This window comes from Antechinus flavipes, chromosome 3 (assembly GCF_016432865.1).
Source record: "Antechinus flavipes isolate AdamAnt ecotype Samford, QLD, Australia chromosome 3, AdamAnt_v2, whole genome shotgun sequence".
Taxonomy (NCBI): domain Eukaryota; kingdom Metazoa; phylum Chordata; class Mammalia; order Dasyuromorphia; family Dasyuridae; genus Antechinus; species Antechinus flavipes.
The window spans coordinates 517,816,865-517,961,043 of record NC_067400.1 but is presented as its reverse complement, the minus strand read 5'-3'; the positions used below and the strand labels follow the sequence as shown (position 1 = coordinate 517,961,043).

The window sequence follows — 144,179 nt, the reverse complement described above, 5'->3', positions numbered from 1 at the left end:
CCAAGCCCCCCAGGCGAGCACTGTGTCCCTCCCTCCCTGAGCGGGGCCTTGCCCTGCTCCCAGAGTTCTCTCACGGAGCCACTCAGGGTGGGTTCCACCCATAGAATGCTGAGCAGTCTGAGGGTTATGTGGCTCCCAGGAACATTCCACGGATGGTACCATCTGACCCCTGCTGTGTCCAGCCCCAGGACCGCTTTTGCTTTGATGTCTCTTGCTGGGGAGGATGGGGAGCCGATCTGATCCGGGGCTGGGCTTGGAGTCTCCTGGTGGGCGCCTGCTCTTGGCCGCCAGGGTGTCAGTCTGTCTGAGGATGGGAGGGAGAGGAGGGGCGACCACAGAGGCAGATTAAACTATGTGGAGCATAAACACAAGCTCTTGCCTCTTGCTGCTATGGAAATGCTGCCCCTGTGGAAACCTCTGACTTCTTCCTTGGCTTAGACCTCCCACTTCCATCCAAGACCAACCCTTCCTGGTGCGGGAGAGGCAGGCAGGCTGCTCATTCTGCTTTTCCCCTCCCCTCCCCCATCTCAAAGCCCTTCCTGGGGTGGGGGTGGAATGGGAAGAGCCTAGTTGAATTAAGAGGAATCCAGGGGAGGAGATGTTAGGTCCCACCTCTAAGAAGCCCTCAGTTTGAGGGAGAGCCACAGTCTCCCCTCTATCAGGAGACCCCTTGTCTGAGGCAGACATAACTCCTCACAGTGTCACAGGGGAGAGACTATACAGGACAGGGTGGAGGCAGGCGCGTGACTGTGGGGTCTAACTAGGCTCTTCTGGGACTGAAGAGATTGTTATAGGCTCCTGGAGGAAGTGCTCCTGTGGGCCTCCAGGTCCAGAAAAATTCTGAGAGCCTGGCATTCTGGCTAAACAATTCAAGGTGAGAAACAAGCTTGATAGGAGAAGGAAAGCATGAGTTTGGGATGGTTTTTCAACCAATCAATTGACAAGCATTTATTAAGTACCTACTACTCTATGCCAGGTATTAGCACTAAGCACTGGGTATACAAAGACCAAAAAAATGTACATAGTGCTTGTCCTCAAGGAGTTTACATTTTAGAAATGTCGTTTCATGGAGATGGGTTCAAAGAGCAAGGACATCAACCAGGAGCCCTGATGGGAAAGTCCCTTTTTTGTGAGACAGATCAATTAGAGGCATCTCCAGGGTCAGCCCAGATGCCCATCAGTCAGCTCCCAGGGAAAGGAGATAGTGGAACATTCTGTGGCCCTCTGGCTCCGAGGCTCTGGAGTCTATGATTGCAAAGGGGGAACGAGGGAGCTGGTCTGGGTAGCAGAGGATGCTTGAGTTTAGACATGGGGCATTCGAGGTGCTAGTGGGACATCCGAGTTGAGATGTCCAGCAGGCAATTGGAAAAACACAATCAGGCAGTGGGCCTAATGAAAATTAGGCCATGAGCCTAAAGGAAAGATAATACCACCAGCCTCATTGCTCTCATTCCCTGACTTTGGTTTTCCTAGAAATTGTTTGGGGAGGGGGTTGAGGCGGGCACGGAGCTGATTTTGCTTCTGCAGTTGTTTGAATTTCTCTCAGCCTGGAGTAGGGTAGAAGTTGGCGACAGAGTGGGAGGGACCACGGCTGGAACTGTGCAGGGGAACAATGCACAGCTGGAAGGGTCTAACCGCATTCTTGTAGCCCTAATTAAAAGTCCCCAACCATTGGGGGAGATGCTGCTCTCTCCAAAGACCCATGATTGACAAAGGTTGGATGGGAGAATGCCAGCTACTGATGCTGATCACAGAATCAAGGAAGCTAGAGGAGCTTAGTTCTGACTTAGTCTCTATGATTCTAGGAGGTGGACTTTGATCCAAACTCTACCAGTGATTGAGCAAGTCTCATTATTTCTCTAGGACTCAATTTCCCCCTCTGTCAATGATATCTGTGGATAAAATACTCCAACATATGTAAAAAGGCTTTGAAGTAATACAATGGAAAATGGTACGCGATCCTAGAACATTGAGTCACACAAAACACAGTCATCAAAACTGTAAAAGGGCCTTCAAACACAGTGTTAGAACTGGAAGAGACCTTAGAACACAAACTGTTAGGATACAGAATATACAAGTTTAGAGCCAGACAGGGCTTCTGGAATCATTGTACGTCATTGTACAGACGTGGCGACAAGACCCACGAAACTGAAGGAGGAAGGAGGGAGAGGAGGTGTAAGCTGAGGGACAAAGATTGCCCAGAGAAGGTGCTGGGTCCTGATCTATGGGGCTGGGGGGTGCAGGGACTCAGCCTTACAATGCTTTTTCCTTCCATCTTGATGTTCTACTGACTACAAAATAGGGAAAGTGTGATTGGTAGTGAGATGGGGAAGATTCAGGTAATCCTACAGGGAAAGATTCCACGCCAGCCTATATGTTTCTGGCCACACAGAATAGTCTATTTGGCCCTTCTTGGATCCCTTCCATTTTCCCCCTCCCTTCTCTTTCACCACAGGCTATTTGTTTTCCTTGTCCTTTTTCTCCTACTGGCTCCTCTCTCCATGTCTGTCTCTGTTTTTGTGTTTTTGACTCCCAATGTTTCTATCTCTGTCTCTCCCTTGTTGTCTGTGTCTGTGTCTGTGACTGACTGCATCTGTCTCTCCATTTCTCTGTCTCCCCCACAATCAGATCACTGGAGTTTTATGCTGATTCTCAATTTGGAAGCCAGCCATAGATCTGCTCTCTTTCTCCCCCTGGCTTGCCCTCTCTTTAAAAACAATAATCCTTAATTTGAGGCCCAAGTTGAAAACTGCTAAACATTCTTGCCCCACAGATGACAGATTAGATAGACTGCAAGGAATTAGATCCTAGAACGCTGGAATGGGAAACATTAGAACATAGAAGATCAGAGGTGGAAGGAGGGCAGTATGGTCAAGTGGAAAGCTTGCTGGGTTTTGAACCATGAACTTGAGTTTGAATCCTACCTCTTCCCAACATGGACAAGGCATTTTTGGGGGCATTAGCTCCTCATCTTTAAAATGAGGGAGATGATTTCCCCTTAGATGGCCTCAAAGGTTTCCCATAACTCTAGGACTGTATATAGTTGGAAAGGACCTTAGATTGTCAAAATTTAGGTTTCTTGGAACATGGAACACCAAAGAAAGAATGGACCTGAGAACCAATGTCAGTGTTAGAGAAAAAAAAGTTATCGGAACAAACAGCAAACAACATGCAAAGTTAATGTTGGAAGGTCCTTCAAGATCATCTAGCCCAAATACTTCATTTTATAGAGAAGGACCTGTCCCGAGGACTTGTGAGATAAAGCAGCCTGGCCATGATCAGCCAGCAGAGATGGGGGAAAGAAGCTGGGCTCCTAACCCTCTGGGAAGCAAGTGGAGAAATTGGCTTCACTTATCACTCTCTGTGGAAGACAAATCCCATATTGGGGTACAACCCAATTTAACAGGCAATATCAATCAGTAATTTTTAGGTTCTTTGTCCAATGCGGAAGTTATGAAGAAAATTAATAATACACAATTCATGCTCTCAAGGAGTTTACGGTCTATAGGAGGTAGATAGGACATGTACAGACATCTTTGAACCCCAGCAGAAAATGATAAATGCCTGAAAGGCACATAGAGTGGAACTCAGAGGACAAAGAGAATATGAATTATGCTAAAATTGAATAATTAAAGGTGTCATTATATACAATAATCATAATTTTTAACATTAAAAATAGCCCTATGTAAGAGGTAACACCTGAACTGTGCCTTGGGAGATAAGGAAGATTTCAACAGGGAAAAATGAAGGAAGACATTTTAAAGAGAGGGAACAATATGAGTAATGATATAGGCATATTAAACTGAAGTTCTTTGAAGGATTGGCTCAGTTTGGTGGGAGTTTATCAGACATGCAAACAAGCAGAGGGAGATTAAGTTGCAAAGGAAGATGGAACCAGATTTTGGAGTCCCTTGAATGACAGATTGAGGCAATTAGAATTATTCCTCTAACACAACTATAAATAGCATTTATATAGCTCTTTAAAATTTGCAAAGTGCTTTACAAATACAGTTAGGAACTGCTAGGTGCCACAGTGGATAGAGTTCTGGGCATCTTTGTGAATTCAAATCTTGCCTCAGACATTGAGAAGCTGTGTGACTCTGGACTAGTCACTTAAAGATTATTGATATATTACTCCTCACCTCTCAAGTTGATCCTTCTCCAGGTTGCCAAAAATCTTTTAATTTATCGATACTGGGCTTCTAGCCACAAACCCAGAACTCATCCCTCCCATGTATTAACAGAAGGTCTCTTTGAGTTTCTGTAATTTTAAATTTTTATCCCTTGGTGGCCAACTTTTACATCTGAGAGGCTCGTCTTGAGGTAGTGGGCACACAGGTTGTCACTGGTTCTGTTTTTTGGAGACTATGAAGCTTATTAAGATCTGTCAAAAGTGGCACTCTATTAGCATGACTTCCAGGACCTGGACTGCCCACTGAATATCCCATGCTGCATCTTTGGAGGGCCTGCTGCTGAAAGATCTGAGAGCAGGATCCGATTGATGATCAGAGTGAATGGTTTGGTTTATGCTTGTGAAACTTAAGGGAAAATTTGGAGAAGTACTGAGTGCTGGACAGTGTGGGCTAAACTTCAAGGACTATCAGAACTTAAGGGAGAAAAAGAGGTCCCTGGGGACTAGAGTGGGTCAAGAAGGTTTCTAGAAAAAGGTTGCACATTAGCTAGATCCCAATGGATGGGAAGGTTGTGGAAAGGATGAGAAGATAAAAGGAAGTGTGGTTATTGATGTAAACAGAGTAAAGATTCAGAGAAAGGAGCCCTGATGGCTTTTATAGTAGGGGTGGTTGAGAGGAAGATGATGAATCTGCAGAAGTAGTGCAGTCATGTTCTAAACACACGTTTGTTAAGTCCTTAACTTGTTCATAGCACTGAAGGAGATCCAAAATCTGGATTAAAAGACTATAGATTTAGGGTTGGGGCCAGGGGATCTGAGACACTAACAAATCTAGCCCTCTCATTTAGATAAGGAAACTGAGGCTGAGAGAAGTCCCAGGAAGTAAGGAATAAAATATGGGTGACTTTCTCAGGGTTGCATGAATAATAACAATAGCTAGCATTTTTATTGTGTTCAAAAATTTACAAAATGTTATTCATATGTGATCCAATGTGATCTTCATCTTTATTCTATAAATTAAGAAACTTGAGTCTAAGAGAAGTGCTGCTTAGTAAGCAATAAGATATGACTCCTCTTCTCTGGGAGCTCATAATCTAGCAAGATGATTGCCCAGATACATGAAATACATAAAAAAACCAGTAACTCATGGTAAATGCCTTAGGTGTAAATGAAAAGCTCTATGGGGGAGAGGGGATTCTCAATCAAGGATTCAGGGAAGACTCTGGAGGAAGTGACATTTGACTTAAGATTTAAAAGGTAGTTTGAAATTCAATAAGTGAAGAGAACATTTTGGGCATAGGGGAAAAGTCCATAAAGGCAAGGAGGCAGGAGATGTCCTGGGTTTCATGGAGGGGATATGGGTCTAGAGAATTATCCAGTTTGGTTGAAGAGTAGGAAAAGGGGTGGGGGTAAAGTCATGCGAACTGTAAAGATGGGGTGATGCTTGCGAGATGATGGAGGATGACAAGTTGGTCGGGAAAAGAAGCTGGAGTTTTCTCCTATAGGCAACAGGAAGCCCCTGAAGAACTGTTTGCAGAGGCCATGAGAGAAGAACAACCCTGGCAGTCAAATGAAGGTTGTGGAAAGGGGAGAACATGGTGGAGGGAAGAACCCCGGTGGGTGGTAATGAGAGACTGTACTGGGAGGGGTGGTGGCCATGGGAACAGAGAAAGGACACAGCTTTGAGAATGGATGTGGAGGTGGACTCAGTAGGTCCTGGTGTCTGATTGGCGCATCCAGGCATGGGTGAAATCACAGCTCTGGCGAGGTTACAGGCCCCAAGAGGCGCCAGAGCCAGAGGAGGTAACACTCAAGCTGCTGACCCTGGCCTGCAGAGCCATAAGGAGGAAATGTAAAACACTCCGAGGAATTTTGATTGGATTCTGGAACAGGCAGAGATGTGAGGGCCCGAGGTGTGCTGGTTGGGGGGTGGGAATCGGGGGTGGGAGAAGCACATGGAAATCTATCCTGGTAGAGGCAGCTGGGGTGGAATGGGATAGAGAGAATCATAAACATAAGGCCTTTCTGGAGAGTGGAAGAGGGTGGGGAAACTTCTGAAAAGAAGTGGTGGTGATGTGAGGGATGAGATCAAGCCGGCAAAGAGCAACGATGATGATGATGATGATAGCAATAATAAGAACCTATTTATATGGTCTATAAAATGATGCACTGGTGTGATTTCACTGGGTCCTCACGAAAGGGGGGGGAGGTGAGCAATGAAGGCATTATTATTCTTGTTTTTACAGGAAGGCACTGAGGGAAAGTGATCTAAAGAGTCTACATCCAGCTGCGCTCAGAGCTGGGGTTCAGAGCCTTAGTCTCTATCTCCAAGGCCCCCCCAGGCTTCCTTCCTCTAAACCAGTTTATACCTCCTTTTCATTGAGATGCTAATAAAAGAATCCAGATTTGGGGGGTTTGACATAGATCTTTTCCATCCAATATCTTGCATGTCCTTCAGAAAGACTCTGCAAGAGAGAGAGGACATGTATTATTATTACTCATTTTTTACTGAGAGGAAAATGGAGATCTAGAGCGTGAAAGGGACTTGAGAAAGACTCACACAGTGGGAATGTCCAGGTTGAGCTGGACATAGAGCCAGGATCTTCTAGACCAGACTATTTTTCTACTAAAGATGAGACTCTTGGGATGTTAATTTAGACTCCAGATAAGAGAGAGATAGATTTGGGGGTTAGAATGTCTGGGAATGATGGATCCTGATTCTCAACCCACACAGCTTTGACACTTTAGGTAGCTATAGAGCACTTTCAAGGCAGTTGTGAAGAAAAACACATTATAAAACTATAAAGAAGTGGGAGTCACTATAAGTATGGCAGGGAGAAATGGGCTTGAAATGACCAGAGAAATGATGGGAAAGATTTCTTCACCTGGATTAGGCATTGTTGGATTTATATCCTAAAGACATCCAAAATGAATCAGTTAACATTACTGGGAGAAGCAAAATGTATGGGAGCCCAGAATGCTGAAGTTGAAAAGGATTTGAGAGCCTAGTCATTTGAATTTACTCATCTTATAGAAGGGTAAAACAAAGCCCTAAAAGAAGAGATAACTTTTCAAAAGCACATACAGTAATTTTGATCTGGGACTTGACCCTGTCTTTTGACACTCAGTCCTATGGAAATATGTCCAGTAAAACACAATGCCTCTCATGTTCATTAAACTCTGAACCCTATAACTACCTCTAGCAAAATATTATAGAAATAAGCGTAGGGTAAGTCTAAATCCCTGTGGAACTTCCTTGCTGAGGTTCTGTTTCTTCATGGCATAGCCCTGTCTTTCAAGCACAGAAATAGCTCCAAGTTCCTTATCAAATAAAAATCATTTCTGGCCATTTATTCTCTCCTTTAATTGGCTGGCTGATTTTAAGATGTCCAATGAGAGAAATACAAATTAAAACAAATCTGAGATATCACCTCATACCTATCAGGTTGGTTAATATGACCAAAAAGGAAAATGTTGGATTCTGGAGGGAATATGGGGAAAATCGGACACTAATACATTGTTGGTAGAATTGTAAATTGATCCAACTATTCTGGGAAGCAATTTGGAACTATGCCCAAAGGGATGAGTGAATATCATTTTATCCAGCAATACCACTGCTAGCTAGATCTATATCCCAAGGATATCCAAAAAAGAGGGAGAGAGGAGAAATGTTTATTGGTAAAAAAACACTTATAGTACCTCTTTTTGTGATTTAATTGGACTTGGAATTTAAGAATTAGAAATTGAAGGGCTGTCCATCAATTGGGGAATGATTAAGCAAATTGGTATATGATTATAATGGACTATTATTGTGCTATAAGAAATGACAGGATGATTACAGAAAAAACCTGCAAAGACTGATATGAACTGATACATAGTGAAATGAGGAGAACTAGGAGAATGTTATAAACAATGACAGCAAAATTGTGCTGTGAATGACTTAACTATTCTTAGCAATATAATGATCCAAGATAATTCCAGAAGACTAATGATAAAACATTCTATCTGCCTCCTGAGAAAGAACTGATATTGACTGAAGACTGTTATTTTTCACTTTTAAAATATATTTTTTAAATTTTTTCATCAAGTCTTCTTGTACAAAAGGACTAATATGAAAATGTTTAACATAATTACATATATATAACCTATGTCTGATTGCTTACTCTCTCAGAAGGGAAAAAGGGAAAGGGGGTTAGAATTTGGAACTCAAAACTTTAAATAAAAATGTTAACAATAACAAAGATGTTCTGTGAGCTGATGAACTCCCTGTCTCTTGAAGTGTTCGAAGAAAAGCTGGATATCTATTTATTGAAAGGATTGGTGCATTGGGTAGATGACTTCTGAGTCATCTCTCTACATTGAGGTTCTATGATTATACACTACAGGGAATTCTTTGGCCTGAGGAGTCAGATGATGGGTTCTAGTCTCGGCTCATTAACTCACTGTAGACTTTGAACAAGTCTCTTCCACTCTCTGGGCTTTTCCTGTCTGTCAAATGAGAATGTTGGGCTACATTCATTCATCTAATAAACATTGACTCGGTGCCAAACTTTAGGTGGGGAAGGGAAGGGACACGGAATTTAGATAAAAAAAGCCAAGAAATTTATCTTCCTGGAGCTCTGCCAGGACACACTAACAGGCTGCCTAATATAAGTGAAAAGTGAATTAGAAAGGTACAAGCAAAGTGCCCTGAGGGAGAAGTTTACTGCCAGTCAGGAAAATCATAGAAGGCTTCCTGGAAGAGATGGCATTTGAAGTAGGTTATAAAGAATAGAAGAGCAGAGGGAGAAGAAAAGGAACAAGCATATATTAAGCTCCTCCTGTATGCTATGAGACACTGGGCTAAAGTGCTTTACAAGTATGCCCGTGAATTCCCACAACAACCCTGGTAGGAGGTGGGTGCTATTATTAACCCCATTTTATAACTAAGGAAACTAGGGAGGCAGTGATTAGTGACTAGTGCAAGGTCAAATAACTAGAGTATTTGAAATTGGATTTGAAGTTGGGTCTTCCTGGTTCCAAACTCAGTGCTTAATCTATGGCCTCGCTGAGTCTGGATGACATGGGAATAGCCTGAGTCAATGCGTGAGATGGGATGACCTCCGAGATCCTTGCCAGATGACTTAGGAGAGCCTGTGACCTTATTTACTGGGTTATATCCAAGATCTATGTAACGAATGAACAAAATTGATCCTTAGAGCTTTAGATGTTCTCTTCTTTCCCTCTCTTTTGTCTCCAAGGACTCTGACTCTTTGCTGGGTAGGGAGCTCCCCAGCTGGACTCCCTGCCAACAGCATGGCCAGTTAGGGAGAGAGTTCTTGTCCTTATAGAGCTTGTCATAGAGAGTGTATAGAATTTGTTCATTGCCTCATAAATGGTAAGGGACAGAGTTAGCACTCTGAATGACTAAGCCTCTCCTTTCTCTCTCCTTTCTCTATTTTCTTCTTCTCTATCTCTCCCTCTTCATCCTCACTTCCTTTATTTCTCTGTCTGTCTCTTTCTCTCTTTCTCTCCCTTCTCTCTCTATCTCTCCTTCCTTCTCCCTCCCTTTTCTCTCTGTCTCTCTCTTTCCCTTTTCTCACTGTTTCTCCCTCTCCCTCTGTCTGTCTCTATCTCTGTCTCTCTTTCTGTCTCTGTCTTTCTACTTGTCTCTTTCTGTCTCTGTATCTCTCCTCTCTCCCTCTGTTTGTCTCTATCTCTGCCTCTCTTTGTCTCTGTCTCTCTTTCTGTCTCTGTCTCTCTCACTTCTCTGCCTCTGTCTCTCTGCCTGTCAGATTCTCTGTCTCTGGCTCTTGCACTGCCCTCTTTTTCCACTCCAACCTCTGATATTGGCCTCCAGGGTCCCCTATTTCTTCTGATCTGAAAGTAGACAACCTTTCTTTCTCCTTGTGTTGTCTAAAAAGGTGGTTTTTTCAAAAGGGTTTGACTTGCATTTAAGATGGGGGGGGTGCAACTAAGCAGCCCAGTGGATGGAGTGCAGTCCTGGAGTTGGAAAAACTCATCTTCCTGAGTTCAAATTTGGCTTCCTTGCTATATGACCCTACTATGTCCCTTAACCCTGTTAGTTTCAGTTTCCTCATCTGTAAAATGAGCTGGAGAAGGAAATGGCAAATCACTCCAGTATCTCTGCCAAGGAAACCCCAAGGTGGGTCATGAAGAGTCAGACATGACCGAATAACAACAACAGCAGCAACAAGGAATAGAATCAGATCTATGTTTTCAATGATAAAACAACTTTTTGATGAGGAAATTTATTTCACCAAAGCAGGTTGGTACTTTGTACAATTTGTGATCTTTAAATGTGCTCCAAATCACTATTGATCAGAGAAATACAAATAAAGACAACTCTGAGATACCACTACACACATGTCAGATTGGCTAGAGTGACAGGGAAAGATAATGCGCAATGTTGGAGGGGATGTGGGAAAACTGGGATACTGATACATTGTTGGTGGAATTGTGAACGGATCCAACCATTCTGGAGAGCGATTTGGAACTATGCTCAAAAAGTTATCAAACTGTGCAAACCCTTTGATCCAGCAGTGTTTCTACTGGGCTTATACCCCAAAGAGATACTAAAGAAGGGAAAGGGACCCGTATGTGCAAGAATATTTGTGGCAGCCCTGTTTGTAGTGGCTAGAAGCTGGAAACTGAGTGGATGCTCATCAATTGGAGAATGGCTGAATAAATTGTGGTATATAAATGTTATGGAATATTATTGTTCTGTAAGAAATGACCAGCAGGATGATTTCAGAAAGGCCTGGAGAGACTTACCTGAACTGATGCTGAGTGAACTGAGCAGAACCGGGAGATCATTGTCATGGCAACAACAACATTATACAACGATCAGTTCTGATGGACATGGCTCTTCTCAACAATGAGAAGATTCAAACCAGTTCCACTTGTTCAGTGAAGAAAACCATCTATGCCCAGAGAGAGAACCCAGAGTGTGGAACACAACATAGCATTCTCACTCTCTGTTATTTGCTTGCATTTTGTTTTCTTTTTTCAGTTTTTTTCTTCCTTCTTGATCAGATTTTTCTTGTGCAGCAAGATAACTGTATAAATATGTATAGTATACATATATTGGATTTAACATATTTAACATGTATTGGAATATCTGCCACATAGGGGAGGGGGTGAGGGGAAGAAGGGGATCATTTGGAACAGAAGGCTTTGCAAGGGTCAATGCTGAAAAATTAGCCATGAATATGTTTTGTAAATAAAAGACTTTAATAAAAATTAATTAATTAATTAAAGATAATTTTTAGTCTTTGAGGTCTTCCCAGGTACTGAGAGATTCTATAATTTGTCCAAGATCATGGAGCCAACATGAATGAGAGTTAGGGCTTAAATCTAAGCTGGGCTAGCTGTGAGGCCAGCTCTTTACCCATTTCCCAGTGATGCCTCTCAAGAAGATGGAAACAGGGGCAGCTAGGGGGGCAGTGGATAGAGCATCAGCCCTGAAGTCAGGAGGACCTGAGTTCAAATCTGGCCTCAGACACTTAACACTTCCTGGCTGTGTGACCCTGGGCAAGTCACTTAACCCCAATTGCCTCAGGGAAAAAAGAAGAAGGAGGAAATAGATTTTAAAATATTTTAAATATTTTAAAAATTATTTTAAAAATAAGTCCAGGTTGAAAGAGACTGCAAAATTGGGGAATTCTTGAACTGGGTGAATTCTCATTCATATTTTAAAACCCAATTAAATGTTACCTCCTTCAGGAAACCTTCTTTAATTCTTTGTCTATAACAATCCAGTCCTGCCCCCTCTAATCCCCTCCACTGCACTGAGGTTGGGTGTTATAGACAACATAGTTGTCTGTTTTTTTTTTTTTTTTTCTCTCCCTCTTAGTTTGGGAGCTCCATCAGGGTAAGGACTACATTTTAGCTAAACTTTATATCTTCGCCGGTGTCTAGCGCAATGTTCTGCTCACATATAGTGCATTTCCAATGTGGGTAAATGAACTGAATGACTGTCATTTCATCCGGCATTGCCATTCTTTTGAAGAGGACCAATGACGTCACAGGGGATGCCTTGATTTGTGCGTGAATTGGATGTAAATGAGGCAGAGTTGTACAGAGTTGTCAGCCTCACTCTCTCCTCCAGAGTCCTTAAAGTCCAGTGGCAAGACGAAAGTCAGGGTGACAGGTGATGGCCTGGGTCGCAGTGGATGACTGTGACCTCTCTGTTGTCTGACCAAGTTCTAGGCACTCCACAATGGCTAATTCTGTTGCCTTCATAGCTGTTGGAAGAAATTGTTCTCATGCACCCATTCTTCCAGGGGAAGTCTTCATGCGCTTGGGGTAGACATCTCGCCCTCTAACTCACCAATGGATTTGAGGCCCATTGTTTATCTTCAACCTAATTTAGCCCATTTGCCAAGATCATTTTCCTAGGGGGTGACCACTGTGCAAGCTACAACTTTTGGGAGCTACAGGTAAGAGTTCAGGGGTAGGTAGATCTTCAAGGTGGATGAGCAGGGTTGAAAAGGATTTGGCAGCTTTCCACAGAGGTGGTGGTTCTTCTCAACACCCTATCCATTCCATCCTCCAATGACAGTGCAATGGAAAGGGGCTGAATTTGGAATCAGAGCCCCTGGCCTCAAATCCCAACTTTCCCATTTATTGATATAATCTTAGGCAAATTTCTAGGCCTTTCTGTCCTATTCCATTAAAAAAATATGAAAGTTGGAACAGGTATCATCTCAATTCTCTTCTAGCTCAAAATCTGGTTCTGTACTCCTAAAACCCTTTTAATCTGTCAGGAAAGACTGGTCTACCTTTCTTGACCTAATCAACCCAATTCTCACTTATTAAAACTCTGGAAAGACTTTTTCCTCCCCTACCTTGTCTCAGGTAAAGACACTGTTTGGGGACCCCTTCCAATCATTCCTAAATCCTAATCTGGCTCTCTTTGTATCCAGAGCTGTGGCTCTCTATGCCCCTCCTACCAAATTCCAGCTGCCATCATTCTTCTATATTAACAAGGTTCTCCCCAGATGGGTCATGTCACAGCTCACTCCGTCTCCTCCTCCTCCCCACCAGGGAACTAGTTCCTTATATGTTATATATGTACTCAGACCCAAATTCAGTTCCCACTGGTCCTAAGACACCGATTGTGCCTTCCTATATATACTCCTACCCTCTGTGCGTCTGGTCATGTACACAGTTCCAGTGTCCAGGCAGGAAGGATGATGGGTAGGAGTTAAAAGATCTGAGTTTGAATCCTGGCAGCTGTGTCACTGGTTTCATAGATGAGCTTGAGCAAACCCCCTCTCCCATCTCATCCTCAGTTTTATCTTCTGTCAAACAGGAAGATTAGTTCTTTCCTTGCTATCCTCAACAAGGCCGTGGAGAGGGCCACTGAATCATGGACTTTCAGGCTGAGAGGAATCTGAGGGGTCATCTGGTCTAAGTTATGCCTAAACAACAATCCTTGCCCTTTCTATCTCTAAGAAGCGGTCATCTAGCCCTTTCCTGAAGACTGACATTGAAAGGGAACCTGTAATTCCAAAGACAGGCCTGAGGCAGGCCATTCCACTTTGGGGAAGCCTTAATTGAGAGGAAGGTTTTCCCAATAATAAGCTATTTAAAGATGCCCTTCTGCACTTTCCATCTAGTGTTCCTAGTTCTCTCTGGAGTCAAGGAGAAGAAATTTATTCTCCTTTCCATATGATATATCCCTTTCAATATTAGAACAGAGCTATCATCAATCCTCATCTTTTCCAAGCTAACTATCCATCCTTACTCCAGCTCCTCTAAGGCATCATCTTGTAGCTCCTCACCATTGTGGGTGCTCTCATCCAGATGTTTACTAGCTTATCAATGTACCTCCCCCCAAACAAGGCACTGAACTGAATACAGCATTCCAGATGAACCTTGTCAAGGCCACAGTATAGAATTATCACCTCCCTCATTCTGGACACTAGATCCCCCTTAATGCAACTTGAGACTAGATTAGCTTTTATTTGATTAACCACATCACATTACTGACTCATTTGTTGTTATTTTTCAGTTGTTTCAGTCACGTCCAACTCTTCATTACCCCTTTTGGGGTTTTCTTGGCAAAGATCTTGGAGTGATTTGCCACTTCCTTCTCCAGCTCCTTTTACAGATGAGGAAACTGAGGCAGAGTTAAATGGCTTACCCAAGATCACATAGACATAGATTTGAGTTTGGATTTAACTCAGGAAAATGAGTCTTCCCGATTACTCTATCTGCTGTGCCACCTAACTGCCTTTACTGACTCATAGTGAGTTTCTAATTCATTACCTCACTCTCAAAATACTTAGTCACAAGCTTGATCCTTTTGTAATCTCTTGTGACCCTGCTTCTCTTATCTGTTATCCCTCCTAGCTATGTATCACTTGCAAATTTGATAAATATGCCTTCTCTGACTTTATCCAAGCCATTAGCCAAGGCATTGATATCCCAAAGGAAAACTGGCTGCCTTGGGAGGGAAGGAGTATGTTCTTCTCATTGAAGACCTACAAACAGAAACTGAATGTCTACTTATCAGGTACACTGTAGTGGGAATTCTCTTTCAGGTCTGGAGTGGAATTGGACTAGGTGATTAGCAGGTCCTTTCTAACTCTGAAATTCTTTCATTCTGTGAGATACTAAATAGCCAAAGGCAAAGCATAGATTCCCTGGGGTACTCTGCTAAAGATCTCTTTCCAAAATGTCTTTTTACATCTGGCCATTCAGCCAGATTTAAATAGCCCCACCTTTTCTCTGTTTTCATTGTCTTATCCACCCTAAACAGTGGTTCTATCCCTTCTTTGATCCCTCCTTTCCCCAAAAAAAAATTTAAAAAAGACAACATTTTAATTATTCTTTGTATTCCTTGTGAGCCACAGTTCTTTCTGACTTTACATATCCTTTAGGTTCAAGGCATGCTTTCATATTTGCCTTCTATGACTTGTCTTTACTTCCATTTTCAATATATATTTTGAAACTTCAGTAGATCTGTAGGAATGCAATTCAGCAGTGTAGGTCATAACCCATTCATGCTTTCTTATGTTGTGTGATTCTTGTTTATGATCTGGAGGGGGGCTGTCTGAGGTGCTGAGGACTTTTCTCCAGTTCTCTTGACATTGGATAAGTGCCAGTGGATTGAGGGACTGTCCACTGATTATCCCTGATCTCCCTCCCTTACCAGCTTGCTACCTCTTTTGATCATTTTTGTTTGATAGTGTTTCTGCTATACTCTTCTAGCTGTGTAAAATTGTTTTCAAAAATAAGTTTTACTGATGCCTTTTTAAAATAGTGCAGTGATTTACAAATATATCCTCACTTAACTAAATAAAATCCTTATTGTTTTTTAACTGAACATTTTATTTTTCACCAACTACATGTAAAAAAATTAACATTTATTTAAAAAAATTTTTTGAGTTCCAAATTCTCTCCCTCCCTCCTTCCTTCTGCCCCCCTCTTCATTGAGAAGACAAGCAATTTGATATAGGTTATACGTGTGCAGTCATGCAAAACATATATCCATGTTAGTCATGTTGTGAAAGAAAACACAGACAAAAAAAATCCTAAGAAAAATAAATTAAAGAAAAAGTATGCTTCAATCTGCATTCAGACTCCATCAGTTCTTTCTCAGGAGATGGATAATATTTTTCATCCTGAGTCCTTTGGAATTGTCTCAGATCACTGTTTTGCTGAGAATATTTAAGTCATTCACAGTTGATCATTGTACAATATTGCAATGTTTTCCTGGATCTGCTCATTTCATTTTGCATGAGTTCATGTAAGTCTTTCCAGGTTTTTCTGAAAGCATCCTGCTCGTCATTTCTTATAGCACAATAGCCCTCTTTGTAATAAAGAAAAACAATTAAGTCAAATCAACCAGTACAGAAAGTGCACCTGACAGGGTGTGTAACATTTTCAATCCCTAGTATCCTGCTTCCACAGTTTGACTTATGATTCTGCCTTCTGTCTCAATTCCCACATCTAGTCTGCTGTCAACTACTATCACAGCTATCTCTACAACATCTTGTATCCATTCTCTACTCTTTATTCCCATACCCACCTCCATAGTTCAAGTCCTCATTATCTCTAAACTGGCTTATAAGAATCAACCAATTAACAAATACTTGTTAAATATCTATTATATATCCTAAATGCTGGGGATACAAAGGAAGCAAAAATGGTATGCTCTTTAAAAACTGACATTGTAACTAGGGAGATAATATATGCACATCAGTACATACAATACAAAAGAGAGAGAAAGGGAAGCCAGAGATTCTAAGCGTCAGAGGAGGGAGAGCATTGCAGGCAGACATGGGAGACAGTGAGTACAAAAGGAAGGAGAGAGAAGATGAGGAATTATGTGCAAGGAATAGACAGTAGATCAGTATATCTGTATAGAGATGATAAGTTAACCTGTGGAAGCTAATGAGTAGCCTAATAGTTTGCCTTATATTCAGTATCCCATCTCACATAGCTACCAAAATAATCTTCCAAGTATACTAGATGCAAAACATCTCTCCTGTTCTGTATGGCAAAGGGCCAGGCTATTAAGAACTCTAAATGCCAAAAAAGGAGCTTTAATGGATGTAATATGGAATCATTGAAGTTTGTTGAATAGAGAAATGATAGGTCAGATCTAAGCTTTTGAAAAGTCATTTTGGCTGCTGGGAAGAAGATAGATTGAAGCAGAGAGAGACTTGAGGCATGGAGTTCAACTAAAAGACTTTTTAAATAGTATACATACTGTGTAAGTGGGGAAAAATGACATAAAAAGAAACTTTTTTGAAATACATTTTAAAATCTTTATTAATGATTTTCTATTCTTACATTACCAACATTTCTATGTTACAACCCTTCTTGAGAAAGCTCCTTTGTAACAAGGTAAGTCAATTAAACAAAACTACCAATATGATGACCTTATTACATCTGCAGAACCCCAAACATCTCTATTTTTAAGTGTTTTTTTTAATAATAGAAACCTATTTTATTTTTCACTAATCCTTCATCCCATTGAGGAAAAGAAGAAAAAAACAAATTTTTCATAACAAATACACATAGTTGAGCAAAACAAATTCATTTGTTTGTTCAAGTGATATATACATACATGTATAAAAATGTAAGTATGTATGTACATACACAGACATATGTGTGTCATTTTCTATCCTAAATTTATTACCTCTCTGTTAGGAGGTGAGTGTATGTTTCATCAACAAGGGATATTGTAGAGAAGGAAATGAGAAGATTTGGTAATTGATTGGATTTATGTGGTGAATGAGAAAGAAAACTCAAAGATAATTCTGAGGTTGCAAACCCAGATAACTGGAAGGATAGTGATGTCTTTAAAAGTAATAAGAAAATTCAGAAGAGGACTGGGTTTTGGAGCTTGGCTTTGGACAAGTTGAGTTTGAAATGCTTATAGAAATCTAGTTAGAAATATCTGCAAGGCATTTGATGATATGGGACTGCCATTCAAGAGAGAATATCATTTGTGAAAGCCTTCTTTATTACCTCCTCATTTGTTTATCAAAGATGTTATTGATTTCTGTATAGATTATTCTCATCATGTTTTTATAGAATGACCAGTATGGAAATATGTTTTGCATGATTGCACATGTATAACCCATATCAAATTGCTTGCAGTCTTCAAGTAGGGAGAAGGAAGAAAGGGAGGGAATTTGGAACTCAAATTTTTTTAAATGAATGCCAAAAATTATTTTTACTTGTCTTTAGGAAAAAACCCAAAATATTATTTAAAAATAAGATTTTCCTATAGATGGAAAAGAAGATATGTGGGCCGTTAATGATTTATATTTTCTTTTTTATTATAGCTTTTTATTTACAAAATATATGCATGGGTAATTTTTCAGAATTGACAATTACAAAACCCTTTGTTCCAACTTTTCCCCTCCTCCCTACCCCCTCCCCCAGATGGCAGGTTGACCAATACATGTTAAACATATTACAACATAAGTTAAATACAATATATGTATACATGTCCATACAGTTATTTTGCTGTACAAAAAGAACCAGACTTTGAAATAGTGTATAATTAACCTGTGAAGGAGATCAAAAATGCAGGTGGGCAAAAATAGAGGGATTGGGAATTCTATGTAGTGGTTCATAGTCATCTCCCAGAGTTCTTTCACTGGGTGTAGATGGCTCAATTCATTACTGCTCTATTGGAACTGATTTGGTGCATCTCATCACCGAAAAGCGCCAGGTCTGTCAGGATTGATCATCATATAGTATGGCTATTGAAGTATACAATGATCTCCTGGTCCTGCTCATTTCACTCAGCATAATGATTTATATTTTCAAGATTGTCTTTTGTGGAGGGGGAGAGGGTAAATAATAATCTCTATCATATTTTTCCAGGCATTTGGTGTTCCTCAAAAGAGGAATTGTGTCATCTCCAATACTAACCTTTTCTATATATATTTGGTTAAATGCAAATTGCCTTTCTTCATTTTCATTTTTTCAAATGACCTTTCTCTCTACTCATGCAGCACATCAGGAATTGTTTTAAAGTTCAATTATGGTAACTCTATTGGCAGTTGTAGAAAGAATTGGTATAGTAATCTTGACGGGTCTTTCCATTTTTTGTCTGTCCATAGACCTCCTCACATCTTGTTTTCATCCTTAAATGCACTTGGAATTGACTTGGTTTTTAATTTTGTCTTTCACTAAGCTTCTATAAACTTTATTTTTACTCCACTGCTTTTTTAAAAAAAAGATGAGATAATAATGTTCATAATCTTCAATCATTTTCCTCCATATGATTTTATTCTAAACCTGTATGTGCTTAGCTATCATATCTCTCTGGCAAGGAGAACAAGTGTTTGCTGGTCAAGGGGATTTCTAGATTTTCTTGGTCTTTTCATTTTAAAGATTAATCAACATCAGTTAAACTTCCTTAGCAAATGGCAAAAGGCTGTGTTGACATCTGTTGTCTTATCCGTTTCTCATTTTCTAGTGTCAAAAATTTGTTTAAATAAATAGATCAGTTTGGAGCTGTTCTAATTATGAGCCAAATCTCATGTTTTCCCTTTTGTTAGTTTGGCATTGATTTTGATCTTTGCTATAATAAATCAACGGTCTGATTATGCACACAGCAAAATTGAAAACAACTGCCATGTTAGCAAATGGCTATTTATCATTAATTTCATTTTTAATAATATTGTTAAGTGCTTGACATTTCCAATGCTTCACATCATTTTTCTTGAAAGATTTGAATGATTTGATTTAAATTTCCTTAAATCACAGTCATTTTAATTCTCACCACTCCAGATTGAACGTCTTCTTGTGACAAAGAAAAATAATTATAGCATAATATCCAATACAGCAACTAAAAATGTGTACAATATTCTGTCCTACTAGTCACCAGTCTCTCTGCCTTGAGACTTCTCTTATCCAAGAACTCATTAGTCTTTCAGTTACTGAGAATCCAACTTCCTTTTACATTGTAGCTGTCATTTTATAATTGGCCTATTTATCCTGTTTATTTTACTCTGAATCAGCTTCCACAAATCTTCCTGACTCTTTGAATCCCTCTAATATGTCATTTCTAACATTTCCTCATGTTTGTATGCCACAATTTTGTCAGTCAGTTACTAAATGAAGGACACCCATTTTGTTTTTAGTTCATTGCTACCACAAAGAATCCTGCAGTGAATATTTTGGTACATCCTGATTCTTTGTTCCTTCTTATGGTTTGCTTGGGGTATATGCTCAGTACTAGGATTGCCAAATCAGAGGGTATGGAAAGTATGTATTGCATAATTCTAAATTGATATCCAGTGATCCAGAATGACTGGATCACTTCGCAGATCTATGAACAATGAATCACTGAGTTATCTTGAAACAGCTCACTCTTCCCCACTTGGAAAGTTTGTATTTTTTTTTCTAAGTGGTGCAATGGATAGAGCACTGGGCTTGGAATCAGGAATTCCTGAGTTAAAATCTAACCTCAGATACTTACTAGCTGTGTGAAACTAGGCAAGTCACTTAACCTGTTTGCCTCAATTTCCTCATCTATAAAACGAAGGTGATAACAATAGCATGTCTCTCCCAGGGTTGTTGTGAAGGCCAAATGAGATAATAATTGTAAAGCACTTAGCACAATGTCTGGTACATAATAAGCACTAAATGATTTTTATAATTATTATTATTTTTATAATTGATTATTGTTTTCATGTTTGCAAATTTACTTATAATATAAGGTAAAATCCTAGAGTTGTTTTAATTAGTTTCTTTTAATATTGATGATTTCCATGTGGTCATTAATTAGTTTCTTTTGAAAACTGTTCAGACCCCTTGACAATGACATATCTACTGGGGAGTATGTCTTAAGTCTTATATGCTTGCATCAATTTTCCATATATTTTGTATATCAGAATTTTATAAGTGGTATTTGATGCAAACCTTTTTCTCAATTGTCTTCTATTCCTATCTGCCTTGGTTTCACTTGTGTAAAAGCTTTAAACTTTTTTTTTTATTATTGAGTTCTTCACATCATTTTTTTTTTTATCTCCTTATCTTCTACAAGAGATGTTGATACATTAACTGCTATTATTTTCATGGGGATCCTTTTGTAAATACTAATTTTGAGCATGACAACGTGAGACAATCAAGTATCACATCATTTTTTGGTTGCCTTTAGACACATGATTCAACTGACTGACAATTATTTGGCTCTCCAAAGAAGCTCTCTTGGCCAATTGACTGTAATTTCTTAGTTTCTGAGGGGATATCAAATTGATCCAATTTAGTTAGTCAGGTAGGATTTTCACCTGGTCACTGGACAAGTATTCTTGTACCAATTCTTGTATTCTGAGTACCAAGAGTCAGGTTAATGTTTAAGAAAATCAGTGTGATTCTTAATCCCCCCTTTTTTTTTCTTTCATTGTATCACCAATCTTGCAAAAATGGAAGACTCAGAGGTGTTTTATAATTTTATTTGTTTCATTTTTTTTTTGCCATGGCCAAAGAGTTTACCACCTAGTCAACATACTAGTGATGAATCCTTCCATAATGTGTTAGTCTGATCAATAGAAAACACACATACATTTTGTTATCAAAGACCTTAACTAAAACCTTTTCTGACATAAAGCTGCAAGAACTTGCATTTATTGACATACCCTTCAAAAATCCACTCACTTCCATTCTCCAATGAGGCAATCAGATAGTTCTCAAAAGGAAATCGATGCATGTCTTTACAAGAATATAAGATGATTGATGAGCTCCCTGTGCAACCACATTAGTCTGTTTAGATATTTCTCCTTCTTCTGTTTACCTCATCATCAGAGTTCTTTCTTTTTTGTCTTCGAGATTCTGAATAGATTCACATCTCTATAAAATTTTAGTTCATCTTTTCTTTGATCCCATTGAAATCTTCTCTATAAAAATATTTAGTGTGTCAGACTATACTCAAATTTTCTCTCCTTTATCACAAATTCCAAGATGAAGAGTTTATTCCCTCCTAAAATTCCATCATCTCTATTTCAGAAATTGTTTCTGCCTTGTTAGTGGCAAGCATATCCAGGCTTGAAATTAATAGTAATAACTAGCATTTATGTAGTTTATACTAAGTACTTTACAATTATTATATCATTTGATCATCACAACAGTCCTGGGTAGTGACTGCCATTACAATCCTAATTTCACAATTGAAGAGACTGAGGTAGGCAGAGAACAAATAACTCTAATATTTGCACAGTTAATAAGTGTCTGAGACTGAATTTAAACTCAGATCTTCTTGATTTCAGGTCTAGTGTTCTACTGATGGCACCATCTAACTGCCAAAGTCCTCCTTGTTGATCCTTCTTCCTTTTAAAATATGAAATTAGCATTTTGTTTTTTTTTTTTGGGGGGGAATTTATCATCCTTTTATTTTTTTAGCTTTTTATTTTCAAAATGCACGCAAAGATAGTTTTCAACATTTGCCCTTGCAAAACTTTGTGTTCCAAATTTTTCTCCTTCCCTTCCCCCACCTCTTCCCTAGACAGCCAGTAATGTTAAACATGTGCAATTCTTCTTTACATATATCCACATTTATCATGCTGCACAAGAAAAATCAGATCAAAAAAATGAGAAAGAAAAAATGTAAGCAACTAACAATAACAAGTAAAAGTACTATGTTTTGATCCACACTCAGTCCCCACAGTTCTTTCTCTGGGTTCAGTCTCTTCCTCACAAGACCATTGGAAGCCTGAGTCACCTTGCTGTTGAAAAGAACCACATCCATTAGAGCTGATCATTCAATAATCTTGCTGTTGCCATGTATAATGAAATCCTAGTTCTATTCACTTCACTCAGCATCAGTTCATGTAAGTTTCTCCAGGCCTTTCTGAAATACAAGAATACTAGTCCAGTGACCAAGTAAGTCATTTCTTACAGAATAATAATATTCCATAACATTCCTATACAATAACTTTATTCAGCCATTTTCCAACTGATGGACATCCACTCAGTTTCCAGTTTCTTGCCACTATAAAAAGGGTTATTCCAAACATTTTTGCACATGTGGATCCTTTTCCCTTTTTTACGATCTCTTTGGGATACAGGCCCAGGAGAGACACTGCTGGGTCAAAGGGTATGCACAGTTTGATAACCCTTTGGGCATAGTTCCATATTGCTCTCCAGAATGGTTGGATCATGAACTTATCATTTGTTGAAAGAAGAAATAAGTAGCTGCTTCACTTTTGACAGAGAGAGCTTCAGCAAATGTCCAGATCATTGAAGTCCAGATCGTTGAAGTTAACACTACAAGTTTACCTTCATGCCATGTTTATTATCTGATTCCCAAACGCTTCTTTTTCCTATGTGTCCTATAGATTCTCTAGTTGCTTCAGTTTTTGCATCCACTAATTTCACCTAACTACTCTACCATGTTTCCTTTCTGACTCCTGGACTGTGTTACATTCACTTTATGTTATTATTACATAGTGCTGCTCTGACCCCTTTACATAGTCCATGTGTACCTCTCTCTCCCTCCCCCCCCTCCCGCATACCTTTTAAACCAGGTGGGATCTGTTCAAAACAAAGGTGTACAGTTTCAAAGCCACATTCCAGTCTTCAGTGTCATCCCAATAAATATCAGTGATCATAATGAGGTCAAATTTCTCTTCTTGTTTGGGGCTATTCAAGAATATAACAGCCCCCTCTTCTGGGCTGCTACGTCTAAGAGTTATCTGATGACTCAACTTGAAGATTCCACATAGATGATATTAGGATTACTCACTGTGGATGCCCCATTTTGGCATTGGGAACCTTCTGAGTCTTGCATAGTTACCTTGGATATTACTAGAAGCTGTACAGAATGGGTTTAGGAGGTAAGGATGAAAGAGAAACTATGAAAAAGCATCTATGAAAGGGACTACAATAAAGTAGTTTAAAAACCCACTAGGAATTACTATATTTTCTTCCCCTAAATTGTGCTGATGTTTCTGGATTCCAACTAGTTTAAAAGTGGAAGACTATGTGATTGACACTTATACTCTGTGCATTTATATTTAGATATCCATGATATTAATCACTGGCTCTTTTCTTAGATATCCCTACCTTTGAATTCATGGGCTTCTCTACTGTTAGCCTTTTCCCTACATTGTAGCTAATTTCTATGGTATCTTGCATGATTACTTTGGAAAAAACAAAAAAAAAAAAGCAATCTCAGTTATTTTCCTCCCTTATCCTTTCAATTTTTTAAAATAACTTTTTATTGACAGGACCCATGTCAGGGTAATTTTTTACAGCATTATTCCTTGCACTCACTTCTGTTCTGATTTTTCCCCTCCTTCCCTCCACCCCCTCCCCAAGATGGCAAGCAGTCCTTTACATGTTGAATAGATTACAGTATATCCTAGATACAATATATGTGTGCAGAACCGAACAGTTCTCTTGTTGCACAGGGAGAATTGGATTCAGAAGATATAAATAACCCGGGAAGAAAAACAAAAATGCAAGCAGTTTATATTCATTTCCCAGTGTTCTTTCTTTGGGTGTAACTGCTTCTGCCCATCCTTGATCAATTGAAACTGAGTTAGGTCTCTTTATCGAAGAGATCCACTTCCATCAGAATACATCCTCATACAGTATCGTTGTTGAGGTATATAATGATCTCCTGGTTCTGCTCATTTCACTTAGCATCAGTTCATGTAAGTCTCGCCAGTCCTCTCTGTATTCATCCTGCTGGTCATTCCTTACAGAACAATAATATTCCATAACGTTCATATACCACAATTTATTCAACCATTCTTCAATTGATGGGCATCATTTATTTTCCAGCTTCTAGCCACTACAAACAGGGCTGCCACAAACATTTTGGCACATACAGCTCTCTTTCCCTTCTTTAGTACCTCTTTGGGGTATAAGCCCTATCCTTTCAATTTTAATTTTAAGCCCCTTTGATTTGACAGCTAAGACTTCCAAGAAAAGCAGGAGTTCAGAAACTCAAGTTCCATTTTTAACACCATGATCTTAGCCATTTTCAATCAATTCAATCCTAGTCAACAAAAATATTGAGTTCCTACCATGTTCAGGCCTTGGACTAAACTGTGGGGTAGGAACAGCTGGGTAGGTCAATGGGTAAAGCACTGGATCTGGAGTCAGGAAGATTCATCTTCTTGAGTCTAAATCTAGCTTCATATATTTACTAGCTATGTGACACTTGAACAGATCATTGAGCTCTGTTTGCCTTAGTTTCCTCATCTGTAAGATGAGCTGGAGAAAGAAGTGGTGAACCTCTCTAGGATCTTTCCAAGAAAATTCACAGAGGCAGGATGTGATGAGGGCCACAAGAATCAGAGGGACAAAGCTATGGGTCATGAAAAGCTTTCTTTGGTTGGAAAGAATGCAAAAATGAAAATTGATGCAAAAGCACTTTCCCAGTTACAAAAGGTTATTTGTCCTTATTTGACAGATGAAGAAACTGAGGCTTAGATAAGTTAGTGATTCACCCGAGGAAAAACAAATTATGAGATAAAGAATATGCTGTAGAAGTTGGGGGTTAGGTGGTGGTGGTGGTTCTGTGGTACCTTGGGGGAAAAGAAGAGCTAGAAGGATGAAGAGATACATTCAGATCACTGGTGTCCCTTCCTGCAGGGACAGGGCCCACCCAGCTTGGGTGAGAAGCTGCTATGCCAGTGGGATTGGAAGCCTGGACAGGGAGGCAAGTCCCAGACAATTCAACAGCCAGTGATTGGGGGTAACCTTCTTTTGTGGCTCATGGCCCCTCCAAGGCCACAGGTGGTTCCCATTCTGAGCTTTTTTGGGATCTTTTCCAGGAAGTGTCAGGTCATTACCTCCAGCCTCCCTCAGCTGGAAAGGTCTGGAGATAATAACTTACAATATCCGGGGGTGGGTGTGGGAGTGGGAGTGGGGGTGGATAAAAAGTAGGGAAGGAGGAGGGGGAGTTCTTCAAAGCATCAAAGATAAGAATATTAAAGCTGAACCTAAGAAAGAACTCCTTGGCCATGAGAGTTGTCTATGAATTGAAGGGACTGCCTTAAGAAATAGTGAGAGCTTTATCATAGGAGATGTTATGTAGAAACTATATAATCACATGTTAGGGAAGCTATAAAGGTTATTTTTACACCTAGAGAAAGTTTGGATGAGATGATCCCTAAGATGTCTTCTAAAAAAGACATTGTGATTCTATATGGAACACTTGAAGGCACCCTCTAATTCACATCTGCCAAGACTCAGGTTCAAGGTGCCCTGTGGCACCTCATAGATTATGAGCTCTCACTCATGTGGTTAACTTTCACTAGTCAGTCAGAGGACATGATTAGTTCACTGCAAAGACTCTTGATGAAATAACATAGTAAGAAAAGGAACAAATAAAATATTAAAAAATAAAAAAGCCTGGCACATATCTTCCATCATTGGAAAAAGTGGACTAAGGAGAGCACAGAAAGAAAAATGCAAGGAATATGTGTGGCTAAAATATATGCATATGGAGTAGCAATGCAATTCTGACACAGTACATCGACTGATGTCTTTAGGTAGTATCACTGGATTGTTCCTATTGGGCTCGCTTTCTACTAGTCTCATAATGCCTGCCAGCTACTGCTCCCCTGGACACATCGTCTCTTCCCTTTTGGATGCTACTCTAATGTATGTTTAGAATCTGCTGACCATTTCCAGGTCCAGCCCCTGGGGCTTCTGGATTCAGTTAAATTCTTCGACTATAAAGCTGCCTCTTTTTCATGAGAAGAATGGCCACACCATGATCTTTTGTTCTTTCATTCCCGAGGGTTTCCATAATTCTTTCAAAGTAGCAGCACTTAGCTATGGACCCGTAAAAAGTCTTCTCTAGGGGAAAAAAATCTCCCCATTTTCTCTCCTCAAAGAAGGACATAATTTTCTCTGAGCCTTAGTTAAAAGAGGATTTTCATTTTCCGCAGAATATTCTTTGCTCTTAGAACAGTCTACTCCATCTGCAGCTGTACCTGAGCTCTCTCAGATGAGACTGAGAGAAGAGTATCCTCTATCAGCAGAAGCCAGGTTCTCCCAGTCTCCCACCTCAGCAATCTAGGGGTAGTTTTAGTTATGGCAAATTAGATTATTGCTCACACAAATCTAAAGACAGAAGGAGAGAATAAAAAGATGTTCCATGTAAAGTATGAACTGGATATAGGATATGTAATTTATGACTACATATAAGAAACAAGAAACATAAAATGCTACAGTGTATATACTTACAGTATTCAGTAACATAACTACTGTTACAACTTACTGTTTAAGGGTAGATTGGACTTGCGATTTCGCTGGTATGAGGAACTCCCTGATGAGGAAACTCCTTTTACCAATACAGATTGGTACCCTTTTTGCAATTTACGGTCTTGGAGAATTGGTAGAGCAGTAAGAATTTGTCACTTAACAAGGTCACACAGTCAATACATTTCAGAAGCAGAACTTAAATCTAAGGCCTCCCGATTCTGAGACTGGCTCTCTATCTATTACAAAATGCAAGAACAAAACAAATGAAACACTATTGTTTTACAAGGCAACGTAGTAGCCATTTTACATTTCACCTTGGCTCAGCTTCATTCTTACAACTCTATTGGGAAAATGTCCTGGTCCTTTTGTTGTTGCCCAACTTCTCCAGTTTAAAAACCTTCCTTCCAGAAGCCAGATCCAATGGTTCACTGAGGCTTAATACTTCTCCAAGTCACTAGTTTGTTTCCAATCCTGGATATGTCCACCATGGAATACTTCAAGAAAGAAGAAACACACTAGTAGCAAATGTACATAGAGACCCAGGGGAAAGCTCACCTAGTTAGGACCTCGTTAGGACAGGTGTTTACAACTCTATGCATGTCATGTGGGAGATTACTTTGCAACCAGAAAGGAAGAAAGAGATGGAGGTCTGTTACCTTGCTTGTTCAAATCCATCTCTTACTAACATTCTTTGTTTCTAACATGTTGTGATTCTAAAGATACCATGTTCTATAAGTCAATCAATGAGAATTTATTAAAAGTCTACTATGTACCAGCATTCTATTATGGTTCTAGCTATACAAAGACTTAAAGTAAAATAGGACATCTTGTAAAGGCCTCTTGGTGCCCAGTGTTGAATCTGTAACCAAGAGGTCTTGAATTCAAATCCAACCTCCATAAGGTTGTGAGGATCATACAATATAATAATAGCTAGACTTTAAATACTATTAAAATAAAATAATATTTCCAAAACTCTTTGTATTTGTTAATTCACTTGATCCTAAGAAGAATCCTTGGGGTAAGTGCTAATTATTATCCCTGTTTTACACATGAAGAAACTCAGGCAGACAAAAAGTTGCAGGATTCAGTAACAGAGCTGCTATTATAACTTACTATTTAAGGGTAGAAATAAAGATTGGATTTGTGATTTCACTGGTATGAGGAACTCCCTGACAAAGAAAATCCTTCTACCAATACAGATTGTTACCCTTTTTGCAACTTATGGGTTAGAGCACCCTTTGCCAGGGGTTCTTGAGCTAGGAAGTGTTATTATGTATTAATATTATTACATATTATTTTACAGACGAGGAAACTGAGACAAATAAAACTTAAGAGTCTAGAGGCCAAATTTCTTTTGTGAACTCATTTTTGTGTGTAGGAAGAAAATAAGCCCTTCATAGGAGTCTAGTATGGATTTGGAACTGTGCTAAGCATTTTTCAACTATTTCATTTGATCCTCACAACAATCCTGGGAGATTGATGCTATTATTATCCCCATTTTACTGTTAAGAAGACTGAGAAACAAAATACCAAGGCTAGATTTGAACTCAGGTCCTCCAAACTGTGGGGGCAGCACTCTATCTGGCAACCTGCATAAGTGTTAGTTGTCATTCTGAAGGAGTTCACATTATCCTGGGACAGGATAAGGCAGAAAGCATTGGGCTGTCAATATAAAGGCAAATTTTACCTTTGGACATCTCTCTTTGCCAGCAAGTTTCCTGATTTCAGGCCTAAGCCTGTCTCTCTCTCTCTCTCCCACTTCTCCTTGCTGCTTCTAACTCTGCCCATTAAGGCTAAGGAGGACACAGCTGGTCCCTCTCTGCAGCACTTTGTGATTTTCCAGGAGTTCTAACAGCAACCCCAGACAATCAGCTTAACAGACATTTATCAGACTTTATAAGATTTATAAGCTCTATGCTCAGAAGTGGGGATGCAAAGGCATAAAACAAATAGTCCTTGACTTCAAGAAACCATCCTTGAAGCCAATAAAGTTGAAAGGTTAAAGACCTGTCTTTGACATCCTGGTTATGTGGGCTTAGGAACCTAGTGCCCTAGGCTCTTTTTCAGGATTATACATTTCAGAGAAAGTGGTGACCTACATAAGTAGAAGACATTTCTTCACCTGGGGGAGGCCTGGTTGCTATTGTCTTATGTCCTATGAGATATTCACAGAAAGCTAATACTGGGTAATTTGAGAAGGGGGAAAAGCATAAAGAACTTAAAGGGTTGTGAAAGGTTGACAGAAAGGTAGTTTGAAGCCAGATTGTGAAAGGCTTTCAATTTCAAAATTATATTTTATCCTTGAGACAACAGGAGCCACTGAAAATCTTTGAGCAGAGGAGACACAGAACTCTGCCTTAGTAAGATTGTTTTGGAAGTCATATAGGGAATAGATTGAAAGAAATAGAGACTGGAAGTAGGAAGACCTAATAGAAGATTATTGCACTAAGGTTTGGACAAGACATGGTAAGGGATTATTTTAAAGTGGTGGCAATGTGAGCTGGGAAAAGGGCATGGATTAGAGAAATGTTGTGGAAAAAGGCTCAACAGAACTTGATAAATGATTAGATGTTGAGAATTAGGGAGAAGGAAAAGTCAGATTTAAGTTCAAGACCACAAATATGAGTGACTAGAAGTCCTCCACAGAAATAAGAAAGTTTGGGGAATACATAGATTTAGGAGAGTTGCAGAGAGATCAAGTTTTACGTTGGACATATGAGTCTGAGATGGCAATGGGACATCCAAATAGAGCTGTCCAACATCCAACTGGTGACTAGAACATCCTTCAGAAAGGAGTAGAATAAATAGATTTGGGAGTCATCAGCATAGAGAGAATTCTTGAATCCACATGAGCTAATGAGATCACCAAGGATTTATGGAGAGAGAAAAAAGGAAGACTCAAGCAGATCTTTGTAGGATATGCACATTTAAGGGGTGGTAAATGAGTGCCAATCCAGATAAAAAGACTGAGCAGTAGTTTTAATTTATATTTCTCCAATCAAAAGTAATTTAGAGCACTTCTTCATATGCTTATACATAGCTTTGATTTCTTCATCTAAACACTGCCTGTTCATATCTTTTACCCATTTGTCAATTGGGGAATAACTTGTATTCTCATAAGTTTGAATCAGTTCTCTATATTTAGGAAATGAAGCCTTTATCAGAGATGTTTGATATAAAGATTGTTTCCCAGCTTTCTGCTTTCCTTCTACTTTTGATTTCATTAATTTTTTGTTCAAAAACTTTTTTATTTAATATATTATAAAATAACAATATTTATTTAATATAATTTATCCATAATTTTATATATATCATAAATTTATAATTTATTAAATATCATATTTATGGTTGTATATATAAATATATTATATACATTTTTGTATTTACACAAATATTTAATATTAAATTATAAATCTGTGCTTTATTTGATATATTTAATAAATAATAATAAAGATAATCAAAATTATCTATTTTTCATTTTATAATGAAGACTGAGTAGTCATTACATGAGTAGGAAGAGAATCAAGAACCAGGAGACAGCAATTTCAGGATAGGAGACAGCAGGATAGAGAGGAGGGAATATCTGTGATGAGGGGATAGATAATCAATGTCCAAAGTTGCAGAGAAGTCAAATGAAGTGACAGCTGAAAAAAATCCCTGGATTTGGCAGCTAAAACATGACTCAAATACTTAGAAAGTGCCATTTTAGTCAAGTTGTAGAGTTGGAAATCAGATTGAAAATGGGCATGAAGTAGGAGGGAAGTGAGAACCTGGTCCAGTAAAACTGTAAAGAAGCATCCCTAACGAAGGAATAGAAAGATTGGATTGTTGGCCAGTCTTCAAAATAACTCTAGAGAATTATGGGTTCTCCCAAAAATCATGCTTCATAACCACTTATTGCCCATGATGGAATTAATTGGACTCCCTGGCAACCAAGAGGTCAGAAATGGTGGAAAGTCAAGGACCTGAGCCTCATGGAGGACTTATTTGATAGATATAGATGGATAATTGGTACAAAAATGGTCCATATATAAAGAGTTAGATTTTTAAAAATGGATGATGTGGTAGGAAAAAATACCAAGATGATGCCAGACTGAGGTGGAGAGGTAGAAATTGAATTCAGGGCCCACATCTTTTCTGCCCATTCTTCTAGTTTTAACTGCCCCTCAAAGAGGTAGAAGCTCTCTGCAGAGCCTGACTCCATTAAGAACTTTGAACAGCCCCGTTTGGCTTGGATTGTCTTTGGGGAAACTGAGATATCAAGAATGAGACTGGACCATAGCAGAAGAGCCTTGCATTATCTGCCCAACAACTAGTCTGGAGTCTGATGCCTCCAGGGTGAGCAAAGGACAGCTCTTGGGTCAGCTAATTGTGCCTGATAGAGTAGCATCATACAATATAGTGTAGTGGAAAGAAGACTGGATTTGGAAGTCAGAGTCCCAGGATCTGAATCCTTGCCCTGCCCTCTCCCTATCCTGGGTGATGTTGGGCAAGACACAATTTATCTGGGGCTCAGCTTCCTCCTTTCTAAAATTAGGGGCTCCAATTCTAAATCTCTGATTTATATCCAATCGCTGTCTTTGGGGAATTGGGGGCAACGGAGAAGGGAGTGAATATAGGGATAACAATAGCTAGCATTTGCATAACACTTTGGGCAGTGAAATGATAAGTGCCCTGGCCTGAAATCAGGAAGACCTGAGTTCAAATCTAGTCTCAGTCATTTACTAGCTGTGAGACCCTGGGTAAATTACTTAGTCTTGTTTGCCTCAGTTTTCTTATTTGTAAAATAAATTGGGGAAGAACATGGCAAACCACTTCAATATCTTTGCTAAGAAAACCCAAAATGGAATCACAAAGAGTCAGACACAATTGAGTAACAAAGATAAATAATATATAACACTTTAAGGTTAGCAGAGTGCTTTGTATTTATTATCCTGTTTGATAAAAGTTTAATGTGTGCATTTTCAATACACGACCTCTACCTGCAAAATTTCCTATAGTCAGGGGTATGTGGGTAAATGTTGATAGCCGATTCTTTAGAAAAAAGTTTACTCGGGATATATTTTAAACTTTAATCTCCATTATTAACATTTTCTCCATCAATTTCTTCAAGTCTAGACAATCAAAACAACAAAACAAAAAATCATTCACCACTTCTGAAGCATTTTCAGCTTCATTGCTCATATTGAAAATTTAACAGTCATCAGAGGAGCTGGTCTGAGATAGCAATTCTTTAGAAAAAAAATTTACTCAGGATATATTTTTAAGTTCAATTTCCATTATTAACATTTTCTCCATCAATTTCTTCAAGTCTAGACAATCAAAACAACAAAACAAAAAATCATTCACCACTTCTGAAGCATTTTCAGCTTCATTGCTTATACTGAAATTTTAACAGTCATCTGGAGAGCTAGTCTGAGGTGGTTCTGGCATGCCTCTGCCTATAGGGAATGTGGTATACGCTTTATTACTGATCAATTTGTATCTGTCGTCTTCTTTGTGTCCTTTAGAAAACTGAATAAGGAGAGAAATTTTTCCCGCCAAGGAGACTTAGAGTAGTCTGCTGAAATTGATTGTGCTACCAGAAATTTGAAGTGATAAGTAGTGTCAGCTGGGCATGAAACAAGTGGGATCATTCTGTCATTCACTAGGGCAAGGGCCAGTCAGTTAACCTGACCAGGAGAGGGGGGCATCCTGCTGAAACTGGCTGGGCTTCAGAGATCCCAGACTCGAGAGTCGGGACAGCTGCAACAACAACTTATCCTCCAACGGCTCGAGCAGCAGCAGCAGCAGCAGAAGTTAGGAGTAAAAATGAATCTACCCCAGAGAAAAGATGAGTGATGTATGGAGATGCTCCCTTTATTAAGACCATTGACTTGAATGGAATTTTGGAGAAACAATTCTGAAACCCCTCGAGAAAGGGAGCACAAGGAAAAATAATTCTTTTTTTATCTCTTTGCTTCTGTTATTTCTGTCTCTTAATAAACCAGTTTATTAAATGTTTGTGAACCTTACAGATTGCAGAGAAGAGCAGAACCCTCATAGAGGTTCTGAACCAAAATTCAGATGTTCTCAGGCTGGAACACCAAGTTGAGCATTATTATTATGAGGCTCTCAAAGTTTAAGCCATATGATTGGACTTTATGAGTCAAAGCTGAAATCATGAACCATGGGTTACTGAGGGAAATTAGAACCATTGCTTTGCAGTAGAGTTGACCTGGTGTTATCTAACATGAGCTAGAGAATAGAAATTAGTAGGGGAATCCATCAGTACAGTTGTGTGACTTTCTCCAATGAATAATGAATGAATAAAAAACAAAACAAAACCTTTATTAAATGCTTAATGTCTGCTAAGCTCTGAACTGAATAACAGTGGAGAAGGTGGATGGTGTGAATAAACCCAGAGCAGGTGTTTGGAAAAGAGTGACTGATGATAGGGCCAGGGGGAGAGTGATGCAAGCATAAATTTGATTTCATCAACTTGAGGTTCTCTGATGGGAAGGAAGGGAGACCAGAGCAGAAGTAATCACCTGCAAGAACCAGAAGGGATTGAGAGACAGGAGGTCACAGTAAAGATTAAGACTAGATTTGGGAAGAATGAGACCAGAGGAAAAATAGAAAGACAGGATGTGAAAATCAGAAAGATGAACTGTGAAATGTGAAATCTAACTCTAGACATGAGCTCAACTGAAGCCTTGTTTTAGAGATTTCCCTGGGGTTTTATTCTGGGAAGTTAGACTGATAGAGCCAGGGGTGCTCCCAGAATGAATCCAGATATATGTGAGTCTCAAGAGTTTTCTCCTTCATTGGTCCCCTGGGATGCCAGATACATCCGAATTCCTCATATTCCTCATATCTTAAATACTGATATTCTATTATATCCACATGCTAGAATTTGCTCAGTCATTACTTCCATCAATGGGGACTGCTTCTACAGCAAATACTGTTATGAATATTTTTTATGTATAGGGCCTCTGCTTATTGCTTTTTTTTTAATTGACCCCTATCTGATATACAACCAGGAAAGGGGTCTCCAGGTCAAATAGCTTAGTCATCTTTCTCAGATGATTTCAGGGAAAGGCTGGCAGAGCCTCCATACACTGTTCTCTGCTCTGGGTGGAGGACTCTGAAGCCAATCTAATGATGAGAGAGGTGGGGAGGAAGGGCTGAGGGTCAGAGATAGTCCCCACCACCGTGGGTGCTCAGAAGTTGAGCTGGTGTTTTCTCAGATGGAAATCCTGATGTAGACAATACAGTGTAGTGGAAAATACATTAGATCTGGAGACAGGAACTTCAGTTTAAATGGTGCTAAATGATCTTGAGGAAGTCATTTAATGTGGGACTGAGTTTCCTTACTTATAGAGTAAGACTAAATATCTTAAATTCCCATCTACTCACAGGATTATTGTGAAGAAAGTGCTTAGAAATAAAAGTTGAGCTATTACAAAGTATTAATGTTAATTAATCAATATTACTAAGCATGAATGTGGTAGGTAGTGTGTCACAGCGCAAAGAAGTTAGCGCAACTAGATTTAAATCTTTCTTTCATGATCTTCCTGTATGATTTTGGGAAAGTCACTTGAATTTTCTGGGCCTCAGTTTCCCCATCTGTAAAATCAGAGAGTGGGACTCGATGATCACTTAGGTTCTTTCATTCTCTAAAGCTAAGATCTTAACATCAGTTCCTTTTTTACAGATGGGCCCTAAAATCAATTTGTTAGTAAATGTAGGATCCAGGAGCTAGGTCTTCTGACTGAGTCCAGAACTCATGGAGGACAGCTGGAGAGTGGGAAGCTCAGCCATCCTTGGAAACGCCTTCCCTCCTGGCTGCCCAGACTTGCTTGAGCTGTTGAGAAGGACTGGATAAGATAGGAGTCAATAACTGCATTCTTCCAACTTGATGGGCCCTACCATGAGCCCTGTAACTACTTCTAACCTCATCATATGCCCTGCTTATGCAACTTAACTCCCAGTGGGACTAGCCATTTACCATGGGTACTGGCCATCTATCCAGAGGTTTCTAGTTCTTTCAAAATTGGCTCAAATGCAGCTCAACTTTTTTTTTTTTATGTGTTGTTTTCCCAAATTAGAGCGTGAGCTCTCTCTGAGTAGAGATTGTCTCATTTTTTCTATTTATATCCCCAGTATTTGGCAATTATAAATCCTTAATAAATGCCTTTTCATTCATTTATTATTCCTCTATTTTTTTTGAATTGCAATTGTTTGAATTAAAAGTCAAAAAATGTGGGGTTTAAGCCAGGCTCTGTTCTTGAGTGGCAGTGCATGTGGATAGGTAAATTCCTCTGCTGAGGTCTCAGTTTCTCCATCTGTAACCACTTCTCCTGGAGATTTTAGTTTCAGTTTAGGCTTTATGTTCCAAAGACCTCTAAAATCTAAAGCCAGGCCACGAAGCTCAGGCCCGTGATGAGTAACAGGCACTTACGCGTGTCTGGCCGCCCCAAGGGGCTCATTTCCTGAGCTCAATAATCCAAGTCCAGCAAAAGAAAAATAGCCAATCGTGCAGCTGGAGTGTCCGGGAAAGAACCTTGCTGACGTGACCCAATATGTCGCTCACTGGGGCTGAGAGAGACATGGAACTGGGCAGGCGGTGATGGGAAGGGAGTCCCTCTTCCCCGCCTCGGCATAGAGCACAAAGGCCAGCCTATGCTCCCCACCCGACCAGCCTGGAAATGGGGCAGAACCCCAGCCCCTGGTCACACCACAAAAGGCCCACTTGGGGATCCTCTTGGCCAGAGTATGTGCATGTGAGGGGGGAGGTTTCTCGCACCAATGGAGCAAGGAGGCCCTTCCTCAGAGGCTCTCCACAAAGCGCTAAGTGTTTCCAGGCAGTGAGGCCTGAAGTAAGTCTGAAGAAGGGAACGCGGACCTCAGATACCCTTTGGATTTCCCTGTAATGATCCATAGGGCTCCCTCCTTCCATGACAACACCCAAGGGATCTCATGATCAGTTATAGGCACACAGAACAGCTAGGGAACCCTTGGTCCAAGTTCAGTAATAGTGATGAAGCCGTCTATATCGAGATCTGGACTCCAGTCCCAGCTTTGTCCCCTACTCACTGGTTGATAGACAGACAAATTGATTCTTCCCATTGGGTCTCAGTTTCCTCATCTGAAAAATGAGATGTTACCTGTGTCACCTTTCAGCAAGTTCAGTTATAGTTGTGATGCAGCGATCTATATCAAGAGCTGGATATCAGTCCCAGCTCTGCCCCTTCTTACTGGTTGATGGGCAGACAAATTGATTTTTCTCATTGAAAATGAGCCATTACCTGTATCACCTGTCAGCAAGTTCAGAAGATTTAGAGCTAGAAAGGACCTTAGCTATCAGTGAATCATAACACTTTCTTATATTATAGAGTAAGAACCTGAAGTGCAGACAAGAACGATGACTTTCTTAAAGTCACACTGGTAGTAAATTAGCAGACCCATAATTTGAATTCTGCTCAACTCAGAAGTTGGTTGGTTTGTTTTTCCACCACCATACATACCTATTATTATGAAAGTGCTTTTAAAACTGTAAGGTGTTACAGAAATGTGCCCTTCTGAGTATTATATTCAAAATGGTGAGTAATACAAAAGAAGTATCAGAGGCAGGTTCTGTTCCTTCCCTCCTCCCCACTCCCTCCCTCCCTCAGTTAAAATATTAATCATTGGATCCCTCCCCAAATTCCCTTTGCCACCTGACTCACCTTGAAAACTCCACCATGGCAGTTTTGTTCATTCAGGAGTTCACAAGGAGTAGAAAGAGCCTTAAGATAGGAAGCAGGGAACCTTCCAGTCTCTGTTATGTCTGACCGAGTCACTCTCCTCCATTCTGGACCTCCATTCCAGCTTTATAAAAAGAAGTCAAACTCAACCATCTTTATGATCCTTCTAGCGCTAACATTCATTGTTCATGCACAGGTCTGACCCCATCATTCCTCTATTAAAATAATTTTAATGGCTCCATGCTGCTTTTGAGATAACCTACAGACTATTCAGCCTGGCATCCAAGGCCCCTCCTAATCCCTTTCTAGTCTTATTTTTTCGTTATTCCCCTTCCAGACAAACAAGACACTTACCATTCTTTTATCTCAATCCTATCCTCTTGTCTTTCTCTATCCATTCACACAGGCTTCCATACTAGGGCAGGGATGGACACCTTCCTCAGGGCTGCTTATTGGAATCCTTCTCTTCCACGAAGATTTCTCTGATATCTTTTCCCCTCTCCCCAAGCTGAGAGGCTTTTTTCCTTCCTTCTTCAAAGTACTTAAATCTCTTATTTTAATGCATCACATTTTCTCCTATATTATGCTGATCTATATTTATGTATTCCCCATTATCGAATCAGTCAATCAATGAGCATTTATTAACTACTATATACTATGTATTATGTATTAGATATTGGGCTTAAGTGCTGGGAATATAAAGGAAAAGGCTAAAATAATTCCTGTCTCGAGGCAGATCACATTCAAATTGGAGATTTGACATGTTAATAACCAGGTATATACAGGATATATGAAAGTTAATATGAAAAAGGAAGGTAGCAATAGCTAAGAGGGTAGCCAGAAGGGTTTCCTACAGAAGGTGAAGTTTTGTCAGCATAGAACTACATCTCACACCCCATCAAAATAAGGTCAAAATGGGTACATGATTTGGGCATAAAGGTCACCCTTTACCATAAGCAAATTAGGAGAGCAAGAGATATTTTACCTATCAGATCTTTGGAGGAGAAAGGAATTTGTGACCAAAGGAGAACTAGAGAACATTATTAAATGCAAAATGGACATCTTCAATTATATTAAAAAGTTTTTGCCCAAACAAAGCCAACAGAAACAAGATTAAAAGAGAAGTACAAAGCTGAGGGAAAAAAATTATTGTCTGTATTTCTGATAAAGGCCTTGTTTCTAACATATATAAAGAACTATGTCAAATGCATGAGAATACAAGTCATTCTCCAGTTCATCAAGGATCAAAGAATATGAATAGACAATTTTCAGATGATGAAATTAAGGACATTTATAGTTATATGAAAAAAGTGCTCTAAATCACTATTAACTAGAGAAATGCAAATTAAAAACAACACTGAGATACCATCACACATCTCTCAGACTGGCTGAGGTGACAAGAAAAGATAATGATAAATGTTGGCGGGGATATGGGATGGTGGGACCTGATACATTGTTGATGGAATTGTGAACTGATCTAACCATTCTGGAGAGAAATTTGGAACTATGCTCAAAGGGTTATAAAACTGTGCATACCCTTTGATTCAGCAGTGTCACTACTGAGTCTGTATCCCAAGGAAATCATAAAGGAGGGAAAGGGACCCAAATGTGTAAAAATGTTTGTAGCAGGTGGTGGCAAAGAATTGTAAAATGAATAGATGCCCATAAATTGGGCAATGGCTAAATAAGTTATAGTATCTGAATGTATTGGAATACAATTATTCTATAAGAAATGATAAGCAGGCTGATTTCAGAAAATCATGGAAAAACATACATGAACTTATGGTGAGTAAAGTGAGCAGAACTAGGAGAACATTTTACATAGTAACTGTAAGATTGTGTGATGATCAATTATGAAAGACCTGGTTCTTCTCAGCAATTCAGTAAATCCCAATAAACTTTGGATAGAAAACTCCATCTGCAACCAGAAAGAGAACTATGGAGATTGAATGTAATTAACACATGCTATATTCACTTTTTTTTCTTTTTCTACTGTTTCTTTTTTTTCTTGTGGTTTTTCCCTTCTATTCGGATTTTTCTCTCCCAACATGATTCATAAAGAACTGTTTATTAAAAAAATTAATGTACATGTATAACCAGAAAAAAAATTAAAAAATAAAAAGGTGAAGTTTGAACTAAGTTTCAAAGGAAGCCAGGAAATCACCTTGAGGGCAAGGATTCTATTGTTTTTCATCTTTGTATCCCTGTCAGAACCCATCCTTCCCAATGCCAATCATAGGGCTTTGCATATAGTAGATGAATATTTCTTTGTTGAACTGAACTAATAGAAGAGGTAAAATCCTGGCCATTGTCTTCCCAACAAATTTGGTCTCCTTGGGCACAGTGTCACCCATCTTGAAATAGCATACTTCTATACCTCTAAAATGATTTAGGCCATGCATTTTATCCCAGTTTTATAGAGAAAGAAACTGAAGTCGGGAAAGGTTACTTGAATTGCTTGATGTTATAGGGCCAGTACTTGCTGGTTTTCCAGCTCATGATGCACTTTCTAATATTCAGTGCTTTTCCTTTTTGGGCATTTGAGTTTCCTCATCTGGAAAAGTCAATGATTCTGAGATTCTAGGATTCTAAGATCCCATAATTCTAGCATATAGAATTCTAAGATTCTAATATTCTAGGACTTTAGGTTTTTAAATTGGTAGTACTTTAGAATAACAACATTCTGTCATTCTGAGATTTAGGTTTCTAAAAAAAAATTATAGGATTATAAAATGTGTTAATTCTGAAAATGCAGGATTATAGAATCCCAAGATTCTGTAATTTTAATTTTGGAAGTTTCTCAGTTGCCATACTGTAGGAGTCTAAGATTTTATGATTCTGAGATTTAGGTGTTAAAATCATAGAGTTGTGAATTTCTATGAATCTAAGAGTGTAGGAAAAATAGAATTTTAAGATGTCCTAAATTTATTGGACTGTAAGATTTTAGTATTTTAAGCTATTGAAATTCTAAGATTGGGCACCTAGTTAGGTGGCAGGATGGATATAGACAGGAGGACCTCAGAGCAAATTTGGTCTCAGACACTGAGCAGCTGTGTCACTTAGCCCTATTTGCCTCAGTTTCCTCACTTGTAAAATGAACTGGAGAAGGAAATGATGAACAATTCTGGTATCTTTGCCAAGAAAACTCCAAAAGGGGTCATAAAAAATCAGCAATGAATTCTAAAACTATATGTTTCTTAGTTGGAAGCCCTGTAGGATTCTAGGATTCTGTAATTCTGAGATTTAGGTTTCTAATATCATAAGATTGTGTGGTTCTAAGATTCTAAAAAATAGGGTTCCAGAATTCTAAGATTTTGTAATTCTAAATCAGTAGCTTTCTAAATTTGTAGGATTATAGGATTCTAAGATTCTAAGTTACTATAATTATGGCTATTTGTTTTTAAACTGGTAGTACTATAAGTTTCTAAGATCCTAGAATTGTAAGATAACAAAATTCTAAGATCATAGGTTTCCATATTTGCAGGATTTTTGGATTCTAAAATACTGTAATCCTAAACTATTGTAGAATAGAATATAGAATTGTTGGATTATATGATCCCAAGGTCCTAGAATTGCATGCTCTGTGTTGTAGGCCTCTTAGAATTGTGGGTTCTTTGCTTGTTTGGGTAAATCAGGCTCTTTCTGGTTTGAGGGCTCAGTGTCTCCTGGGGCCATCAGAGTCTAATTGTTCTCAGTAACTGATGGTGCTAGAGGAAGACCTGCCCAGGGCTGGCCGCTGGAAACCCCAGGCCTGGCGGGATCTGAGATCTGCTAATTGGACGTGTCTTTCTGACAGACTAAATATTTGCAGATTCCCTTTCGCTGGCATTGGAGGCTGAGCCCTGGAATCTGTAGTGCTGACATCCCTCTGGCGCTGACTCCCTTACAGTCCCCAGGGATGGAGCTGGATAGAGGTGGAAGATTATTTGGGATTGATTACCATCAGGCCTGCTGGCTATGGGCCCAGTAGGCCTTGAGCCATAGAGTCAATACATCCTAATCAAAGCAGGCTCCACCTCCCAACAGAGAGGGGGCCCTGTAGGCTGGTCCCAACTACTTTGGGGGCATTTGGGGACATTTCTTCATGATATTTTAGAACGATAGATAATTTGCCCCAAGTACCAAAAAATGTCCAAGTTGGAAGGAATCTTAGCTTACAGAAAAGAAAATGTTAGAGCTGAATTGAATCTTAGGGCAGAGACAAAGACTGTTAAATCTGGAAAGGACAATGTTGAAATATAGACCATAGAATGTCTGAGCTGAATGTGGCCTTAGAAGACAGAGTGTCAGACCTAGATGTTGCTTAGAACACAAAATGTTAGAGCTAGAAAGAATTGCAGAACTCAGAAGAGTTGGATGGGCTCTTAGAATTTAGAAAACAAAATGTTAGAGGTCAGGATTTGATCACATAGGCCTAGGCTGTTCTTCTCATTATCCTTGTATTTTTCATGTCTATAACTGTACTTTCTGTCTCTCATGCCTAGAATACATTCCCTCTTCACCTACTTCCTCCCTTCATAAGATCTTTGTTTTCTTCCAGATTCAGTTTTATTCTAGGAAGACTTGCACTTCTGGTATGGGGGCTTGCTAGACCCTTTTCAGGGCTGCTTATCGGTGTCCATTTTTTCCTGTTTTTCAATAGTGTTTTATTTTCCAAATACATGCAAAGATAGTTTTCAGCTTTTGTTTTTGTAAGACTTTGTGCTCTGAATTTTTCTTCATGTCTCCCTTTCTTCCTCCCTCCCTAAGACAGCAGGTAATCTGATATAGGTTAAATATATGCAATTCTTTTAAACATAATTCCATATTTGTCCTGTTTTGCAAGAAAAATCAGACAAAAAGCAACCATGAGAAAGAAAAAGACAAACAAACAAAAAATGAAAATACTCTGCTTCTCTCTGGATGCAGATGACATTTTCTATACAAAGTCTATTGGAATTGCCTTGAATCTTGGTGTCCACTTTTTACCCAGCTTTTACCTGTGGCTCCAAGAAGCTATAGCACGCAGAGTGGTCATACCCCAGTAAACCATCTCAACAGAAACGCTAAACCAGGTTGAGGAACCTCAAACTTGGGAGGGCATTTACCTTGAGCATGTGAAGACATCCCCCAGATGAAAAACATTTATTCCAACAGCCAGGAAGGTAGCTGAAACAGGTGCTCTGGAGCTCTTAGAGCATAGTCAAATATCAAGGATTTCAAAATCATCCACTGCATTCTGAACCATCACCAGTCATTCCAACTTTTGTCTTTTTCTGGACTTCTGTGTCTCTGGAAGAAAGAGTGAGGTTGATGACTGTACAACTCTGCCTCACTTAAATCCAATGCATGTGCAAGTGAAGACATCACCTGTGATTTTCAAAAATGAAGGTCATTAGTACCAGGACTGAGTACCACATCTGAGGCAAAGTAGACACAATAAATCTTGTCAATTAATGTCACCCATTATAGGTCACTCTGATAGTAAACATAAGACCTTGTAGAGAAGTACATCAGACACTGGGGAAGATTCAAAGCTCACATAAGACCTAGCTCCTACCCAAAGTTTAGCAGGAGGTCTGATACTCATCTAGATAATTATAATATATAATGTTACATGATTATTGCATTTGAGAATGATTACAAAGGATGTTGTCTGGGGACTAGGAGGGAATCCATAAAGGCTTCTTATAAGACGTAATATTTGAGTTGCTCTTTAAAAAATGAACAGGTGGAGATGGGGACATTCAGGAGACAGTCACAGAAAATGCATGGACAAAGGAAAGAACAGGGCATGAAATGTAAAGCAGAGAGCTGTCCAGTCTGGCTGGAGAACAGGGTGCTTAGAGGGGAACATATAAGGTAAGACTGGAAAAATATGGTGGCGCTTTGATTGTGGTCAACCTTGAATGCCAGGCAGAGGAGTCTGAACTTTACACAAGAGACAGGAAACAGCTGCTGAAGAGTTCTTGTGGAAGAAGTGATATTAGGCAAGCATGAAGGTGGGAAAGAGCTGGATCCCTATGGGAATTCTCATTTGGCTTGGGGGTAGGAGACACTCCAATGGATCAGTCATCTCATTGATCTGTGTATTCCCTCTGGGCTATAGTCCATTGATGCATGCTTATCTGTGTAAATTTTTTTTTAATCACATTCTCCCATAAGTTTTCCCCAAGGGGTCTCCCCAATGGGCCAAAGACCTTTTTTCTTGTTCTTCTCACATTGTAGCCATACCAATGTAGCATGTGGGTGGTCCAATGAGTTGCTAGTTTTATTTCTTTTCCCCCATGAAGTGTCTCTGGGGCATCCACTTACTCCAAAGAGAACATGGAGAAAGTCTCCAGCCCAAGGGATGGAATGCTGTAGTCTCTGGAAAAATGAAGTGGAGGGTCATCCAAAGGGCAATGGAGAGGTCCTTGGTGAGAGAGGGGTGGGAGAGCAGGTTGTAACCGGCTACAAACCAGGAAATATGTGGGCAATGTGATGTGAAGGATATCAGTACAGAGAAATAAAGATGAATTGGTCCTGTAAAGCAAGAGTTAGCTGATGGAAAGTCATCTTATGTCCCACACACTTATCCACCCTGGGCATCTTCTTGTCACCCACCAAGCTCCCTCTCCTACTTTCTTCCTCTTGCTCTGGGAACAGTCATCAAATTAAGATAATAATCACTTCAGCAAAGGCCTTATCTCTGCTCTGCTCCCCATCCCTAGGACTCCTCAGATCAGAATATTCCCTTCCAGTCACCTCTCCCCAATACATTTTTCTTTTATAACAGGCTTTCTTTGTTACAGGCAGTTAGATGACTCAGAGTTTCAAGTACTTCCTGGGCTCAACTCTGACTTCAGATACTTACTAGTTGTGTATCCCTGGACAAGTCACTTAAACCTGCTTCCCTCAATACTTTATGGCTAAAAAAGAAGGAAATGTCAAACATTTCAGTATCTTTCCCAAGAAAATCCCAAGTAAAATTCTGAAGAATCAGACACACCTGAGCAAAAACAACATCCCAGCGTAAGCAACTTGAGTCTGGTTTTTGTTTGTTTGCAATTTCCTCAGCAGAGCTGGGCATACTTAATAAATGTTCTTCAGTCATTTATTCATTCCCCAGAAAGAAATGAAACTTCACTACAATCTTGGACTCTTCTCTTGGGATACTGAGCTTTAACAGGTGAGTTTTTCCTTATCTTGCTAGAAATTAAGCTTTCACACCATGCTCTGGTCATTCCCATAATATGTTGCTTCTATTCCAAGGATTCTTCCTATTCCTTTCACTGGAACCTTGAACTCTAACTGTGGGGTACAAGGCTTTGATAGGTGAGCTTTGACTTTCTCCACCACCTCCTGGATGTCCCCACATAGTACTGCCCCTCTCCTGTAGCTTTTCTTTATGTATCATCTTCGCCATTGGAATGTAAGCTCCTTGAGGACAGGGCTGTCTTGTTTGCCTGTACATGTAACCCTAGTGCTTAGCACGGTGAGTTCTCTCCTTTCTGCTTTCTGTCTGTATCTATCTATGGGTCTTTCTATCTTTATCTTTGTATCTATCTGTCTATCTTTACTAGAATCTATCTCTCTGTCTATGTATTTTTCTGCCTGTCTATCTAAAAATCTATCTACCTTTCTATATTTATCTGTTTATATCTCTCTGTAGTAACTATGTTTCCTTCTGTCAGTCTGTTTTTTGTCTGTATCTATGTTTCTTTCTGTTGATCTGTTTTCTGTCTCTATTTTTGTATCTATCTGTTTACCTATTTTCCTTTAGCTGTATCTTTCTATCTATTTTCTGTCTATATGTTATCTTATGTTTCTTTCAGTCTTGTTTTTATCTATATCTTTGATCTATCTGTATTTCCTGTGTCTATATCTGTTTCTTTCTGTTCTCTTTCTCTCCTTCCTTCCCTCTCTCTGTCTGTCTGTCTGTTTGTCTGTCACCACATTAAGACTGACTAGGTAAGCAAGGGAAAAAAAGAGGGAGAAAAAAGAAAAAAGAAAAAAAGAGTTTGGGTTCTGAAAACTAACTTGGATGACTTGACAGCTGAGCTGTGAGCCAGACCTGACCCCCTTCAGTCACTGCTAGTCTTAGTCTCTTAGAACTAGAGAATCACATACCTGGACTCTTGGACCCTGACATTTTGGAATCATCTCCATGGGAGAGAAGATGGACAGGACCCTGTCCTTAGTGCACAGTTCTGTGAAGAAGTAAGAACTAGCATTATTATCCCCATTTTATGGATGAACAGATTGAAGCCATGAAAAAGGAGCATTACGTGCTCAAGATTCATTTAGCAAGTGAGCATGGGAGCAAGGAGATGATCTCAAATCTTCATGGCTCAAGTTCAGATGCATCTTGAGTTCTTTAGACCTTGAGACACAGACCATTAGACCTTAGGCACAGAACCACCTCAGAGCTACATAAATCTTCACAAGGAAAAGTCACACGTTTCTGTGTCCCATGCTCAGAAGTACTTCACAACACTAGCATTTGGTGGTTTGAGGCATCTTCTGGCTCTGGCTTTCTGAGAGAGGCATTCTGGCTTCCCTCATTCTGATGGTCAATATCCCAAGGTCCTCCAAACTTTGATATTTTTCCTATGTTCTAAGATCACCTAGAGCTCCATTAGATCAAAATCCTACATTGCTATATAAATGACAAGTAATATTATTGTTGTTGTTATTTTATATATTCTGAGGCTCCTCACAGTTGACATTCTATGTTTTAATGTCCCATTTTGCTTTATTTAATATGTTCTAACTCCTGAGAAAATAAGACAGGACTTATTAACTCCATACTATAGATAAGGAAATTGAGGTCTAGGGAAATAAAATGATTTGGGTAAGAATGAGATAATGAGGGACCACAGTCCAGTCTCTGTTGGCTCTCTCCAGTTATCAAGCACATACTTGCAGCTGGGGACTGACTGCAAGTAAGTAGAACACTATTCTGGAGTCAGGGAAACGAGTTCAAATCCAATCTCAGATAATTATTAGCTGTATAATCCTGAGCAAGTGATTTAATGTCTTTCTATTTCACTTTCCTCATCTGTAAAATGTGAATACTATCATATGCTTCCCAGGGTTGTTATAAAAATGAAATGCTTTAACACGGGTAAAGCATTTTGCAAACCTTAAAGGGCTCTATAAATGCTAGCTATTGTAATTACTTAGGGGATCAGAGCTATAATTCAGGGAAAATAACAGCAAGGGGAGACATGGTCCCTGCCCTCTCAGGGTCTCCAGTTTTTTCAGGAAAATAAGATACTTATCCTAAGCAATTTGGGAACACTGCAACATCTTGAATAGCACAGATAAGTCATGCAAATTTGATGATTTTAATTTGATTTGATTCTACAATGCAGCAAGTTAGCAGGTTTGTGTGGTATAGAACACAAAAGAAAGGAAAGATTAAGGAGGGCTTGAGTATCCCCAGAAGGCTTCCTGGGATAGGGGACTTAAGCTAGGGCTTGAAGGATACAAGAGATTTCAATAAGATGATGATGAAGATAAGTGAACAGTTGCATGTTGCTTTAAGGCTTATACAATCACATGTGTACATGTATAAAATACACCACATATACTTATATGTACATACATGTATGTGCATATCCCTATGTGTATGTATATATTTGTGATGTTGTTCAGCCATTTCAGTAATGTCTGATTCTGTGATACCATTTGTTTTTGTTTTTTGGCAAAATTACTGCAGTGTCTAGTTCCTTTTACAGATGAAGAAACTGAGGTATACAGACTAGTAAGGAAAGGGCAGAAGGAGAGAAGCCCCTGATGTCTCTCTCTGTGTCTCTCTGTCTCTGTCTGTCTCTTTCCTTTCTTCTCTCTGTCTCTCTCCTTTCTCCTCCCTTTCTCTCTGTCTCTGTCTGTCTCTCTGTCTCTCTCTCTCTCTTTCTCTCTCTTTCTCTCTCTTTCTCTCTCTTTCTCTCTCTTTCTCTCTCTTTCTCTCTCTTTCTCTCTCTTTCTCTCTGTCTCTCTCTTTTCTCCTCTCTTTCTCTCTTTGTCTCTCTGTCTCTCTCTCTTTGTCTCTCTGTCTCTCTCCTTTCTCCTCTCTGTCTCTCTGTTTCTCTGTCTCTCTGTCTCTCTCTCTCTCTCTCTCTCTCTCTCTTTCTCTCTGTCTTTCTCTCTCACACACACAATGGTAAGTGGACAGATGGACTCATGGACAGAAAGACAGGCTGGCTGGCAGACAGAAGGAGACAGGCCGGAGTTGGGGGGAGATGGAGGGGAGAATGTTTGGGGATTTTACAGATGTGGAAGCGGGGAGGGCGGGCGGGCTGATGTTTGGGCTGATGGATGGGGTGGGAGAAGATGTGCTGGGTGAATGGTTGCAGGCTGTGGGGTGAGAGAATGTCCGGTGGGAAGCCTGAGAGAGTGGGAAAGATTCTGACACTCCCTCCTTTCTGCCTCCCTGGCCCCCCACGGCCTGCCCTGCAGCCTTGGTGGATGGGGCCCGAGAAGGAGCGGCAGCCATGTGTGAGCACCAGTGGGGGGTGGGAACGGAAGAACGCAGGATGGGGAGTGGGGGCTATTTCGCTGCTGCTGTTCCTCCATCAGCCGTTTCCAGTTCTCCTCCTCGGTTTCAGACTCTCCCAGATTTGCTCCTGAGTCAGTTCAGTACACGTTCAGGTTTCCCCAGTGCCCCCAAAACATTTAATTAAATTCACCAAATAAGTCTTATGTGCCTGAGTGCAAGACTGTGCTGGGGCGAGGAAGGAGCCAGCCCTTTGCTCACAATGAAGTCCTAGACATTCAGTATGACTGTAATAGTTTTAATGGCATCATGGCAGAGGAGAGCTCCAGCAGAGAGGGGTGTGGGGACTGGGAGGGGGAGCGGGAGCACTTTTAGAGGAGGGAAGTTGGGCGCCGGGGAAGGCTTTGTGCGGGTACCTGGGCTGGCATCTCAGCCAGGGAAAGCTGTCAGGAGACAGCGATGGAGATGGAGTGTACCCCAGATATAGAAATACAGAGGGGCAGAACAGGAGAAAATGCAAAGAAACAGCTAGTTGGGACTCCCCCAACCGGGCTCCAGCCCACCCTTCCAGTCTTATCTCCTCCTAGTCCCCTGCAGGATCTCTCCAAGCTGGACAGCGTTCCATCTTCCATCTTGTCCTGCCCTCTCTGGATTCCCTTCAGAGTCCCTTCCTTCCTTCAAGGCCCAGCTCAGGGGCCAAGGAGGTCCCTCCCACCTGTTCCTCTCTTTTCTCTTGCTCTGTTCTTTTCTGTGCGTTCCCACGGTTGGTCCATCCAAGTTCCTGGAACGCATTCCCTCTGCATCTCAGCATCTTCCCCTTCCTTCCAGGCCCACGTTAAATGCTACCTCCTCCAAAGAGCCAGTCTTGATTCCTGATCCCGTCTCCCCAGCTAAAAGTGATCCCTCTCTTTTTGAATATCCTCTTTCTCTGTCTTTCCAACCAGGTTAATACCTCCATTTATTTGTTTCGTCATTTTTCAATTGTGTCTGACTTCGTGACCCCACTGGGATTTTTTTGACAAAGATACTAAAATGATTTGTTATTTCTTTTTCCAGGTTACTTTACAGAAGATTCAGACAGGTAGGGGTTAAGTGACTTACCTAGGGTCACACAAGTTAGTGTCTGAGGCTGGATTTGAACTCAGGCCTTCCTAACTCCATGCCTAGGGCTCTATCCACTGCACCAGTCTAGACGCCCTCATGGTCATCTTCAAATCCTCCTTCCATGTGTCCTTTCAGTTGCCAAGTCCTGCTACTTCTGCCTCCCCAATGTTCCTGCCTCTGATCCTTGCTGTCCACTCGCAGGACCACTACCCTCATTCAGGCCTCCCCCCATCCTCCCCACCTTTCTCCTCTCCCATCTGTCATCTTCCCAAGTCCCAGCTCTGAACATGCTGTTCTATCGCTAACAAGGAGGGAATAAAGCATTTACATGGCACCTACTATGTGCCAGTACTGTGCTAGGGGCTTTTTATAATTTATATGTACATAAAATACAATATGTATAATATAGAACATGTGCATAATATATGACGTAGTATTTAGCAAAATATATATTTTTATAATTATCTCACTTGATTCTCACAACAGCCCTAGAAAGTAGTTGTAATTATTATCTCCATTTTACTGCTGAGGAAAAACGAGGCAAAATAAGATTAACTGACTTGGCCAAAATCATACAGCTAGAAAGTTGGATCCACACTCAGGGCTTCCTGATTACCAAGTCCAGTGCTCCATGCCCTGCACCCCCTCACTGCCTCTGGTGGCTCTGACTGATTCCCAGCCCCAAAGATTAAACAGAAACTCCTCTGACTGGCACTGAAAGCTGTCACAGCCAAGCCCACCTTCCCAGTTCCCTGGCCCATGACTCCCTTTTACCCATTGCCTGGTCCAGCTTACCCACCCTTTTTCTGTGGCTTTCTTCCACGACATGCAATCTGTCCTCTCTTTGCCTTTGCACAAGATGTGCTCCCTTCCCATCATGCTTAGAAAGAACTCCCTCCATTCCCAGGTGTCTCACCCCCCTCCTCCCTTTCCTCTCACTCTGCCTCCTACCTGACTCCCATCTGATCCCCAAAGCACCTTGCCACCTCCCCATCCCCCAAACCCCACCTGCTGAAATGATTTCATATTTCCTTTGCATATATTTCCACTTATCTGCATACATGTTATTTTCCACCCAATAAATTGCAAAGTCCCCGAGGGAAGGGTCTGTGTAGCATCTCTGCATACCTAGTGCGGAGCATATGGCAGGCTTTGATAGGGTTTCTCAACTGGAATGGGTCTGAGCTTGCAAGAAGCCGGAAAGGTGAGTTAGAGCCAGATGGAGCCGGACTTTGAAAGCCAACGGGCAAAGTCTGGATTCGTTCTTTTAGTTAATGTGAGCGCAAGTTGGGGTGAGGGGGAAGGATGTAGTGAATGAGGGAGGGGTTACAGAATAAGCCCCGCTTCCACTGGGCTGCCCCTGCTCCTGCGGGGAGGGACATCTGTCAAACTTCCAGGAGGGGGACCCTCACCTTCTCAGCCCCCACAACCTTGGGGGGCTAATGCAGTACTATGGGAGCTTCAGAAGGTATCTAACCCATCCCAGCTCTCTTGGACAAGTATCCTCAGGGCAGCCTCCTTCATGGGGTCGTCCAGTTTGTCCAAAGTACTCCTCCCTCCAAGCATAGAATTACAGACTGGCAGAGATGAAAGGGAATTTAGAGCTTTCACTGGTGAGGCAGTAGGGACCAGGGGGAAAGGACTTGCCCACAGTCACCAGCTCCGACCTGAATCTCCAAAACTTCCAAATAGAGGGCTTGAGCCCCCAGGGTGGATAATTACTTCCAGACCCCTCCTTGGGGCATTGTCCTGGATCTCATCACAGCCACCTCCCAGGCTATACTCACTTTGTCACCTGGATGTGGGTGGGGGGGTAGCAGAGAGACAGGGGGCAGGCATTGGGCTTGGCCCAAGGGAAGGCCAAGTCAGGGTGGCCATGGCTGTGGCCATCAGAACTGAGGGCTGACCAACGCTGTGGACGAGAGCAAACAAGTGGGATCCATCTAGGGTTGTGTGCTCCCCCTCAGACCAACGGGCCCTGAGAGAGGGCTTCTCCCTGAGAGCCGGGGTCTCTACTCTTCCTTGCCAGATTTAGGACTAAATGACTGATAACTTTGCTGTAACCTCCGCTCAGGAGTACAGAGGGCTTGCAAAAGCAGGCAAGCAAGCACAGCCTCGTGAAAAGCACTTTAGCCTTTTAGTGGCCTCTGCCCACCACTCTACTGCCCTTCAGCCTCCCTCTTCCCTGAGAAAAACCAGGATTACCAGTGGAAGGGGTGGCCAGAGCCTGTGGAGGGTAAAGTAGCCCCAGCTTTGTCAGTCAGAGCCAGCCAACAATGATGGGAAGGACTCCGGGTGGCAAGGCCCAGGAGAGTTTACAGGTCTCCTCGTGAACCTTGGTGGACTGAAGGGTCTAACGGTGTAGGCTGGAATTATGCTTGGAAACTGTTAGTGCAAAAAGAATTTAGAGCCTTTATTTCTTTTTAGTTAATAGAGCACATCTGAGTTCTAGAGAGAAGGCAAGTCAGCCTTTTCCTTTTTACACACCCATTGTGTGATCGTGGACAACTAACTCCCTTTCCTGCTCTGGTTTGCAACTTCCTTGAATTATATCATATTATATAAGGGATATTATAATATATATATATATATAATATTATATTAGGGAATTATATTCGACTAGAGGATTGTAACCTCTTTTTATGTTCCAGACCCCTTTGGCAGGCCAGTGAAGCCTATCAACTCCTTCTAGGGATTATATTTTAAACATATAATAAAATGTACAGTATTACAAAAGAAATTATACTTATTTTTTACTTAAATATTATATTTATATTTGATATAACATGTTCTATGATATATATTCAAATGTATATAATTATTTTTAAATAGTTTACTAAAATATTTTTTAAAAAAACAAAGTTTACTGATGCCAAGTTAAATATCCCTGCACTAGTTACCATTAAGGCATTTTTCATCTCTAAGACTCAGTGTTCTAAAGCCCCTCTGTGCTCTGACATCCTGTGTTCTAAAGACCCTCCCAACTCTGACATCCTGTGTTCTAAAGGCCCTCCCGGCTCTGACATCCTGTGTTCTAAGGCCCTCCTGGCTCCGACATCCTGTGTTCTAAGGCCCTCCTGGCTCCGACATCCTGTATTCTAAAGGCCCTCCAGGCTCCGACATGCTGTGTTCTAAAGGCCCTCCCAGCTCTGACATCCTGTGTTCTAAGGCCCTCCCGGCTCCGACATGCTGTGTTCTAAGGCCCTCCCGGCTCTGACATCCTGTGTTCTAAGGGCCCTCCCCGCTCTGACATCCTGTGTTCTAAGGCCCTCCCGGCTCCGACATGCTGTGTTCTAAGGCCCTCCCGGCTCTGACATCCTGTGTTCTAAGACCCTCCCGGCTCTGACATCCTGTGTTCTAAGGCCCTCCTGGCTCCGACATCCTGTGTTCTAAAGGCCCTTCCGGCTCTGACATCCTGTGTTCTAAGGCCCTCCAGGCTCCAACATCCTGTGTTCTAAGGGCCCTCCTGGCTCTGACATCTTCTAAAGGCCCTCCCAGCTCTGACATCCTGGGTTCTAAGGCCCTCCCAGCTCTGATATCCTGTGTTCTAAGGTTCCTTTTAGTTCTGACATTTTATGTTCTAACTGTTCTTTGGAGCTTTGCCATTTTTAGATTCTCTGTCTGAATTAACATGGAATGTTGAGATTATTGGTTTTCTTTTGTTTGGAGCAAAGTAATTTCCAGCTTTTTTTTCTTTTTTTTTTTTTTGGGGGGGGGGGTTGGGGTAGGGTGTGTGACCGGAGAGAAAATGGGAGCAGTGGGAGGAGGCCACTTGGCTCTGCCTCCTGAGCTGTGGGGTGGGGCTGTTGGAGACTCTGAATCAGGGTCCAGGAGCCCCCTAAGGTTTCCCTCTGAGGGGGAGGGGAAGGAATGTGGGCAGGGGAAAGGACCATTCAGGCTCCAGGAATGACTGGGGCAGGGGAGGGTGGGAGGGGAGGTGTGCAGGGGTGGCTGAGACTCTCGTGGTCCCGATGACAGAGCCCTCTGCAAATAAACAAGCCATCAAATCACACACCATAAAATCATTGAATCTAGGAGCTGGAAAGGATTTCAGAGAGTATCGATCCAGCCTAATCCTGCTCTATAGTCTTCCTCCCTGACAGGGAGTCATTTAGCTTTTGATGGAAGACCTCCAGTGACATGACTCTCATTCCCTCTGTAGGCATCCCATTCCAGTGCAGGGAAGCTGAGTGTCAGATCTAGTTCTTCTCCATCACTGAGCCCAAGTGACTTCCCTGGATTCCTTTTCCATCCCAGCCCTTGCTGAGGATCCGGCAGACTAAATTCAATCCCTTTTTTACCCGCTCGCCCTTCAGATCCTTATAGAAAGCTATTTTTCTCCAACTAAACATTCCATTTTCCTCAACTAGTCCCTGTATGTTGTAGTATCTCATCCCCTCTCCCCCCTGTTCACCCTCCTAGAGACACACTTGAGTCTGTCGGGGACCTTTCAAAAACTTGGCTCCAGGGCTACGTGCCTTCCCAGGCACACACAGTTCCTGAATCAGCCACCTCACACAACGCAAATGGCGCTGGGGAAGGAACCAAAGGGCCCCAGCTTAATCCTCCAATACTCTCCTCCCCTTCTCCTTTCTGTGGTATCAGAAATATGCTTTTGTTCTCAGATGATTGGAAAATTAACCAGAGTTATAATAATGGCTGTTAAATAGCCAAGGACAGTACTGACCCAAGATGCCCCTAGGTTAAATCTGGCCTCCAGTATTTCCTAGCTGTGTGAACCTTGGAAGCTCTCTTAACTGCGACCTGCCTCGGTTTTCTCATATGTAAAATGGGGATAACAATAGAATCTACCTCCCAGGATTGTTGTGAGGATCAAATGAGATAATAATTGTAAAGTTCTCTGCAAAACTTAAAGCACTATGTGATTCTAGTTATGACTCATTTCTCCATAGCTTTTTAAAGTACATAAATAAAGTTCTGTGTGAACTCAATGGAATGGGAGGAAGCAGTGGAAAGATTGTCATCCCATTTTACAGATGAGAAAACTCAGAAGGGGAAAGAGCTTTGTCTAAGGCCATACAGCTCCTTACGGACCCAGCTGGCTGACACGCTTAGTTTAACCCCTGATTAGGAACACAGGTAGCAAGGAGCCTCAAAAAAGTCAGCTGCAGATGGCTGGAAAACAGGAGGGAGGCCCCAAACAGCAGGGAGTCCAAAGTCAAGTCTTTTGTTTTAAATCCGTGCCTTTATGTTGGTGCCATTTCTGCCTCTGAGCATGAGGGAGATGAGAGTTTCTCCGCCCTATGCTCTCCTTTTCCAATAGCATCTAAATCACTGGAGAATGATAACCGAGTGAGGCTAATGGCCATAAAATGGATTTATTAGGGCTGGGTTATCTGCCCCAAGGAGGAGAGAACATGGCCCTGGGCCTCTGCCCCGGTGCCGCTGCTGACAGGCTGCGGCAGAGTTCAAATATGGCATTACACTGAGCAGGCCCGGCCTGGTCAGAAGTCGGGGATGAACACTTACTTTATTCTGTCAGGGCAGTGTCTAATGGGTGAGCCATTGCTCAAGTTCCCAGGCTGGAATCACGGCGTGTGAGAAGGATAGAACGCTAGAGAATTACAGGATTTTACAATAGATTGCAGTTCATAAAAACATAGAATCCGAATTTTAAAGGGGGAAGGATGCTTACAATAGAGAATATCAGAACTGGAAGGAACCTTAGGAGACATAATTGTTAGAAAGAACCTTAGGAGGTAGGATGTCAGAATATAGGTTGTTGGAGCTGGAAGGAACTTTAGAATGTAGACTGTTAGAATAGACTATTAGAGCTGGAAGGGACCTTGGAACGTGAAATGTGAGAGGCAGAAGAAGCTTTAGAATGTAGGATGTTAGGATATAAACTTTCAGACCCTACAAGGAGAAAATAGGTTAAGCCCTAGAATGTAGGATGTTAGAATATAAAATGTCAGAGCTGGAAGAAAACTTTAACACAGACTGTTAGAATAGGATTAGAAAAGACTTTAAAACATGAAAAGTGAAAGCAGGGAGCAACTTTAGAACAAAGAATATTAAGACATAAGTTTTCAGAATTTCAAGATGAAGATAGAATGTTAAACTTAAAAGCAACCTTAGAATATAGGATGTTATATTAAAAATGTTCTAAATCACTATTGGTCAGAGAAATTCAAATTAAGACAACCCTGAGGTACCACTTCACACCTCTCAGATTGACTAAGATGACAGGAAAAGATAATGATGAATATGAGAAAACTGGGACACTAATGCATTGTTGGTGGAGTTTGAAATGATTCAACCATTATGGAGAGCAGTTTGAAACTATGCCTTGTGGGCTATAAAACTATTCATACCCTTTGAGCCAGCAGTGTCACAATTGGGCCAAAGAGATCATTAAGGAGAGAGAGGAATCCACATGTGCAAAAAAATATTTGGGCAGCTCTTTTTGTAGTGGCCAGAAACTGGAAACTGAGTGGATGCCCATCGATTGGAGGATGGCTGAGTAAGTTATGGGTATATGAATTGTATGGAATATTATTGATCTATAAGAAATGACCAGCAGGATATTTCAGAAAAGACTGAAAAGACTTACAAAATTGATGTTGAGTGGAGTGAGTAGAGCCAAGAATACACTGTACATAGCAACAACATGGTAATGCAATGATCAATTGTGATGGACTTGACTTTATTGCAATGTGGTGATTCAAGGCAATTCCAATAGACTTGGGATGGAAAGTGCCACCCAGAAAGAGAACTATAGATTCTGAATGTGAATCAAACTGTAGTATTTTTACCTTTTGTTGTTTGTTTGTTTGTTTTTTTCTCTTTGCTTTTCTCTTTTGACTTGAATTTTCTTACATAACATGACAAATATGGAAGCATGTTCAGAAGAACTGCACATGTTTAACCTATATTGGATTGCTTGCTGTCTTGAGGAAGGGGAAGAGAGGAAAGAGAGAAAAAAATTTGGAACACAAGGTTTTTGGGAAGATGAATGTTGAAAACTACCTTTGCATATATTTAGAAAAAGAAAATGCTATTGATTTTTCAAAAAGAATGTATAGTGTTAGAATATGGAATGTCATGGAACACAAGATGTTAGAGTTGATAGGGATGTTACACAATAGAAAGTCTGAGCTGGAAAGGCTCTTAGAGCATATAATAGGAGTGGGAGGGACCAAAGAACATAGTATATCAGAGCTAGAAAAGTCCTTAAAACATAGGAAGGGGATGTTTATTAAGCACCTGCTGCATGCCAGTTTCTGTGCCAAGCACTTTACAATTATTAACTATCCTCACAACAATGTTGGGAGGTGGATGCTGTTATGACCCCCATTTTACAGATAAGGAAACTGAGGCAGCCAGAGGTGGTTCAATGACTTGCCCAGGAGTTGCACAGCTAGTGTCAGAAGCTATATTTGATTGGGGGACTCCAGGCCCAGCCTTCTACCTGCTTTACCCACCAGCCGTCACAGAACAGCAGAAGTCCTTGGAGATTATTAACCTAGCTCCACTTAATTGACAGATGAAGAAAAGGCAATCAAGAGAGGAGAAGGGTCACACAGTGAGTCAATGGCAGAACTGCAGGTCTCCAGGAAAGTGCTTTAGACCTCAAAGCCGCAGAAATGTGATCTCCTGCTCACTCCCTTTCTAAGGCTCTCGCTGCCGAGCCACAGGACCTCTCCTCCCTGTCAGTGTCCTCTCAGCTGTCGGGGGAGATCGTGCGCTCGGCTGCGATGTCTGGGTCATAGCAGGCCTGGGCTTTGTAACATGACAGCTTGTCCCTGGGAGAATTGGGGAATAACAAACTTAGGTCTGATTCTCCTTCCTCTTCCACCCCCCTCTTTTATTCTTCCGGGTATTGCTCAGTTTTTCCCTCGGGTCTTATCTGTCCGATCCCAGCCTTTCCCACCAAACTAATCTCTGGGTTCCAGTTTCTTGCCTCATTCTTTTCTCTCTGACTGCAGACGCTTGTGACTATGTCTGAATGGGCCATATTTGTAGCTGCTGCAAGAGAAAAATGGCCACATCCAAATTTATATGTATATACTCATGCATTTATTTTTTTCAGGAATTAAAATAATTACATTCATTCCTTGTACACACATACACACGTGCATACACACACACACATATATGTATATGTATGCTTATTATTTTCAGGATTACAATATTTAAACGCATCCATTGGTACATCAAGGTGCTGTGGGAAGAGTTTTAGCCAAGAATGATTTGGATTTGGGAAAAGAAATTCACATTTGAACTCTACCTAATACTTAGCTCTGGACCCTCAAACAGGTTTCTTTCTTAACTTTTTAAAGTTGAAGCTTCCTCATCTAGACCATGAAGATTACACTTTCACTGACTCCCTCTCAGGGTTGTTATTGTTACTCAGTGAGATAATTTATAAAAACAAACACAAATATGCTTTGTAACAGTACTGTGTTTTACATAGGAATCATCCATATATAGTCTTAATCCAAAAGTTTTAGTCTAGTTTTAATCTATTAAGATTTTTTTTTCCATTTGTGGTTTCAAGTTTACTGATTTTTTTAAACTCAAATTTTTTCCTCACTAAACATCTGATAATAGTGGGAAATCTTGCATAGATTTCAGTTTCAAAAAGAACAACCTATTAAGATTTAAAACTAGTTTAATGACCAAGCTATTACAACTTAGAAGTCTCTAAGACTTTTTGAAATTCCCTTCATATTCATACATATGTGTGTTGGTATATGTATAAGTATGTTTATATGTGTATATTTAAGTATCTATAAATATTTACTATATGGACATATAGACAAGGGATGCACTGCTTACTCAGATCCATATGGGGGGACCTGGCAGAGATGAGTAGTTTACTACAGTGAAAGGAGCACATGATTTGGGGTGAGAAGCAGCTCTTCCAGGTATAGGAGAGCTGATTATTAAATGTTCAATGAGAACATTTACTCCTTGGAAAATGGTATATGCTACAAATCAGATTTTCTTTTATCATGCTTATTGATCATAGGTTTAGACTTAAGAAGATGGTGGACAAAATAACTTTAGCTTAAAATATATCGTGTATACATTCTCACTTTCACTCACTTCCAGAGAGCTGGTTGTAAAACATTTGCCAACATTCCCCTGGAGAAGATTTGTGTTTATATTTCAGATCTAGTTTTTATTAACTGTTCTGGACAGCTCTGGTTTTCCCCAGCAATCACAGTCCATGTTCGAAGCTTCCTTCCAGCTCTGAAATCCAGATTCTAGCATTCTCTAATTCTGGGAAAGTCAATCTTTTTGAAAGCATGGCATGAAAGAAGAAATATGAGACTATTTTTCCCCCACCCCCAGCTTTGCAGAAATGGGAAGTCCACAAGTGTTGCACATTGCATGTTGCCAAACCTTCTCAATGATTTGATCAGTTTTACTGAATTTACCCCCTCTTTATTTTGTCTTAACAAAATATGATTTGTTATATGAGATGGCTTTCTGGATGGAGGAATGGGAAGTATTCTGGGGAAATTATTGTGATGTAAAAAAGAAAAGACATCAAGAAAAACTTATTTTAAAGAGAAAGTATTGTTTTAAAATTCTGTAACTATATCAGATATTATGACTCTCAATATCTACGATTTTAAGACTCTGGGATTCTAATTTCAACTTTACCAGGGCTAGCTCATAGACCATTCCCATATTAAGCTCTCCCTTGACTGAATAGAGCAAATGCTTAGGATTTTCACAAGAAGGGGTGGAGTAATTGATTTGTAATGTCCTTTTCTAATAAGCTGCTCTTCAGTTTTAAGAACCTTCTTCTTAGTTCTAAATCCTGTAAAATCTATTAAAAATTTCCTCCATTTGTTCTTTTTCCTTCTATCTCATTTTCCCTTCACCTTCTCTCTTTCTCCTCCCCCCTTTCTCCTTCTCTTCTGCCCTCCCTCTTCTCCCCCGTCCCTCTTCCTCTCCCCCTCCCCTTTCCTCCTTTTTCTCTTTCTCCAATACCTTGAAGACATTTTTGCCTCTTCTCTATCTTTCTCTCATAGTTCATCAATCATCAAATCTAATCATTTCTTCTCCAAATTGTCCCTATCCTTCAACACCCGGTTACAAATAGTACCTCTTCCGGGAAACTTTCCCAGACTGCTCCAACACCACCTTTATACTAGCACCCATTTCTATTACTTTTTTAAGGTTTACAAAATGCTTTCTTCAAAACAATCCTGTGAAGTCAGGAATGTGAATATTAATATTCTTCATTTTAAGATAAGAAAGCTGAGGTTTGGAGATGTATGACCCATAGTTATACAGCTAGCAATGGAGAGTGTTTAATCTGGGGAAGACTTTGGGTGGGGGGAAAGGGCAAGATAGTTCTCAACTATTTGAAGGGTTGTCTTGTAAAAAAAAAAAAAGCAGTCTGGTTCTGTTTTCCCCACTCCCATCTCCAAAGTTAGAATTACAAGCATTGAGTGGAAGGTAGAAAGACAGATTTAAGGTAATTTTAGGAAGAGCTTCCTCAGAATTAGTCATTGACAAGTAGAAGGGACTGTCTTAGAGAATTAAGAGTTCTACTTCCCTAAAGTAATAACTGGATACTCTTATTGGAGCAGTCTTATTCAAGACTGAATTGGATTAGATTGTTACCTCTGAAGATATTTCCATCTCTAAGGTTTCATGATCCCCAAAGTGTCAGCAGAATTTGAACCTGGGGCTCTTAACTCTAGACTTTGGGTTCATTCCACTCCATCCTATCTAACGATTATTCTATTCAGTGACCTTTAGAGCTCATCTCCCACCCCCACCGCCTGATTCCAAAAAATCAGGAGCAAATAAAGAGCTCTGTTTGGCATTAGCAAAGTCCAGGTTCAAACCTTACCTCTGTAATTGAATCTAGATTAGGTGTGGGATCATGGGTTAAATAATTTACTTTCTGGGCTCCTAGGACCCCTTTCCTAAAATGGGAATAATAACACAGTAAGCAACATGCTTGTTGACTGACTCCCTCTAGGTCAAGTCTGAAAAGTAAGATGATAATAGAAACTTTCCCCATTTATATAAGATGCTCTAAAATTTGCAATACACTTTCCTCCCAACAGTGCAGACTTAGATGAATGAACGAACGAACGAATGATTATGTTTTCTCACAAATAGCTAGTGCCCATTTCCTCTCTTCTAACTCCTAGACCCTGGCACATTTGGAGTCATCTCAGACCCCAGCCAGTTGTTCCCTGTTCTAAGCCCCTGGAGTTTATTTCTCTGTGTGTTCTCAGAAGGTAAATCCCTTGAGGGCAGGGGCCTTTATCACTAGGGCCTGTGGTAATACATGGTATTTGAATTAAATTGAATTGACTCAGTGAATCCCCACTGAAGAACTGAATGGAAAGAGGAGGAGGGTGGCCTCTTGGCTGTGGAGGCTACATTTGTTTTGGCTGATCTTCAGGGCCCTGTCAAAAAGGCCCTAGGGAGGACTAGAAACTCTTTGAATTGAAGGAACAAGTTTAGCCACAAAAGGGAGAGCTAGCTAGAGGATTTATATGGATCAAGTGAAGGTTTTTTGAAGATGGGGAGAAAAGGGCATATTAGTAGGCAGTAGGAAAGCAGCCAAAAGACATAAAGTGATTGAATACTAGGTACTGGAAGTCTCAGTAAAGATGGAAAAATAGGATCTGGCATTGAAAGGTAAAGGGAAAAGTGGAAAGAGAACAGATTGTGACCAGATAAGAGAATTTAAGAATTCACAGATATAAAAGTGGATGGTAGAAAGAACTCTCGGTGTATAGCTGTGTGCAGAACTGGGAGAAAATTTGAGGGAATATTGGTGGGTTTGTTGAAGTCTCCTAGTATGGGGGCAGAAATTGAGAAGAAGAGAAAGACTGAGAGACAGGTATTAAACACTGAGGAAGGAAGGCTAGTAGACAATAGCTACCAGGATTTTGATTGGATGGTAGATGTGGATTGAGTGAACTTCAGAGGAGGAAAGATTACCCAGTGAAGGAGGTAGAGGGAGTCTGAAAATGGACGCGGGGAGTAAGTAATGTTCCAATTCCCCCTTCTCAGCTGGTGAGTTAGGGGTGGGAAGTGAGTGAAAGTGTATAGAAAGGGATGTCAAGATGGCATTAGGATGGAGCCGGGTCTCAAATGACAAGAACAAGAAAGTAGAAAATTTAGGATGAGAACATGTATCCCAAAGACACTGTGGAATGGGGGTGGGTAGATTTAGAGTTAGAGCAAAGGAAAATGGAAATATCTAAATAAGTGGGGAATGAAGAATGGGGTTTGTTTAATGATAGCAAGGTTCCAGGATCAGTGGGATGGAGAGCGAATGAGCAGGTGGGAGTTGGTTAATCATTGAAGAATGAGTTGGGGGGGTTATTAGTATCACTAGGTATTTGGTCTTCAAGTGGTGACCTCTATGTTAGGCATGTTAGGGGAGAGAGCTAATTGGGGAAACTAATGGAAAAGCATTTCAGTCCTATCCCCACAGGACATTTTATCTTCTCTGTGGCTGACCAAGCAGGAAGGAAAGGTTCCCTGTAAATAGAAGGAGACCTGGCAGACAATGAAATGGCATTTCCCTGATTCCCTGACAGTGGGAAGAAGCCATGTCAGAAGACTGGTGAGGAGGGAAGGGTAGATGGCCATATTATTGTCAAGGTTACTACCAGCCTCCACTCATCCTTCCCAGCTCACAACTGAGTTAGTTTGGGAAAGAGAGCTGGGGCGTATGGCAGGAAGGGCAGGTAGGGAGGTATGGCTGGGCAGAAATCAACAGTAGAGTTCTGGAAAGATAATGAAAGGGGTAAAGGAAGATGTGGGGATAAATGAGTCATGAAAGGAAAGGATAGAGGAAGTGGAAAAAGAGGGCTAAGGACAGAATAACAAATGTCTACCTCTGAGAGGAGAAGAGGGGAGCCCACAAAGGAGAGAAAGGAGAAGCAGTCAGAGAAGAAGGAGAACTGGGGATGCATTTCACAATTCCTACCTCATGTCGCCTTCTTTGTTGGGTCTGGTTCAGGAATGACAATAATACTAGAGGTATTTTATCCATTATGTATAAGCCTTTAGCAAGACCAGAAGGGTTCGGTATTAAGATGCACATAATAATAAAAATTAAATTTATAAAGATTTTAAAATTTTCAAACTCTGTCTGCATTATCTCATTTGAATCTCACAACAACCCCATGAGGTAGCTACCACTCATATTTTTGTCTCCATTTTATTAAGGAGGTACAGAGAAGTGACCAGCGCGCCGATAGTCACCCAGAATGTCAAAGACAGGATATGAATACAGGTTTTCCTGACTTCCCATTCAGCACCATGTTCTTTGCTATATAAACTACCTGTTATCTGCCCATCCTAGGCTCATTCCAGCCGTGAATCTGAGAAATTAGAATTGAATTAGAACTGAAAAAGGAGTTTGAATTCTTTCTGGCCCCACCCTTCCCCATTTTACAGATGGAAAAACTGAAGTCCATAAATGGAAAATAATTTGCCTGAGGTAACAGAGGTAGGAAGTAGCAGAGCCCAGGTCCTGAGAAGGCTAATTTAATGCTCTTCCATTATCCCAAGCCTGGTTAGAATAGGACTGAGTCCAAGCAACTTATTAAAATCTCACCCATCTTTCAAGGCTGAGCTCCAGTAGCTAGTTTAACTGGAATGTAGGGTATGTGGAGGGGAGTAGTGAGAGATAAGGACAGGAAGGTTGGAGCCAGACAGTGAACTACCAAGGCTTCTTGAGGGGAGTGGAGGGGTTTTTCACAGGGATGCCCCTTTCCCGCTGCACTTCCTCTGCCCTACTGTCAACCCTCCATCTGGAGGAGGGGAGACCCAGGCTCACCCCCAGCTTCTCTGGAACTGAGACTGGAGGCTCCTCGTCCTGCCTGTCTGCCATTGGAGGAGAGAGACCCTTCTCTACCCTCTATCATTACACTCCAACCACCTTTTTTTTGAGGAGCCTGGACCTGTGATTTATGTGAGATCCTTGTGAGTAGGGACTGTGTTTTTAAACACTTTCCTTTGTAACCTCAATTCTTAGCACAGTTAAATGCTCATTGATTGACTAGGTAATTTCTGTTCCTGTCTAGACAACTCCCAGGGAAGAAAAACTTTCTGCCAGTGAAGGAGAGCATCAGTTTGCAGTTTGTAGCCTCAGGGAGCTCCCCAAACCCCTGAAAGGGTCACTCCATAGATGTAGTGCTGGAGGTGAGATTTGAATCCAGGTCATTCTGACCCTGACAGCCATGGCTGCTGAAAACCTGGGGGAAAAGTCTTTAACACCAAATTCCTTGGAATGGTCAAGTCTTTTGACATCAGAAATACAGAAATGGACATAGTTTTATTGGTAGAAATGTTATTAAGGAAGATCCACTATCATCTACTTTGCCATAGCACTCTAAGTGCCTAGGAGCTTTCCATCTGACTTACAGCAGAAATTTCTGTTTGAAATCAGAATGTGAGCTCCCCGAGAGCGGGAGCCCCCTTATTTTTCTATTTGTGTCTCTAGGGCTTAACCCAGTGTTTTACCTATAATTTGCACTTAAGAAATGCTTCTCCTCACTTCATTCATTCATACACACACCTTGCAAGATTCTTCGCAATGCCCACCATTGCCAAGGATGATTAGGGTCATGGCTACTGAAGAGAAAGGGGGCACCCTTATAGTGGTCACCAACTCTACTGACCCAGCCTGGGTCATAGTTCTGACTTCTCCCTGGGATTGGGATCATGGGAGATATGAAGGGAATGCCCAACTGATGCTTGGGACTAGAGGTCTCCTTCAGCATAGTCTTGCTGATCTCACTACTATCTACCCTTCAATCTCCAGCATTGTGGTCAACTGGTATAGAAACCATAATCCCACCTCCTGCTCCCCTGATTCCTGTGATTCAATCTGCTTCTGCTCACCCACTTCTCCCAACCCTACCCAGCTCAGCTCTCACCTCCCACCGGAGGCAGGGCGAGTACCACAGCCAGGGGTGCTGAGTTAAAATCCTGCCTTGGATACCCTTACTGGCTGTGTGTGCTTGGACAAATCACTGACTTCCCTGTAAAATAAGGGGACCAGACTAATGATCACTGGATCCTTTCCTCTCTAGATTGATGATGCTATAATTCTAGCTTTAGAATTCTGTCCATTTCATACACACACACACACACACACACACACACACACACACACACACACACCATCTTATCCGAAAGCTATCTTCCCCCTTGTCATGCTCTTCTGGGCTGGCTCTTGTTCCCCTGTCCAGCTGACACAGCAGATGATATGGAGTAGTTATCACACTCAATCACTGGCTCTTCCAAACTCTCTACAAGCCATCCCCACAGCCTCTCCTCCTCTGAGGTTCATTCCATCCATCTCTATCGCTAGCCAGATCCTAACTGCTGTCTTTGGCAGTCTCCTGGAAAATCCTCTCTCTCCCGATGTTCAATACTTGAATCGTTCTCCCTCTGCATGCTAACCCCCGGCTTTTGATTGATTACTGTTCCCTTGATCATCTTGGCCTCCCAGTTTGTTGACCTTCTCAGGTCCTGTCTCCACTCTACCTGAGCTACCCACAATGTGTTTAGACACCACAGACCTCACTGTCACATAAAACTGTCCAAAATTCAAAACTGGAATTTCCTTCTGATCAAAATGTTCTCTTCTTGCATTTATCTCTTTTCCTCTCTCCTAAACCTAATTTTTTTTACCTTACCTCAAACTAGTCGCTTCACCCTGTTTGCCTCACTTTCCTCATCTGTAAAATGAGCTAGAGAAGGAAATGACAAAGCACTTCAGTATCTCTGCCAAAAAACAAGCAAACAAACAAAAACCCACTTAATAGGAACACAAAGAGTCAGACATGACTGAATAATAGAACAACAATTCCAATCTCTATCCTTCTTCTTCCCCCAATTCATTAACTTCATTCCGGTTTCAATTTCACATTCAATTTCATGGTCAGTTTTGACAGTGATTGAAAAACTATGCATTATCTTTCATCCTTGATCCCTCTCCCTCTTATTCTACCTTTACCTGGCCTCCATTTATACGTTGCCAATCTTCAGCCCTTGCCTTCACTCATAGTCACTATCCTAGGTTGGGCTCTCATCACATCTTACCTGAACTGTTATAACAGTATCTTAGATAATTGCAACTTTTAGTTTCTCCCTCTCCAAACCATCCTCTATACAATTGGCAAATTCATATTAGTGACTTACCCAGGGTCACACAGCTAGGAAGTGTTAAGTCTGAGGCCAAATTTAATTTCAGGTTCTCCTGACTCCAGGGTCGGTGCTCTAGCCACAGTGCTGTTTAGCTGCCTCCAAATTCATATGTCTAAAGCATAGGTCTAAGTCATCACTCAAGCAACCTCAATGGCTCCTTATTGCCTTTAGGATAAAATAAAAACTCCTTTGCTTGACATTTGATGTTCTCTGTAGTCCAATTTCAGCCTATCTTTCCAAGGATATTTTTACACCTTTTACAGATTTTATGTTTCACCCAAAATGTTCTATTTTTTGTTCTTTAAACTTCATGTTTTATATTCTGCCTTCCTAAATCTAGCCTCTGTACCTGAAAAGTATCTTCTCCTTATCTCTGCCTCTTTTAATCTTACCCTGCATTGTGGCTCAGGTCAAGTGCCTTTGCCTATAATAAATCCCTCCTAGTTCCCTCCTCAAATAATCATAAACAAGGTACATTTTGTTGTAAGCTTTTTGATGACAGAGATTGGCTTTCATTTTGTTTTAGTGTCTCCAGGACTAATTACAGTACCTTGCATATAATAGATGATAAATCCTTGTTGAAATGGAGATCTGAGATATCTCCTCCTGCTTCCCAACGGTAGGACACTACTGTGGTCAGTCAGCAAGCATTTATCAAGGGCTTACTATGAGGGAAGTGTTGGGAAAATGTTCCACAAATGGGCCATCTGGATGCATTACAAATTCACACTATCCAATCTCAATGAGGATTTTCTGGATTCAACAATTTTCCTCATTTTCCTTAACTGACTCTATCACATTTCTTTGAATGGCTATCTCTTTCAAATCTCTCCTCAAGCCCCTTTGACATTTGGTTTCTTTGACATTTTTTCTCTTCCAGTTTTTCTTCTACCTGACTGCTTCTTTTCTGTCTTCTCTGTAGTTTATCATCTGCCTCTTGGCCCCTAAGAATGGGATTGCTGAAATTGCTCAGAAAGAGGAATGAATGAGTGAAAAGATAGTGATGAGATGAGTATTTATCTTTTTAGGAACTCAGCATTAAGGAAAGGTACAGAGCAATATCTAAGGTTAAAAGATTGTTTTTCAGGATAAACGGAGATCTAAGCATATTTGTAAGTCTAAGATGAAGGAATAGAAAAGATGAGATTGAAGATCTATAAGAGATAGCCAATTTATATTCACAAAGAAGAAAAGAGTCTTCAGCTACCATACTTACTAGCTTTGAGAGTCCAAACAATTTTCTTGACTTTTATGAATCTCAGTTTTCTCAACAATAAAATGGGAATAAAAATTTCTTGTGCTACTTACCTCCCAGAATTAAAGAAAATATTTTATAAATTCTAAACCTCTATGAGAAGATGCAGAAAGAGGTAAAGGATAGAGAAGAGAGTCAGAAAGAGCTGGATTTGAGCATCATTTCTGATATATATTGGCTGTGTAACATGGAAGGCATGTAAGATTATTAGTGGCAAAGACGTTTTGTAAGAGTTTTTCTACACTAATGAAATCACAGGTATAGACCAATGTGAAAGGTGGGGAAAGAACTCTTTATAAATATCAACCATTATGATCATTATTATAACCTAAGTAGAATGGAGTCATGGAGGAAATAAGAAGGAATGAGCATCATGATGATGTAGGCAATGGTTAATGCTGTAAAGGAAGAAGGCCATCTCTTCTTCTGAAACTGGAAAGAAAAGAGGAATTCTATCTCCTCTGGTGTGAAGTATAATACTCTGCATAAAATAAACACCTAATTAATAGATAGAGGGATGACTAGGTGGATGGATATAGATTGATAAATAAATAGATAGATAGATGAATGGGTGAATGAGAGATAGATGGAGAGATGGATAAAGATAGATGAATGGATTGAAGTATAGATGGATAGTTAGATGGATAGATAAACGAATGGATATAGAGATGGATACATAGATGGATAAATAGACAGATGAATGGATTGATGATAGATAGATAAGTGGATTAATGCATAAATAGATAGATAGATAGATAGACAGGTAGATAGATGGATGTTGCTTAAATTGAATTGACATGAATGGTGAGGTTGTGGGATTAGGGAAAATACTATTATTGCCCCCATTTACTTCCTCATGAGGGAAATGTTTAATTGACAATCTTGATGGATTTGGAACCAGGAAGACTTGGGTTCATATTCCATCTCTGATACTTTCTAGCTGTGTGATCTTGGATAAGTCAAATTCTTTCTATTTCAATTTCTTCATATGTAAAGGGGGAATACTAGCTATGGTACTTTTCTCTGAGAGTGGTGGTGAAGTTTACATGAAATAATATGAAGAACTTCGTAAAACTTAAGTTTTGTGTCAGTTATCATCTTCATTTTCATAATGTAGCCATAAAGTCATAAAAAGAGCCTGGAATTTGGAGTAAGAACTTGGTTCAAGATCCAATTCTGAAAATCTATAAAGAATGGGGAAAATAACTTGTGCTAGTTAGCTGTGACTTGTCCTAGCTTCTCTCTGAGCCTCAATTTCCTCTTCTGTGAACTGGGATAAATAGGGGGAAGTACTTGTGCTCCCCACTGCTCAGGGTTATGAAGAAACTATTTTGAAAACTTTAAACTCCTTAGAGCGGGTTACATGGACTTATAGAGAGCCAGCCTAGGAGTCTGAAAGCCCTAGGATTAACATTTAATTCCTGAAAGTTATGGAGAGGAAAATGCTTTCAGAATGCCATACAAAAAATATCAGATTTTCGGTCAGTGTTTAAATCTCAGCTTATTAGTGATGTGACCTTGGTCAAATCGCTTTTTTCCAAGTTTCCTCTTCTGTACAAAAAGAAATTTGGCTCAAGAACATGCTGGAGCCAGCTCTTACCAGCTTGAAAGATTCAGAAATCAATAAATAACTACAAATAAGGTGTTGGTTTATTGTTTTGCTGACTATTTGGACAAAAGAAAGTGATAGAGAAAATGTTAATAATGAATATTTCATTTAAAAAAACTTATGTGCATTCATCCATTCCCCCCTTTCCCCATCCCAAGCAGCTTGTTAAACATTTACTAGCATACCTATATACTGCTCTATAGACATTGTTTGAGAAGTGCAGTAAAAGCCTTGGGGAAGGAATTCATCACTAGACACTAATTAACAATAATAATGATAATGATGATGATAACTGGCATCTATATAGCACTTTAAGGTTTGCCAAGTGCTTTCTTTATATGTTTCTTATCTCATTTGAACCTTATGCTATCCATGGATTAGGGGAAGAAGTGTCCCTTCTAGTTATAAAAGGAATTATAGACACAGACAAATTTAACACTTTTTTTTTTAACAGAGGGGGAAGTCGAAGTTCAGAAGACAGTGACTTGTATAACAACACCCAAGGAGTCAGTGGCAAGTCCTGACCTCCCAACCTCCCAGGGTTCCATAAGCTACCCCAGCACTCTGTGGGAAGAAAGATGAGTCCATGCCTTTGTGAAACAAGTTCTGGATCAGCTTAATCAAGCTCTCCAGACATTGGCTCAGAAAAGCAGAGGGAGATCTGGACCTGGATATGAGTCTCAGCTCTAGAACTTCCCATCTGTGTGTTTAGGGCAAGTCCCAGAATCCCAAGACTGGAAAGGATAATAATAACCTATATTTGTTCTCTCTCCATGTGATTTAAGTAGTATAAATATTATATTATTATCTATATTTCACAGATATGGAAACCGAGACTCTGAAATTTTAAGTTAAAGATCTCTTAGAGAGGTAGATTATAGGGCAAATTCTTGCTCAGGGAAGTGGTGAAAGTGATGGCCTTCGAGGTTCCTTTCAACCTGGAGATTTGCCCATAGACACACAGTTGGGGCAGAATTTGAGTCTAGGGCATTGAGGCGCCCTAGATGTAGTAGGTGGATGGAGTAGCAGGCCTGGAATCAGGAAGATTCCTCTTCCTGAGTTCAAATCTGACTTCAAAGCCTTACTTGCTGTATGACCCTGGTTAAGTAACTTTTTTCCCTATTGCACTGGAGAAGGATATAGCAAACCACTCCAGAGTCTCCTCCAAGAAAACTAAATGAGATACCAACTGAGAAGTTACTGAATGACAACTCTAAGTTCCAAGCACTGTACCATTCCACTTTGGGATGGCTCTCATTGTTAGCCGTTCTTTAAAGCTCTTTACTCCTAAGTCTATTCTCTTCCCTTATAGCCTCCTTTTTTCAGCCTCTATCTTCCTTAATTTCCCAGCAGGTTGATACTGATGACCGTCTCTTCCTCAGGGACTTTTTCTCTTACCTTAACTCCTATTACATTGCTTGCCCTGATTCTTCTTCTGCCTTAGTTTCCTCTCCTAGTTCTGCCTCCTAATTGTACAGCACATATAGCACTGGGTCTGAATGCAGGGAAACCTGAATTTAAATTGGGCTTCATAAACTTCCTAGCTGTGTGATCCTGAGCAAGGAACTTAAACTCTGACTGACTCAGTTTCCTCAGTTGTAATATAGGGATAATATTATTGGACTATTATGAAAATCAAATGAGATATTTGTAAAGCACCTACCACGTAATAAGCATTAAATAAATATTTTTCCCCTACTTATCTAAGCACTCCTTCCCAGTCTTCTCTGCTCAATCAGCCTCACTCTCCTGTTCAGTGTGTGTGTGTTCATTCCCCAACAATCTACCTATTCTTTTTTTCCTCTTTATTTTCTATTCTTCAAGTTCAGTTATCATCTTCATGCTAATGATTTCCAAATCTATAATCTGGCTCTAGAATTCTTATACTTACTAACTGCATCTCCTACAGTTGTGCTATTCACATTTCAAAAAAGGAATTTATCTTCTCTTAGGTGTGTACCTTCTTCAAACCTCCCTGTTTCTGGGGAGGTGTCACCTCCCAGCTTCATACTCACCAGGTTTATAATCTTAGAGATCTCTTGACTTTTCCTTTTCATTACTCATTTATATTTTGTTGGTTTTACCTTCTCAACATTTTCTTTATCTGTTCTCTTCTCACTTGAGACTTTTAAATAAATGATTTTCCCAGTTATGACTTTAAAATGAACAAAATCTAACAAGGCAGCTTGTTTAGTGGCTGGAAAGTTGGTAAAAAGTTGGGTTCAAGGTCTGCTTTTGATCATACTAAATGTGAGAACTTGGGGAAGCCAGTTAACCTTAAAGGGCCCCCAGAACCTCTCTTAAGACTCCAAGATCCTCAATCTCTCATTGAGTTCCAGTATACCAATGAAATGCCAAGCCTACACCCTGATTGCAAAATGCATGTTTTTATTAAACATGAATTAGAAAAGATCATAGGATTTAAAGTTGGCAAGTACCTGGGGGCACCTAGTTTAACCAACTGTCTCAAGAAGCCGGAGGCTCAGAAAGACCAGGGGTCTTGCCCAAAGAAACATGGTAATAAAGTAGCAGCAGCAGGACCAAGGCTCAAATCCAGACTTTTTGCCCAACAATTTAATCCAGTGTCAGGATGTCAACCTTTGAGGCTTCCAAAGAGCCCTCCCTGTCCCTCCAGCAATCTCTTAGAGGTTCTATATATAATCTGAGGACCAAAAACCCTAGAAAGAGGCAAGAGACAGGAGCATGATGGGGTCTGGAAGGCTTTACAATATCACCACAGCATTTATTTCATACCGCTGTTTAAAATATATAGATCATATATTCATATATTTATATATTTATATGTAAGGAGGAATAGAGGGAAAGCAATCCATGACATGAGCTATACTTTTATAAATATTTCTGTATATTCTGCATTCCAAAGGAGGGGAAAATGTGTATCTCCCATAAGAGGGTCCATTTGCTCAATGGCCTGGACAAAGTAGGATTTCTCGGTTCCAAACAGAGTCTCCCGTTTGCGCAGGAGAGGGATTCTGGAATCGGGGCGCATTCCCCTGTGTCCTCCCTTCCCCCACCCTTTGCATGCACACAGCTGAATCCTTCAGCCTCTGTTGTTCTTAACAGCAGTGACGGAGAGGCAGTCGGGTTCTTGTTTGGATAACTTCAGGCTTCATCTTCTGCAAACACACCCATGAAAGAAAGAATGGGCTTCCCTCCAGAAAGTGACCCCATGTTGCCGTGTCCTTAGTTTCCTCCACAGCCGGACCCTGAATGTCCTTGCCTCCCCCTTCTCCTCCCCCTCCCAAGGATGGGAGGGATGACAGTCCACTTCCAGGATTATTTCGAGTCAGTTTTCTCCTCCTCCTCCTTCTCCTCTTTTTCCTCTTCCTCCTCTTCCTCCTCCTTCTCCCTGTGGCCTCTTAGTACTCTTTGCGGCCAATGACGTTGACATTCCACCCAACCCCTCACCCTTAGGAGACAACTGGATGGCCAGAGTGGACCCCCGACCCCTGGGTATTAAGAGTCTCTATTTTCTCCCCACCCCAGCTTCCTACCATGTAGGCAAAGGCTACTTAGAAGGTTCTGAGGGCCCTTCCAGGCAGTTATCTTCCTCAAGGTACGTACGAAAGGAAAAATAAAAGAAGGGAGGGACCCTTGATGGCAATTTTTAAGAAACGTTCTGTTTGGCTTTCCTTCCCACGAGGTCCCGGTCCTTCTTGGTGTATTCTCCCTCCCTCACCCCACCTGTCAGCCTGGAAGTCTGGAATCTGGCAGGATGCCTGAGGGGAGGGGCGAGGACCGAGGGAAGCCAGGGCTTGGCTCCCGGCCCCTCTCCTGCCCTGAGCCGCGCCAGGGCCAGGGCTGGGCGGGCAGGCGGGCAGCCGCCAGCTTCATTTGCAGACGTAGCGTTCCACGATCCTCTCACACTTCTTGCAGGTGACATAGCAGCACCAGTGGTATTTACAGTGACACCTTTCCACCACCTTGTCCATGTAAGGGTTGTAGCCTCGCCCGCAGCACATGAGGTCACAGCTGTCGCTGCCGTTGGACGTCTTGTTGCACTGTCTGGGGGGGAGAGAAGCAGAGGGGCTGTGAGTGGCTCCCAAGCTGTCTGAGAAGGAGGCACAGAGCCGGCCTCAGGAAGCCCTCCCAACAGAGGCCCTCTCCCCATGGCCTCCGGCTGAAGTCCCACCTGCTACAGAACACCTCCCATCCCTCCCAATCCCAGGGACTTCCTATTTGCAACTTTGTGCAGAACACCCACCACCCTCCTTGCTTACATAGTATGACCCCGACTAGACTGGGAGCTCCTTAAGGACAGGGATTGTCTTTCATCTTTCTTTGTATCTCCAGCACGTAGCACAGTGCCTGGCACATAGGCCCTACAATTGCTGTATTTATTTATGCAGGAGATGCAGTTAGTAAGTATAACAATCCCAAGGCCAGATTACAGATTAGGGAATCGTCAGCATGGAGATGATAACTGAACCTGAGGAACACAAGTTATAATACAAATTATAAACAAATTTATTTATTTATAGTAATATTTGCTATTAGTCTATATGTTGTATCTACTTATATATATGCATGTTGTCTCTCCCTGTAGAATGGAAACTCTTTGAGGTTAAAGACTTTCAATTTTACCTTTAGGTTCTCAGTACATAATAGGCACTTAATAAGTGCTTGCTTGTTAATGAATTGATTTAAGAGAAATGGTCCCTGATTAGGGGCAAGGATTGCAGGGATCCTCTAGCTTAAGGGCAGACAAGGAGTTGTCCAGGATCACTCAGGAAACTTCTATTATTTCTTGTCTATGTGATCTTATACAAAGCCAGTTCTCCCATCTATCAGATGAAAGACACAGATTTTTGGATTAGATCGCCTCTGTTTGTTTCAGCTTTGAAATTCTGTATCCTAAGGTTCTATTTCTACTTCAGGGTATAACACCAGAGGCTGGATGCCACAGCAAAAGTGTGAGTCTGATCACGTCACTCACCTACACAATAAACCTCAGTCACTCCCTATTCTAGGATATAATATAAACTTCTCTGTTTGGTATAGAAAGTCCTTCACAACCTGGCTCCAAGCTACCTTTCCAGTCTTATTCTTTTCTACACACCATGGGCCAGACAAACTGCTGTAAGACTGAGGTTGGGGAAGGATAAAATCAAGCCTGAAAATCTGTCAGGGTTGGAAATAAGATAAAGGGAGGAGCCACACTGGAGACTGAGGAGAAGAGCCTCCGGTGATCCATAAATCCCCCTCCACTCGGCCCACTTTCCAGATAAGGAAAAGGTGAACCAGAGAGGACTTGTCTTGCTCATTGGTTGTCAGAGCCCTCAGCCTTTTATCTGCACCTCCTTGGTGACAGATGCTTAGAAAAGTCTGACTGAGGAGTCCTGAGTCTGTGGCAATGTGGGAGCTTGACCTGTTCTTATTCTGAAAGATGGCAGCCTAGCTCATTGTTCTTCATTGCAGGGATAACAGCATTTCTGCTCTGGAATTTCTTCCTGGGCTTGGAGGGGATGGACAGGGAACTGGGGGAGAAAGGCAAAATGGTGCTGGATCCTCTGGTTTCTAAGCTCTCCCAGGAGGCCCTGAGAGGCTGGTATTTGATCTGGGACGTCTTGCAAATACTGATCTTGGAGCAGCAAGGCCAAGAGAAAGGGGGGCTGGGAGAAAGAAGGGATGACACTTTCCCCCTCGCTTAGTAGACTAAACATTGGGCAGCAGAAGGGTCGAGGAGGGAGAGCAGGTTTTGGCATTTGGCCACAATTCTTCCCACACTCCCCAACATCCATGCTCCCAAGGACAGAAATGGCAGAAATAGGAGTGAATGCTACAGGGCTTGTCATAGTGCACTGGAAAATTAATAGGATGGAATACAGGGATCCAAGTGTTGGTCTGGATTCTGACTCACGGCGTCAGTGCACGTAAGTCGTGGTACCTCACTGGGCTTCATCCCGTGACATAGGAAGGGAAATTCCTGTCCTGGCTGCCCTCCCCAACTTGCTGAAAATATCAAGTAATGTTGGATCTAGAAGGGACTTTGGAACAAAGAATATCAGAGCTGGAAAGGATTCTAGAGCATATAACACTGGAATACAGAATGTTAGAGCTGGAAAGGAACTTCAAAAAAGTATGTCTGAGCTGGAAGAGAGCTTCAGAGCCTAAAACATTAGTGTTGAATTGTGTCTTAGAATGTCAGCGTTAGAAAGGATTCTAGAACATGTGGCATTAGAACATAGAATGTTACAGGTAGAAAGAATTTTAGAAAGAATTATGTTTGTTCAAGAAAGAACCTTAAGTTCCTAGGATGTTGGGAACAGAAGGAACCTTAGAACATAGACCATCCAATAGAACTCTCCAATCCAGAAATGGAGAGGCTCCTCAATTAGTACATGGAAAGTTTGATTGGACAGGATCTCAGGATACAAAATCATCAGAGATAAAAGACATCTGAGAAATGCCTTAGTTTCATAGGGGATCATTACACACAGCAACAACAAGATTATACGATGATCAATTCTGATGGATGTGGCTCTCTTCAACAATGAGATGATTCAGGCCAGTTCTACTTGTTTAGTGATGAAGAGAGACATATACCCCTAGGAGAGGACTATGGGAACAGAGTATGGACCACAACATGGCATTTTCGCTCTTTTTGTTGTTGTTTGCTTGCATTTTATTTTGCTTCACTTTTTCTTTTTCTTTTTTTTTTTTTTGATTTGAGTTTTCTTGTGCAGCACAATAATTGTATAAATCTGTATGCATGTATTGGATTTAACATATTTCTACTATGTTTAACATATATTGAATTGCTTGCCATCTAGAGGAGAAGGGTGGGAGAAGGGGGGAAAATTGGAACACAAGGTTTTGCAAGAGCTAATGTGGAAGAATTGTCCATGCATATGTTTTGAAAAATAAAAAGCTTTTTAATAAAAAAAAAGAGAAAGAAATGACTTGGTTCAGACTTCACAATTCACATTGCCTATCAGCCTTTCCTCCCCTCTCATCCTTCAAATCCTGCCCGTCCTGTGCTCTCACGTCTCTGGCCAAGCATAACACTCCATTGATAGGCAAGAGAGTCTCAATGAAGAGAGATGGAAAACAGCCGGATCCAGAGTGGGCAGCTGAGCTGACGCCCAGAAGCCCAATTTATGATGGAACTGGAGAGCATGGGTTGGGAGCTTGGAGAAAAGAGACACCTTCTCTGTCCCATGTTCTAAGGTCTCCTGCAGATCTGACACTAAGATTTCCATGATTGTTTTTCAAATCAGCCATCCAGCATCCCTCACCTGTGCAGGGTATTTTATAGTTTCCGCAGTGATTCCCCATGAATGATCATATAAATCCCGACGCCTGGTCTACGTGGCCAAAAACAGTTCTGCTGCACACATTACACAAAGCCAGGGAGAGAGTGGAATCCACGGTCAGACAGGGCTTAGAGCTGGACGAGGACCCATTTGCTGTTTGTCAGGGCTGACTGAGGGCAACTCTGTAGCTGAGGCAGCCCTGCTCTGGAAAGACCTTTGGGTTTAGGGCTAGAATCCCTTGGGGGTTACCTTGTCCTGCCCCCTCATGTAGCAGGGGAGGACACCACAGCATGATCCTGAAGGAAGAAGGGATTTTTTCCAAGCTCACATAGGGATAAATAGATGTCAGAGGTGGGATTTGGACGTGTGCTTCCTGACACTTCAAGTCCAACACCCTTTCCTATTGCCTTGGCAATCTGACATCAGGTCATGCTCAAGTCCATTTTTCCTCAGTATCTCAGTTTCTCCACTTGTAATTGGAGGAATTTGGACCAAAAGGTCTTTTAAGTCACTTCCCGCCCTGATAGTATCTGATTCTGTCCATATTCTCAGCACCTGATTGAGGGGGAAGGGGAACGGAAGCTGAGAGCAGAGGAGAAATCTGATCTCTCTCCTTCATGGTCCCCCCACCTCCAGCCTGGTAATGGGATCCAGGAGTGCCTTTATTTCCCCAGGGGACCCTAACCCATTTCCCTTCTGGCTTCTTCTCGATCCAGACACACTCCTCCTCCTCTTCTCATTTCCCTCTCTGCCTGAGCAGCACCAGGGGTTGCCTGAAGCCAGCATTTCCTGGACTGACATTCTTTTTAGTCTCCTGGCAGCTCGTCCCTCTCCCCTGTCCGATCTTTGCAATCTGGTGTCCATATGGGAATACTGGCCCTCCCAGAGGCCTGCCACCCTTTGGGAAAGCTGCAGAGGCTACAGTCATAGAACATCAGAGGGGCCTCAGAACCCAGAATGTCAGAACTGAGAAGCACCTCAGAACACAGATTATCAGAGCTGAGAGGGCCCTTAGAACACAGAGGGACAGATCTGGGAAGGACCTCAGACACAGAGTGTTGGAGCGAGGAGGGACCTTAGACCAGATTATAACATGTCAGAGCTAGGAGGGACTTTAGACTGAGAATGTCTGAATTGGAAAGGACCTAGGACACAGAATGGCAGAGTTGGGAGGGCTCTTAGAACATGGAATATAAATCTGGAAAGGATCTTAGAACACAGAATGTCAGAGGGGAGCTCAGAATACAGAACATAGAATGTCAGTACTTACAGAGACCTCAGAACATATACTGTCAGAGCTGGATGGAGCCTTAAGACACAAAATGTTAAAGCTGGAAGGGACCCAAAATAATCCAGTCTGAACTTTGTTTTACAACAAGGAAACCAAGCCCAGAATGGGATAAGTGAATTATTCAAAGTCACATCATGGAAGAGCTGGGATTGAGGCTTCCAGCTATAAGGCACCCTCCCTGCATCTCATACCACAGTTGGAGTTTCACAAACGGGAGCTTTTCTCTCAAGCTTTTCTTGACAAAACCTCTGAAAGGATCCCATTGGAAGACCACTAGCAATGAGGACTTAGTATTTGCCAAGTCATTGAATTCTACCACTGGATAATTCTGTTATTAAATTCTCAACATGTCTATTGCCCATTCTCATGCATGGCCACTCTCCCAATATTAAAGAATATAGGGAACTAATCAGGAGGATTGAGTGGATTGTGGTAAGGTTGGGGGTGCAGTCGATTGACAAACGGCAGCCTTGAGACATCTTTCAAGCCTCTTTCCCTCTTGGGGCCTCAGTTTCCTTCTCTGTAAAATGAAGGAGTTGAACACATGATTTCTAATGATTTTCCCAGCTCTAACATCATTTAATTGTTTCTCTCTAACAAGAACCAGTGGGGTATAGTGGACAGAAAGCTGGCTTTGGGGCCAGGAAGAGCTGCCTTAGAATTCTGCCTCTGACATACTGATTAGGTGACTCCAAAAAGCCCATACCACTCACTTTCCAGTGCTCCAAGCAACTTCTTTAGTTATGATTTGGAGATAAGGCACTGATAGGCATTAGTAGCCCAGTTTTTTGGTACCATAGATAGAGTGCCAGGCCTGGAGTTAGGGAGATTCAAATCACAGTCCTGGCTGTGTGATCCTGGGCAAGTCACTTAACCCTATTTGCCTCAGTTTCCCCAGCTGTAAAACAAGCTGGAGAAAGAAAGGACAAACCACTTCAGTATCTTTGCCAAGAAACCCCAATATGGGGTCATGGAGAGTTGGACATGACTGAACTATAGCAACTAATGAAATTACAGGCTCTGTCCCTATCCCTAACATTTTTCTCAAATTCTGGGATTCCATAAACTGAGGCTTCTTCAGATAAAAACAGAGGAGAATGTTTCAGAACTGGAAGTCAGGACTTTGGAGGGGTACCGCTGATAATTGCACTCAGTTTCTCCCACAGTTCTCCCAATTTTAAGAGAAAAATGTTATGTAGTTTTTTTAAAAAGCATCTTAGTTTGGGAGTCGGAACAGCTGGGTTCTTGCTCTGAACCTGCACTTGACTGGTTCTGAAATCTTGGTTAATTAAGTTCCTTTCCTTCATTTAGCCTCAGTTTCCTCATCTCTCAAATGAGGGGGTTGCAACAGATGTTCTCCAGGGTTTCCTGCAGCTCTCAAAGCTTGTGCTCAGCAAGCGTGGAGGAAGTCACATTTTGGGTCTTAACTAAAAGCTACCAATCATTCTTTAGCCTGTGGGGAGTAAACGTATGAATTCAGTCCCTGGATGTTGGTACAGGCTTCAAATATGTTACAGGTTCAAGAAAAGTTTAGATAAATTAATGGATGACAGATCTCTGACAGCTCATTAAGGGAAGCTAGGAATGTTTGGAGTCTGGGAGGACTACGCAGGCTTCCCCCTACCTGCTTCTGGGCAAAGCCAGGGGTTGGAGCGTACCTGAATCTTGACCCTGCTGAGAAGGATCTTGCTGGGGAGCTGGTGGTTTGGGAACAAGGGAAAGAAATGGAAAACTTCTAAATTCAAAGGTTGTTTCTTGGTCATTCTTAGACTTAACAGCCTTAGTACAAAATGTAAAAGTTCATCACTTAGGTTCAAAAAATCAATTGGCTAATTACAGGATGGGGAGGGGCAGGGCAGGGGCTAGAGAGAAATTCCTGTGAAAAAGAGCTAAGCAAGATGAGTCTGGTAATAGATTTTGGAATTGTCCAATTAAACGTGGGGAAGCTGACCACTAGAAGTTGGCCACAGGGGAATGATTTTTTTTTTCAGTCACAGAAACTCAGGAAGACTGTCTACTAAGGCCATACTAAACATAGGCAGCTGGATGGTTCAGTGCACAGAGCACTGACTCCAGGGAGACAGGGAGACCCGAGTTCAAATGATGCTTCTAGCTGTATGATCCTGGAAAAGTTACTTCAGCTGCCTGTCTTAGTTTCTTTGTCTGTAAAAGGAGGATAATAACAGTGCTAAATCCCAGTGTTATTGTTGTGAAGATAGAGAAATGATATTTATAAAGTGCTTTGCAAACCCTAAAGTGATATATAAGTGCTAGTGATTATTATTGAAATCTGTAAGTGGAGAAGTCCCCAGTGGAGCAAATTATGGATTTTTGAAGTAGTGAAATAAGATAATTCGATTCTTCCAGGCATATCGAATTATATGACACAAGTGAAAAGTAGTTTTAGAAACCACTAAATGTAGTCTCTTTATTTTGAAGGCAGGAAACCCCACCCTCTACAAAGGGAAAAAGATTGGCTTCAGCCCGCCCAGTGGAGTTAACAGCAGAATTCCAGAATGTCGGAGCTGGAAGGGCAATAGGAAGGCAAATAGTATATAAATGAAAGATTACTGTACTCATTCTCAGAGGACTTTTGGGGTTTATTCCCTGGATGAGCTTGGATAAGTCACTTAATCTCTCTGAGACACAGTTTCCCTTTCTGGAAAATAAAATGGACCCTATGATCCATAAGATCCCATTTGGGTCTAAATCTCTGATCTCTCAATATTCACTTGACAGACTAAGAAAACTAAAGTTCAAAGAAATGTAGACTCATTCGAGATATCAGTAATAAGAAGTGAAGGTCTGCTGCCTTTTTTCTACTGGATAACCTGTGCCTCAAGTTTTCCATCTATAAAATGGGGGCAATCAGACTAGATGATCTCTAGCTTGGCTATTGTATTGCTAAAGTGTCTTGAAACTCTGACTTCGTATGTGTTTTAAAAATCACTCGTCATCACCTGCTCCTTCCACATCCTCGGCCCTCACACCTAAGTGAGATCAGATTATCTTGAACATCCAAGGCAGACTTTCAAGAAGCCATCAAAGGGAAATGATGGATGGGTCCTCCAAGTCCTGGCCTAAAGATGGAAAGAGGCTGACCCGTTCACTGCCCCTATCATTATACACACCCAGACTCTGGAGGATCTTGAACCTGGTGTTTGGAGAAACTGCAAGGTATAAGAAGTAATTGGAAGTACCTGCACAATTCCTGGACTAGCTAGTCAGGGCATGAGGGTCCTGGCATGGGCTCTGCCACTGATGAATGATCCTAGAATAGTAGCTTCTCTTCTAAGTCTCAGTTTCCTTATAAATGAAGGTGCATTGGACTAAATGGTGTCCCCATTCTGTGCATATGATAGAGGAAGGAACACTGAATCTGGAGTTAGGAGATGTGATCTAAACTCATTTCTGGCCTTAAAGAGTTTTTCCCAGTCGTCTGGGTCCCAATATCCTTCTCCATAAAAAATGGTTAGAATGAGTGATAATTAAAGACCCCTTCTAGCTCTAATATTTTGTGTATTGAAATCTTTTCAAATTTTGCTATTTTGTGTTCTAGCTATAATAATTAGTACTCTCAAGACCTCATTAGCTCTAAGAACCCATGTTCTAGGATTCCTTTCAGTTCTAATATTCTTTGTTTATTTCTTACAATCTCTTTTAATTCTGATTTTCTATATCATAAAGTCCTATCAGGTTCTCCGATTTTCTGTTCTGTTATGAGGTCTCTTTGGGTATGACCTATCTACTATATTCCAAGGTCCTTTTGGCTTCTGGTGATCCATAAAAATCAGATTTATCTAGAGCATCCATTTATTTAATGACACATTCTTTTCATTTAACATCTGTACTGATTTCTAGTACTTCTAGAGGTAGTAAGGATAATCCAAATATAATAGAAACATCAAAATTATTCTGATTTGGGAAACCTTTAGGAAATGTTTATCTGTACCACCTTTTATGACTGGAAGTTGTGTCACAGTGAGCAGAGTGTTGTTCGGTGGGGGAAAATCCGAAATTCTAGCAAATTTGCTAACTGCACATAATAAAAATAGCTAATATTTATATAACATCTTAAGGTTTGCAAAGGCTTAATATGTATTATTTCTTAAATGTATTATTTTTTGATCCTCACAGTAACTTTCTGAGCTAAGTTTATTTCAAATATTGTTATCATCCCTATTTTATGAAAGAGAAAAATGGGGGTCAGATCGATTAAAATATCTGCCTGTAATTCCATAACTAGTAGGTTTCTGAAAAGAATTTGAATTTGAGTCTCTCTAATATCATCCCTTCTCCACTCTGTTTTTTACTATGTCCCTTCTTTTGAGATCTCTTTCCACCTGTCAGGTTCTATGATTCAACAACAGTTTGAAAGTGAGTTTAAAGGTCCTTGTGGCACTAACATTCTGGGATGACACTGAACAGCACTGTTACAGTGGATGGGTATCCATCACTTCCACAGCCAGAACTGCTCACGGGTTACCTCCCAAGTACAACTGGAGCTGCTCTATCTCTCAGAGTATTCTGTGTATCTTTGCTGTCTTCTCCAGAGTAGTCCCCAATATACCTCCAAACTGCCTTCAGATCTTCCTGCCTTCAACCTCTGGATCCTTTTTAATCCCATGCAATCAGAGACTTTGCCCAGTGCTTGCAATAGTAACTGCTTAATAAATGCTTATTTTTTGCTAGACGATATAGGCAAAGTTTCATGGATGGATGAATGAATGAATTTACACAGTGCAAATATTATTATTGCTATTCTATAAATGAAGAAAATAAGATACAAAGAGAAGAGAGTATTGGTCCGAGGTTATGTAGGCAGGAAGTGTCTGAGTTAGAATAGCACCCCAAGTTACACAAAGTCATCTGGAAGAGTATTCAAAGGCCATCGAGTACAATCTGTACCTGAACAGGTGTCCCTTCCTCCATCATCCCCTTTGACAAGTAGTTCTAGTGGAGGCCCTCCATCAAAGCAAAGTTCCCTCTCTCCCGAGGAGGCTCACTACTCTGGGACAATTCTCTTCATTACCGTAGGCTAAAGATCCTACTGAGTATAGAGCATGATACTGAGGGGAAATCCATTTTAAATAAGACAGGTCCCTTGCCTTCCGAGAGCTCACAGGATGGTAGTGGTCAAGACCTACAATCACAAAACTGCACTCTCTAATAACGCTAGTCCCCAGCCTCTGACTTACCTGTCCTGTGTCCCGTGGGATCCCACTTTCTCGTTCTTCATGCAGAAGTCAGGGGAGCTCTGCAGGTAGATAAGCTCTGTGTCCTGCACAGGCCGAATGTCCAGGTCCTTGGGCACCAGGTGTTTCCGGTTGCCCATGGGTCGGTGCACCACTTTGGTGGCTGATAAGTATTTGGTCTTGAGGTCCTGGGCCACATCTCGAAGCTCCTGCAGACCCTTCCAGCAAGTCTTGATGGAGCAAGAGCCAGAGACCCCGTGACATTTACACTTCATCTCTAGGGATGCTCTCAGGGCCTGTGGGAGGTAGAGAGGAAGAGACTGTATTTTAGATACAGAGATGGCAGAGGAGTATCCCTTCCTAGGGCCAGTCTGCCTCTCCTCAATCAAATGAGACCCTGTTGATAAAGCACTTGGCACGGTGCCTGGCTCATAATAGGTATTTAATAAATGCTTGTTTCCTCTCTCCTCCCTCCTCTCCCATACTTATTAAACAGCATTACTATAGCCATTGTGTGTATTTTCACTCTTAGCTTGTGTCTCTTTTTCTGCCCCATCCACTACCTCAATAATATCATCAGCTTCCATTTTTACAGTTCCTAAGGTTTATAGGAAGCCTTGGATTCGAGTCCTGTCCCTGACACTGGCTGAATCATTTAAAGTGGGCAAATCATTTAGACCATCTGTTTAACTCTCTGAGATTATTAGTAGTGGAACAGGTGCCAAACTGCATGACGAGAGAGATTACCTCATCCAGGAGTTTCCTCTGTTAATGAAAATCTCAAGTCCATCTCTATCTCCTTTAATTCTTATAATACTTGTTCTTCACAGCAAATTTGTCATGGGGCTAAGGAAAGGACTATCATGTCCATTTTAGTGGATGGGGAAACTGAGGCATGGAAAAGGGAGTGATCCGTCCAAAGCTACCCAGTGGGCAGCAAAGAGCTTTTTGCTTTACATCACCCTGAGTCTTCCTGCTAGGAAAACAGCCCAACTCTACTAGCTAACCTCCAAATCTCAGCCCATAAAGGTGAACTTGTCTCAGCCTCTTCCAGCCTTGCAGAGCGGCTACAGGAGAGAAGGGAGAATGAATCATAGACTCACAGGCCCAGAGGGACTGTCTAGTCCAACGCCCTCAAATTACTGAGGAAATTGAGGCCAGGAGAAGGGAAATGCTTTTTCCCCAGGTCACAGAATTTATTAGTGGAAGAACTAAGTCTAAAAATAGAGTTTTCTGATTTCTGGTGCTCTTTTATGACATGATGATCATGTTCGTGAAAGCATTTGGAACAAGGTTTTCTTCAAAAAATTATAAATTTTGACATTTTACAAAAATTATAAATGTAAATTATAAATTTTATTAAACAGTATAAATTTTTATTATCAGTTTAAAGAACTGTAATTGTGAGGTGTTGGGAAAAGCATTAGAGTCCTAGAGACCTACACCAGCTCCACTATCAATTCTGAGTCTAATCCATCTTAACTATTTACTAGTACTGCTGCTTCTGTTTACTATTTACTCACTTCTACTCCCTGAGCCACAGTTTCTTCTTCTGTATTAATAATAAAGGTTAGCATTTCAATAAAGCTTTAAGATTTGTGGAAGTTTTTGCACAATTATTTTATTTGATCCTTTTGACAATCTGGGAAGATAGGTGACATCATTATACCATTTCAGAGATCTTCAGCTTAACCCTTTTGGTTTATAGGCTCTAGGTTAGAATATTAGATTTGGAGTTTCATCTGGTTTCAGACAATGACTTGAATGTCTTGAATGAGTCCTCCCAATTCTGACATTCCATGTTCTAAATTCCCTCCCAGCTCTGATGTTCTTTGTTCTAAGGTCCCTCCCTTCTCTGACAATCTGTGTTCTAAGTTCCCTCTCAGCTCTGACATTCTGTATTTTAAGTTCCCTCCCAATTCTAACATTCTGTGTTCTAAGTTCCCTCCCAGCTCTGACATTCTGTATTCTAAGTTCCCTCCCAATTCTGACATTCTGTGTTCTAAGTTCCCTCCCAGCCTTGAGAACCTCGTATTGACTTAGAAAACCATGATCAAAGTAAAGAAGCTGAGCCCAGGGCAATGGGGTACTTCACATAGGGCCACCTGTAAAACTAGTATTAGTAAAACTAGGATTAAAACTTGGTCTTCTGATTTCAAATGCAATGAGATTCCTATTAATTGTCTCATTTTTATATCCCTTTAAGGCCTATTGAACATTTTTCCCTTGAGTAGCCCTATCAAAAAGGCAGAGTATAATTAGTCCAATTTTACAAGTGAGGTTATTGACTGGAGGAATTAAGCTTACTCTCATTCCACAAGCATTTATTAGGTGTGTTTTTTTTTTTTTTAAAGCACTGGGGGTGGGATTGGAGGTAAGGGAGGGTGTGTGTGCACAAAAATAATAATGAATCCTTCTCTGCCCTCAAGCAACTTACATTCAGTCAGAGCTACTCAGATTGTCCATCAATGGCAACCATAGTAGTTACCCTATATCTACAGAGTGGGGAAATTTCCCAGAGTCCCCAAAACAGAATATCTGGGAGGTCCAAATATCCTTCCTTTAGCTGGCCGAGCTTGTCTCTAGGAGACAAATCATAAATAGTCAGGGACTCTGTACGGGAAGGGGAGGGACTGAGCTCAGGCCTTAGTTGCTTTGTCTCTCTCCAATCTCCTAGGGCTAAAAGAACCAAGTTTCTGGCCAAGAAGACTCATACTTCTTTGGCCTTTGGGAGAATAATAAACTAATGACATTTCACTCAAGCTTCAAGGATCCCAAGGCTCTCTCATCCCAGTGAGCCAGCTAGGGTCTTATTGAACCCATTTTACAAATGAGATCATCGAGATCACACTTGGTCAAGGTGATTTATCCTGGATGATCCAGCTGTCAAGAGCTGAGGTTTCAGTCAGTCCAAATATCCTGACGCCAAGTCCAGGCCTCCTACATTTTCAGCTATTTCTAAAGCATAATGCACTATATTATGCCCCAGTGGCTACACTGGGTTTGGACTTAGGAGGCTGAGCTGGGTCTGCCCTTCCCACTTTTCCAGTCTTACTCTTTACCCTTTTAGAATAGAATAGAATTCTATGATTAAGCTACATTGGATGTTTTGATTTTCCTCTCTGAAACAACCCTGATTTGGTGAGTCTGCACAGGTGAGTCTTCTCCTCTGACTTCTGGCTTCCTTAGACCCTTCAAAACTCAGCTTATATCCCTCCTTCTATATGGTGGGTCTGCCACAAAGACTAACCCATTTCCCTTCAGCTTATTCTCTTCTATTCTGTATATCTCCTGTATGCACCTAGCTATGTTTGTGCTGTCCATGAACTCTTCAAGGGGACCCCTCACGTTTTTATCTTCCTTTATATTCTCAGAATAAACTCAGTAGAAACCCAGGGTTTACCATTGTGCCAGGAATATGATATGCTTATGATAAGCTTATTGACTGACTAATTACCACTCTCATTGATGGCTAATGAGACTGGACATGGAGGGCCAGCAACATCTGGGGCTCAATGAAGCTTGAGGAAAAGGGGCCAGAGGGGATGATTCAGGCCTGGGTACTTGTAGGGGCTGATGTGAGAGGGTCTCTCGCTGATCTTCCGTTTCTAGGACATTCTCATTGACTCCTGGTCTGGGTCACCAGGCAATAAATCTGAGTCCTGTCTCTGTCACAAAGTCACTAAGTCATTGTGTCTCAGCTTCCTCTTCTTCACAATGAGAGTGATTAAATTGCTTTGCTCTATCTTAGAAGGCAGAATTAGCCCAAGGATGAGCCCAATGCAGTTAGATAGAGTGCTGGGCTTAGAATTTGAGAGGGATCTCTGTGAAATGGGAATACCTCTCATAGTTATTATGAGGAACAAATGAGACATTCGTAAAATGCCTAAAACAGTAGGTACTAAACAAATACTAGCTATGATGATGATGATGATGATGTAATAAAGAGGAGAAATCAGATTTGGTATAAGAAAGAACTTGCTGGGACTTAAAGCTATCTAAAAATATAATGGAGTCCTCCTTTCTACTTTTGAAGAGGTTATAGAATCATAGATTTGGGAATAGAAGGGACTTGAAATGCTGTCTAATTAATCCTCTTGTTTTATAGTTGAGGAAACTGAGAGCCTGAAATATGAAATACCATGTGTAAAAAGGCAAAGCTGGGATTCAATTCTTGTTCTTGGGCTGCAAATCCAGCTTTCCTTCCATCCAAACATGTTGCTTCAGGTAAGAGATCCCCCTCCCTAAGTGTCTTCATCAGAATCATGATTCTAGTTTGTTTCAGAGGTAGCTTTGAGCCAAATGGTCTTAGCTCTGATGCTCTCTTAGATGGCCTTGAACAAGAAGTTCATCTCTCTAGGTCTTAATCTCACTTCCTCTAAAACAGGAGGAGGATGTTCATCATCCTCATAGGTAGACATCCCAACTTTAAAGCTGAGGTATCAAAAACTAACATTCCTAGGTTGTTGTGAAGATTCAATGAGATAATAATACAAGATTACTCTGGAAAATCAGAATCATGATGTAAATGTGAGAAGCTGAAAAAAAACCACTTCAAATTGTAGAAAAAGATCAGCAGATTTCTCAGTCACAAGATTTATGGAAGGTTTATTAAAGACCATCTTGTCCCAGGGTTCTTAACCTGAGATCCGCGGACCCTCAAGATCCTGTAGTTAGATTTCAAAGGTTCCATGAACTTAGATGGGAAAAAAAAGTTCTCTTTATTTTTTCTCCACCAATAGAATTTTAGCATTTTTAAATTCAAGAACATGATTCTGAGAAGGAGTCCATAGATGTGACCCAAGTACCAAAGAGGTCCGTGGCACAAAAAAGGGTAAGACCCCTGGTCTGGTCCATCCTCTTTGTTTTACAGAGAAAAAAGCCTGAAAAATGGGGTGACTTCTCTAAAGTCACGCAAATCAGTAACCCTAGAAACAAGTTTCCCAAGATCCTGGTCAGTGTTCTCCCACGTCCACTCTTAGACCATCTCCTCAGCTTAGGAAATCCCCAGAGTGACAGACAAAAAGCTCAGCTCTCAAATACCTAGACTTTGTAATCAATTCCGATAAGATAAATGGATTGAATGGTAAACGGATTGAACCCATGCTTTTCTGGACTTGAAGGAAACCCAGCCTCATAAATCATAAACTATTAAAGGTGGAAGGGAGTTTAGAACAGAATCCAGAACATCAGAGATAGAAAGGAGTTTAGAACATAGAATATCAGAGATGAAAGGAACATTAGAACAGAGAACATCAACTGGAAATTGCTTTAGAACACAGAATTTTAGAACCGAGAGGAGTCTTGGAAGAGAGAATGTTAAAAACTGAAGGGACCTTAGAACACAAGATGTTAGAATTGAGAAGGACCTTAGAACAAAGAGTGTCAGATCTAGAAGGAGCCCCAGAACACAGAATGTTATATCTGGGAGGGACCTTAGGAAACAGAATGTCAGAACTGGGAGGGGCCTTAGAACATATAATTAATGTGGGAGGGGCCTTAGAACAAGAACATTTTTTGTTGTTCAGTCATGTCTACTTTTTCATGACCCCATTTGGGGCTTTTTTGGCAAAGCTACTGGAGTCGATCCAACTCATTTTACAATTGAGGAAACTGAGGCAAACCTGGTTCAGTGACTTTCCCAGGATCATACAGTTAACAAGTGGCTGAGGCCGCATTAAAACTCAGCTCTTCCTGACTCCACGTCTCTATCCATTGGATCACTTAGCTGGCCACACAAAGAATACAGCCTATCAACCCTTAAAGAATTTTTACAATTTAGGATCGGAAGATCTTAAAACCAAGCTGGAAGGACCTTCGAGGTCAAATAGTTAGCCCCTGGGCCCTCGTATTTGACAGGTGAAAAAACTGAGACCAACAGTTTAAGTATTTTACCAGAGGTCAAACGGGTGCTAAGTGGAAGATCTGAAACCACCTTTCCTAAACTCAAATTCAGAATACAGAGTAGAAGAAACGGAAGGTATCACAGTGCTCGGAGCAGGGGTCCCCATGTTGTGGACCCCTGAGTTACTGCCCCAGCTCTATTCTCAGCTGCTACTGACAGTGCCATTAGAATGTGCAGGGAGGTCTGTGAAGCTTCTTCACACTAAGAAGGGGCCCTCACATCCAAAAAGGTGGAGAAACTCTAACCTACAAACAAGAATAGGAGAGCAATCTAATCCCAACTCCCCCACGTTCCAGGGGAGGAAACTGGGACCCCCGACCAGCCCTTGGCTCTCTCCTGTGGGCCCTGGCTGCCTCCTCCTCCCTCCCTGGGCCTCCCTCGCCCTGTCCCTGCCCCAGAGGCTGACTGCTGGCCCATTGTCCGGAACCAGTCCCTAGTAGCAGATGAGCAGCAGCAGTTCCCAAGCACAACACCCGCCCTGGGGGAGGGGAGACGGAGGGAGGGGGGAGGTGATGGGCAGGGGGAGGGGCTGGTTACCTGTCTCCCTACTTCGCTGTTGTGAAGGTGCATCAGCTTATTGGCCTGGGATCCTGTTTTTTTCACCTTCATGGGAGCGTCTGAAAATTTGGCCCCCATGAGGAGACCGTAGTTGAGGTTGTCAGCACATCCTCCCCATCGGTACCCGGGCCCAGGTGTCTCACCTGGGACGGGGCCACAGGAGCAGCCAGGAAGGTCCCCAGTGGTGCAGGCCCTGGCGATGGTGTGGCTGATGGCAGCGGCAGAGAGGGCGTACACGAAGGCGGATTCCCGCGTCCCTGTAAGACAGAAGTGGGACGGGTGAGAGCCAAGCCGGGGAGAACTGGACCGGCCAGATTATGGGCTTTGCACCTTCTCCCACCCACCCAGAGCCTGACTCTGGCATAGTACGGAGAGAGGGAGAGCCTGGAGAACTCTGGCAGTGACGGGGCCAGCAAAGCTGAGGCAGCACAGGCGTCAGGCTGACCAAAGAAAACCTTTTTCTGACTCCACTCACACTGTGCAGGGCTGAAAGAACTGGGGTGGCCAGCCTGGAGAAGAGCAGACTAGGGGATACGGGGAATTGCCCAGGGAGGGCTCACTCTCCGGCTCTGATTGAGAGACTCTGATGGGGTGGGAGGGGCAGGCAGCAGGGCTGGCTTGGGTCAGGAGACCCTGGCTTCCAGTCCTGCCTCTCACAAATACTGCCTCTGCTTCACTCGGACCTTGGAAGTTCACTCGGACCTTGGAAGTTCACTCCACCCTACAAGTACACTAAGTCGGGAAGGTCTTCCTCTGATTGGCTGGTCCCTCCCAAGCTCTCCATTTTAAGGAAAATCCCCCCCTCCATCTATAGTTTTCTATCTCTCTAGCCTCCACTCCTCTAGACTTTTTCTACCATCCCCCCAACAAGTTGGCCCAGCTTAACTTTTTCAATTCCTTTCATCCATTTTTCTTTTTGCTTATATTTGTGTCCTTAAGTCTTAGCATAGTGCCTCTTGCATTAAATTCTGCTTGACTTGACTTGACTGGATGATCTTGGGAAAGTCAATTAACCTAGGAGATTGACTAAGTTATCAATCAACATTAGTCGAGACAAGTAGGAGTTCCTATAACAAGGAACCACAGGCCTGGACATCAGCACTCCTAAAAATGTGTAAGGCTTTAAGTCTTTGCTCTCCAAAAGCTTACAATCTACTGAAGAGACCCAACAGAGAGAGGAAAGCACAAAACAGGGCAGGGGTGGGATAAGGTAAAAGAGAGATCAGATAAAGTGACCTAGAAATGTGTAAAGAGACAAAGAGCTCTGGAAGGGAAGAGAGGATGTGGAGAGAAAACTGCTAGATAGGGGAGGGGGGAGAATTGGAGAAATCTTCATGGAGGAAGTACCACCTGAGACGAGCCTTGATAGAAAGTAAAGACTCTTTAAAGGCAGAGATGAGGGAGTATATTCTAGGAAGGAGGGGAATAGCTTATGTAAATACTTGGGAGACGGTATGCCGAGTTCCAATTACAGTCAATAGTAACCTAATTTGGCTGGAATATGGACAGGAATAATGCGAAATGAGGTTGGAAAAGTAGATTGAAGTCAGACTGTGAAGGGCTTAAGAGTGCCAAGCTACAAAGTTTGTATTTTGTCCAAAGGCAAAAGGGAACCACTAAAATAGTTTGAGTATTGTTGCTGTTGTTCAGTCATTTCAGTCATGCCTTCATCGACTCCATTTGGGATTTTCTTGGCAAGTATACTGGAATGATTTGCTATTCCCTTCTCCAGTTCATTTTACAAATAAGGAAACTGAGGCAAACAGGATCAAGTGACTTGTCTAGGGTCACACAGCTAGTAAGTATCTGAAGCCAGATTTCAATTCAGACAGGGTGCTCTATTCACTGCCCCACCTAGTTGCCCCAGTTTGAATAGAAAAGTGATATGACCAAACTTGTGTCTTGGAAAAATTATCTTCTTAAGTGTGATGCTGGATTGAAAGGGGAGACACTGGGGTGCATTGCAGAGATGCCTAGTAAAAGGCTATTACATGACGTGTAATTTTTCCACTTTATTTTTCTTGCTTTTTGCAGCATAGCTAATATGGAAATATGTTTCACATGATTTCATATGTATAATTGATATCACATTGCTTGCTTTCTCAATAGATGTAGGAGGGGATGGGAAGGAGGAAGAGAATATGGGACTCAAAAATGTTTTTAAAAGAATGTTAAAAATAAAAATAAATAAATTACATATATTATACACACACACACACACACACACACACACACACACACACACACACATTTGCACACACATACACACAGACTATAATAGTCCAGCCAGTGATGGGGATAGCATCAAGAAATGTTTGGGACTACTTTTGTGATATAATCAAAGAGGTCATTTATGGTGTATACTAGCTCAATATTTTTTAATGTACCCCTCACTTCTTTTTGTCAAATAAATATCCTTTTAAAATAAAAAAAAATTCTTGGAGGTATATTCACCAGAATTTAAAACTTGATTGGAGATGGAAAGGAGGGATCCTCCTTTTCATCTAGAGATTAGAAGGGAAGAGTCTGATCTAAACTAAGTGACGGAAGGATATTTGGATTTCAGTTTCTTTAGCTGTAAAATGGAAGGTTGGTTCAAATGTCCTCTAAGATCTCTTTTGGCTATGTCTATGGTCGAGGGATCCTTTCAAGAATTGAGAATTTCGAGAGGAAGGATGATGATTTTTGCTTTGGACATGTTGAATTTCAGGTGTCCATGGGACATCCAAGTAGAGCTATTGAGCAGACAACCAGAGATGCAGAAGGGGAGTTTAAGGGAGAAGTTAGAACTGGGCAGCCTGGTCTGGTAGTCATCTGCATAGAGATGATAATGGAAGCCATGAAAGCTGATGAGATCACCAAACAAGAGAGAGAGAAGAGGACACTCAACAGACAATTGAAACGCATGTTTAGTGGGCAGGAAAGATGATCCAGCAAAGGAGATGAACACAGAACAGTCAGACCAAAAGGAAAAGAGTCAGTATCATGGAAGGCAAAGGCAGAAAGATTTTCTAGTTCCTTATTAGTCCTCCTTGTAAAATATCTCTGGAATCGATCCCATCCTTTCTAGTCTCGTAGATACTGTTCATCACTCCTACCTGGGATAATATCCTAAGATATTAAAATAGCCAGGTTTTCTTTTTTTAATTTATTTTTTTGCTGAGGCAATTGGGGTCGTGACTTACCCGAGTCAGGAAGTGTCTGAGGCCAGATTTGAACTCAGGTCCTCCTGCTGTCAGGACTGGTGTTCTACACACTGCACCCATCTAGCTGCCCCGGCCAGGTGCTCAAAAATTTGCAGCGGCTCCATCTTGCCTACCCCATAATGTTGAAACTTTTTTCTTTCCTTCCTTTTAAAGCCTTCCACAACGCTCCTGCTTTATCTCATTTATTCCCCCTTCCCAATTAAGTCTCCACTGCTGCCAGGGAGGGGTAGTCACAAAAGCTGCTTAAAGATCAAAGAAGTGTGACTGATCTTGGAGTTAGCAGGGGAGAGTTCACTGGCCACCTGGGAGAAAGAAGTTTCAGTCAAGCAGAAAGGGCAGAAGTGGAACTGCAGAGACTCGGTGAGGAGCTGTGTGGAGTGTAGCTGGTTCGTTCTAGACGGTTTCTTAGTGAAAGGCAAGAGAGACAGGGGACAATAGTTGGGGGATGACACCAGACAGCCAAGTAAAGGCTTTTTTAAGGATGGTAGAAACGCCTTTAGAAGTAATGGAGAAAGAGCTCAGAGGTATGAAGGCGGAAGGTGATTTATAAGAGAAGGCAGGAATCAGCCACTTGACAAGAATTTATTAAGCATTCCCTGAGCATTAGGTTCTATGGGATACAAAGGGGATACAAAGTTCTACCTTCTAGGGATACAAAGATGACACAAAATAACACTCTGCCTTTGGGAATCTTATCATCCAGCCAGTGGGCGTGGTGGTGCTGGCAGAAAGTGCACACTGGGGGAGAAAGTTAACAAGCTCAGTTTGGAGCAGTGTCATAGATTTGGAGGTGGAAGAGACAAGAGGAAACTGAAAGCCAGAGGGCCCTAAGTCAAAGGGGCCATTAAGTAACAGACGTAGCATTTGATCCCAGTCAGGATTTTTTCCACTGTTACATACTTTTTGTTTCATTTTTCAGTAATGTCCAACTCTTTGAGACCCGACTTGGTGAAGATACTAGAGTAATTTGCCATTTCCTTCTATGGCTCATTTTACAGATGAGGAAACTGAGGCAGATGGGGTTAAGTGACTTGCTCAAGGTCACACAGCTAATGAGTGTCTGAGGCCAGATTTGAATTCAGGAAATTCAGTCTACTTGACTCCAGGCCTGGCACTATACCCACTGCATTCCCTAGCTGCCCAACTCTGCCTTTTCATAATAGGTTTGAGGTGCCTGTAGGATCCCTGTAAATGAAGATATTTCTTATAATAATTATATTTACATTAAATATATACATATATTTATTTTATTTTATTTAGGTAGTTGGAGAAGGGGATCTAATAATAACAATAATAATAGCTCTATATTTTAATGAATATAATATATATATATTTAAAGTGAATAATCAAAGTTATTTGCATATTTAACATAATATATTGTGAAGAATCATAATAGCTTTATCTTAATATACATTTGTAATGTATATATTTATTATAAATAAAATAAAATAAATATATGTATATATTTAATGTAAATATAATTATTATAAGAAATAATAATAACTTTATATCAGTATTTTTGTGATTACTATATATCAAATAAATATATTTATATATTTAATATAAATTTATGGTTTATGATTACTACATAATCAAATACATAAATATATTATATATTTAATATAAGTGTAATAATTACAAAAATTATATTAGTTTCTATTACTATTTAAATAGCATTTTATAATTTCCAAAGAATTGCATATATGCATATATGTATTGTGTGTGGGTATGTATATATATATGTGTGTGTGTGTGTGTGTGTGTATAGATATCTATCTATCTATCTATATATATATACACACACATATATAAAATCTTATTTTATCTGTAGTTTAGGGGAGTGATTAGGAATAGAGATTTAAATTTGGGAGTCACCTGCATATAGATGGAAGCTGAAGCCATGGGAGATCCAAAGGAATAGAGAAAAAAGGAGATGTTTCAATAATAAGTCATTGGGGACTGAAGGGAATTAAGGGAATGGAAAAAAGAAGAGGAGCCAATGAAAGAGAGAGAAGAAGGGATCAAAAGGGTAGAAGTAGAAATAGCAAGTCTGGTATCTCTGAAGAAGGAGGAAGGCACTAATGGTATCAAAAGCTGAAGTGGAATAAAGGACGAAGAGAACTTTACTAAACCCTGGAAAGAGCAGTGAATTTAGAGTTAAGAGAACCTGGGTTGAAAGCCTGGTTGTTCTATCTACTATTGTCATGACATTGGATATTCCACTAAGATCTTGGTGGGCTCCAAATATAAGATCTAAAGCCATTCATATTATTTTTATTTTTTTAAAACAATTTGTCCTTTTTCATAGACCTATGTTTTTGTTCCCCCGGTTATTCCCCTTGAACAAATCACTTACATTCTCTAGACCTCAGTTTCATCATCTGTAAAATAGGAGGGCTCTCTTAGAGATAGAATTCTTATTCATGTTTGTGTCCAGACCCCTTTGGCAGCTTAGTGAAGCCTACAAGACCCCTCCTCAGAATCATGTTTTAAATTCATAAAGCAAAATGCAAAGCATAACAACAGAAGCAAAAAAAAACCTATTTTTTAGTCCCCATCTAAGTTCTTGGACCCCTTGAAATCCATCCGTGCATCCCTGTGCATGCTAGAATAGAGAGCATAGAATGGCAGTGGGGGGGACGACCCAGGGGTGTCTGTGGCTCCAAGGCTAAGAACCCCTGTATTAGAGGATCCCCTCAGTTCTGACACACTGGACTCTGCCACTAGAACACACTAGAACCTGGACCAGACTGTATTGATTTTAGGTCCTTAACTCCCTAAGGAGTGTTCCCCTCTCCCCGTCACCTCCAACAGAGGCTCCTGAGCCCAACCCTCCTCCTTCCTTCCCCAGTCTCTCTGACTCCTCCCTACCTCTTTCCAAGTCCAGCAGGTAGTTGGGGGCGCGCTCGATGGAGGAGCAGTTCCACCGCATGTCGGAGAAGGCCTTCCGGCAGGTCTTCATAGCCTCTCTGGCCGCCTGCACGATGGTTTGCATCAGCTCCAGATTGCTCCGGCAGAGCTGGACCTGGGAGGACACCAGTCCTTCCAGCTGTTTGCAGTGCTGAGTCTGGTTCAGGGCCAGTACCGAGGGTGTCTTGGACAGGGCACTAGGCGCCCCAGAAGGAAAGTTAAAAGAGAAACAAGACAAAGAACAAAGAGGAATAAAGCCAATGAGGGTCGGAAAGTCCTCCCCCCGGGGCTTCTCTCCACCTAGACCCAGACTCCAAGTCTCTGCAGGAGAGACAAATGAAGTCATCTGCCTGAAAAGAGGCAGCCTCGTGTGGGAGTTCTGGTTCTGGTCTTGGCTGGGCCTCTAGCTCTAAATCACAGACTGTTAGGGTCTGGAAGTGTCCTTACTAAATACTTCATCGTGTAGCCTTCCTGTCTCTGGGCCTCAGTTTCCACAAAGTGAAGAATGCCAGATTGAGTGATCCTGAAAGGTCCCTCCAGCCAGACATTCTACCTTCTAAGCTCCTCTTAGATCTCTGATGTTCTATGGACTGAAGATTCTTCCTGTTCTGGAATTCTGTGTTCTACACTCTCTTCTAGCTCTTTGTCTGTGTCCTGTGCCGAAAGGCTCTTCCCACTCTGACACTGAGTTCTGTGTTCCAATGGGGATAATAATCCATCAAAAATCTTCATTAAGCCCCTGGTGTGCATCAGGCATTGTGTTAGCTGTTGAACAAAAGTTAAATGACCCCTGCCCCCAGGGGGCTTACATTCTATTGGGGATGTACCATGATGCTCTTATTCTCCATCAAAGTCCTCCTCTGGTATCTCAGGGCAGCATGGAAACAATGCGTGCCCTGGAAGGCAGTGCCAGGAGAATGCAAGCTCTGACCATTCTCACCAAGCCAGGGAAGATGCAGCATGGACTGGGAATGGAGGGCACATTGGTCTCCCAAGAACTAGCTCAGTCAAGTAGAGAGAAACTCTTCATCACAGACTTAGGGGCTACCATAGGAATACTGGGGGTGAAAGAGGATGCCCCCTGGCTCATTAGAAGTTCCCCTGAGGGTTGAGATCTGGACAATTGGTCTCTGAGATTGCTTCTAGTTCTAGAGCTGGGCTCCTAAGATTTAAAGGATACGTTTGGAAAATGTTACTTGGTATGAGTGAAAAACAGCAGATTCTCAAGAATAGATTTTAGAGTCTAATAGACTGTAGAATTTGGAACCTGATCATCCTCTTCTCTAAATCTTTCATCTTGTGGAAGAAAAAATGGAAACTGGGGCCAAACTCTGACCCCAATTTCACGCTCTTTCTGCTACTCTCTCTTATGATGGTGATCTATAGCAAAGGGCTATTTTGAAGCTCTAGTTAAATAGTGGCAGTAAAGTGGTTCATGACCCAAAGTGGGCAATAGAAGTGTCTGAAACCTGGAGCTCAGGAACAGACAGAAGGATCCACCTGTTTCTTCATCTGAAAAGTTGTTTTATGTACCCCCCCCCCAAGGCTGGAAGGAAAGCACTTTATAACCTTTAGAGCCCCTTAGAAATATGTTATGTCTGGAATCAGGAAGGTCTGGGGGTTGGGTTCTGATTCTTCTTTAGATACTAGTTCCTGGATAAGTCAGTCTATATTCTAAACCTTCATTTCCTCATCTGCAAAATGGGGATGATAAGACAATTTTCAAGATTGTTTTGAGGATCAAATGAAGTATTTGTAAAGAACTTTATAAATTGTAAAGTACAACATTATAATTCTTGTCACTCTTTTTGTTATTCCTAAGGCAACTGTTGAAGTTTAATGGAGGGGAGAAAACAGCCTTTGAGAACCTGAGTTTGAGTTCCACTCAGTCTCTTTGGTGCATTCTATAATGCTGAGCAAGTCCACTACTCGGCCCTGATGTTCTGCCAAACTGGAGAGTGGATTCAATGATCTCCACATTTTTTATTCTAAGTTCCTCTTAGCTCTGACATTCTGTGTTCTAAAGTGCTTTACAGTTTTGATATTCTATGTTCTATGGCTTCTTGAAGTTCTAACATTCTGTGTTTCAGGGTCCCTTCCAGCTCTGACTTTCCATGTTCTAAGGCTTCTTCCAATTCTGATATTCCATGTTCTAAGACCCCTTCCAGATCTTAAATTTCATATTCTAAGATCCCTTCCAGTTCTGACATTACATGTTCTAAGACTCCTCCCAGCTCTGACATTCCATGTTCTAAGACCCAGCCCAGCTCTGACATTTTGTGTTCTGAGGCTCCTTCTAGCTCTGACATGTATTTCAAAGACCCTTCAAGCCCTGCCATTCTATGCTCTCTATTCTAGCATTCTACATGCTCAAGGTCTTTCCAGCTCTTCTATCTGGTACTAACTAGCAGGTATATTTGCATTTTTAAAAAAGTCTAGAAAAAAGGGGGAAAAAACCTCAACTTCAAGATTGAAGGGAAAGGTTAATGGTTAGGGTGAATATTTTACAGTGCCCCTGCCTCTCTCCCCAACTCCTTCCCCATCACATCCTTAGTCCAGCCCCAGGAGAACCTGCATTATCTGGTGGCTGGGAAGACAGTCTTGTCTATCTACCCAGGTGATCTGAAGGCTATCTTTTTGGAAGAACATTGGTAAACCAAGAAGCATCCTGGGAAGGAAGGACAGAGAAGGAGGGGTGGGTCAGGAAAAGAGAAAGGAGTGGAACCTCTGCCATAAACAGGATCAGGTAAAAGAACTTGGGAATCTTAAAAGCAAGGAATCTAAGAGTTGGCAAGGAGCTCAGAGGTAAGTTTTTCAGACCTTGATCCAGAATTCCTTCAACAGCTTCCCTGAAGACCTCCAATGAGGGAGAACTCACTAAAACAACCCATTCCACTTTCAGAGTTATAAGTTGTATTTAGAGTATATTTAAAATCTGTCTTCTGCTCATTGCTCCTAGCTCTGCTGTCTGGAGCCAAGAAGAATGTCAACCCTCCCCTACAGGATGTCCCTTCAATTTCCTAGAGACAATATTCATGTCATTCCTGGCTCTCTCTTCCAAGCTAAACCTTTCCAAGTCCTTCAATAGATCCCCATATGTTCTGATTTATGGTCCCTCATCACTCTGGAGTCCTTCCTAATGGATACACTGTCAATGTCTTTCTAAGTCGTGTCCAGAACTAACCACAATATGCCAGATGGGACCTGACCAGGACAAACAGAGCTACGTCATTCTGGCCTGAAGAGGACCAGATTTAGGGGAGAAGATTGTCATGGTCACTGCCTTCAAATATGTAAAGCTGCTGATGGGGCAGAGTTGTCAAACTGATCTTGTCATCCTCTATTCAATCATCTCTACAGGTTTTCTACTTTCTCCAGGATCAAGTAAACAGAAGCTCAAATATCCTTTTTTTGGCTTTCAAAGCCTTTCATAACCTGGCCCCTTCTACCCTTCCAGTCTTCTCATACCTCACTCACTCACATACTCCTCGATTCAGTGGTATTGATCTCTTTGCTGTTCCTGGAACTTTTAATCTCTGGACAGGCTTTTCCCTGTTCTCCTTTATGCCTGGAATACTTTGAGCTCCCTCTTTATATCTTCCATCTAGTTTTCCTGACTTCTTCAAATCTCTAACCAAGTCCCACCTTCTACAAAAAGACTTTCCCAATTTTCCTTAATTTTAGTTTCTTCTCTCTGAGACTATCTTCAATTTAACCTGCCTATATCTTGTTAATTTATGCATACAAGGGATGCAAGGGAATTTACATGCATGTGAGGGATGTAAGAAAATTTGCATGTATACATCATGAGATGCAAGGGAATTTATATGCATGGAATAAGGAAACTAAGACCCTCAGAAATCATATTCCCAAGTGGAAGAGGCAGAATAGAGCACTGACTCTAAAGCTAGAGCTCCTCATTCTGTTTAGCCAAAGATTAGAATAACACAATACCCTTCTGGGACTTTGGTTCACATAGTTCTTAAGGGCCTAATTATCCACAAGAAGAATGGGCTGATCCAGAAGATCATGTGTGCCCCAGCATGTTATGGTAGAAAGAGATTTGGATTTGGAACCAGAAGAATGAGATTCAAATACTAGTTCTATCATTTACTACCCATGTACCATTGAGTGGGTCATTTATCTTTGTGGCTTCTCCAAGTCTCATTTTCTTTCTCTGTAACACAAGAAAGTTGAATTAAATGATTACATTAAAAAAAACCCTCAGACACCATCTCATCCAACTCCTCTATTTACAGATGGGGAAACTGAGGTCCACGGAGAGGAATCAATTTAAATTCTTAGACTGTATTCCAGAAATAAACTTATGAGACTATGGTCTTACAAAGTAAACCCATGTTCCACAGTGGAAATGTTCTCTGTTGGAAATTCCAACCGAGTTTAACCCAAGAATCAGACTTCCAGAAGTGAAAGGGCTTTGTGGGGCACTCGGTAGCAGAAGGATGAACCCTCCCTGCCTGAAGTTCTCTGTCACAAAGATCGTTCACGCCTTGACTTGGGGCTGGAAGGGACCAGTGGGAGTTTGTGTCTCTTGAGCAGCGAGACTGACCACAGAAGGAGCGAGCATGTTGGTCAGCAACAGAGCAAGGGAAAGAATAAGCAAAGGATGTGGGCCTGCAAGCTGACCTCCTGACCATCTTTCCTTTAAGACCACTTTAGACTTGGGGAGCAGAGCTGTGGGCACCACTGAGCTTTCTTTTCCGTTCTCAGACTTTCCTCCCCCAGAAATAAACCAAAATGTTTTCAATTAGGGATTTGACTGAGTGAGTCAAGCTGAGAAAGGCTGTCCAGACCAGTAAATTTCTGCCTCCCGCCTGTAATCCCTGATTGACTCCCTGGAGTGGGACTTAGTTAGAAACGGTCATTACCGTTAATTACTGAATTACCGCATCCCCTCTCCTTGGATGCAGCTAGCCTCCTCCTGGTGTATTTATTTATGTGTGTCTAGGATTGATTTCCCTGCCCCATGCTGAAGGGCTCTGGCTTCATCCATGAAATCGAGCTGCCCCATCCTTCCTCACATTGATTGTTGGCAGCCTGCATCTTGGACAGCCCAGATTCCCTGCCCGAGGCCTTTGGCTATCATCTCTTCTGCCTTTAGCCTTCACTTGAGGTGGACTAGACCTTAGAACATAGAGTATCAGAGCTAGATGAGACCTTAAAGTTTGCCAGAAGGCATCTTAGAACATCGAGTATGAGAGCTGAGAGAGTCTTTAGAAAGTATCCAAAATATGAAGAATGTTAGAACTAGGAGCCATGAGAACACAATGCCCCACTTGGGAGGGACATTAGAACAGAACATACATGAATTAAAAAAGAACTCAGTCATCTTCTCTTCCAACCCCACTATTTTCAGATGGGGAAACTGAGGTCCACAGAGAGGAATCAATTTAAATTCTTAGATTGATATAGCTGGAAAGGCTCTTAGAAATCACCTAGGATAGCACCCTCATCTACAGAGAGGGAAACAGGGGGGAAGGAACCTCACAAGGTTAGTGTGAGGAAAGTGCTTTTATAAAACAAAGAAAGAGGGGAAAGGAGAAGGGAATAAGAATTTGTATAGCACCTACTATGCGCCATACACTGATAAGAGCTTTACAAATATGGCCAAGAAGCAAGAGAGTTCACTTTAGTTCTATTTCTGCCATATTGTTTCTTTAGTTCTTAACCCATAATCTTAACTTAACCAGTGATAGAACTAAAAGGGACTTAGACATAGAGCTGGAAGACCTACAGTTGGGTAAATTCACTGTTAGACTGGTGTCCTTGACTTCTCCATCTTAGCTTCTGTGTCTTTAAAATGAACAACCAGATGGCTCATTGGATAGAGTTGGACCCCCAAGCTCCCTGGAAAACATATGCTTGTGGCCTGGAGTGCTCTGCCATGCATCCATTCTATTTCTATCTCTTTTCAAGTTCTATATAGCATTATCCTCATCTCATCTCCTCAAGAAAGGTAATAGGATGGGTATTATCTCCATTTGACAAAAAAGAAAACTGAGGTGGGTGGAAGCTTCATAAAAGCATAGTTAGAAACAGGAACCTTAGAAGACATTTAGTTCTAGACTTGCACAATATACAACACACAAACTATTTCCAATTGCCATCCACTCTGGTATAAAAAACATCAGCTATCCAACAATTAAATGGATTGCCTTGTGTAGAAGTGAAGTCCTTTTTGCTTCAGGTCTTCAAGTGGAAACTAAAGCCCCCATCCTTAGGAAGACTTTCCCAAACCCTCTTAATTCAAATGCCTCCTATTTGTTGATTATTTTCCATTTAGCCTGCCTATAGCTTACAGTTGTTTGCATGTTGTCTCCTTTGGATTGTGAGCTGCTCCAGGCCAGGATTATCTTTCTTTGCATTCTTGGTGCCTGACACATAGTAGGTACTTCATAGATGCTTTTTGGTTAAGCATTAAATAAGACCGACTCTATAAAGCTAGCTGACAATCTGTTGGGGAATGATGTAAAAGAGATTCATGCTCGAGGTCCCCTCCAACTCTGAGATTCTGGGAGGTCTGGGGGTAGTGAGAAGGAAGTAAATGCTGGTTTTAGGGCACCCTGAGATTGTGGTATTACACTAGGGACTAGAAGGAAAGAGTATGATTTGGGGCCTTGTATCTTCATCCAGGGCTGAAAAGATTAGTAAAGGTTGAAGTAAGAAAGGCACTCTGGGCCAAGGGCTGGATTCCCTGAATCGCTGCCCAGAAGAATCATGGGATTTGGAAGGACCAGAAGGATTATCTAGTCCAAAGCCCTGATTTTACAGATGGGGAAATCTGAGGCCAAGAAAGGTTAACTGATTGGACCAGGGAGCTGCAGCACAGGGTCAGGGGCAGCTCATAACAGTAGAAAAGAATAAAAGATTTGGAGCCAGGGGATTTGGGGTCAAATCTCAGTTCTGCCACTTACTACTACTTGTATAACCTTGTCAAAGAACTTCCTGGGGCTTCAGTTTCTTTATCAAAAACAACAGCCTATCTTTGTCCTGTGACAAAGTCCAGTTTTCAAAGCATCTCATTGGAATCTCACAAGCAACAGGAGATAGGTGGTATTGTCATCCCTGTTTTACAGATGGGAAAACTGAGTCTTGGAGAGTGAGTCACTTGCCCAGAGTCACACAACTAGTGAGTATTGAAGGCAGGATTCTAACACAGCTTTGCTTGACACTCTATCCACCCAGCACCCAAGAAAAGGAGACAGGTAAAGCTTGATGACTTCTAGCTCTCAAGTGATGAAATAACTATTGAATTCAGGTCTCCTGATTCCATATTTAGGGGTTCTTGGATTGGAATACTCCAGGAAGCTGGAATCTGTGTTAGGCCATGGACAAGGCAATTCTCATTTCAGTTTCAAAGAGACGGCCTCAATACAACAGAGCTGGTCCTGGAGGAGAGCCTTGGGTTCAAGTTTGGCAAACCTTTGCTGCTGGGTGACCCCAGATTCCTTCTTTGTACAGCAGAGATACTAATATTTGTGGGGGTCACCTCCCAAGGTTAGTATGAGGAAAGTGCTTTTGTAAACCAAGAAAAAGGGGAAAGGGGAAGGGAATAAGAGTTTGTATAGTACCTACTATGTGCCAAACACTGATAAGCACTTTACAAATATTATCTCAGCAACATGGAGAAGTAAGGGCTGTTATTCTTTACAATTGAGGAAACCAAAGCAAACCAAAAAAAGCCTTAACTGTCTTTATTAACATTAGGAAGAATTTCCTTAAAATTAGATAAAATTTCCTTTTATCCCAAGATAAAACAGACTGGGCTCTAGGATGGACAAAGTTCTTTGTGATACCAAAGCCCAGGCTGGGAGATGGTAAAAGAATCTCTGGCTTCCAGTAGGGAAGATGAAAGGATTGGATGACATCAGGGTAAAGAGCTCTGGATTTGGTTTCAAATCCTGCCTCTCATGGTTACTAGTTCTGCGACATCAAACAGGTCACTGTAAAACGGAAGGGTTGGATTCTGTGGCTTCTGGTCTGGGACCCATCATCTTATGATTGGATGGATGTCTGAGGATTGAAAGTTGAGCACTTTCTAGTCTAGTCCTGTCATTTTACAAAGAAGCCTCCCCCGTTAGATTGTGAACTCCCTGAGGGCAGGAACTATTTTTTCCTTTCTTTGTATCTCTAGCACTTAATACAGTGTCTGGCACATAGCAGGGACATATTAATCTTTGTTGACTGACTGCCTACAGCTCAGATCTTCTAGCTCCAAAGCCAGGGTTCTTTCCCCTTCATCCCATTGCTTCTAGACAATATATGTACAAATTTATATAGTGCCAGGTATTGTGCTAAGTGCTTTGTAATTATTATCTCGTTTGATCCTCACAAAAACCCTGGAGATGGGGTAAATGCTGTTGTTATTCTCACTTTACAGATGAGGAAACTGAGGCAGGCAGAGGTTAAGTGGGCGGGTGCCATGAAATTAAAATTTATTATCAGTAAATTTTTGATCTGAATGCCTGTTTCATATACCTATATATCTCAGGCAAAGAGGCAGCAAGTAGAAAAAGTTTAAGAAGCCCTGATAGTCACCTACATAAACTAACCAGTCAGCAAGTATTTAATAAGTATCTGCTATGTGCCTGGCACTATGCTAGGAGTTGGAGATACAAATACTAAGTGTATAGCCTGGCTTTTTAATAATAACAGCATATGTCACCATATAGCCCAGGATTTTGTCACAATTATAGCAGTTAACAAGGAACTTTCCTTTTTTTAAAATCTCATCAGAGCTTCACAACATTTCTATGACCCAGGAATTTCTAATCTCCCATTTTAGAGAAGAAGAAAGTTGAGACTCGGAGATGACAGTGAGTGTCATCAGCCATCAGAGGCAGGGGAAATCTTGGGGTTTATCTTGTCTAACTGCTAACCCGTTGCAGTGAGAAGCTGCCCGAGTGATCCCAACCTTGGATCCTGTGCACTCAAGACTTCTCCTGGTCAAAGAAGTCTTCAGCTTTTCCCTCTGGCTGGCCTCCAATTTGAGGGCTCAGTCCCTGGACAATCAGAATCTTAGAGCTATAAAGGCTTTAGTCCAACCTTCCATCCAGATCAGGAACTCTCTCTCTCACCCCCCGACACAGGGCTGTTTGGGCTGTTAAACGTCAGGCTTGGGCACTGTCCCCATCCCCTCACCTCCCCAAACTCCCATCAGTGATGAGGAAAGCCACTTCTTCTCAGGGCAGATAGTGCTATTGGTGAAGTCCTTTTGCTTTTGGGAAGTGATTCCCAAATAGTTTCAGAAAAACCTTTGAAGACTTAGATGAGATGAAGCAGGATAAAGTGAGCAGCAACAGAAAAGCCTTTTTTATAAAGTCAAAAACACAGTAAAGACAAACGACTATGAAAGATTTGAAGGAAAATGAATAAGCACATGTACATACATATGTACATATCTATCTACATCCTTAGTGTAGAGAGATATGTGTATATGCCATATATCACACATTATAAATACATATATAAATATAGTAGACATATACATTATGCACACATATATGTATATACATTATCTATAGCACTTTTACAAAGCACTTTATATATCATTTAACTCTTGTAACAACTTTGGGAAGTGGCTGCTATTATTATTCCCATTTTATAGTTAGGGAAACTGAGGCTGAGAGGGCTCATTTGCCAAGGGCTACACAGCTACTAAGTGTCTCAGGAAGGTTTGAAACTTAGGTTTGTGTCATTCCAAGTTCAGTACTGTTACTTACAACACCTATTCCTGTTGAAATCGCTAAATCCTTTCAGTCACCCAAGTTCTTCAATCTCAAAGTCATCCTTGACTCTTCCCTTCCTCTTCATATTGAATCAGGGGCCAAACTTTGTAGTTTCTGCCCCCACCATGTTTCTTCTCTTTCTTCTCACAGTCACTCCCCAGCTCTGCCCATCTTGGATTCTTACCTGGACTAACTGGTCCCCTGGCTCCGAACCCTTTCTTCTCCACATCATCCTCTCTCCATAGTCTGTGATATGGCTAATACTCAGGTCTGGACATTGCCCCTCTCCTACTAAAAAATCTCCAATGTCTCTAATAATGGTAATAATAATAGCTGACATTTATTGGCTATGATAAGGTTTGCAAAAGGTTTTACACACCTTCTCATTTGGTTGTCAGAACAATCCTGTGAGATAAATGCTACAGGTGTCATCTGCTTTATAGATGAGGAAAATTGAAGACCAGCTCAAGGACGTTTCAAGGAGACCCTGATAATGTCAGAGAATGGGATCTTAGACACCTTTTAACTCAACCCCTCATCTTACAGATTCCAAAACTGAGACCCAAAGAGCAAAAATGTAAGAAGGCTTTAAGGATTAGAGCCGGGTTTCAAACCACTGCATCTTGTTGCTTCTTCATGTTATCAACCCTAAGTCTAGGTCTCTGGAGACGGGATTCTGGGCTTCTCCTTCAGAGGCCGGAAATGCAGGCAAAGGAGAATGGGTCTGTTTGGAACGCTAGCCATCCAGTAAGAGGAGTTAATGTTTTTATGACGCTTCCTATTTTACAAAGAGCTTTACACACAAGCCTGTAGGGGAGGGAATGCACATGATCCCCCTGTTACGGATGAGGGGATTAATGCTCAGACAGGACCGGTGTCCTGCTTGTGCTCACACGGTTAGCAAATCTCAGAGACAGGATTCAGACCCGCATCTCTCGGCTCTGAGTCCTGGGAACTATCCATTACACCATGTTCGTTTCCTTTCCAAATGCTCATTCTTCCTCGTCCGGGAGTGATCCCGGCCCAGGCCACAGGCACGGACCTCCCCCTTCTTACGGTGCATGGTGGGATATTCCAGCGAAATAGCTCTGGGCTACTTGCAAATTAATCCTCCCCTTCCCAGGCCTGGTCCCATGCATCATACTTTCCCTCCGGTGGTGTTTAGGGCTTGCTGTCAGTGTGGGGAACTTCAGCAGAGAGCCCAGACCAGGGAATGTTTTGCAGAAGGTAAGTGAGCACGGGGGGACTCAAACTTGGCCAGAAATCTGTTTATTCAGAGACTCGGTCTGAACAGCCAAAAAACGGGAGAAAAAAGGCCTGCTCTCAACACCAGCTCCCTTTGGTCTGTAAAGTTGTAGAACGTTGGACCCGAGGGAGACCTCAGAGATCAACTGGGTTAACCCTCATTTGACAGAAGAGGAGACAGAGGTAGGAGGAGGTACTGTGAGCAGACCCAGGTCAAAGAGCATCAGTGGTGGGCTTCCGCCTCGGACCCCGGGCGTCTGCCTCTCCTGCTTGGAGCTCTCTGCGCTCTCCCTCAGTGCCTGCGGAGGCAGGGTGACGTGCTGGGGAGGAGACAGGATGCAGTTAGGTAAAGGAAAAACCAGCAGGGGCCTGACAGGTTGGAAATCATGCTCTGTGAAGGCCTGCTGACGGCTGCTGCTGGACGGGGAGGTGAGGGGACTGGAGTGAGAGGACGACCCGGAAAAGACCGGGATCCAGGGGACATCAGCAGTACCTCATTTACTCTACGTCAGTTTTCTTATCCGTGAAATGGGAACACTATTTGTGGTCTCTGCCTCAGGGAGTTGTTGAGAAGACTGAGCTAAATGGAAGCAAGGCTCTTAGCAAAACTTAAAGTGCTACAGAAATAAGAATCTTACTTTAATTTTTTTAAAAAAAAAAATTCCCTTTATCAGAGGAAGAAATCAAAACTATTTTATAATCATATGAAAAAGTGCTCTAAATTTACTATTGATTGGAGAAATTCAAATGAAAACAACTCTGAAGTACCACCTCACACCTCTCAGATTGGCTGATGTGACGGAAAAGGAAAAGGATGAATGCCGGCGGGAATGTGGGAAAATTGGGGCAGTAATGTGCTGTTGCCAGAGTTGTGAGCTGATCCGACCAATTTGGAGAGCCATTTGGAACTGTGCCCAAAGGACAAGAAAACTGCAAATCCTTTGATCCAGCAATACAGTATGGCCCTTATCAGTGATTTTGCAGAGGAGGAAGCTAGGGCCCAGGCAGGAGAAATGTCTTACCCAAGATCACTTGGAAAGTTGGCCAGCAGAGCCAGCTTAGGCAGGAACTTTTGAGCCCACATAGGCCACCTTACAGATGAAGAAGGGGAAGTGGTTTGTGAGCAGTACCTACTCAATTAAGGACAGATTCCTGGAACCCTAAGAAGAGGCTGGATTTGGGCTCTGAAGAGGATACTAGGAAGGCCCACGTCCCCCATTTCCAGGATACTTCAGATAGTCCGGCCATTTGTCCTGGGATGTGATGCTCTTTGAAAAACTCCACCGTTTTCAAGCTCCCAACTAGGTGTGGAGGGGAGAGGATGGTGTGGGGGATGGACCATGTCTGCTCCTTCCCTAAGAGCTGCAGGAAAGCATGAAGTTATGCTTCCCCCAGAGCCCCTGTCTCCCAGTCTCCCCAGGGAGGCTCCCCTGTCCTGACCAGTACTGAGTCTTGTCTCTAGGCAGGAACAAACCCTTCTGAGCCACGAGGGGCTGCAAGACAGGGCCTTCTGAGCCCCTCTGCTCCAAGCCCTTCATTTAATATGGAAGGAATCTCAAGCTCAGGGAAGTTCCCTTACCCTGTCAGTATTTGTGGAAGAGCTAGGAAAGGGATCTAAGTCTTCTAAGGCAGTGAGGAAGCACCATCAGTCTCACTTCCCTTATCTGTAAAAGGGGGATAATAATAGCATCTCCCTAGGTGATGAAATGGCTATAGTGCTGGGTCTAGGGTCAAGAGGATGAGTTCAAATTCAACCTCAGACATTTATTAGCTATGTGATTTTATCTTAAACTCTGTCTGCCTCAGTTTCCTCAAATGTAAAGTAGAAGTCATAATTGTACTTACCTCGAGGGTTGTTATAAAATGAAATAATATTTTTAAAGCACTTGACACACTGTTTAATAATGTGCTTAATAAATGCTTATTCCTTTCCCTACCTCCTAGGGATGTTTTGATGATAAAAGAGATATTTAGAAAGTTGTCCTTCAATTGCATACAACTTTTCCTGACTTCATTAGACCATACTGTCCCTGGAGTTTTTCTGGCAAAGATACTAGAGGGGTTTGCCATTTTCTTTTCTATTGGATTAAGGTAAACAGAGATTAAGTAACTTCCCAGTGTTACTATCTGGAGCCAAATTTGAACACAGGTTTTCCTGACTCCAGGCTAACAGGGACTGTTTTCCATACTTGGAAAAGTTCTTTGTAAATCTTAAAATTCTGTATAAATGCTAAATGCTAACTATCATTCTAGGCCTGTTTTACCATGCTCTGATAATAATGACAATTATTCTAAAGAATAAACTGTTGAGTTTCCTTGAATCTGGGACCCTGATCCCAGCCTTCTCCATCAATGAGTTTCCCACAGTGGCCCTAGCTTGGACCCTGTGCAGAATACTACTTAAGAATCAATTTGTCTATATGTCTATAGGTAGATTAGATAGACAGATAGACAGACAGACAGATACATAGACAGATAGACAGACAGATAGATAAAGATATAGATATTTTATGAGGACTATGGTTTCATCAAAATAGAGAGTTCCCAAGGAGGAAAGCTCTCTACTAATGCAGATCACCACCTCCACTTTGCATCTTACAGAATTATCTGGAGTGTAAACAGATTAAAGAGTTTGCCAAGGTCACATGGCAGGATTTGAACCCTGACTTCCTAACTCAGGGATCAACTTTTTGTCTGTTAGGTCTTCCCAGGTTCCCCCAAAGTATGCCTCTTGAGTACTTCTAAGCTAAAGCAACTAGATGGTACGGTGGTTAGTAGTAGAGAAGTAGGAAGCCTTAAGTTCAAATCTAGCCTCCGCTTATGTCTTAGTTTTCTCATCTATAAAATGGGTACAACAATAGCACCCATCTTCCAGGGTTATTGTGAAAATTAAATGAGATATTTGAAAAGGCATTTTGCAAATGTTAAAATGTTATATAAATGTTAGCTCATATTATTATTAAAGTTAACCCAAACTCTCGGGCTGTTTCTAATAAATATTTGTGAAATAAAAATTATAACATGTTTCCTTTCCATGACATTTTATTATTTACAAAGTTCTTTCCTTGTGGTAAGTGGAGTATATATGTGTATATATATACATTTAATTCCAGATCTATGATTTCACTGATCTAGGAAACTGGCAGGTGTGGGAAATCCTTCCCCAGATGCAGACCAGCAATGTGTCTGTAATTATAGTCTAGCACAGGTTGGGGATCCTGGGAAATTAAGTAATTTGATCAGGATCACCTAGCCAGAATCCCTCGGAGATAGGACTTAAAATCAGATTTGCCTGACTCCAGAGTTAACCTACTGTCCAATATGCCAACATTCTGCTTCTTCACTATGAGGATCCTTGCCCCCATTTTACAGGGGAAGAAGGTGAGGTTCAGAAAAGGAAGTGGTTTTGACCCAGCTACTTAAGGGAGGATTCAACCCAGTTCCCAGCTCTAAGCTGAGCATACTTGCCACTGCCTGGTTTTCCCTACTGATACTAACAGATTCTTGCCCCATGTTCAGGATTGTACTCTTATCCTGATTGTTTAGGAGGGGGGATGGCAAAAGGTGGTTTTACTAACCCATCATCTGAACTGAGGGAAGGAGGAAAATCTTAGAGGGATCAGAGTGATCTCCCGAACACACAGCTCTGTTTCCTGATGTGTGACAATATATTAACTGGAACAAAGCTTTTCCTTCTTTTTTAGGGACTACAGGAATCTTCACTGCTGACCCCCCTTCATTTTAAAAAGGAGGTCCGGACAAGAGAATTGACTGGAATAAGATCACAAAATAATTCATTAGCTGAACTGGGATTTGAATTCAGGTCTTTTAATTCTAAAATTCAGGCTTTTCACACTATACTGAATTACTGGCAGAACTGAGAATCCTAAAGTCTAATCCAATTTTTTTCCTATAACATCACTGGGCCACCGATGGCCTAGGGTAAATAATTAGGAGTTATTATTATTCTTGATGATACTAACTGCTCACATGTTCATAGTGTTTTCCAATTTTCAAAGGAAATGAACGCTCTTGATAATCATTAACAATTCAAAGTCGACCTAGGAGGACTTAGCAAAGGGCCCCAGGGGTGTAGATTTAGCCATGTGTTATTAAGCATTTTTGTCAATGATTTGAATAAAGATATAGATGATGTGCTTATCACACAGGCAGATAACACAAACTTGGGAGGGAGAGCTAACCCAACTATCCCTAATACCAGATGTCAGGGTCAGTATCCAAAAAATATCTTGGCAGGCTGGAACACAAGACTGAATCTAATGATGTGAAACTTACTTAGGATAAATGTAGCCTTATACTTGGGTAAAAAAAAAAATAAAAAGATGCTCCAAGTAGAACTATGGGAGTTACACAAGCTAGATAACAATGAAAAAAGATCAGAAGGTTTTAAAGGACCACAAGCTCCACAAGTCAATAATATGATATAGTAGCTAAAAAAGTTAATGTAATCTTGGACTTCATTAAAAGGTATAATGCCCATCACTAGGTAGTTGATGTCCGGCTATACTCTCAGACAGCTATATGCTCCGACAATATTTATATTATTGTTGTTCATTCCTGGGTACCACAATGGAAGAATATTAATAATTTGGAAACTGACCTAATGAAGGAATTTAGGATGGTGGTGAGCCTCTAGTTAATCCCACATGAGGCTTGAAGCATTGTAGACAGCCTATGGGAGGGACATATTGGCTACCTCCCAGAATTTGAAGTGGGCTGCTGTATGGAAGAGGAATTAGCATTATTCATCTTAATCTTAGAAAGCAAAACTAGGGAAATCTCCAAAAGAACAAATTCGGCCTTAATGTCCAGAAAAACTTCTTTACATCAGAGGTATGCAAATTGGAAGGGCTGCCTTGGGAAACAGTAATTCCCATGTCCTCCCCCTGCCTCCCACTGAAGGAAGCCAAGTACCAGCTGGAAGACTGCCTGCTTTGGTAACTTGTAGCAGGGATTCTTGGACAGGTGTCCATTAACCTGGACATAAATTCTCAGGTTCCTTCCAATTTAAAGACTTGGAGTTTTAGAATCTTAATGTTCAATAGTACAATTCTCATTTGACAAAGAAGGAAGCTGAAGTTCATCCTTCTATAAAAGCACAGAGCAAATGAATGGCAATGCCAGAACTAGAGCCAGGGGTTTTGACACATGGTTAGTTAACCAATTGTTGGCAAGTGCCCCTGGGAGAGGTAACAGTGATTTTAAGCTTATCCACACTCACAAATTGATGATTGATATCAGATGACTGGAAATGCAAAAAAGACAAATTCCTTCAATTGTTTATTTTTGGCTCAGACTCCGCCAAGACAGATGATTTTTGATTCAAGGGGAGTCTTCCAGGTCCTGTCTAAGTCTCTTACTATTCTGGCAGAAAAGATGGAGAGCTATGGATTAGATACAGACTCAGAATTTGTTACATTTCCAAACCATAGAGTAAATGGTTTCATGTCAATCAATCAACAAACATTTATTATTTATAATAAATAAATTATAATAAACCTGCTCTGGGCCTAGCTTTACGCTGCTGCGTTATGGGGATACAAAAGGAGGCAAAAGACAATCTCTGCTCTCAGTGAGCTTATAGTCTGATGTCAGCATGGCAGGAAATCTCCAAGGATGTGCCTCAGGGAATTGTGCTTAATTTTTAATTGTTTAATATTGTAATTGGTGCCTTGGAGAGTTGGAGACTCTCAAGTTGGATTTACAGTATAGGAAGCATACTCAATGAATTTACAGATGACAGGAAGCTGGGAGGGACATCTATCATTCTGGGTGACAGAGTAAAGATCCCAAAAGATTTTGACATGTTAGGCTATCAGGATGAATCCAATCAGATGAAATTTAATAGGGATAATTGTGAAGTCTTGCCCTTGGGTACAAAAAATTAGCTCCATAAATAGAGAACAAGAGAGGTAGGGTTAGATAGCAATTATCCTGGAAAATATTTGAGGTTCTTAATGGATTAGAGGCTTGATATGTAGAAGCAGTTTTATGCAGTAGTCAAAAGGGAAGGGTGATTTTAACCCGCATTGAAAGGCTGCTTCTGGCATTTGGAAGACAAGAGTTCTGCTATACTCTGTCATGGGTCACATCTGGAGTTTTCCATTCATTTCTGGGTACCCTATTTTAAAAGAGGCTTAGAAAATACCCCATATGAAGGCAGGACAGCAAAGTCTCCTAAGCCCATATTTTATGGAGAGCAATGGGAGGAACTAAGGATAGTCGATCTTGGGGAGAAAAGACTGAAGGGAGGGATATCCTAGAGTTTTGTGGGTGTTTAAGGGGCTGTCATGTGGAAAAAAAACCTGTTTTCTTCTGTCTGCTGCCCCCCTCCCCAAGGACAGACAGAGCTAGGAACAGTGAGGGGGAGTCACAGAAAGGCAGATTTAGACTTGAGGTCAGGAAGACTTTTCTGTCCAAAAGTGGAACGGGTTGCTTTAGGAAAGTGTAGGTTCCACTCCTTGGGTGTTTTTAATACCCATTTGTTGTTAGAGTGGGGGGATCCTTTTAGGTACGAGTATAACAAAACACTAGTGGGGGTCCCTTCCAGGTATCAAACTCTGACTGTGAAATTTTCAGGTGCTGTATCAATGGATGCAATTATTGTGAAAGGCGAGAAAAGGAGGCTCCGATAGTGCCAGACTGAACCTGCCTCAGAGACATCCTGGGCACATCACTTATCTCACTGTGCCTCAATTTCCTCCTCCTCAAAACAGGGATAAAGCGATCTCTGCCCCAGGACTGTGCGCACCCAATGACACAACCCGCGTAAACATAGACTCGTCCTTGGCCACCTCTGTGAAGTCTCTCTAAATGCCAGCTGTTCCTGCGTCCGCAGGCTGCTCCTCTCCCTCCCAGCCCAGCCTGCCGCCGGCTCTTTGTCTGAGCCCCGGCCCCACAAGCTGCAGGGAGGCTCGGTTGGATGGATGGATCCGAGTCGGGCAGCAGGCCCAGGAGGACGAGCCAGGAGGGAGGAAGCGCCAGGAAGCGTGGGCTCTGCTCCCAGGTTTCCAGCAGGTGTGCACTCAGGGTGAATGGCCGCATCTGGTTGTGGTTTGCCCAGCACGTGCCCCTTTCCTCCTCATTCCTTTGGCCACCTTGTTTACCTGCCAGGATGTTTCCTTACATCCAAGGCTGCCTCGTTTCTTGGAGAACTAAGTGAAGGAGATGCTTCTATTGCCATCGCCTAAAACTGATGCTTCGTGGTACAGCTAAGGGTTGGGATAGAGAAGGAGAGCGGTCCTCATTCCTTGGGGGTCTTTCTTTAGGTAACCACTCCATTTCACAGATGGGGAAGTTGAAGCTTAAAGAAGGTGGTAAAGATATTAAAGAGGAAAGTAGAATTCAAATCCAGTACTTCCAGTGTCGAAATCAGGGCTGGATTTGTTCTGGTACATACTGCTGGTTTTCCTTACATTCACCTGAAACCCAAAAGAATTGTCCTGTCCCCTTGACCAGGTTAGCTCCCAAACCCCTTCCAAGCCAGAATTCAGTGACAAATGAAACATATCCAGAATGATCCAGTTGCCCTCAAAAACTAGTGGCTTAAGGGAAAATCCCAAGCAAGCATCATAATTCCTTTGGTGGCTACGCTATTAATTTATCCAGAATTCAATAATAACATAAATTTTATCGCTTCTGACTCTACCACTTCCAGGATATACTATGCTTCAGTCTTCCTGCTCTGTCAAATGGGCAATAATAATGATACAGTGCCTGAAGCTAACAAGGTAGTTGTGGGGGAAGTTCTTTGCAAACCCCAAAGTGCTGGAGAAAATCAGAACTATTATCTGTGTGTGCATGTCCCATTTCTAAATCTGTGATTGTATAGTTCTATGATAAAAAAGAGTAATAATTGTCAATATTTACGTGGTATCTACAATGCACCAGGCACTTCACAAATATTATCTCATTTGATCCTCATGACGACCCTGGGAAGCAGGTGCTATTATTATCCCCATTTTACAGATGAGGAAACTGAGATAAACAGGGTTAAGTGACATAGTGAAGTTCATACCTCAGCTAGTAATTAATTGAAGCTGGATTTGAACTCCAGTTTTCCTTACTGCAGGCCTGATGTTCTATCCCTCATGACACTTCTGACTTGGTGCTTTCCTCATGATGTCCACCCTTCCTTTTTGAAAAGGCATCACAAGTGAGGTCTTGATTTATGTGTGAATTGGATTTAGGTGAGACAGAGTTGCCCAAAGTCATCAGTCTCACTCTCTCTTCCAGAGTCACAGAAGTCAAGGACAAAAGTCAGGGTGACAGGTGATGGCCTAGGATGCAGCGGATGACCCTGGGGCTGTCTCCTTCAGCTGCCTTCATTAGAGTTGGAACAAACTCTTCTCCTCTCCCCATTCCACTGGAGGAAGTCTTCTGTGCTTGGGTGAGCTTACTCCTAATTCACCAATGTGTTTTGAGACCTGTTGGTCGCCCTCAACCTGGTTTAACCCATCTGCTGAGATGATGTTACCGGAGTGCGGCTGCTGCCCAGCCTACAGCTTTTTGGAACCACAGGTGAGTGCTGGGTGGCAGGTGGACACCAAAGGTAGATGGGCAGCCCTCTCGTTAAGCCCTCTCACCAGAGTTGCTAGTGCTCCCTCCACACATAGAACAAGTATTATTGGCCCGATTTTACGGAGGAGAGTTTGACTCACCCAAGAGCACACCAATTTATAACAAGTGTCAGGACCTTCTGATTCCAAGTCCAAAGCTTTTATATACTGACTACTGCAGACTGCCTTACCTCTAGCCCCAGGCACAGGAAAAAGCTAGTAGCATTGATTTGGCTTATTCTAAGTCCAGTTACTCTGATGTCTAAGATGTGGGTGATCTTGAATAAATCATTTCCTCTCATCTATAAGATGGGAATTGTCCTGACTTCTTCCTGATGGAAGATGCTGGGTAATCAACTGAAATGATGTCTGGGAAAGAACTTTGCATGGAAAGATAGATGTGAACTATGATTAAATCATTTCCCTAAAATGTCAGCACTGGGAAGGACCTTCCCACACAATATCAGAGCTGGAAGGGTCCTTAGATCAGAGAATATCAGACCTACGAAGGCCTAAGAACACAGAATGTCAGAGCTGGGGGAGAGTGCCTTAGAACATGGAATGTCAGAGCTAGAAAGGACCTTAGAAAATAGAATGGCATATATTGTATCTAGGATATACTGCAACCCATTCAACATGTAAAGGACTCTTGCCATCTGGAGGAAGGGGTGGAGGGAGGGAGGGGAAAAATCAGAACAGAAGTGAATGCAAGGGATAATGCTGTAAAAAAATTACCCTGGCATGCGTTCTATCAATAAAAAATTATTAAAAAAAAATTGAATGGCAGAACTATCAGAGGTATTATAAATAGTTCAGAGTAGGAATTCTTAACCTTTTTGGGACCAAGGACCCTTTTGGTCATCTGATGATTTCTTTTTTTGGAATATTATAATTTTAAAAATTCATAATTAAAAAAATGCTAAATTTCAGTTAGAGGTTAGTGAAAATAAAGGTATTTTTTTTTCCTTCTGCTGCAAATTCACATTCTACCTGTAATATATTCATGGACCCCTGGGGGGTGCATGGAACCTGGGTTAAGAATTCTCAATTTGGTGTAACCTCTTCATTCTTCAGAGGAGGAAACTGAGGATTAAGTGAAATGATCATATTGCTTGACTTCTCACTGTATGGGGGAAGAGCTAAAAGGAAAGAGAGAATTTATAACTTAAATTTCTTTAAAATGAATGTTAAAAATAAAGTTTACTTAAGAAAGAAATGAAAGGAGAGAGGGAGGGAGAAGGAAGAAAGAGAAGACAAGAAAGAGAAGAGTTGATGGTAAAGAGAGTAGGGAATGGGGACAGACAGAGACAGACAAACAGACAGAGAGGTGTGAAATGATTCTAGTTCAAACAGCACCCTAGAGCAGGGTTATGGGATTTGAATCTATGTTTTCTAACTTCAAGGTCACCACAGCTGGAGTCAGTAATTTCCTTCAGGAAGAGATCATCCAGTGCCCTAAATAACAAACAAAAGCCAAAACAAACCCCTTTCCCCCGTGGCTGATACCAAGAACTCCCTTTCTAGGATACAAAGCCTTAGGCTCCTCAGTGAGGCAGGAGTCAGTCAGCTGAAGTTCAGCAATTCTCTGAATCATAGGTGTCAAGACCCTGTATAGTCTTGAAAAATTATTAAGGGCCCTCCTCCCAAAGAGTTTTTGTTTAGATGAGTTATGTACAAATAGTTACTACATTAGAATAAACGTTCACTTTGGCCTCCGGGCCACCCTGAAAGAGTCCTGGGGATCCCTAGGGGCCCACAGCTCACTTTGAGAACAGCTGGTGCAGTAGAATATGTCCTGGATTTGGAGTCAGGAGTCCACCATTAGCTCTGGTGTTTATAGGGTGTTTGTGCTTGGATAATTTTATGTGACACGGAGATAAGGACACTTAGCCTAACTACCTTTCAGGATTGTCCAGAGAACCTCAGGGTTCCAGAAGAGGAAAGAGCCTCGGAGCACAATTTATCTGAATTCAATAACTTAATTTTTATCGCTTCTGACTCTATGACTCCCAGGTTGTACAATAATTCAGTCTTCCTGATCTGTCAAATAAGCAATAATAATAATACAGTGCCTGAAGCTAACAAGGTGGTTGTGGGAGAAGTTCTTTGAAAACCCCAAAGCGCTTGGGGAAAAATTCCTACCAATGAGATCGAATCCCAAGTGGAATGGTCTGACCTGGACAGCAGCTTTTCTCCAAGGCTTATTGGGGAATCCTCTCTACAATGTCTCCATTAAATGGTCACCGAGCCTCTGGATGTATACCCTGAGTGATGTCTAGCTCACTGCTGCCCAGGTAGAAATTTTTCCTTACTATAGAATTAAAAAAAAAAAAAGTTGCAGTGAACAGAGATTGGACATCAGGAAGAGTTGGTTCTGGGCCTGCCTTTGTCACATACTGTGTATGTCTGACCCTGGGCGTCCATTCGACAATTTTCTATAAAGTATGGAGAATGTATTGGCCTTCATTGGCAGAGGGACTTCCCTATATCAGTCAAATCACAGTTTAATCCTTATTTCTACTGAGTCACTCTCATTTCCCTTCATTATGGGCCCAAGTAGAATAAATACAATCACTCTTCCATATGATGGACCCCTGGGGGGTCCAGATGCTTGAAAATACTGATTGTACTATCGCAATGCTAGAGACCTTTCAATAAAAGGTAATTATAATAGCAATAACTCCATCATTGAAGTCCTCCTTCCTCTATCCCTTTCCAGCATAGAAGTGAGCTGGGCTTTGCCAAGGGAACACAAGCCCTGTCAAGTCAGTCATCATGCTGGCCTTCCAGGGTGGGATGGTGATGGACTTTCTGCTTCTGGTCAAAGGGCCAGCCAAGCTAAGTAATTGGGGCAAGGGGGACTGTTGAGGGTTGGCTAGTAAAGACTGGTTTTTGGTCATAAGCCAGAAAAATTTAAAATGTCTTCTCAGTGGAGCCATGTACTACTTCTGTGGAGAACTTGCCACGTGGAGTCTGAATATCAGAGAAGGGGACAAAGGTTACAAAGACCCCCACAGTGGGGCAGGATGATGTCCAACAAGAGGAACTTACCAACAAAACTAAGAGGAACCCATGGAATGTGAGTTCACGGGCATTCACATAGAAACTTGGAAGAAAAAAAGCTGGCACAGTGGGGAAGGCACTAGATTTAGTATGCAAATGATCTCAGACAAGGCACTATCCCTCTCTGGGCACAGATTCTTACTTAACCAAATGAGGGTATTCAGCTAAAGGAGAGGTTCTTAACTCTTTGTTGGCCATGAACCACTTTGGCAATGTGGTGAACTATAAACCCTCATAATAATTTTAAAATCATTTTAAACTTCAATTTAGCCATCTTAAATTTCATTTAGTAAATGTTAATAATTTTTTATTTAGGTTTCTTTATAATTTGATCATTTGAAATATTTAAAAACAATTTTTAAATGTATAAAATACATAGAACACAAACTACATGGAGATTTATATATATATATATGATAACCCAATCTCAATATATTTCCTTTGTGAATACTTTTCTTTAAAACAATTTTAAATGTACAAAATACATAGAACCCAAACTATATTGAGATTTCAATATATATATATATATTAAATAAACAATCTCAATATATTTCCTTTGTGTTCTATGTATTTTATACATTTAAAATTGTTTTTAAGGTGGGTGGATCCTTGGTAAAGCAACTTTGATCTATATGATAGCTAAAATTCCTTTCAGTTCTAGATCCTGTGATCATATGGGGCACTCCAGTGCATTCTATAATTTTCTATGGAGGATTTATGGAAAGACATGGAGAAGAATTCCACATGCTAAGATGTGAAAGAGCTGAAAATCTCACCAGTTGGGGAGTGCCCACATGGATAAGATCACAGAGCCATCAAAAAAATAATAGCAGCTTTGAACTTTTGAATAGCAACATTTGAATCAACAGGGGACTGTCAGAGAAGAAAAGGGTTGAGGATGCAAGACATGGGTGAGGGGTGCTTTCATTGTGCTTTTGTAGCTATTCCAAAAGGCCTATCTAGTTATTTGCCACATTAGCAGATTCTCCTCCTACCCTTCTTTCCCCTTCTCTCCATGATCCTCCAGGAGTGAAGAATTCCTCAGGATCCCCCAGTCCAAGCTCTGGTAGGGGCTCTGTGTGTGTAACCTTCCAGAAATCCCTTTCCCTTTCCGGGCCTCAATTTACAGAGCCTCCTGTAAAGAGAGGAAGCTTGACAAGATGATCTGAAGGCCCCTTTCCTGGCCAGCATCCTCTGATTTAGATCCCAGCAAGAGATGAGTGCCACACCCTTAGCCAATGATAATAATTTAACTTTTTTCCTCCAGAATGCATTAGACTCACAAAGAGATGATAAAGAGAATTATCCTGTGTGCAAGGCAGACAGACCACAAGGACAATTTTTCCACTTTGCACAAAAAGCCTGATAGTGTTGCGGATGGTTTTTAATAAAGCATCAATTAACCAATAACTCACTTCCAGTTAGAAGGAATCATGAACTTGCCGTTTTGTTTGCCAAAAATGCAATCAGTAAGATGCATGCCCTCGTTACAACTGTCTGGGGACTAATACGCGTTTCCTTATCTCTACAATGAGTGGGGTGCACTCAGTTTTTAAGGTTTCTCCCTGAGAGTCCTGACATTCTACACTGCATTTTCTAATATTCTCTGTTTCTAGTTCTGACATTCTAAGTCCTAATTCCCCTGGAAGCTCTGACACTCTATGTTGTAAGTAAGGTCCCTTGAAGCTCCTCCAGTTCTGACATTTTATGATTTTAATCTCTGGCCTATGGCTCATTCCTTTCCCTCTCCAAAGGCAGTGGTTTACCTATAAGTACTCCCAGAGAGTGTCTCTCTTTCTTCCAACCTCCTTAATTCTTGGAAGCATCCAAAGCAGCAGGGGTTTCAAGAAAGATCAGTGGCTCCAACTTGAGACAATAACAATATTAATCCTCCATATGGTTACGGTGCTTTACAGATTACAAAGCACTTCCCTATCTACTAATTCAGTGCCTTCTCATAATATTTCCTTGAGAGAAACAGGGAAAAGTTATTGACTTCAATTTACAAAGAAGGAAACTGAGACTCAGAAGTGAAGCAGCTTCCTAGAGGTCATTAAAATCAGTCTGTGGCTCGACTCAAATCTGGTCTGTGATTTGCAGTCCTGGGAAATTTCCAATTAATCCAATCAAATGACTGCCTCTGTCCAAGGTCACAGAGTGGACCTGGGACTGGAATCCTGAGTTCCTTAACTGCTGAAGAACCAAGATGAGATGACCCCCCCCAAAAAGTTAACCAGAACTTATTTTTTTTGTAGCATTTTGGGGTTTACACTCTCTCGGCTATTATTTCATTTCATCCTAGAAAGAGATTTAGGAGGGAGACAGGGAAAGACTAAGGCTCAGTGCGGGGAAGACATTTTCCAGTAAGTCAGGGGCAGATCCAGGATCCAAACTCAAATTACAGAATCACAGCACAACTGAATGTCAGAACTGGAAAAACTTTTAGAATATAGAATATGGAATGTCAAGACGGAAGGACTTTAGACGTCACATAGGCTAGCCCCCTTTTACAGATATCGAAAACTAAAGCCCATGGGACAGGATTTGTCCAAGATCACGCAATCAAGTTAGCAGAAAAGCTAGTACCTGTTTGCTGATTCTGCCTCCAGTTCTTAATCCACTACACATAGATATCTATTTCCTTAAATTTTACTTCTAATCAAATTTTAAAAATTTAAATAGATAAATAAAACCCTGAAGTTTGTGGCAAGGCGAAATGAAGCGTGATGGAGATCGCCCAGTCACAGCTTTAAGTTAACCACGTCCTCCTTAGCTCGGTATTAAATATTTCCTCCCTAGCCGACCCCCAAGCACTGCTGTTTGTCCAAGCCCGGCAGGCCATTGGAAGCTGAAGAATACTCACAGCCATTTAATCGCGTAGCCAAGCCCGGTCTGCAAAACCAGAGACAGGAAAACGGTCCAAAGAAACTGCACCTTCGCCTTCATTTTCCACGGCCCCGAGTACTCCCGGGGTCAAGCACTCCTCCCCGGAGGGAGAGAGGGAGGCTTTCCCCAGAGGTCCTTCCTCCGTCTCGGATACTCCGCTTTGAAGCAGCTCTTTTTTGGTCCGCGAGAAAACCTAGCAGGCAGAGATCAGAGCCGTGGTTAAAAACGGGGCTTGGGGCTAGGGGGGTGTGTTATTCAAATCGCAAAGGAGGGGCCTGCGAATTGGGAACGGGGAGGGCTTGGCGGGGTGTGTGTCTTCTCCCCCCTGCAACCCCCCACTTCTGATAGAACCTTTATAGCCAACAAAGACAGTGCACGTATGGGTTGAATTATGTCTTGCATTATACGACTGATTGCGTGTTTCTATTTAACTCTCCATATGGTGAACCTTCCTCACCGATCCACTTTTTTACAACGTTATATGTACGAGTGTGTGTGTGTGTGTGTGTGTGTGTGTGTGTGTGTGTGTAAATGTCTATGTCTAAATGTGTAGATGTGGGAGGGAGGCAGGGGAAAGGGAGAGAGAAAGCGGGAGAGGGGAGAAGAAAAGAGAGGGATAAGAGAAAGAAGAGAGGGAGGACGAAGAGAAAAGAACAGTGAAAGGAGAAAAAAAGGGGGAAAAGGAAGGGAAGGGTGAAAGAAATAAAACGTAAGAGAAGTTGTGCTATAGTACGAAAAGTACTGCATTAGAAATCCAGAGACTTGGGTTCGAATTCTAATTCTAATATGCCCTTGCTCTGTGTTCTTGAGGAAGACATTGTCTTCTGGGTTTGTTTTCTCTCCCATAAAATGAGAAGACTAGACCTGATCTCTCAAGTCCCTTTTAATGCTGAAATTCTATGACTGAATCTATGGAAGACTGAGAGAGAGGGAAACTACTGACTCACTCTAACCTCCATTCCATCGCTTATTATGCACACGATGACATGAACATGAGATCATAGGATTTGGAGCTGGAAAGGATCTTAGAACAGTATGTTAGAAATCAAAGGAACCATAGAACATGGGATATTAGAGCTGAAAAGGACCTGAGAGATTAGTTAGCCCAATCCCCGCATTGTATCAATGAGAAAAGTGAGACTAAGGAAGCGGAAGGTACTTTTTCAAGGTCACACAACTAGTTCTGAGTCTCGGCTACCTAAATATCTAATGGAGATGATATCCCCAAGTCCTACCTCCCCTACCCCCATTGGGCTGCTGCTACGAACCACTGGATAAAAAAAGAGGAAGATGCTTTAAAGGGGCATTTGTCCACGTGTCAGGGGGAGAAAGGGATCAAGCTGTGTATACTGACATTCACACATCTCCTCCTCTGTAGGAGGAACTAGACGAAATAGCAGAGAAACAAATCTCGAATTCACTCAGCTCAAGCTAAATCTTCGACTAATCCCTCTTTTCTCTTCCTCCCCCCATGCCAATTTTCAAGGAGAAATGAAACGCGCATCCATCTGTGGACTAATGGCGGTGCCCTTGCTCCGCTGATACAGGCTCCCTCTATGCTTTCCTTCACACCTCATTAACTCTGCCTGGCAGCCTCTTCCAAATTTACCCACACCTGGGCTGAAACTGCAACGCTAGGTCAATGCAGACCCAGGAGCCTTTTGTCCCGGGGGTCAGGGTGTGGCAGATCTGGAGGACGTAGATTTTAAAGGCGTTTGTGTGTATTGGTGGGGAGGGATGTGCGAGGTGGGGTGGGCATTTACGGGTTTTCTTTGGAAGAATCTGCGCAGGGACTGTTTTGTTTGTGTCTCCTGGTCCCCCACGCCCAGGATAGTGCCTGTTCCATAGCAGACACTTCATAAATACAAATTTCTTCTATCCCCCCCCCATCTGAACCTCCTTCATAGTAAATTATAAGAATGAGAGATCAAGCATGGACAATCAGAATTGGAAAGGAGCTTAGAGAACATATAACTCAATCCCTTGATTGCACCCGGTTGGAAACTAAGGTCCAGAAGTGACCAAGGTCAAAGAGCTAATTATGGAGCAGAGCTAAGATGTGAGCAGAGGAGTTCTGAGTGTTCTGACCAGAGATTTATGTTATCTCCGCCGCTCCACACTCAATCATGCAGTCCAAGTGGAATTACTAAGGATGTTCTCTATCTTTCAGTCCTTGATCGAAAACGCTATCACACAGGGTGGGCTTGATTCTGGGGAAGGGACGACAAATCCAGTTTCTGGGATCTACAAAGAATGCTGGATCTGGAAGAAGTATCAGAAACAAAATCTAGTCCAGCCTCCTTGGTTTTCTGTTTTGTTTGTTTATAAAGAGAATGAAAACGAAGAACAGTGTCTCAGCTCTAGGATATCCAGCACGGCAGGAACAGAGTAGAGTACTAGAATGAAGGTCTCCCGACATCGGAGCCCACTTCTGCCCCTAACTAAATAGCATCCATCCACAGGAGCGAAGTCTATCTAGGAGGTGTACACTAGAATTCTCTCTATTCTAGTCTCATCCAGACCACAGAATTTTAGAGTTGGAGAAATCAGCCAAAAACCCTTATTTTTATAAACTGAGGATGCTGAAGTTTAGAGAAGAAAAATAACGTGTCCGAGATACACTATTAAATCAGTGAACGAGCTAGGATTGGAACTCAGGGTTTGTGACTCCAGATTCAATGCCCTTTCCAAGACGTAGGTCTAACTCGTGCCCTCTTTCACCTCCGTGTCCAAGTTAGGGAAGGGGGAGGGGTTCCTAATACAGCACAATAGCATCCTTTATAAATAGGGCTCTCTCTCTCTCTCTCTCTCTCTCTCTCTCTCTCTCTCTCTCTCTCTCTCTCTCTCTCTCTCTCAACCACTTTACACACTCCGACTCCCTGGATCTCACAAAGACCTTGTTCTGCGGGTCAGGGATCATTCCCCTTATTTTAGAAAGAAAGAAACTTTGACTCAGAGAGGGAAAGGAAGGAGTTTCGCTGCAGTCACTGATAGTAATTAGCAGTTAGAGGATTCGAATCAAAGCTATTAGATATGTCTTGTAGTGTTCTTATAGAGACCAGGCAAGTTCCCTTTTCCCCCAAAGAGAAGGAGGTGTTCCCTGGGATCTCGCCCTCTCTGAGTGTGCCCCCAGGCCTCTGGTTATTTCTGTCCCTTTTATCAGCAGCCAAGACCCTTCAGCTAGCTCTGCACTTGAAAGATTTGGCTTTTGCCTGCGGGGGAGAAGGGGGGGGGGGGCTGGCAAAGCTATTTCCGAGCTTCTCTTATCTGCCTTCTCCTAACGAATTAGCCTTTCTCTTTACTCACACAACCAACTCCGTCACTTACTTTCGCCCTGCTGGGATTTCGATGAGAGAGAGGGAACTGCCAACTTTTAACCCCATGCCTCTGCGCGGGAGAGAAGGAAAGCGCCGACTCTCTTGCCTATCCCACCATTGCTCCCTCCTCCTCCGCAACCCACTCTCGCCCCTCTCTCCCAGGCGCCTGCCAGTATCTTTTCCTCCGTCTCCCACGGTGAGAAGATTCAGCCTTTGCTACTAGGAAAGAGCAAGCCATAGATGAACTCTGGTAATTTAGTGGGAAGCAACACGGGTTTCTGGAAACTCCCCGGGACCGTAGACCCCAGGTCTCTTGGCAGACCTGCCACTGACTAGCCGAGTGACCTTGGGCGAATATCGTCTGAATTTCCTCTTCTGTAAGATGCTAGACTTTAACGAGATATTTCTAAAGGCCCTCCTCCCTCCGAGGATCTCTGTGTCTGAGTTCTGGGCAGAAAAGGGGAAAACTGGAGGAGACTCGAGAGAGAGAGAGGTACAGTTTGAAAACAGGGAAGGGGAGACGAGGCCAAAGAAGGAACAAGGAGGAAGACTGGAGCACCTGGGATCCCTTTCCCCTATTCCCTCCTAAAGCAATCTTGGAAACGACACTGCCCTCAACATACAGTGGCGGCTCGAGACTCTTGCGCTAACTATCCCAACCGTCAATCAGGGCGCTTTGCGCACAATCCGGCTCCCAAGGGAGCCGCCTCTCCAAAGACCGGCCTCCACTCACATCCAGGCACCCTGTACAAACTTGGAAACTTTTGCCCTCGCCTACCGCGGCTGGAAACTGTTGCCCGCCTGGAAAAGCCTCTGCAAGATTTGGAGAGTTTCTAGTTTTCCACCTCTTTTTAATTAAGCATCGTTCCGGGCCAAGGATTAAAAGGCAGGAGGGTCTCGATACTCTGAAGAGAGACCTGGTTCCTCGTGGGGAGCAAGGGGAGGTCCCTGGGCAGCTCCTCTCCCAGACCCGCTCTTTCGGGACACTTTCGGGGAGGAGGGACCCAGAGTCGCAGCCTGGCTAGGACTAAATCAACGACGCCCTTCGGTGGCTCCCAATGCACACAGCCCATATAGCGCCACCTCCCACGGGGAGACCTGAGAGAGATGAGTGCGTGATGATAGACTGAAAGCCTCCCGCGCCTGGCTACAGGGAAGCCCATGTTGGAGTCGGCGTTTGGCAACGACCTTCCTGCATGCGATCTTGAACAGTTCACTTTCCCTTTCTATGTATCTACTTCCTCATTTGTAAAATCAGGAATAATAAAGACTTGGACTAAAAGTTTAGAAGGCTCTTCAAGAGCAGCCAGTCCAACCTCCTTCATTTTACAGATGAGGAAACTGAGGCTTAGGGAGGTAAAGTTACGTGTCCAAAGTCATAGAGTTAGCAGCAGAGTCAGAATTTGAAGCTGGCTTCTGTGACCCTAGAACCGAATTCTACATCATCACTCCGAGAGGGACTAGATTATCTGTCTCTACAATTCCTTTCTACTCTAATATTCGGTGTTCTAAGGTTCGTTCCAATTCTTTCTCAGTCCTAAGGCCCCTCCAAACTGAGATTTGAGGATCTGAAGTCCCTTAGCGTCCTTAAATTCTATGAGCTAAAATCCCAACCAGCTCTAATATTCTGTTCTAAGGCCCTTTGCTGAGAGCTCTGACATGATATATCTAGTTCTAGGTCTCTGACAGCTCTGACTTTCGGTGTTCTTCAGTCCTTTCCAGATCTTGACGTTCAACATTATAAGGGTCCTCCTAGCTCTCGCTTTCATTGTAAGCAATCTTTCGTTCCACGTCTAATCTATGGTCTAAGAGCTTCCACTTCTCTAATTCTATGACCTCACTGGATCTCCTTTCGTTTTCGGGCTGCTAGTTCTTTCTCCAGGCTAAGAGATCAGATCTGTAAACAAACGCTCCCCGATCTCCTCCTTCTCCTTCGTTAGCTTCCCTCTACATTTCTTCCAGACCCTTATTTTGAAGAGTCTTAGCAATGGGTTGGTATCATCCCCACAGGGGCTGCTTCCCTTTCCCCTTAGCTCGCGTTGGGGGAGCTTTTCAAAGGGGATGGGAGAAGGAAGAGATTTTTTGGAGATACCAGGACAGGGCTCTGACCACTTCTCAGTGCGCGCTGGCACTTTTCGGGCTAGTACCGCACCCCCACCCCCGGGATCGCTCTGGCGTGAGCTCATCCCTCGGAACCGGAGACCGATGAGGCTGGGAGGAGCTCAGGGGGGAGGGGGCAGAGGCGCAGTATGTTGGGTTGCATTTGCCTGGTTCTCCTCCCTGTTGTCGCCCCCTTCACAGCCTGGGTGTCCCTCTTTTAAGTGACCTGGAGGTGCCGTTACTATTCCGGCGTCTGGGAGAAGGGGGTGCAGAGCTACACAGTTGGTGAAGGGGGACTGTGAAGGACAGATAGCACTTTCAAATGCCGGCCAGACCGACTTCAGACCTGGGAGCAAACTCCCAAGACTCCGGAGCTCAAGCAACTTCCAATGAGCCCCCCAAACCTCAGGAGACTCCCTAGACTCCGGAGGTCACGCAATCTTCAAAGCACCCCCAAGCCCCCCAGTTCAGTATTCCTCCTTACCTTTCTCTCCAGGGTTAGCCAGCGGCTCTGCTGCCCCGCGACAGTAAGGCTGCTGTCCCCCGCCTCTGCGGCAGCGCCCCTCCAAGGGCAGAGGCAAAAAGTCTCTTTACCGCTGCCCGAGCCTCCCAGCCTATGGTGTAGACATCTCCCAGGGCGCGGAAGGGAGAGGGCAGTAGGAAGCTTTGGTTCAGGTAGCGGGAATTACTGCTCTGTCCAACTCTAGAAACCAACCGCGAACTAGCCGGAGGAGGAGAGGGGGTGGGTGTAGGGGTGCGGGTCACCACAGCTGCGCCTCCTCCTAGCCTGAGCTCTTCGCCTCTCTCCCCAAACTGCGCGCCCACTAGTCCTGGCCCTTCTCCTGCAGCCTCTGGTTCCTAACAGCGTCGACGAACCTGCTTATAAGAAGTCCTGGCAGCTTTGATCGGCCGAGTGATGTCAGAGTGGATTAGCATAACAAAGCGGGCCCCGGGCTTCCCGGCCAGGACAGGACTCCAGCCTGTTTGATCCCTAGGGGAAGCCTTAGGGGAGATAGGTGAATATGTGTGTGTGTGTGTGTGTGTGTGTGTGTGTGTGTGTGTGTGTGTAGGGAGAGGAAGGGGGAGAAAAGGAGTGTGTGTAGTGAGGAGAGGAGCGGCAATAATTAGCAGAAATCTCAATAATATTCAGAGATCGCTTTAACTTTTCACGGAATCAGAAAATTTTAAAGCTGGGAAGGGACCATTTAGACGGCACAGCCCAAATCCCGCAGGGTGAGAAAGGGGGTGTAAGGACAAGGGAAAGAAAGTGACTTATCCAAGATCACCCAGAAAGTTTTCCTCACAATAATATGCCGAGGTAGGTAGCCGAGTTATTATCGTCTTCCTATTTTACAGAAGAGTATGGGCAATAGTTTGCCCAGGACCATGCTGCTTGTTATTGTCAAAACCAGGATCTTAATCTACAATTTCCTTTTTCTAAGTCAATAAACATTTATTAAGTTCTTTTTAATGTGTCAGACCCTGTCCTAAATTCTAAGAACACGATGAAAAATAAACTTTAAAACAAAATTTAAAAAAAAAATGTTCACTGACCTTAGAAGCTCATATTGTAACGGAGAGAGATTTCGTGCAATAATGATGTATATACAAGAAAATTCCAGAGTCTATAGATAGTGCTTTGGGAGGAAGGGATGGGGGAGGACACCAGGAAAGCCTACCCCGCCCCCAAGAAAGTGGGATTGGAACTGAGCTTTAAAGTAAGCTAGGGAAATGAGGAGGTGAGGGTGGAGATGGCGAGCATTACAGGTAAGGGAAACGGTTGCTGCAAAGTTAGAGTCGGGAGATGGAGGGTTGAGTGTGAGAACAGCAAGCGGTCCGGTATAGCTGGGTGACAGAATATAAGGGAGAAAAATATAAGACTGAGAAGAACCGCACAATTTCCTTGGTAGGTAGTGTCTGTGGTCCGAGGTCAGGAGCAGTCAGAGAGACCTGGGTTCAAGTCTACCTCTCTGAGACGTTTAAAAAAACCCCGAGGAACTGGATTCAAGTCTTGCTTCTGTGACTTTTGCAATCTCTATGCCTTCGGATAAGTTATTAGCCTTCTCCTCTATTAAATGGGGGAGGGGGATGGATCAGATGGCCTCTGAGGTCCCTTGGGAGCACTAAACCCGAAAACCCCAAAGAAATGAAGCGATCAACGAAAATCAAGAGATATCCTGTATTCCGTTGATCCAGGCTACCACTGCCTTTGGCACGGAAAGGGGCTTGGAGCTGTAGATTATGTTTGTTCAAAACGAAATCCCAACGAAATTTTAAAATGCGAATCTACCAGCTTCCCCAGGACTCAGGTCTCTGCGCCAATGGCTCCCCCTATGCTTCAGTTCTGGATAAAATCAGAGGCGGAGGCGAAAGGTCTGCGAAACTAACAGTTTGGGTGTTTTCTGCCCTCTGCGCTTGGGCCCCGCACCTCTTCTTGATCCCTGGAGGGGCTGGGAAAAGAACCAAAAGAATCTGGGCTGGGGCAGCACTGCCTTATGGCTGCTGTCGTTCCAACGGCTTACATTTCAATAGGGTTCTGTGATGTAGCAGCAGCAGCAACACTAGTGGAAAATAGGTAGTAGATAGTTATGGGAATAACTAACATTTATATAGTGCCTTGAGGTTACTAAAGTATTTTACTATATTCATTTGCTCCTCACAACAATCCTGGGAGAAAAAATAGTATTATTAGGTATTATCTCCATTTTTCAGATAAGGAAACTGAGGCTGAAACAGCTTAAGTGTATGCCCAGTTTCACGCTTAATAAATGTCTGAGGGCAGATTTGAACTCACTGCTTTCCTGATTTCAACTCCGAGACTCTTTGTAGAGGCTTTCCTCAAATCTCTCAGAGACACAAATTCTGAACATGTTTTGTTTACTGAGAAAAGAACAGATCCATCATCACAAGCTTAGAAAGTGGCTAACTGAAGTCCATTCCTCTATCCCTTGCATGGTGGAACCAAAAGAAAGGGGCTGTTGCCCTGAGGAAAAAAATACAGAATTATCCCCCCAGCAGAAGTCTTTATCTTCAGAGAGGCATGGATGAAGCAATTTCCAATATTCCTCCAGCTTTAAGAGTTTGTGACTGTGATCACAACATCTTTGAAACTTAAAATGAAGGAATTCCACTTAATGAACACATATTTATTAATTGCCTACTAAACGAAAGCAAGGTTGGGCTTTGAGAATTCAAAAGAAAAAAATAGTTGTCATCAAGGACCTTACATAGCCACTGAGCACCATAGAACTTAGGACCCTAGACAGAATTACTGAATCTTTTCGGAGGGAGTATACTGGTTCTCTATTATTTGAGAGTCCTTGCCTTGTTATCTGATTGCTATGAAGAGCCTTGAAAGGGAGCAGTTATGTGTGAACACTGAGAACTTATCCAGGCAGCATTTGGGATCTCCTCAACCATGGCCCAGCTTTTCATCAGTTCAGACTTCACCTATTGGAACCATCCTCCATGGCTTGTCCCAGAATTCCTATTTAAAGAGAGAATCTAGGCGAAGCCGTTTATTTCTCTTCGGTTTTCACTCAGGACTTCCTCTACTATGCCTTCAAATTGGATAACTTTATTGCTCAGGAATTTGTGTATATGTGTGTATAAGAGAGAAACAGACAGAGAGAAGAAGAAAAAGAAGAAGAAACATGGAGAGACAAAGGGAAGCAGAGATAGAATGACAGATACAGAGACAGCTGAAAAAAAGGAAAGAGGAACAATGAGAGAGAAAAGGAGAGAGAAACAGAAAATGAGAAGGAAGGAGAGGAGACAGAGAAGAAAGTGAGGAGTGGGGAAGGAGAAGAGGGTGAAAGGGGAGAGAGAAAAAGGAAGAAAGAGAAAGAATAAAAGCACATGGGAAAAGGAGAGAGAGACAGACGGACAGAGAGACAGAGACAGACACATACATCCAGAGAAAAAGACAGAAGGGAGAAGGAAAGAACAAAGTCAAATGAGGAGAGATACAGAGACTTTGTTTTCTTCCCTCTCCCCTCTCCTCCCTCCCCCCACCTCTGCTATTTTAAGATCTTAAGATCAGAGAGCATTAACCAGCCATGCTCCTTCTTGCATTCTCTCTCAGGTTTGTTGTGAAGAACAGGCTTGCCAACAGTAATGTATTAGAGAAATGGGAAAATATTTTTATTATTGCAAAGTATGCAGAAAAGATGCCTTCATTAAAACTAGGCAGACAGATGCTGCAAGGATACTTGGTATTGATTCTGCCTGTGACTTTGGGTAAATCACTTTACCAAATCTGGTTCACGTTATCTTAATTACAATGTAGCATGAGTCTCTAAGGGACCTCTCAATTCTGATACTCTTTGTCCCCCCCCCCCCAGTTCCAACATTGTGTGCTAAGGTCCTCCCATCTTTGACATCTGTGTTCTAAGGTTCCTTTCAGCTCTGACATTGTGTTCTAAGATCCTTCTCAGCTTTGACATCCTGGGTTCTAAGAGCCCTCTCAGCTCTGACACTCTGTGTTCTAAGGTTCCTTCCAGCTCTGACATCCCATGTTCTAAAGGCCCTCCTAGCTCTGACATTCTGGGTTCTAAGGACCCTCCAAACTCTTACATTCCCTTTTCTAAGTCCCCTCCAAGCTCTTACATTCCCTGTTCTAAGTCCCCTCCCAGTTCTGATAGTCTGTGTTCTGAGGGCTTTCTCAGCTCTAACAATCTTTGTTCTAAAGCTCCATCCAGCTCTGATGTGCTGTATTTTAAGGTCACTTTCAGCTGTATTCTGTATTCTAAGCTCCATTCCACTGCTGACATTCAAGGTTCAAAAACCCAGTCTAGCTCTATGAACAGGAGAGGGAAGCTCCCCCCCCCCTCACCCCCCAGCCCCTTGGGAGATTAATATATTTTCCTTCTCAATTACCGGTGCCGGTGATTTTGGGTTATCTGATTGCCCAGACGTGCTGGCCGTTTCCTGTCCCCTGTATTCCCACCACCTGATTTCCATTCGATCACATTAAACCTTCCTAGCCACCCTTCCCTCCCTAAGCCCCAGGCTAACACACCCTTTGCTGGCAGGGGGAAGCCAAGGGCCCCAGTGGGGACCCTGGGTTCTGTTTCCCACCTATTGCTCATCGACCTCACCATCTTGGAGCTAGAGGAAGTATGAGGGAGACCAGGAGAAAGATTTAGACTTGGTGTAATATTTCCTAACATTCATAATCATCTGAAAAAGCAGTGAGTCTTTGCTGGAGGTCATGAGGTTGCTCCTCACATGAGTTCTGATAGCAGAGACTGGATGAGCCCTTTTCTTAATTGCCTCTAAATCTTGTTCAGATCTTAGTTGACTTAGATGGCCATTGGCTCTATTCAACTCTATGACTGGAGTGGGGCAAAAGTTGTTGCTGATTATTGCTGTCTAGAAGGAAGAGAGAAATGGAGGAAAGGAGAAGCAAGAAAAAAGGGAAGGAAAGAAGGTCAAAAAAAAAAAAAGGGAGAGGGAAGGAAAGAGAAAGAAAGGAGAAAGAGAGGTGAGGGGACAAGAAGGAAAGTCATGAAAGAGAGGGGAGGGAAGAAGCAAAAGAAAAAAGAAAGTGATACAAAGGAGGAAGGAAAGATTGTGAAGGGAAGGGAAGAAGGAGGAAATAAGAGAAAAAGGAAAAGAGAGGGACAGAAGACAAGAGTGAAAGAAAGGAAGAAAGAGCAGAAGATGGAGAGAGGGGATGAAGACATGGAAGAAGGGAAGAAATAAAGGGGAAATGCTGTCTGTGTGACTTCAAAAAAATTATTTCTATTTCTTTGGACTTCAGTTTCCTTACCTGTAAAATGAAAAATTTGGACAAAGTATTTCCCCAAACTGTTCTCCATAATAAAAATTCCATGAGGTAATGACAGCGATATTTCAGTGTTAAATATGAAATTATGTATTATTTTTAAAAACTTGTGGGCAATTATTTTTTACATAAAAATCAATTTGATTTGTTATATTTTATACTCAGAATTTCTCAGCCTTCCTCCCCCTTTATCTCTGGAGTATCCATTGGACCCACAAGTCTAGGATAGGTCAATAATACTAGTTCTGCTTGGCCCCAGAAGGCAGAACTGGGATCCATGGGGGGAAGTTGAAGGGGGTGAGATTTCAGCTTGATGTAAGAAAAAACTTACATAGAGGCTAAAAGGGTAATAGGCTCACTTGGGAGGCACTTGGGAGAGTTCCCTCTCATTGGAGGTCTTAAAATTAAGAATAAAAAACCACTTGTTGGAGAAAGTGTAGCTGGGTCCTTGTTATAATTTTGTTGTTCTAAATACCCAGTGTGGTCCCTTCCAACCCTCAAAGAATGAGATTTCAAATTCAAAAGGTATTTAGTAGCCAAACTGGTTTGATAAACACAGCAGATTCTAATGGGAAAAAAAAGCCATCAAACAAAACACAAGAGGAGGAGTCAGGAAGCCTGAATTCAAATACTGGCTCTAACACTAACTGTGGACCACAGGCATGTGACTTACCCACTCCAAGTTCCAATTTTGTCCTTAGTAAAATGGGGGTAACATATTCAGAACCACCTTCTTCAAAGTGATATTATGAGCAAGGTGCTTTGTAAGCTTCTAGTACAATAGGAGCATAAATTGCTACTATGTTTTCTAATTCAAATGTTCTATGTTTGAATATTCCATGTTAAAATATGTTTAGCCTTAACATTCTTTCCCACCCTCAATAGTATTTTATTTTTCCAAATACACACGAAAATAGTTTCCAATGTTCATTTTTGTAAAATTTTGTGTTCCAAATTTTTCTCCCTCTCTCAAGCAATCTGATATAGGTTAACCATGTCCAGTCCTTAAAACTGTATTTTCATATTTGTCATGTTGTACAAGAAAAATCAGATCAAAGAGAAAAAAGCAAACAGCAAACAAGCAAAAAAGGTGAAAATACTCTTGCTTTGATCTACATTAAGTCTCCATAATTCTCTCTCTGGATGAGGATGGCATTTTTCAGTCTATTGTGTCTTGGATCACTGTATTATTGAGAAAAGCTAAGTCTATTGTGATTGATTATCACACAATCTTGCTATTGTTGTGTACAGCATTCTCTTGGTTCTGCTCACTTCATTCAGCATCAGTTTATGTAAGTCTTTCCAGGCTTTTCTGAAATCAGCCTGCTCATCATTTCTTAGAGTGATAATCTTCCATTACATCATATACCATAACGTATCCAGTCATTCCTCAAGTGATGGTATCCCCTCAGTTTCCCATTCCTTGCCACTACAAAAGGAGTTAACTGAGCCGTAGCATTCTAAGGTTATATAAGATCATAAGAGCAGGAACCAAAGAAATCACCAACCTCTCCTTTTATAGATGAAATAACAGAAGCCCAGAGAGCTTAAACTCCAAAGTTAGGGCTCTTTTAATCATAGAACATTGATAATGAAGCTTTAGCATTCCATTCTTTTTTTAAAAAATAGCTTTTTGTGGGGCAGCTAGGTGGCGCAGTGGATAGAGCACCAGCCCTGAAATCAGGAGGAGATGAGTTCAAATTTGATCTCAGACACTTAACACTTCCTGGCTGGGTGATCTTGGGCAAGTCACTTAATCCTAATTGCCTGAGGGGAGGGGGGAGGTTTTTTCTTTCTTTCTTTCTTTTTTTTAAATAACTTTTTATTGACAGAACCCATGCCAGGGTAATTTTTTACAACATTATCCCTTGCACTCGCTTCTGTTCCGATCTTTCCCCTCCCTCCCTCCACCCCTTCCTCCAAATGGCAAGCAGTCCTATACATGTTAAATAGGTTACAGTATATCCTAGATACAATATATGTGTGCAGAACCAAACAATTCTCTTCTTGCATAGGGAGAATTGGATTCAGAAGGTAGAAATAACCTGGGAAGAAAAACAAAAATGCAAGCAGTTTATATTCATTTCCCAAGTGTTCTTTCTTTGGGTGTAGCTGAAAAGCTTTTTATTTTCAAAATATATGCAAAGATAGTTTTCAACATTCACTCTTGTAAAATCTTGCAGTCCAAATTTTTCTCCCTCCTGCCCCCATCCCCTCCCTAGACAGCAAGTTATCCAATATATATTAAACATGTGCAATTCTTCTATACATATTTCTACATTTATCATGCTGCACAAGAAAAAGCATCAAAAATGAAAAAAAATGAGAAAAAAGCAAGCAAACAACAACAAAAGAGTGAAAATGCTATATTGTGATCCTCATTCAGTCTCCACAGTCCTCTCTGGGGGCAGAGGGCTCTCTCCATCACAAGTCCCTTGGATCTGGCCTGAATCACTTTGAAGGGAGCCACATCCATCAGAACTGATCATCACATAATCCTGTTGCTGCTGTGTACAATATCACCAGCAGGATTACTGTTTCTTATAAAACAATAATATTCCATAACATTCCTATACCATAACTTATCCAACCATTCTCCAACTGATGAGTACTCACTCAGTTCCCAGTTCCTTTCCACTGCAAAAAAGGACTACACAAATATTTTTACACATAACATCCCATTCTCTAAGATCCTTCCTGGCTCTATGTTCTAAGTTCTTTCCAGATCTAATGTTTATCTACAGCTCTGCACTACCATGTATAATCTTTGTTGTTTTGTTCTATCATTTTTATTAACGTGAAATGCATAAATTTAGTGACATCTTCACTCCAAATGTTCACAGGGACTGTTTGTGCCTGATCTGTGGATGAGCCTTCTGAGCTTATATTAATCTCATCAGTCACAGCTGGACACATTGTACCTTGACTGAACATAGTGATTTTTGTCCTCCTTGAGCAAACAGTCATTTTCATTTGTGCGCATCATCTCTAATGTAGAGGGCTGAAACTATTGAATTCAATGCACTAAAGTCAGGACTGCTGAGCGCCTCAAGCGAGGCTAACTACTGATTGGATGATACTCTATGGGCATCTGCTTGGAAAATGGTCCTCTCCACTATCCGTGTGTATGATTGGTGTATAGAGGATTGTAGGAAGGACTAGAGGGTGGAGAAAAGCTAGCCAGGAACACACTCTCGGTGGTAGACGAGGGAGAAGGCGCTTGCAGAGATTCTCTTCCATCCCCTTCACTTCTACCCCTAAAGACCAATAATAAAGATGGACTTTTGTTTATCCTGACTCTGGCTGATTCTGGGGTGTCCTGGGTATGAGTATGGTCATTACATTTGTTGCCCAAGCATGGGAACCGAGGACCCTAACTTCACTGAAGAAGTCTCCAGTGACCAGAAAATAGGGTGAGTATTTAAATAGACAAACAGGGAACTTAACTTTGTTAAGGGCTAAACTAGTAAACTTTTCTAGCTGCAGTGGGGCAGATATTGGGAAAAGATTCTCCCCCAGCCCCAGCCCCAGCCCCAGCTCCACATCTACCTCCGCCCCAAGCAGGTGCTATAGAAAGCATGCTTAAGCCGATCAAGGGACAAGGATTAATTGTAACTTGGGAGCAGATTGCTAGACTGTTGGGTACATTAAAACACATGTCCCCTTGGTTCTTAAAGGGAGAAGAGATAGGGCTAGATAATTGGAAGCTGGTAGTAGAGCAATTATGAGAATACCACAATGATAGAGGTCCTGATTCAATTTCCAAGGAGACATTCTATATATACAACATAATACAATTGGCCTTTAAAATTCCTGCTAGTTATAGAAAAAAGTAAAATTCTAAAAATGGCCAGATGTGGAAGTGTGAGGAAAATGAGGAGGACAAAGGAGGGATTAACAGTGATATCACCAGAGGGCATGAGGAGTTAAGTGAGGATAAAGGGCGTGGTGATTCTGGTTCTCACTAAGTAGCTTCAATCCTGCCTACACAGAACTGGTTCTTGACAGGCCCCATCAACTTCACCTTCTGGGAGGTAGAGGAGAGGAGTAGTGAGAGAGGCAGTGACACCACCAGCACCTCCCCCCCCACACCCCAGCAATCACCCCCTCCTCTGACTAGATTGCAAAAGGCAGTAGTTAAAGCCAGGGAAGAAGGCCAGAATTTAAGTGATTTGCAAATGGAAATGTATCCAGTGATTCAAGAGTTTGACTCTTCAGGTCAAGAAAGTAGAAGATACACTCCTTTTGATATAGAAATCCTCAAAGACCTGAAAAAGGCTTGCTCTCTTTATGGGGCTATGTCAGCTTATGTTAAGATGTTATTACTGAGTTTGGCTTATGAAGTCTTAACCCCTAGGGACTGGAAATCTATAGCAAGGATATGCTTAGAACCAGGACAAAACTTATTGTGGCTTTCTGAATATAGTGAGTTCTGTAGGATACAAGCCCAACAAAATAGTCATAGTGGAGTTAATCCTCCAATCACCTATGACCAACTAACAGGTGTAGGTTCTTATGCAGAAATTTCAGTACAGATTAATTACTCCTTAGCAGCATATGAGCAAATTGCTGCTGCTGCTATCAAAGCATGGGCTTCTCTCCCCAATCAAAATGACAAGGGTGAAGCCTTCACAAAAATAACACAAGGGCCAAATGAATCCTTTGCTGATTCTGTGGGGCATTTCAGACAGCTGTCATATGAACTAATGGTGAAAATGCAGTAACAGACATTTTGATAATGCTAATGAGGTTTGTAGAAGAATTATACTAGGACTGCGCAAGGATGCTCCTTTAGAGGAGATCATAAGACACTGTGCCACAATGGGCACAAATGCCTTTTATAGCCAGGCTATGATACAGACTTACCAAGATCCCAACATGGGGAGACAGGGTCCCTTTTGGCAATTCCCCAGTATTTGTTGTAAAAAAGAAATCTGGAAAATGGAAGATGTTGACTGATTTAAGAAAGGTAAATGAACAGATGGAAACTTGGGAACTCTTCAGCCTGGACTTCCATCTCCTACTCAATTGCCTAGAGTCTCCAGAGAGACTCATCAATGCTTTCAATGTGGCAAAGTACAGCATCTGAAAGCTCAATGTTGGCATAGAGACAGTGAGAAAAAAAGGTGGGAGAACAAGACCCAAAACCCCATGTCCAAAATGCAACAGAGGCTTCCACTGGGCCTCAGAATGTAGACTGATTCAGGGAAACGGGATGAGGGGCCCAAGGCAAAAAACACTTGGGGCATGATGGCAGCCAATGGTGCACCCAGAGAGTGTCTAGAAGTCCAGTACCCAGACATGACCAATCAGCCAGAAAGCCATCTGATGGGAGAAAAGGATCACACAATCAATCATCCAGGAAGCAATCTGATGGGAGAAAGGGATTACAATTGGGAGAGTAGAGTTGTATGCAGCTGGGACAACTGAGATATCCCCTGGAGAAGTGAAATCTGTTCCTCTCCAATCTATGGATCTCTTACCTCCAGGCACAGTAGGCTTGACCATTTCACCTCCTGAAAGCACTTACAAAACAGTGTCCATCCACACACTGATGTGGGAAACTGGGAAATGTTTAGATAACATCCCAGTCACTAATACAGATAGAATATGTGTGACTTATCACCCAGGAAAAGTAGTAGCATCAGGTTTACTGATACAGACTCCTAATAAGCAATCTGATGATGGTTGCCCAGATTCTGACTCCAAGAAAAAAATCCAGGAATATACTGGACAGCAGATGTAACAACTGACTGACCTATGCTCACTATCTATATAAATGGCCTACTATTAGAAGGGTTGGTAGACACAGGTGCAGATCGTACATTATTAGAGGTGCCAACTGGCCCAGCCACTGGCCAAAAATTAAGGCAGACACCTACATATCTGGTGTAGGAGTATCAATAGCAACTGAAATTAGTGCTGCCTCTATGAGATGGACTTTTGAAGGTGAAATAGGAATTTTTACTCCCTTTATAGTTGAAAAAATCCCCATCAATCTGTGGGGAAGAGACATTTTACAACAATTAGGATTATAAATGAATACTTCGGTTTTTTAGGCAGGGCTGCTGCTGAAGGCCTGCCAACACTTTCACCTGTTCCTATCCAATGGAAAACTGATACACCAGTGTAGATAGAACAGTGGCCCTTAGGTAGCAATAAAATTCAGGCCTTATTAGATATAGTACAGGAGCAACTTGACCAAGGACATTTACAACCTTCTCTAAGTCCTTGCAATTCCCCTGTATTTGTTGTAAAAAAGAAATCTGGAAAATGGAGGATGTTGACTGATTTAAGAAAGGTAAATGAACAGATGGAAACTTGGGAACTCTTCAGCCTGGACTTCCATCTCCTACTCAATTGCCTAGAGAATGGCCTCTTTGGGTAATATATATTAAGGATTGTTTCTATTCTATCCCTCTGGATAAGGAGGATATGAAAAGATTTGCCTTTTCAGTGCCCAGCGTTAACTTAGCTGAGTCTTATAAAAGATATGAATGGACAGTTTTGCCACAGGGAATGAAAAATAGCCCTACTATGTGTTAAATGTATGTTGCTGCTGCTCTTACTCCAGTAAGAAAAGCATTTCCAAAAGTTATATTACTACATTACATGGATGATATATTAGGATGTGCACTTGAAGAACAAATGTTAGAAGCATGTCTACGAAAGACCATGGAAACACTAAGATACTACAAATTGCACATAACTCCAGAAAAAATTCAAAGACATGCTCCTTTTCAATATTTAGGATATGAAGTATATCCTAAGGTGCTCACAGTACAAAAACGTTCCTTAAGAACAGAGACGCTAAACACCTTATATGACTTTCAGAAATTGATAGGAGATAGCCAATGGATGCGTCCAGTGTTAGGCTTGACTACCTATTAATTGAAATCATTATATGACATTTTAAGGGGAGACAGTGCTTTAAACTCACCATGCCAGCTTACAAAAGAAGCTCAAGAGGCTTTAAGAGAAATTGAACTGGCTTTATCCAATGTGGTTGAAAGAGTCACTCACAAACCCTTAGAAATATCAGTTTTTGCCACACAAGAGGCACCCACTGCAGGTCCTTCATCAAGGAGAGAGTGTGATAGAGTGGGTGAACCTCCCAGCACAATCAGGGCAAAGCCTTACTCCTTACCCAGTGCTTGTGGCTAGAATTTTATTAAAGGCCATTAAGTGAAAGGATGAGATTGTTGTAGGACTTTAAAACCCTCAGGAATCATTGGATTCTCTGAAACATGATAAGATTGTTGTAGAACTTCAGAACCCTCAAGAATCACTGGATTCTCTGAGAAAGGATGAGATTATTGTAGGACTTTAAAATCCTCAGGAATCATTGGATTCTCTGAAACATGATAAGATTGTTGTAGAACTTCAGAACCCTCAAGAATCACTGGATTCTCTGAGATATGATAAGACTATTGTAGGACTTGAAAACTCTCAGGAATCATTGGATTTTCTGAGAAATGATAAGACTGTTGCAGGACTTCAAAAACTTGTGGGGATCACTGGACTCCCTAACACATGAAAAGAGTGTTGCAGGACTTCAAAAACTTGTGGGGATCATTGGATTCCCTGATTCATGAAGCAATGGACAATAGCTTGGTTTTAGACTATTTCTTGGCTGCTGAAGAAAGCATATGTGTGACTGTTGTTTACATACCCTACTTCTAGGACTTCTGGAAATCTCTTATAATACCATATTGATTTATATTGTTTGTTATATCACTACTTGCATATACAATATATGTCTGTTACACCACATCAAGACTGCACTGGCTGTGGGGAGAGTCATCACTAATAATGCATTATTGCTATGTGCTCATGTAATACCTCCCATGCTGATGGCTTTGTGCATACCTGTTTCTAATAAGAGCCTTCAGCCCAGATACCCTTTGGTGCTTTTCACCTCCCTTCCTGAGAAGTCAGGGGGTGTGTGATCACCTCCTTTTTGGTTTTTTCACCTCTTTTCCTGAGAAGTCAGGGAGGGAGCGATCATCTCCTTTTGGGGGCTCTCACTATCCTGAGAAGTCAGGGATGGTGTGACCACCTGTGTTCTAAAACAAAAGAAAGCAGGAGATGTAGAGGGCTGAAACTATTGGGATGTACAGAGGTCGGAACTGCTGAGCTCTTGAGGTAACTACTGATTGGACAATACTCTATGGGCATATGCTTGGAAAATGGTCCTTTCCACTATCCATACTGGCTCAGTGATTGGTATATACAAAGGATTGTAGGAGGGATTAGGGGGTGGAGTAAAGTTAGCCAGAGACACACTCTCAGTGGTAAATGAGGGAGAAGGCGCTTGCAGAGATTCTCTTCCATCCCCTTCACTTCTACCCCTAAAGACCAAGAATAAAGATGGACTTTTGCTTATCCTGACTCCGGCTGATTCTGGGGTGTCCTGAGTGCTAGCACGGTCATTACACTCTGGTTCTCACCCTCCCTAAAATGCCCAGAACATAGGTTTCATGGCAATTGTCTTTTAATATTGTTACTTGGAGAACACATCTATCTGAATAAATGAAAATCAAGGAATATTCTTAAAAGAAAGGAAGCTTTATTATTTTATGATGCAACCTTTTTATTTTAAATATTTTAAACTCCATATCTTCCCCAGCCTCTCTCTCACCCATTGAGAAGGCAAGCAATACATCCATTATATATGTGGTCATGCAAAACATATGTCCCTATTCATTATGTTGCCTTCCCCTCCAAGCAAGAAAAATAAATTGAAATAATATACTTCAATCTGCACTCAATAGTGCTCTCTCTGAAGGTGGACAATTTTTCATCAGGTGTATTTTAGAATTGTTGTGGATCTTTGTATTGATCAAAGTAGCTAAATCTTTTGTGATTGATCACTATTGTTGTGTATAATGTTCTCCTGGTTCTGCTCACTTCACTTTACATCATTCATTTAAGTCTTCCCAGGTTTCTCTGAAACCATTCTGTTCATTTCTATAGTACAAAAGTATTCCATCATGGCCATATACCACAATTTGTTTATCTATTCCTCAACAAATGGGCATCCACTCAATATTTTAGTACTTTGCTCCCACAAAAAAGAGCTGCTATAAATATTTTTGTACATATAAGTCCTTTCCCTTTATCTCTGATCTTTTGGGGAAAGCATTCTTACCTTTAAACAAATCCAGCTCACTTGTCTCTTAGCTAACTCTTAGCTCTTAGCTAACTCTTAGCTAACATGTCCAGACAATCAGTGACTCTTTGAGAGTCACTTGAAGAATCCTTCAAAATAAGAATGTCACAGTTATATCAATTACTCCCTCAAGTAGGTTAAATATTCATAAAATAATACAATAATTGTCAAATTTACATATCACTCTAAGATTTGTAAAGCACTTTACATGTATTCTCTCTCCCTGGATTACACCATTTGTTTAACAAACTATTTTTCCACAGAAAAGGCAATGTTAAATTTTGGCTGTCTGAATCATAATGAATTTATACAAATTTGTGTGATTAAACTGAGGTGAAGAACCGTGCCCCAATAGAATAAAAGTTCCTTAAAGGAAAAGGACTGTTTTCACTTTGATTATTTTTGTACTCCTAGTACCTAGTTTGTGTCTGGAACATTATACAAAGACTTGTTGATTGATTTATTGATTGGTACAAATGAGAAGTCAGGAGACCTGGGTTCTAGTCCCAGTTTACTCAGCAATGTAATGTATTGGATAGTCTTGGGAAGAAAATGTTTTGTTGATTTGTTTTCTCTTTTTCAGACTCTCAATTTCTTTGCCTGCAAAATGATGGGGTGAGAATGGATAGTGATTTCCAATTGTAATCTTCTCTATTCTTGATTCTAAACTCCCTTCCACCTCAGGCTAGAATCTGAAGAGACGATCAATGGATTGTTCTTATTTTTTATGCATTGTTGATTCACAATAGTAGTGGGGGAAGCTCACACAGTTAATGGTTGATTTTCATTGAAAAATGACTATAAAATGCCTTTACTCCTAGCAAGATAAGCCAGGATAAAACAATCTCCCTGAATTTCCATGTGATGAGAAGGTTTCTTTTTCTTTTTCTTTCTTTTTAATTTCTTTGGGGTAAATTTTTGAAAGGGTGCCAGGGCTGTGAAATGGAATTAGGAGACCTGGCTCTTTGACCAACTCTGTCTGTGACCTTGGGCAAATAACTTCTCCTCTCCGAGTTTCACTTTCCTTTAGGCACCCCTACTTTGGGAAGAATAGCTCATCCTCAGGTCATCATTTGAGCTTCTGAATGGTCTTACAGGAGGCAGATTGTCAGGCTGACAGCATAGTGTAGAGATGGGCAATGATCTAAAAAGATCTGCTTGGAGCTCTGCTATTAAAATCACCTCACTGTATTTTTCTGGGACTTGGTTCCTTCATCTGTAAAATGAAGAGTTGGACCAAAGGTTCTCTAAGGCTTTTCCCAGCTCTGAAATTCTGTGTTCTAAAGTCCTCCCAGCTCTGACCTGTGTTCCAACGTCCCTTCTACCTCTGACATTCTGTATTCAAAGGAGCCTCCCAGCTCTAGCACTCTATGGCCCCCTCTCAACTGCCATATCATATTCTAAGGTCCTTTACAGTTTTGACATTCTGTGGTTTTACGTTCTTCCCAGATATGACATTCTGTGTTCTAAGGACTTTCTCAGCTTTGACACTCTTTGCTCTACTCTGATGATCGTATAAACTTAAGGGTGGGCTGGTTGAATGGGCCAAGGATGGAAGGAACAATCAGATTCATCAGCAGAAGAGAGAGTTAGACTGGGGAATTAAACAGAATCAAAGTGTGTGTGTGTGTGTGTGTGTGTGTGTGTGTGTGTGTGTGTTGGGGGGTGAAACGGGGAAGAATTAGCTCGTGGAGCAGACCAAGATCTGGCCTGGGCTGGCCTGGGAAGATGGGGGCCTGCTTGGATATCGATAGCACAATCACTCCCGTCATCGCCACAATCGGGGACACTCCCCAGATGCTGAAGACTTAATCCCCTGCAAAGTAAACTCCTGTGATTTCTGAGGCACAATCCCAGGCTCCTTCCATGAGATTAGCCAGCCAGGTTCCTCTCTCCTCTTCTGGGCCTGATTCCCACTTTTAACAGCACCTCAGTCCGCTATTTTTCATCAAGGAATTCACTCCCTGATGGGGTCTGATTAACACTGGAGCCGGGCTAGAAGGAAGAACTGAAATCGGCACAAGAAGGGTTCGTAGCCTATTATTAAAAGCACCTTTTCTGTTCAAGTATGTACTGGGGTTTTAAGGAAAGGCAAAAAATCAGTCCCTGCTGTCTGAGGGCACAATGTACCAAAAAATTATATACAGGATAGGAGGGAAATAACCCACAAAGAGAAAGCATCAGGATCGAAAAGAATGGGGAAAGGCTTCTCACAGAAGGTAGGGCTTCAGCTGGGACTTGAGGAAGCTGCAAGGTGAAAATGAGAAAGAGAATATTTAGGATATGGGAGACATCTGGCGAAAATGCTTAGTTTGGGAGGTAGAATTTTTCATTCCAGGAGCAGTCAGCAAGCTGGTGTTTATGGATGACAGACTAGTTACAAGAAGACTGGAAACAAGGGCAAGGGTGAACATGGAGTGAGGTGAACAGGTTTGGAAGGGCTCTGAATGCCAAACAGAATTTTATATTGGATCTTGGAGGTAATAGGGAGCTACTGGAGTTTATAGGGGAGAGTGCAGCATGGTCAGAAGATTGCTTTGGCAACTGATCTGACTGACAAAGAAGGCAGAGCACTATATATACAATCTCCTTGGAGGGTCAAAATAAGCCTCTGAGATAAGTCACCATAGATTCAGAAATTATTATTCTCATTTTACAGTTGAAATAAACATTCCTTTCAAATAAAAAGTCACCTTAGGTTAAATAGTTAAATGGGATCTAGTCACCGGGCCCTCCTGATGGGAAACACAGATTGTGGTAACTTAAACCTGTGGTAGTTGAGAGAATAGAACCCAGAGACCCTTCAGGGTCTCCTAGAACCTTGAGGGAGAGATGTATCCAACCTGGAATTGAGAGACGGTTTACAGGAATTGGGAAAGAAGCCTCAGGGATCATGTCAATCAACTTCTTAATTTCACAAAAGAATATACTGAGTTCTGAAGACAAAAACTGATTCCTGCTGAGGGATCCTAGGTGGCAATCCTTGGAACCATCCCAAAGGAGGTTCTCCTTCTCTGAGAGGGCCTTCATGGGGACTTTGCAAAGGAATTCCTGGGCAGGTATAAATGGGACTAGATTTCCAAGTTGGAAATTCCTCAATGTTCATGGAGACTCTGTTCCTTCAACTGTAAAATGAAAGTAAGCCATCTTAAGAATAAATATATAAACGTTCCCTGCAGGGCATAGTCTCCCCTACCCCAGTCTCTAGGGCAAAAGTCTTAAATGTTAACTAAGTTCTTGCATGAAATTTGTCCATCCAATTACAGTGTTGTTGGAACACACGGGAGCCACCTGACAGTGGCTGCTGGAGATCCAACCCAGAATGGATCTCCTCTTGTGAGAGGATGATACAAGGAGACTGAGAGGCCGTTGTGTTGTCTGACCTCTCTCCTCTTCCCTTTGCCTCCAATTTATCTCATTCCCAGTCCATGACACCTGTGTCAGCAAAGGCTGCCCTGCAACTCCTTCAGATGCTATGATCCACAGCTGGGGAGGCTCCTGGAGGACTGACCTGTCCCTTAACACAGTGTAGATTTGACATGGCTACCCTCCACTGACTAGGGGCTTGAATATCACTTCTAAAATGGCTCCTTAGGATATCAATACTACATTAGCTGAAAAACTTATCCTGGATCTGACTCTCAGTTTTCTGTGGTTTGAAACTTTGAAACTCCCAAGCTCTGAGACACCACTCCCTTCACCTAGAAAAGAAAAAAAATAGAACAAACAAAGCCAAGGACCAAATGAGTGAAAGGATGCCTAAGATCTCTCAGACACAAATGGAGCAAAGTGACAGTAAAGTTTTTGAAGGAATAGAGGCTCAGAGAGTCTCCATGAGCATCAAGGAATCTGCTCCTGCACCATTTGTTGTTGTTCAGGAGTTTCAATCAAGTCTGACCCAATCTGAGGCAAAATATTGGAGGGATTTATCATTTTTTTCTCCAGCTCATTTTAAAATGAGGAAACTGAAGCAAATAGGATTCAATGACTTGCTTAGGTCACACAGCTAGTAAATGTCTGAGACTGGATTTGAACTTCAGTCCTCTTGACTCCAAATTCAGTGCTCGAGCCATTGTGCCATCTAGCTTCCTATGCACATATTCCTCTCCCACTTTACAAATATAAACTAAAATAATAATGTCTCTGCTTGCTTTATTCTGCATAGGTTTGTATAAGTTTTCTAATATTTCTCCAAATTCTCATTTTTGTTATTTCTTACTGCACAATAATTTTTTCCCCTTTTTGCTGATGGACTTTTTTTTAATTAAAGTTTTTTTCCCCAAACATATGCATGGATAATTTTTCAACATTAATCCTTGCAAAACCTTGTGTTCCAATTTTTCCCTCCTCTTCCCCCAACCCCTCTCCAGATGGTAAGTAATCCAATATATGCTAAACATGATAGAAATATATGTTAAATCTAACATATGCATACATATTTACATAATTATCTTGCTACGTAAGAAAAATCAGGTCAAGCAGGAAAAAATGAGAAAGAAAACAAAATTCAACCAAACAACACCAAAAAGAGAAAATGCTATGTTGTGATCCACCCTCAGTTCCCACAGACTCTCTCTTGGTGTAGATGACTCTCTTCAACACAGATTCATTTGAACTGGCCTGAACTGGTTCATTGTTGAAAAGAACCATAAACATCAGACATTGTATAATCTTCTTGTTGCCATGTATAATGATCTCCTGTCCTGCTCATTTCACTCAGCATCAGTTCCTGTAAGTCTCTCCAGGCCTTTTTGAAATCATCCTGCTGATT

The 144,179-nt window shown here is 41.7% G+C and overlaps 1 protein-coding gene across 1 annotated transcript; it reads right to left on the bottom strand.

Annotated features, from left to right (window-relative positions):
* Positions 1-69,538: 69,538 nt before the first annotated feature.
* On the bottom strand, positions 69,539-125,421 carry WNT11 (Wnt family member 11). The gene is made up of 6 exons (XM_051987075.1): positions 124,933-125,421; positions 119,009-119,224; positions 93,471-93,706; positions 87,373-87,650; positions 80,934-81,226; positions 69,539-71,193 (listed from the first exon to the last, which is right to left on the bottom strand). The coding sequence occupies exons 2-6, from the start codon at positions 119,089-119,091 to the stop codon at positions 71,019-71,021; spliced, it is 1,065 nt and encodes a 354-aa protein (XP_051843035.1). The 5' UTR covers positions 119,092-119,224; positions 124,933-125,421; the 3' UTR covers positions 69,539-71,018.
* Between the last annotated feature and the right edge of the window lie 18,758 nt (positions 125,422-144,179).

Bases quoted from the DNA above. Each gene is read 5' to 3' on its own strand.
- WNT11 (XM_051987075.1), bottom strand. From the start codon at position 119,091: ATGAAGGCGAAGGTGCAGTTTCTTTGGACCGTTTTCCTGTCTCTGGTT. The intron at 87,651-93,470 runs GTAGGGAGGAGT...TCTGTCTTACAG, and splicing joins CCTGCTGGACTTGGAAAGAG to GGACGCGGGAATCCGCCTTC. The intron at 71,194-80,933 runs GTAAGTCAGAGG...TCTCCCCCCCAG, and splicing joins TCCCACGGGACACAGGACAG to ACAGTGCAACAAGACGTCCA.